Here is a 144,179-nt window from a genome sequence, read left to right as displayed (position 1 = left end):
CACCTGTAATCCCAGCATTTTGGGAGGCCAAGGCAGGGGGATCACTTGAGGTCAGGAGTTCGAGACGACCAGCCTGGCCAACATGGTGAAACCCCATCTCTACTAAAAATACAAAAATTAGCCAGGCATGGTGGCGCATTCCTGTAATCCAAGCTATTAGGGAGGCTGAGGCAGAAGAATCATTTGAACCCAGAAGGTGGAGGTTGCAGTGAGCCAAGATCGCACCACTGCACTCCAGCCTGAGCAACAGAGCAAGACTCTATCTCAAAAATATAAAGAAAGAAAGAAAAATAGCTATGTGAGGTGAAAGGAGTCCTGGGGCAGAGGGGGACAGAAAAGGTCCTGATATCTAATTTACAACTTTGCCCTACCAGGCACGTGGCCTGCACCAGGCCTTCCTCACACCCACCAGGATGTGGACTCAGCCTCCCGGGACGTGCCCCATAGAGGATGATGGTGGCATGTGGGGCCAGAGGAACAGGGTGGGCTGCACCCCCCATAGCTCACAGCTTCCTTCTCATAGGTCTCCTCCGTGCTTTCTCACTGGCCACAGCTTCCTCCTTCTTCCTTTACGCAGCAGCTTCCCACTCCCCAGCTCCTGCTACCAGCTCCTCCATGCTTACACGCCCACAACCCATGCTGAGCCCAGCAGACAAGAGCCTTCAGCTACCAAGACCCACCCTTCTTAGAAGGCGGGAAGAGAATTAGAAATAATAAGGTCTTTTTCTTGAGATTTGAGGTCAAAAGCTAGCTAGCGGCTGCATAGGGAATCCAGCTCAGCTCTCTCTGACATCAGAGCCTGAGGCTTCCAAGCCTGTGCCCTTGGCAGTGAGGCTGGTAGGTGGGATCACAAACCCCTCCTCCTCCCCGTCCCTGCCCTCTGCATCCCTGCTCGCTGCTCGCTAACACTGCTTCTAGTTTCTAGAGGCAGTTGCAGAGCCAAGTTTAAGGCTAAGGAGTCCAAAGGAGTCCGGCGCTGAGGGTGAATTTCAGGCATGTGGCAGGCTGTGGGGAGAGATCATCAGTCTTCAGGTGACAGCCTTGTCTCCACCTGTTAGCAAGGTTGACAAGGGCAGAGGTAGCCTCACTGCCTTCAGCTTGTCTTCATTCAGGCTGTGGTCATTTCTATAGACTAGTGGTACCCAGACCATCAGCATGATCATCATCTAGGAACTTGTTAGAAATACAAATTTCTAACAGCAGAGCTATGGACAGTTTGCCTGGTCTGTTAGGGCCTCCGGCCTGGACTCACGCCACCATCATGTCCCACTACCTGCACACTCCTCCAAAACATGTCTCTGTCCATCAGGAACATGGCCAATGACACCAGCTCTGCAGATGGACAGGATAAATTTGGTCATGATGGTCCTACAGGAGATGTTTATGTTCCACTTGATTTCCACACCCGCCATCCAAGAGGATTTGCTTATGTTCAATTTGAGGATGTTTGTGATGCTGAAGATGCTTTGCATAATTTGGACAGGAAATAGATTTGTGGACATCAAGTTGAAATACAGTTTACACAGGGGGATCAGAAGACACCAAATCAGATGAAATCCAAGGAACAGACGAATGTGTACAGCTCTTCACGCCATGATGGTTATGACAGATACAGAAGTTCTAGAAGCCAAAGTTATGAAAGGAGATCCAGAAGTCAGTCTGTTGATTACAATTATAGAAGATCTTACAGTCCTAGAAATCAACCAACTGGAAAACCACGGAGTAGCAGAAGCCATTCCGACAATGGTGGATTCAAACACCAAAATCCATCTTTTTCAAGATCTACATCTCATTCAAGGCAGCCCAAGGAAGAAGTGAAGGCTAAATCACATTCTAGGTCTGCATCTCACACCAAAACTAGAGGCACCTCTAAAACAGATTCCATGCTGGGTGCAGTGACTCACACCTTTAATCCCAGCAGTTTGAGAGGCTGAGGCTGGAGGATCACTTGAGCTCAGGAGTTTGAAACCAGCCTGGGCAATATGGCAAAATGCCATCTCTACCAAAAAAAAAAAAAAATTAGCCAGGCATGGTGGTGCACGCCTGTAGTCCCAGCTACTTGGGAGGCTGAGGTGGGAGGATTGCTTGAGACTGGGAGGTCAAGGCTGCAGTGAGCCTTGATTGTGCCACTACACTCCAGCCTGGGTGACAAAGCAAGACCCTGTCTCAAAAAGTAAGTAAAAATAAATAAATAAATAAGATTCCAAAGCATATTAAATAAGTCTGGCTCAGGATATGAAAAGGAATCAAAGAAAAAAGAACTACTTATATCCAAATGTCAGTCAAGATCACAGTCTAGTTCTAGATCAAAATCTACATCAAGGTATTGGACTGCTCCTAAATCCAATGGCCACTGATAATATAAACTATGGTTATTTTTAGGCACATATCATTCATTTATTTATAGTTTGGTTTACTTAAATTATCAGGAATTGGTCAGGCATGGTGGCTCACCCTATAATTCTAGCACTTTGGGAGGCTGAGGTGGGCAGATCTCTTGAGCCCGGGAGTTTGAGACCAGCTTGGGCAACATGGTGAAACCCCTATCTCTACCAAAAATTAAAATATTAGCTGGGCATGGTGGTGTGCACCTGTAGTACCAGCTACCTGGGACTGAAACAGGAGTATTGCTTGAGCCAAGGAGATCGAGGCTACAGTGAACCAAGATCACACCACTGCACTCCAGCCTGGGTGACAAAGTTAGACCCTGTCTCAAAAAAAAAAAAAATCAGGAATACAATGTTGTAACAATGCTTTAAAAACACTGTACCAGGCAATGGTAATAATTCAAATGATGTGCTGTGGAGAAGCCACTTTTAAGAGTCAGTTTGTAACCCCGTCTCTACTAAACAAAATACAAAAATTAGCCAGGTGTGGTGGCGGGCACCTGTAGTCCCAGCTACTTGGGAGGCTGAGGCAGGAGAATGGCATGAACCCGGGAGGTGGAGCTTGCAGTGAGCCAAGATCGCAGCACCGCACTCCAGACTGGGAGACAGAGTGAGACTCCATCTCAAAAAAAAAAAAAAAAAGAAGAGTCCAGTTTGTTTAATGTGATAGGTAACCACCAATTTGTGGTGTCCCTGTATATTTTTGTAAAGATTCTTTTTTTCGTGTTTGAAGTTTGTGGCAAAAAGATGTTGGTTGACCATAATTTGCAACATTTTCTTTTTTTTTTTTAAAAACAGGCTGTCTTGCTTTGTCACCCAGGCTGGAGTGCAGTGATGCAATCAAAGGTCATTGCAACCTCTAATTCTTGGGCTCAAGTGATCCTCCCACCACAACATCTCAAGTAGTTTGACTACAGGTGCACGCCACCATTCTTGGCTCATTTTAAAATTTTTTGTAGAGATGGGGTCTCACCATGTTGCCCAGGCTGGTCTCAAAATCCTGGGCTCAAGCAAATCACCTGCTATGGCTTTCCAAAGTGTTGGGATTGCAGGTGTGAGCCACTGTGCCCAGCCTCACATTGTCTTATTAAAAATAAACTTTCATATTCATATTTGGTAGAACTGTTAACTTAGAAATGTAGCTTGCTAATAAGATAGAATGATACAAAAGTGAAGTTGTAACCACAGTAAAGCACTACTGCTCAGACACATTTAGGTTCAGGCTGGGCCTGGATGTCCTGACAAGATGTCTAGGCCTGTGGTAATCATTTGTCTATCATGCAATGGGGAATAGTTCTTTTGTTAACCCCACTGTTTTGGGGAATGATGCCAGCTGGATTATGCAGTATTTTCAGGGAGATTGAGTTTTGACTGAAACGTGGAGTCTTCACTAGTTCTTTTGGTTTCTATGAAGATTTGGACATAGAAAACATGAGAAAAACTTACCTTAAAATTTGAGCAGGTCAGTGATGGCAGAAATAATTTTAAGGGGAAAAGAATGTCCCTATGCAATTATTCTAAGATTTAAGGAGCATTGGTGACCATAGTATTTCTTTGTTTTCATACTGCTGTTAGAAGCAAGTAAATTGTTTCAAAGTAGGTTTTACACATGCATATGTAAAAGTACTGAATTTTAGGCCGGGTGCGGGGGCTCACAGCTGTAATCCCAGCACTTTGGGAGGCCAAGGAAGGCGGATCACCTGAGGTCAGGAGTTCAAGACCAGCGTGGCCAACATGGTGAAACCCCGTCTCTACTAAAAATACAAAAATTAGCCAGATGTGGTGGCACGTGCCTGTAATCCCAGCTACTTGGGAGACTGAGGCAGAAGAATCACTTGAACTCGGAAGGCGGAGGTTGCAGTGAGCCGAGATCGCGCCATTGCACTCCAGCCTGGGTGACAGAGTGAGACTTCATCTCAAAAAAGTAAAAAATAAAAGTACTAAATTTTGATGCTTGCAGTACATGGCGTGTGCGTTTGTAGACAAATTTGCCTACCTCTTTATGAGGGAGGCTTGCTCTTCACGCCTCAGTTTATTTAATGTGAGCTAAGATGAAAGACAGCACTTCATTCTAGATGATTCTGTGGTTCCATGAAATTCAAAGTAATTTTGGAAAAAGAATTAGTCAACTTTCAGCAAGTCACATCTCTGAGTTTTTGGTTATCAATGTAATGCCTGACTAAAAATGGAGTAATACCCTTCATTTATTATACCCTTCATTCAATATATCATTTATAATTTAAAGCATTTCTCTGAAAGACTGTTTTGGGGGCAAAAGTGACTTGACATGTCCAATCTCATTTCAGAATAAAAAGCTAGCATCTTTTAAAATCTGACATGCTTGCTTACATATTTAAGTACGAATTATCTTAGGGAAACAATTCCTTTGAAAGGATTACTTTCTTCCATTTTGGTTTTAGTAATCTAGGTTTTGCCTGTAAAGAACAAAAACATGGCTTTTAAATATTGTTTGTGGAATGTGTTTATAAAGGATTGATTCTAGAACCTTTGTATATTTGATAGTGTTTCTAACTTTCATTTCTTTACCATTTGCAGTTAATGTCCAAGTTCTGCTATGCATCATTTATGTGCACGTTTCTATAATTTTTTAAGATTGTCCTGGATGTCTGGTTAAACAACAAAAAGTCTATTTAAAACTGTAGCAATAGTTTGAACTTGTAGCAAAGAGGAAAATTGTGGGGTTAAACTTCATATTTTCTTTCTCATAGAAGCTTCTAAAAAGGTACTCTTTTATGTATTCTTTTTAGGAAATATTGTGTACAGCTTTTAAAACATCAATGTTTGGATCAAAACAAGACCCAGCTTATTTTCTGCTTGCTGTAAAATAAGCAAACGTGCTATAATGAAAACAAAATGAAGGAAATAATGGTTAACTGGAAAGAAAGAAAAAAAAAAAAAGAAAGGCAAATTCTCTGTTCCATTCCAGGCCCAATGGATCAGAAACTTTGTGGGTGGGCCTGAGATCCACTGGGCTGGATCAGGGGTCCTTGAGTTTTTGTATTGCCTGCCCTGACCACAGGACAAAAAGTTGTTCATGTACCCAAACATTCTGATTATTTAATTTTATAAATTACTTCTGCATACTTCCGTGTGACATTGCACTATCATGCTATTATTTTTTAACATCCAAAAAAGAAGAGTAAAAAGGATGAGATAAGGGTGAAATTAACAATATTTTAAATGTCTTATTACCCTCTCTTGGCACAATATGCACTTCAGACAACATCCAACCAGAATGAGTATGGATGTAAAGCCGTATTTCAAATAGACTCCTGGATGATTGCAATTTCAGCCAACTCTTCAAGGTCTGAGGAAAGTGCTGCTGTTTTCATTTCATAACGTGGCTGGGGGCAGAGGAGGGAGGGTCAGCTCTGCCATGTGGGGGCTGCGTGGTATGATTTCATATTAGTGTTATCTTCAGTCCGAGATTTCTTTTCAACATTGTTTTAAAGCCACTTATCCTTTTTGGGAGCCTTAGTTGACTTAAAAATAGATAATAGAATATCTAAATTCCCTTTGGTGGGCACTATGTAAGTTGCAATTTGATGAAATCCCCGCTCTTCCTCCCACAAAGTACTCCTCCCACACAGCCGTCTAAGGCACGTGAGTCCCTCAACGTTCAAAATTACTAACATTGCACAGCTTTTTCTTTCATGTTGGAAGCAAAACGTTAATCTAAGTAGATGCACTATTACTTTTCTTTCCTTAAGCCCTCTGGGATGTATGTACTCCACTTTGGAGACCCCTGCTCCAGACTGAACACATCACCCCTCCACTTCCCTTGAAAGCCTTGTGGAGTCCCTCAAGAAATTTCATCAATCCAGAGGCTCAGCCAACAGCTGCACAGTTTGCCTAAGGAAGGCTCAGTCCAGGGGGCTCGCAGGAGACCACATATCCCCCTTTCCTCCGTGACTAGTCCACCCTGAGTTTCTGTTACCACTCAAGAGGCTCAGACACAGGAGTGTGGAGTCTCGCCCGCAGCCAGCATGGCAGGGGCAGCTGCTAGACAGCCCCAGGCAGGCAGCACTGGGCCCTGACCCCACATGCCAGGCCCTGTCCAGCGGCTACCACAGGCGGTGGGCCAAGGGGCTTTCCCTGTGGGCAGCCCCAGCTGGCGGGCGAAGGCTGGGGGAATACGAGGTAGGGGCAGCTGCGACACCAGCTTCTTGTGGCATTTCTGAAATCTCATTTCCTGCCATAATTCTGAAGCAGGTGTTTCTGTTTTTTAGAGCGTCTTCAGTTGCTATTCTGGTCGTGTGAGTCGCTAGTTTTTTCCAAAGACTGAACTGCTATTTTTTCCTCTGGTGGAGGCACAGTGAGCAGCTGGTCCCCCCACCAGGATCAGTTGGGTAGCAGGCCCCCTTCGGCCAGCCCCCCTCGGCCAGCCCCGGCCTGGGGGCATGGGGACCCTTCACAGACTGAGTTGAGGAGCCACAGGGGAGCAGGGAGTACCGTCTGCTGAGCGGCCACCCAGCACTTTGTGTTTCAGTTCGCACTGAGCATGTAGTGTGCACCTGCCTTGCCCAGGAGAAGCAAAACAAAAACAAGCCAGGTCCCCAGCGCCTGTCTGGGGGACCTCAGCCCCACAGGGCATTGGGAGTGGCTGGAGTCAAACCCAGGCCTAGGGAGAGGCAGGTAAAGAGCTTCTTAAGTGAAATCCCAGGGTCTCAAATCCAAGAATTTTAGATCTGGAGTTTCCAAACACCCTGAGACTCATACCAGACACATCCAGTAGGTCCTCTCTACAAGACTTTTAGTTTTCATTTGAATTAAAGTCTTAAAAATTAATGTAAACACATCTGACATCAGATGACAGATCATCTCACAACTCTCACAACTAAGTATGTCTAGAGATCTCAGAGCCAAATAGTAGTAATTTTACAGGACGGAGCAGAGGATTTCATTTGTAAATGCCACAATAGTGTTCTGTATAGTGAAATGTTGCAATTTTTCCAATAGAGGCAAGATTTGGAAGAGCCCCATCATCAGACCACACAGCCTGGGTATCACTGAGTGCAGCATTCATGGTGTTTGAGTTCAGAAAAACAACATAGCAAGTCACATTAATGTGCTAACAAGTTCGGGTGGTTTTTCAGGGACTTTTGGTGTTTTCTTTGTACACTGATTTTGGTTTTAGAATTACTTAAGAGCCATTAAAATATACAGAAGTTAAATAATTTTATGGCTGGGTGCGGTGGCTCACACCTGTAATCCCAGCACTTTGGGAGGCCAAGGCGGGCGGATCACGAGGTCAGGAAATCGAGACCATCCTGGCTAATACCGTGAAACACCGTCTCTACTAAAAATATAAAAAATTAGCCAGGCATTGGGGCGCATGCCTGTAATCCCAGCTACTGGGGAGGCTGAGGCAGGAGAATGGCGTGAACCCGGGAGGCGCAGTTTGCGGTGAGCCGAGATCGCGCCACTGCACTCCAGCCTGGGCGACAAAGCAAGACTCCTTCTCAAAAAACAAAAATAAAAAATTATGTTCGTACTTATTTAAGTAATATGATAAACAAAATAATTTCAGTCATCCCTAGGGAATCATATGATTTCTGGTTTCCTTTGTGTAACAGAGGTTTGTACCTGACTCAGATGTAAAAACCATTACTCTCATGTTTGAATCAGATAGCTAGAATTATCTACAACAAAGGCTCATGCTGGAAGAATTAAAGCGAAGTCTTTTAGGGCTTACGACTAGCAAAGAGAGGGGGCCCTAGGGAAGCCTGTTGTCCCTAGCGTGTTTACTGGGAGCTGAGGTTAAGCAGACGCGGAAGAGGTAAAAAATAAAATAAAATAAAATAGAAGAGGCGAGGCTAACATCTAGGGAAGAAACAGCAAGCCTGTCTGCGGGGGCCACCAGAGGGCATGTTCACTACCAGCAACACACACACGCACGCACACACCCACCCACACACGTGCACACAGCCCTGGAGGCCACAGGAGACAGGTGAGGCCATCGCCCTGGGAGTGACAAAGTGACTCCTCACCTGCTCCACTGCCTTGGGGGCAGGGGAGTGTATGACACTTCAAGCGCTCACTGGCTGTTCCTCGCCAGTGGATTGGGGGTCCCAGTGATTAGGTCTGGGCTGTCATGGTCAGGAGGGCCACAGCTTTCTTCAGGTTGTTCCTCAGACATCTCAGAAACCACACTGACCACAGGAGCAAAACAAGAAGCACAGCTGTGCAAGAGGTTTACAGCCAGAAGTGGCCAAATTTATGCCAGCCAATAAAGAAGCCCGTAATGCGGCAAGGCTCTAGTCCTGCCACCCGCGGTGTGGGGACATGAAGGAGCAAGTCCAATCAACAGTCCTCCGCGTCCCTCCAGCAGTTGAGTCAGGAAGTCAGGTGCCAGGTCCTCTCGGGACAGAAACTCCAGAGATCTGGGTTTTCTGCCCTCTGAGACTGGACCTGCGAGAATCTTCTTATTTGGAAGGAGGTGGTTGGTAAAGGAAGACAAAATAAGGCTGGAAACAGACCCAGACACATTTAGAAACAAACGGAGCAAATGAAGCACTGGGGAGAGTCACTTTCTGAAAGCCAGACACCTCAGGACCACGTGGGTGGGGTGTTTCCAAGGAGGACGGAAACTTTCACCATCACCTTCCTGTCAACTGAGTGTCTGACCCCACCCCAAGTGTACTTGTGTGCTAGGACCGCCATAATAAAATACCACGCTGGGCAGTGTCAACAACAGACATTCATTTTCTCACAGTTCTAGAGGCTGGAAGTCCAAAATGGAGGTGTTGCAGGGCTGGTTTCTCTTGCTGCTCCTCTCCTCAGCTCGCAGCTGGCTGCCTTCTGCAGTGCCTTCACATGGTGCCCATCTTCTGCAGTGCCCATCTTCTGCAGTGCCCATCTTCTGCAGTGCCTGCCTTCTGCAGTGCCCACCTTCTCCAGTGCCCGCCTTCTGCAGTGCCCGCCTTCTCCAGTGCCCACCTTCTCCAGTGCCCACCTTCTCCAGTGCCTGCCTTCTCCAGTGCCTGCCATCAGCAGTGCTTACCTTCTGCAGTGCCTTCACATGGGCTTTGCTCTGTGACCGTGCATACGTGGCATCTCCTCCTCCTCTTATTGTAAGGACACTGTGCCACCACAGGAGGGGGGCCAGACCTTTATGACCTCACTTAACCTTAATTACCTCTTTAAAGGTCTGATTTCCAGGCCAGGCAATACCAGCACTTTGGGAGGCAGAGATGGGTTGATCAACTGAGGTCAGGGGTTTGGGACCAACCTGGCCAACATGGCAAAAACCCGTCTCTACTAAAAATATAAAAATTAGCCAGCCGTGGTGGCAGGCGCCTATAATCCCAGCTACTGGGGAGGCTGAGGCAGAAGAATCGATTGAACCTGGGAGGCGAAGGTTGCAGTGAGCCAAGAGCACACCACTGCATGCTAGCCTGGGCGACACAGTGAGACTGTATCTCAAAATAAATAAATAAATAAATAAAGGTCCGATTTCCAAATACAGTTACATGCTGAGGTATTGGGGGTTAGGATTTCAATACAGGAATTTTGCAGGGAGACAATTCAGTCCATAACACCGATAAAATCGCATTGTGCAAGGTGTGGAGGTCCTGGGCTGGAGCTCTGTCCTTACTGAGCCCCTACCTGCAGTGGCAGCTTCATTCACCTTCATGAGAAGATGAAGCAGTAGCTCCAGGAGTGGCCCATCTCTCACCCTTCCTCAGCCCCTGGCAAGGATGAGGTAACACCGACCTTTGGCCCAGACTCCTGTCTTTGAACTACGGGGCATTGAACCCACACCGAGAGCTCACTGTATCTATCATGGTGAAGGTGGAACAGAGACTATTTTCTAGGTAGACCTCCACAGCACTGGGCCCTGGGCACAGATCCAAAATCTCAGCACAGCATGGGCTGCCTCAGGTGCCCTTTTGGATGAAGAGACACCATTACTGAGACAGCTAAGCAATACATAGAGCTCCCAGGCCTGGCTAGAACACACCTCTGACTCCAGATGCAACATCACATGCTGGGCCATGAGTCACCTCTCTCAGACACTGCAGATTCTGAGGAGCTATGGGACTTAGACTGCTTTGCTGGCAGCTATACTCTATGCCTGCTCAATGGGTCTTCATCAAGTATAGTTAGTAGTATCGAGCTTCTACTTCCACTAATGTCAGAATAGGTAAACCAGAACAATTGTCCCACCAAGAACAACTAGAAAAGCTGGACTAATATGAAAATTATTGAAGGCATCAAAAAGCCCAGAGGAGAATGAAAAATTACTGAGCCAAGATCTCTGGAGAGCAGAAACTCAGGCAGATAAGGCAGGTTTCTGGGGCCTAGATGCATTTACTGATTGTACAGACAGCTGATAAGACTGAGCATGGCTTTTGAAAGCTTCATAGGCTGCTGGGCAGGGGTGTGCAACAACAATAGCATATAAATCAGAAGTGGAGTGAATGGAATTAATGTCTTTCTAAGGCACTCATATTGTCTGAGAAGAGGTAAATGTACTAATTCCTTCTGGAATTTGATAACTCAAGTATGTTGCAATATCTGTTTGACCAACAAAGATCTTATTTTTAAAAATATGTAACTACTGGCTGGGCGCGGTGGCACATGCCTGTAATCTCAGCACTTTGGGAGGCCGAGGCAGGTGGATCACCTGAGGTCAGGAGTTAAAGACCAGGCTGACCAACGTGGAAAAACCCTATCTCTTCTAAAATTACAAAATTAGACAGGCATGGTGGTGCATGCCTGTAATCCCAGCTACTTGGGAGGCTGAGGCAGGAGAATTGCTTGAACCCGGGAGGCAGAGGTGGCAGTGAGCCAAGATCATGCCATTGCACTCCAGCCTGGGCAACAAGACCAAAACTCCATCTCAAAAAAAAAAAAAAAAAGTAACTATCAAGTTAAGAGATGAGAAAATTGAATAATTTTTTAAAAGACAACAAAGAAAAGGGAACATAGACTAATTGGGGCAAAGAGAGAGTAAATAATAACATTTACACTCAAGTGAATCAGTAATTACATTAAATATAAATGGGCTAAATGCTCTAATTAAAATATAAAAATTGTCTGGCTTAATTAAAAAAAACAAAACCCAATTATAAGGTGCTTGCAGGAAGCATGCTTAAGAAACACAGAATGGTAAAATTAAAGTATGAAAAAAGATACAGCAATCAAAAACCTAAAGAAAGTTGGGGTAGCAATATTAATATAAGAAAAAATAGATTTAAAAGCAAGAAACATTACTAGAGGTAAAGAGGTCTTTTATAATAATGATAGCTTTAATTTACCAGAAAGATCTAGCAAATCTATGTTTGCATGTATATAACAGCATTGACTCAAAAATGTAGAAAGTAACTAGAACTAAAAGAAAAAATAGACAAATCCAAAATTATAGTTAGGAAACCGTAATGCATTTTTTTCCCAAAACTTTGAGGAAAACAAACAAAAAGTCTGAAAGGAATCTAAAGGACACACCGTAACTGGAGAAACTGACCCCAAATAGCCAATACCAAGACATATTCTAGTAAAATATCAGACTTTAGAAAAAAAAGGAGAAAAATCTTTTGGATACATAGGCAAAAACACCAAGTAACTTACAGGAGAAAGAAAATGTGCTTGTCAAAAAACATTTTGATAGCAACATTTTATGTCAGAAGAAAATGAGTAAGCTATTTAAGATACTCAAGGAAAGAAGATAAAGGCCAAGATTTTTTGTTTATCTAGCCAAGTTAACTTCTTATTTGTTTGTTTGAGACGGAGTCTCGCTCTGTCGCCCAGGCTGGAGTGCAGTGGTGCAATCTCAGCTCACTGCAACCTCCGCCTCCCAGGTTCAAGCAATTCTCCTGCCTCAGCCTTTCAAGTAGCTGGGATTACAGGCGCCCGCCACCACACCCAGCTAATTTTTTATATTTTTAGTAGAGACGGGGTTTCGCCATGTTGGACAGGCTGGTCTCAAACTCCTGACCTCAGGTGATCCACCCGCCTCGGCCTCCCAAAGTGCTGGGATTACAAGCGTGAGCCACCACGCCCGGCCAATTTTTTGTATTTTTAGTAGAGACAGGGTTTCACCATGTTAGCCAGGTGGTCTCGAACTCCTGACCTCAAGTAATCCGCCTGCCTCAGCCTGCCAAAGTGCTGGGATTACAAGTGTGAGCCACCACACCCGGCCCAAATTAACTCTCAATATGAATATTGCAGAAGAATTACATGCAAAACATTAACAAGGATATTAATTCTATAGCCTTTTCTTAGGAAACTGCTAAGGAATGGCATTTTGATGTGTGTGTGTGTGTAAAACTTGAGACTGCATGAAGGATATAAAAGAAAAAGTACACGTATGATACTAACTGTATGCTCCCTAGAAGAGGAAGAGCAAGAGCAGGGCGAAGTAGAATGGGGCGAGAATACACACACAAAATAATCTTTCCAACTGTTTTCAGTAACCAAATTTGGATAGTAGTATATCATTTTCCACTAAAAGAAACCACTGCTTCAGGGAAAAATGTCTGGGACAAGAATTGTACAAGATGAGCCTGGAGCATCTCGTTTTACCAGATGGAAAAGAAGCTTTCAGAAACACAAGAGCCAACTAGCACTCCAACTGCCCAAATATGGGACAATTTGAACATCCAGGGTAATTACTGCAATGGATGAAACACATCAAATGTGTTTAAATCCATTGGTTCATTAGAACACACACACACAAAAATTCAAATTGGTTACCCTTGGAGGATTGCTGAGAAACCAAGTCTCTATTTGGAAAACTGGTAGGGAAAGGGAAATAATTAAGCATTTATCTTGCCTTTTCTATTGAATTGTACAATTGGGAATTAAAGAGTAGATGAGGTAAATTTTCTCTTTCTAGAAGTATTCTAGCAAATGAATGAAGGAGGAATCATAGAACTATAATATCACTATTTTGCAACCTTGAATGAATTGATGCACCTAGACATTGAACACCAATACCTTCTAAATCTCATAAAGAGGGAATTCCAGACATTTGGTGCCTCCTTATAGAAAAAAACAAAAACCAAGCAACTATTCATGAAGACTTGTCAAAAAACAACAACAAAACCAACATAATTCTGATTAGTCCTCTACCGTCAATTACTAATCTACAAGAAACACAGAGGATAGAGGAATATGTTAAATTATGCCATGGAAATGTAATCAGCAAAATTCAGAATATGGCCGGGTGCGGTGGCTCACGCCTATAATCCTAGCACCCTTGGAGGCTGAGGCAGGCAGATTGCTTCAGCCCAGGACTTCAAGACCAGCCTGGGCAACATGGTGAAGGCCTGTCTCCAAAATAAAACAAAAATTAGCTGGGCATGGTGGTGCGCCTGTAGTCCCAGCTACTCAGGAGGCAAAGGGGGATCACCTGAGCCCAGGAGGTTGAGGCTGCAGTGAGCCAAGATTGCACCATGGCATTCCAGCCTGAGTGACAGAGCCTCTCTCAAAAAAAAAAAAAAAAAAAATGAAAAAAGAAAAGTCCAGAATAAGAGAAACTCTACCAATGACCTGGTTTTTAAAAACAAATTATGAGAGAGACAGAAGAAGAGGAAAACTACAAATTAAGAGACATATAAAAACAGTTTTTAAAAAGTCAAAATTAAACTGTAGTGTTTAGGTATTTATACTTGGATGACAAAATCATGAAGACAAGAAGATAATTACCATAAAAGTCAGAATAGTAGATATTTGGGTGGGGTAAGATGATGGCTATGATTAGCAGAGGGCACTTGCTTGCAAGCTTCTATCTTCTTACATGAGTGGTGGTTGCAAAAATATTCACCTTATAAAAATTCATTAAGCAGTACGTTGTTTTATGTGATTTTCTGAAGGTGTGTTATATTTAAAAATAAAAAGTTTTTTGAAAGTCAAAATTGTAAAAACATGATTCACAAATTTGACCTGACATATATATAGAACACTGAACCCAACAACTACAGAACACATATTTGTTTTAAGGACACAGACAATTTACAAACATATATCAGGTTTGGGGCCATTAATTTGCAACAAATGCCAAAAAAAATGAAGTCACAGAATATATTCTTTGACCACTGTAGAAATGAAATTTTAATCAATTAAAAGATCCTATAAAATCTCCATATGTTTGGAAATTCATAAACTTCTAAGTAACACTTAGATCAAAGACAGTATCAAAAAGTAACTTAGAACCAAATATTTATTTTCTTTCTTTTTTTTTTTTTTGACGTGGAGTTTCTCTCTTGTTGCCTAGGCTGGAGTGCAATGGCACGATCTCGGCTCACCGCAAGCTCTGCCTCCCAGGTTCAAGCAATTCTCCTGCCTCAGTCTCCCGAGTAGCTGGGATTATAGGCATGTGCCACCACGCCCAGATAATTTTGTATTTTTAGTAGAGACAGGGTTTCTCCATGTTGATCAGGCTGATCTCGAACTCCCGATCTCAGGTGATCCTCCTGTCTCGGCCTCCCAAAGTGCTGAGATTACAGGAGTGAGCCACCATGCCCGGCCAGAACCAAATATTTCTGAACCAAGTAATAATATGTAATATAAATCTCTAAACCTGTGGCATGCATCCAACACTATGCCTAGAGAGACATATATGCCTTTAATTGCACAACTGAAAAGGAGAAATACTAAAAGTTGACGATCTAAACATTCTTCTAAGAAAAACTTTTTTTTCAAAGAAGGCAAATTAACCCCCCAAAAAAGTAGAAGGTAAGAAATAGTAATGATGAAAACAAAACGAATAAAATACAAAACAAATAAAATAGAGAATTTAACAATGCTGAAAATTGGTTATTTGTTCAAAAAAACCAATCAATGGCCAGGCACAGTGGCTCATGCCTGTAATCCCAGTACTTTGGGAGGCCAAAGGGGGTGGAACACCTGAGGTTGGGAGTTTGAGACCAGCCTGGCTAACATGGTGAAACCCCATCTCTACTAAAAATACAAAATTAGCTGGGTGTGGTGGCACACACCTGTAATTCCAGCTACTCAGGAGGCTGAGGCAGGAGAATCACTTGAACCCAGGAGGTGGAGGCAGAGGTTGCAGTTAGCTGGGATCATGCCACTGCACTCCAGTCTGGGTGACAGAATGAGACTCCATTTCAAAAAAACAAGAAGAAGAAAGAAAGAAATCAATCAATCAATAAGCTGCTGACTAATTTAGAAAGGGTGAAATCCAAACAACCAACATGAGGAATGAAATAGAAGCCATCACTGCAGATACCACACATATTCAAAAGATAATAAGGGAGCTGGGCATGGTGGCTCATGACTGTAATCCCAGCACTTTGGGAGGCCAAAGTGGGCGGATCACTTGAGGCCAGAAGTTCCAGACCAGCCTGGCCAACATGGTGAAACCTCATTTCTACTAAAAATACAAAAATTGGCCGGATGTGGTGGTGCACACCTGTAATCCCAGCTACTGGGGAGGCTGAGGCACAAGAATCACTTGAACCACGGAGGCAGAGATTGCAGTGAGCCAAGATCCTGCCACTGCACTCCAGCCTGAGTGACAGAGAGAGACTGTCTCACAGAAAAAGAAAAGACACTTTGGGAGGCCGAGGTAGGGGGATCACATGGTCAAGAGATCGAGACCATCCTGGCCAACATGGTGAAATCCTGTCTCTACTAAAAATACAAAAATTAGCTGGGTGTGGTGGCTCGTGTCTGTAGTCCCAGCTAGGCAGGAGAATCGCTTGAACCTGGGAGGCGGAGGTTGCAGTGAGCCAAGATCATGCCACTGCACTCCAGCCTGGCAACAGAGCGAGACTCCATCTCAGAAAAAAAAAGAAAAAGAAAGAAAGAAAAGAAAAAAGATGATAAGGGGATATTATGACAACTTTGGGCATTACACTGGAAAATTGACAATGAACAACTTCTTAACAAAAATACCCCTTAATCAAAACTGACACAAGAATAGAAAATCTAAATAGTCCATATATATCAAGGAGATTAAATTTGTTACTAAATCCTTCCCCACAAAGAACACTTCACTTCCAGACAGCTTCAGTGGTAAGTTTTTACTTTTAGGGAAACCCTTTCACTACTGTTACACAACTTTTCCAGAGAATAGAAAAAGAGGAATAATTCCGAACTTATTTTTTATTTTTATTTATTTATTGAGATGGAATCTCGCTCTGTCTCCCAGGCTGGAATGCAGTGAGCAGCATGATCTCTGCTCACTGCAACCTCTGCCTCCCGGGTTCAAGCGATTCTCGTGCCTCAGCCTCCTGAGTAGCTGGGATTACCAGCATTCGCCACCACGCCCAGCTAATTTTTGTACTTTTAAGTAGAGATGGAGTTTTGCCAAGTTGGCCAGCCTGTTCTCGAACTCCTGACCTCAGGTGATCCTCCTGCCTCAGCCTCCCAAAGTACTGGGATTATAGGCATGAGCCACTGTACGAAACTTATTTTTTTAAAACATAGCATTGATACCAAACCTGACAGCAAAATTACAAAAAGGGAAAATGTTAAGTCCAGTGTCATTAATATCAATTTTTGAAATCCTTTAAAAAATTAGCAAACCAAATCCAATGATATATAATATAAAAAGGATAATGTATCATGGCTAAGTGGAGCTTATTTCCAGACTGCAAGAGTGACAGCTTTGGAAAATCAATCATTATAATCTACCACACTTTCATAATGAAAGTGAAAAATCATATTATCTCAATAAATGCAGAAAGGACCAGTATAGCAAGATTTTGAAATACAAGATCAGTATAAAAATAAGTTGCATCTCTAGGGTCCAGCAGTAGTTTGGAAATTAAATTTTAAAACAGCATCAAAAAAATTAAATACCTAGGAATAATTCTAACAAAAGATGTTCAAGATGCCTATGTTTAAAACTATAAAAACATTACTGAAAAAAAGAAGATCTAACTAAATAAAGAATGATATCATGCTCAGAAATTGGAAGACTCAATATTGTAAAGATATAAATTCTTCCAAAACCAATCTACAGATTCAGTGCAAGCCCAATCAAAGTTCCCTTTTTGTGGTAACAGGCAAGGTGATTTTTTTTTTTTTTTTTGAAATGGCGTCTCGCTCTTGTAGCCCAGGCTGGAGTGCAGTGGTGCGATCTCAGCTCACTGCAACCTCCACCTCCAAGGTTCAAGCGATTCTCCTGCCTCAGCCTCCCAAGTAGCTGGGATTACAGGCTCCTATCACCATGCCTGGCTAATTTTTGTATTTGTAGTACAGATGGGGTTTCACCATGTTGGCCAGGCTGGTCTCAAACTCCTGACCTCAGGTGATCTACCCACCTCTGCCTCCCAAAGTGCTGGGATTACAGGTGTGAGCCACCACACCAGGCCCAGACAAGGTGATTTTGCAATTCAAAAGGAGATCGGGTGCAGTGGCTCACGCCTGTAATCCCAGCACTTTGGGAGGCTGAGGTGGGCTGATCACAAGGTCAGGAGATCAAGACCATCCTGGCTAACATGGTGAAACCCCGTCTCTAATAAAAATACAAAAAATTAGCCAGGTGTGGTGGCACGTGCATGTAGCCTCAGCTACTCAGGAGCTGAGGCATGAGAATAACTTGAACCCAGGAGGTGGAGGTTGCAGTGAGCCGAGATCGCGCCACTGCACTCCAGCCTGGGCAACAGAGCGAGACGCTGTCCCAAAAAACAAAAACAAAACAAAACAAAAAATTCATAAGGAACTGCAAAAGGTCAAGAGTAGCTAACATCATCTTGAAGAAGATCTCCTCTGCCAGGAAGCAAGATTCATTAGAAAGCTAAAATAAGACATTATACTGTTATACTGTATAACAAACATAGACAGACCAATTGATATGGTTTGGTTCCGTGTTCCCACCCAAATCTCACATCAAATTGTAATTCCCAATGTGGGGAGGGACCTGGTGGGAGGTGATTGGATCATGGGGGCAGATTTCCCCCTTGCTGTTCTTGTGATAGTAAGTGAGTTCTCACGAGATCTGGTTGTTGAAAAGTGTGTGGCATATCCCCCTTTGCTCTCTCTTTCCTGCTCTACTATGGTAAGATGTGCTTGCTTCCCCTTCACCTTCTGCCATGATTTTTTCTGAGGCCTCCCCAACCATGCTTCCTGTACAGCCTGTGGAGCTGAGTCAATTAAACCTCTTTTCTTTGTAAACTACTCAGTCTCGGGTAGTTTTTTATAGCAATGTGAGAACAGACTCATACACCAATGGGATGGATACACCAATGGATCTATGGCACACGCACACTTATGGAAAAGGCAGTACTGCAGGACAGTGGGAAAAGGGTACTCATTTCTATTCAATAGCTCCATGGATATCCACATGAAAAAGGAAAAGAAATGTGACCCTACCACACAACATACACAAAAATCAATCTAGATAGTAGATCTAAAGATGAAAGGCAAAACAAGATTGCTTCCAGAAAATAATATAGGAAAATATCTTCATGCTGTCAGGGTAGGGAAACAAACAGAACACAAAAAGTACTGAACATAAAGGAAATGATTGCTAAGTTTGACTGCATTACATTTAGGAACTCCTGTTCATCAAAAGACACCACAAAGAGAATGAAAAAGCAAGCCGAGGAATTGGCGGTAATCGTTGCTGCACATATTAAAGGTCCCATCTCTAGGATGTAGAAAGCATTACCAAAAACTGACATCAAAAACCCAGTAGAAAAATAGACTAAAGTATTGAACATGTTTTCAGTTTTAGCACCAGAGGACAAACAGAAAAAAAAAATTAAATCGACAGGCACTTCAGAAAAGATTTCCAAATGGCCAATAAACATGAAAATGTGCTAAACCTCATTGGTAATCAGCAAAATGCAAATTACAACTACAATGAGACACTATTACTCACCCACCCAGCAGCTAAAATTAAGAAGTCTAACAAGAATTGCTGAGTGTTGATGAGGAAGAGGATCAATGGAAGCTTCCAAAGACTGTGGTGGGAGTATAAATTTATACAACCACTTTGGAAGACTGACATCATCTAGTAAAGTTAAATATGTACATACTCTATGACCAGAAATTCCTCTCTCAGATATTTTTCTCAATGGCAATGTGTAACACTATGAGACTTGTACAAAAATGTTCATAATAGCCTCACTTGTAATATTAAAAAAATGAAAACTGTAAACAATGCAGCTGTCCAACAACGATAAAATAGTTAAATACATTATAATATATTCATACAATGGAATACTATATAGCACTGAAAACAAATAAACTGTACTCACTGAAAATGAATGAACTATATGCAACAATATGGATTAATCTCCCAAGTTGCAGAAACGTACTTCGAGTATATTTCCATTTATTGAAAATGTAAAAATGCAAAAATGCAAAATGAAACAAGCTCGTCCAGGCTGCAAACATATATGGTAAAACTAAAAGAAAAGTAGACTGATCAATACAGAATTCAGGGACATGGTTACCTCTGAAGGCTAAGGGGCAGGGATGGCACTGGGGAGGGCTAACAGGGGACTTCAGAGGAAATAGTACTGTGTTCTATTTCTTTGCCCAGGTGGTGAGTATATGAGTGTCTATTGTATCATAACTCTTCATACCTTACTTACATTTTATTGATATTCTTTTATACATACTCAATATTTTATTTTGAAAATATTTTTTGAATAAGCTGTAAGCATTCACAAAAGGTCAAAATTGCCTATAATGACATTTTGGCCCTACCCCAGGATTAAACACTCTTCATGATCTGGCAGTTCTCCAAATTTTGTTCTCTGTGCTTGACTAACACATATATGTGTGTGTGTGTGCGTGTCTGTGTGTGTTTTGGGTAAACTATACATTCAGTTTCACACAAGCAAACAAATGAGCATTCCCCAGATTTGGAGAACTAATGATAAGCAAGTCCCTATTAGGCACTTTTGGAAACAGAAACCCTACCCCAGAACCCTTGCTAGCTGTGCAGGGGAAAAGGGGCATATTGGAAGATCAGGAGATTTATGGGGAAGTTCCTACTCGGGGACAAGATGCACATTTTTTTTTTTTTTTTCAGTCTGCTTGCATTGTTCTTGTTTGTTTCATAATGTATTGAGTTGATTAAAAGGGCTCAGAGTCTGATTGAGGAGATACGCATTTGTAAACAAACATCCAAGAATTCCTAGCAAATGAATGTACTCGTTCACCAATGAATCTTTTTTCTTTTTTTTTGAGACGGAGTCTTGCTCTGTCACCCAGGCTGGAGTGCAGTGGCACGATCTCAGCTCACTGCAGCTCCATCTCCCGGGCTCATGCCATTCTCCTGCCTCAGTCTCCCAAGTAGCTGGGACTACAGGCACATGCCACCATGCCTGGCTAATTTTTTGTATTTTTTAGTAGAGACGGGGTTTCACCGTGTTAGCCAGGATGGTCTCGATCTCCTGACCTCGTGATCCGCCCACCTCGGCCTCCCAAAGTGCTGGGATTACAGACGTATGCCACCGCGCCCGGCCTCACCAATGAATCTTAAAAGACAGCACAGGGCGGGTGCAATAGTTCATGCCTGTAATCCCAGCACTTCAGGAAGCCAAAGCAGGCAGATCACTTGAGGTCAGGAGTTCAAGACCAGCCTGACCAACATGGTGAAACCCAGTCTCTACTAAAGATACAAAAATTAGTTGGGCGTGGTGGCAGGTGCTTGTAATCCCAGACACTTGGGAGGCTGAAGCATGAGAATAACTTGAACCTGTGAGGTATTGCACTTCAGCCTGGGTGACAGAGTAAGACTCTGTCTCAAAAAAAAAAAAAAAAGCACAGGCTGTAGGAGTGAAAGAGAGAGGTACCTGTGTGTCTTAGGGCTAGAGTAGAATGACCTTGGGATTATAACAGAAAATCTGGATTTACCTCTTAGACCTGTGTGATCCTGGAAGAGTCAGATCCACCTTTCTTTTTTTTTTTTTTTGAGATGGAGTCGCACTCTGTTGCCCAGGCTGGAGTGCAGTGGCGTGATCTTGGCTCACTGCAACCTCCGCCTCCCAGGTTCAAGCAATTCCCCTGCCTCAGCCTCCATGTAACTGGGATTACCGGTGTGCACCACAACACCTGGCTAATTTTTGTATTTTTAGTAGAAATGGGGTTTCACCCATGTTGGCCAGGCTGGTCTCAAACTCCTGATCTCAAGTGATCACCCGCCTCAGCCTCCCAAAGTGCTGAGATTACAGATGTGAGCCACCGTGCCTAGCCCAGACTTATGCTTACTCAGGGGGAGTCCGGCTATAATGCAGCCCTCATTTTCCAAGGTGGGTGACCAGAAAGTATCTTGTTTACTCATCAGCAAGAAGGCCTGGGAGGAGCGGAGGGCAGGGGTCTGGGCACGACAAGAAAGGACAGAGGAACTGTGCTTGAGAGAAATCTACACAAGAAACAGCCACTCACATCCTAAGAAACACAGGGTGGTTTGACATCTCTCTTCCCTTTCCATTTCTTCCTACTGGGAAGTCCAAACTAGAGTTTGTGCTTTGAGCCCTGGCTGAGCTGCCAAGCAATTTGCCTCCGGAAGCCTCTGCTTCCTCATCTCTGTAATGGGTCTGAATCGCCTATTGCCAAATTATGGACGGAGCAAAGCAAAATCAGGTAAGGAATAGCATTTTGTAAACTCGAAAGTGTTAGGCATTACTAGTTCCTTTTCTTCAGGGTAGCCTTTGCAGAACCACTGGAAAAAGAGGTTGCTAAGCAAATGAAGGGTGTCGCCACCTGGGCAGAGGGAAGGTTTTGCCTAGAAAACTATTCTCTGGCATTTCAAAATAAACATTTGACCCCCATCACAAATGATTCTTAAATCATTCTTCCAGGGCCGGGTGCAGTGGCTCACACCTGTAATCCCAGCACTTTGGGAGGCCGAAGCGGGCAGACGGCTTGAGCCCAGGAGTCCGAGACCAGCCTGGACAACACGGTGAAATCCCCTCTCTACAAAAAAACACAAAAATTAGCTGGGTCTGGTGGCACGTGCCTGTAGTTCCAGCTACTCTGGAGGCTGAGGTGGGAGCTTGATCCCGGGAGGTTGAGGCTGCAGTGAGCCATGATTGAGCCACTGCACTCCAGCCTGGGCCACCAAGCAAGACCCTGTCTCAAAAAAAAAAAAAAAAATCATTCTTCCCCTAAGTCACCCAGGAACCCCTGCATGACAGGGCCTCACTTGACCACACCTGGATTGGAATGTCCCACACGTAGCTGGCTCTGAAGAAATGTAAGGCTGCAAGACTGCTCCAGGGCCTCAGCTGGGAGCCCCGCCCATCCCTGCCTTGAATGGAACCTGTAATAAGCCTAGTTTCCTAAAGCTCCCGGGGAGGCAGGATCAGTGGTTGAGAGCCAGGCTTTTGTGGCTGCGTTGAGTACTAGTCACAACTCACCGGCTGTGTGCCCTTGGGCAAGTCACTTCATGGTAGCCTCTGCAAGCCTTCCGTTTCTCATCCATACAACAGGGACGGGGAAAGCCCCTCCTCACAGGGTTGCTGTAAGGATTACATGATTCCAAGCACTGAACAATGCCCAGCATTCAGGGAGTCTTCATAAAGTATTGGCTGTCACGCTCAGGGAAGAAAACCAAATCTAACTATGAAAAGCCAGTTTCCTCGGCGTAGCCTCATTGTGAGCTTTGGTGCCAGAGATGGACTCAACTGAACGGTGGCTTTTCTCCGTGAGCATCCTCTGGGCCTGAGAAAGGACAGCTAGAGGGGCCTTTGGCCTACGCCGCAGCGGACTCAGGTTTCGGCTGATACTCGGTGGCAAGTTCCTGAAGAAGAGCCAGTAAGGCTTGTCACAAAGGTCGATGGTAAGCGAGGCCACCCACCCACACCGCTGAAGCTGCCATGAGCTGTGACCCCAGCTGAGGGACCACAGGCGGACCAGCGAGGTTCCTGCGCATGCGCTATGCTGCTCACTTCCCGGCATTGAGGCGCTGCACCCAGCCTCCCCTCCTGGCGGGGACCCTCAGCCCCAGACACAGCCACCAGCCTAGGCATAATTCAGTGTTCCAGCTTACTTAGGAGAGCCCGGGAGTTCATTTCAAAATGTCAAATGATCCTTGGTGACTAATGGCCCCTGCTGTGCTGAATATCTTCACAGAGGCTGTCCTTCCGCACCCCCAGGGCTCTGCACTCCGGGAACATCTATCTTGGTGTCTGTGGCAAGGAGCTGCCATGTCGTCAGATCGCCCAAAAAAGCCAGGGAGCCACAGAACTGCCTAGATCCTGCTGGGGTGAGCACTGGGGAAGTCTTGGCCAGAGGCATTCTCTAGGAATGGAGGATGGGAACACATAAATTCAACCACCCAGAAAAAATAAGCAGAACACTGGACAAGTGGATCTCACAGGGTGTACTCAGAAAACAATTGGATTATTTTATCATTTCCCCCTATAGTTTGCCCATTGAAAACTGCTCTGTGAAGATAGCTCTGATCCCACACATGCGTGAATTTCCAGCAGGTTCTATACCTCTCCTGCTCACTCCCAATTTTAAAAAGTCCTGTAGCCACCGTTTAAAATTTTTCATTGTGGAAATTTTCACACATCACCAGAAAAAAGACAATGGTACGGTGGATTGCCGTGTAACCAATCACAGCCATGTTGTTGTTATATGAATTCCCACCTCACCCCAACACATTTTTTTTTCTGGAATTTTTTTTTTTAATTGAGATGGAGTCTTGCTCTGTCACCAGGCTGGAGTGCAGTGGCGTGATCTCGGCTCACTGCAACCTCTGCCTCCCAGGTTCAAACGATTCCCCTGCTTCAGCCTCCTGAGTAGCTGGGACTACAGGCGTGCACCACCATGCCTGGCTAATTTTTGGTATTTTAGTAGAGGCAGGGTTTTACCATGTTGGCCAGGATGGTCTTGATCTCCTGACCTCGTGATCCGCCCACCTCGGCCTCCCGAAGTGTCAGGATTACAGATGTGAGCCACCACGCCCAACCTCTGGAATGTTTTAAAGCAAACCCTCTGATTAATTTTAGAAACCCAAACTGCCTTAGTTCAGTAATGAGTAAATCCACACCAGCAGAATGATCCAGGACTCTCAAACTTCACTTTCAGCTAAAGCTTATGCTGCAGCCTGGGAGCCTGCCTTTCAGCAGGGGGCTTGGGTGGGTGTTGCCTGTGTTCCCCACCTCAAGTTTCTCTTCCTCGCCCTCACAGCTGCCTATGGCTACTTTAGGGTCAAGAGCGGTGGGATAGTGAAGAGGGGCGATGTTCCCACTGGCCCTGACCGGCTAGAGGCAGTGTCAGCTACGAGTCCCAGAGTGGGCTCTTACTCTCTGCTCCCTGGGTCTTGCCTACTCAGAGCTGGCACAGAGCTGACTGCTGGACTGGACAACAGTGCATGAGCTGAGTAAGCTGAGCCCGGGATTAAGAGGGGAGTCTGATCGCTGATGGTGGAAACAGATACTGGAGTCCCTCCTTACCTGCAGGGGATATGTTCCAAGCCCCCTAGTGGATGCTTGAAACCACGGGTAGTATGGAACCCTACCATCCTATATATAGGGTAGGGTTACTACCCTACTATCCTATAAGGTTTGTTTTTTCCTACACATACATACCTATGGTGAATGTTAATTTACAAATTAGCCACAGTAAGAGATTAACAATAACAATAATAAAATAGAACATTTATAACAATATGCCAATATCACTACTCTTGCACTTTTGGGAGCATTATTAAGGCAAAGAAGAGTTACTGGGACACAAGCACTGTGATTCTGTGACAGTGGATCTGATAACTGAGGCGTCTCTAAGTGACTAACTTGGTGGGGAGTGTCGGCAGCATGGACATGGCTGGAAAAGGGATGATTCACATCCTGGGCAGGACAGAGCAGGACAGCACAGTATTTCATCATGCTCATCACGCTACTCAGAACAGCCACGATTTAAAACTTACGAATTATTTATTAGCAGAATTTCCATTTGGTGTTTTTGGACCGAGGCTGACCTCGGGTAACTGAAACTGTGCGTGGATAAGGGGGACTACTGTACTATCTGATTGCTGGGCTGGACAGCAGTGTGTGCCAGGTAAGCTGAGCATGCTGTGGTCGTCTTTCACTATGAAGTTTTTTTGTTTTTGTTTTTGTTTTTTGAGACAGAGTCTCTCGCTTTATCACCCAGGCTGGAGTGCAGTGGCACGATCTCGGCTCACTGCAACCTCTGCCTCCTGGGTTCAAGTGACTCTTATGCCTCAGCTCCCAAGTAGCTAGGACTACAGGCGTACACCACCATGCCAGGCTAATTTCTGTATTTCTAGTAGAGATGGGGTCTCAAATTCCTGACCTCAAGTGATCCACCTTGGCTTCCCAAAGTGTTGGGATTACAGGTGTGAGCCACCACATGGGGCCGATAAAGACATTTTCTCAGTGGAAAGAAAAATGTGGCCGAGGGGAAGGCAGGGAGAATATGAACTGCTTTACCTGCTGGGGGAGATGCAGGATTCTCTTCCTGCTTAGGTAATCTAGCAACTCTCTTGGGAATGTGGCAGTTGCTGGCACTTCTTGCCTTGGAACTGCGCTTTCTGATTTGGTAGCCACTAGCCACAGGTGGCCATGGAGTGCCTGAAATGTGCTGTGAGTGTAAGACACAGACTGGAGTTCCAAAACTTGGGGTGAAAAAGTAATGTAAGATATCCCATTAATATGTTTATATTGATCACATATTGAACTGATATGTTTATATGTTGCATTAAATGAAATGCATTATTAACATTAACTTTACCTATTTATTTTTAATTTTTATTTTTTTTAAATTTTTAATATATTTTTGAGACAGGGTCTGTCTCTGTCACCCAGGCTGGTGTACAGTGGCGTGATCTAACTCACTGCCACCTCTGCCTGCCAGCCTCAAGCAATCCTTCCACCTCAGCCTCCTGAGTAGCTGGGACTACAGGCACCCACCACCACACCCAGCTAATTTTTAACTTTTTTAATGTGACTACTAGAGATTTAAAATTACCTCTGCAGTGCACTCTTAGAGACTCAGCTAAAACCATGAGTGAAGTTGTTACCTTTAGAAAAACTCCTTCCCCACCCCCCAAACTTGGTCTTGGAGCCAGTGAAGGTTTGAGCTGGATGAGTGTCTAGTTGGACCCCTTCACATTACAGATGATATAACTGAGGACTAGAGACGAATGACCTGCTCAGCTTGCAGTCAACCATATGCACTTAAGCTATGTCAAGCTGTTGCTGAAAAACAGTGGAAAAGGTGGGTGACAAACTTGCAGAAAATCCTTAGTACATTTATATTTCAAAATGAAATCTTTCAGTGTCTCTCACAGAATGACAGCTGCAGGGCGGGAGGGCTGGACTGCGGACCTTCCCTACGGCCTGTGGAAACAGCAGGCCGAGTGCCAGCCGGCACGTGGCTCCAAAGAGGTCTGGGTCTGAGGTCTGTGAACTGGCAGCCTGAGGCTGAAATCTGGCCCTCAGACCTGTTTTGATTGGCCCAAAGTGTTTGAAACTTTCTTGAATCATTTGCCAGCATTTAAACATTGAGAAATGTAAAAAAAAATAAATAAATACAGGTTTCTGACTTGTCTTGAAAAGTTTGCCCTGGCGGCAAAAGGCTTGCTTTCCTGCCTGGCCATGGCCTGCTGCTGCCCCCTGGAAGTGGCATCATCCCCTCCGTCCCCACGGCCCCACTCTGCCCAACCCCTGCCCCCACAGAGGCCTGAAGCAGTTGGCAGCTACAGTCAACTGGGTGTCTAGTCTTCCTTAGAGCTGGGTTGAGAAGGCAAGTGGTGTTTTTCATACCTATGTCTCTACCAAAAGGCTAGGAAATCTAAGCTAAGCCAAAAGAGCTTCAGGTTTCAAGGAAAGAAATCTAGGAGTTCAAGACTAGCCTGGCCAACATGGCGAAACTCCATCTCTACTAAAAATAGAAAAAAATTAGCCAGGCAGGTGGCGCGCACCTGTAATCTCAGCTACTCTGGAGGCTGAGACAGGAGAATCACTTAACCCGGGAGGCAGAGGTTGCAGTGAGCCAAGATCGTGCCACTGCACTCCAGCCTGGGCGACAGAGCAAGACTCCACCTCAGAAAAAAAAAAAGAAAGAAAAAGAAAAGAAATCTATTCTCTTTTTAACCCAGCTGCTTTCCCCATTTGCTCATTGGGGGCACCTGAGTTTGCCATCCTGATCTGACTTTTTTGTTGCATCTTATGATGAAAGGGAAGGTGGTTCTTGTACCTATCTCCCATGGGGAAACTGAGGCACTGAGAAGTTGCCATCCACCAAATACAAGGACCTGGCTCTAGTGCGATACCGAGGGTGAGGGTGTCCTGAGATCTGGGGCTTCTTCCCAGCTTTCTAATATTTCAGGGCCAAGTAACCAGGGTCTGCCCGGCCTGGGGGGCAGAATCCAGTTCAGTCAGCCACACCATGGCTGTTCCCAGGAGCCACAACCAGGCCCAGAAAAGAAAGGGATACAGTTTAAGCTAAACCAATGACAGGAGACATTCGAGAGAGCAGTGGCCTCTAACAAATGTTCACCTGCTCCTTTTCCCGCTGCTGGGACATCCTCTGTCCCTGATGGCACCCTACCTTTGGGGTCCTGGAGTATAGTCCTGTTTCCCAGGGTGTCTGGGGCCAGCCACACCCAGATGCTTCCAGCTTTCAGAACAGGCAAGGCAGGGTGCCAAGCAAGGGTGGGACCCAGACTGGAACTGGGCAGCCTCCACAGCCAGGGGCGTCTCTCAGCTTTCCACTGAAGGCCTTGGAAGCTCTTAATTGTCCCAAGAGACTTCGGAATTTTATCTTATTTGCAAATGGACAGGCAGTACAGGGCAGGCTGGACAGGGCAGGCTCCCTCTGCAGGGGAGGGAATTCGGCTTTAGTTATAACTAAGGCTGCCTATATTGTTAAAAAATTAGTCCACTTCAAGAAATGTGGTTACAAGAGTGTGGGAAGGGTAAGGGGGAGGGGAGGGTGGAGAGAGGTTGGTTAATGAATACAAAGTTGCAGTGAGATAAGAGCAAGTTCTAATGTTCTATAGCACTGCAGGATGACTAGAATTAACAATAATTTATGTTTTCAAATAGCTAGAAAAGAGGATTTTGAACGTTTCCAACACAAAGAAATAATGGGTGTTTGAGGTGATGGATGTGCTAATTACCTTCATTTGTTCATTACACATTTTAGACATGTATGGAAGTATCACTCAGTACCTTATAAACATGTGCAATTATTACATGTCAACTAAAAATTTTAAAGCAACAAGAAAAGAACAGTTAGTCTACTTTATTGGGAGGAAATGGGACAAGAGCAGAGCAGGAGATGCCCCTAGCTGCTAACAGAAACCCATTGAGATCTGTTCCCAAAACTGATTAACCAACATGAAACAGATACTTGCCTACTAGCCTGGACTGCAGAGCAATGCTTGGTAAGTGGCAAGGGAGGTGAGTCCTTCGTTTTACTAGGAAGTGAGTGGGAAGACAGATTTAGGGTGAGGGAGGTGGCTGGACCAGGTGAGCCTCTGCCTGCAGGATTCTCATTTGCCTGTTGTTTGGCAATCACAGCATTCGCACATCTATTTGCTTGTTTGTTTGGGATTTTTCCCTTTGTTTGTTTGTTTTTGTAAAGTATTATGTACCGATACAGAAAGAAAAAGTAATAAAAAGGGGGGGATGGGCAAAACCTGCCTTTGGTATGCTGAGTTTATGTTCGAATGAGGGGAAATAATATTGTTCAGGGGCCGGGTGCAATGGCTCATATCTGTATTCCCAGCACTTTGAGTGGCTGAAAGGGGAGGATTGCTTGAGCCCAGGAGTTTGAGACCAGCCTGGGAAATACAGTGAGACCCCCCCGTATCTACTTTTAAAAAAAAACTTAGCCAAGTGTGGTTGCACATGCCTGTAGTCCCAGCTACTCTGGAGGCTGAGGCAAAACGATCACTTGAGCCTGGGAGATTGAGGATGCATGGAGCCATGGTAACACCACTGTACTCCAGACTGGGTAACAAAATGAGACCTTGTCTCAAAAAAAATATATATATATACATGTATGTATATATGTATGTATACATGTATGTATATATGTATGTATACATGTATGTATATATGTATGTATACATGTATGTATATATGTATGTATACATGTATGTATATATGTATGTATACATGTATGTATATATGTATGTATACATGTATGTATATATGTATGTATACATGTATGTATATATGTATGTATGCATGTATGTATATATGTATGTATGCATGTATGTATATATGTATGTATGCATGTATGTATATATGTATGTATGCATGTATGTATATATGTATGTATGCATGTATGTATATATGTATGTATGCATGTATGTATATATGTATGTATGCATGTATGTATATGTATGTATACATGTGTATATGTATGCGTATATATGTATGTATGTGTGTGTGTGTGTATATATACATATAGTTCAGAGTTGCTTATATTTGCATCAAGAAAATGCGGAAGGATGGCCAGGCATGGTGGCTCATGCCTGTAATCCCAGCACTTTGGGAGGCCGACGTGGGTGGATCACCTGAAGTCAGGAGTTTGAGACCAGCCTGGCCAACAAGGTGAAACTCCGTCTCTACAAAAAATACAAAAATTAGCCAGATGTGGTGGCAGGCGCCTGTAATCCCAGCTACTTGGGAGGCTGAGGCAGGAGAATTGCTTGAACCAGGGAGGCGGAGCTTGCAGTGAGCCGAGATCACGCCACTGCACTCCAGCCTGAGCGACAGAGCGAGACTCAGTATCAAAAAAAAAAAGGAAAGAAAAATGTGGAAGGATATACAAGAAACTAACAAAAGTGGTTGTTGGGAACCAGGAGATGGGGACAGTTTAGAAAGAATGTCGTCTCAAGTTATACATTTAAAAACTAAGAAAAAAGTACCACAAGCAACTTCATGAAGAGTTTGAATAGCAAAAGAGGAAAACTCACCCTTAATCCTACGGTCATAAAAGCATGATACGGTGTGTTCATTTTGACATATTCTGTTCCTGTTTTTATCCAGATATTCGTATTTTATATATAGGTACAGACATGGAGCACATAAAACTGTCTCCTACTTGTTTCACTGACCATCCGAAGTATTTCCTACGTTGTTATGTTGGATTCATTTTGGCTGGCTGAATAAAATTCCACCAACTTTTTTTTTTTTTTTTTTTTCGAGTCAGGTCTCCCTCTGTTGCCTAGGCTGGAACGCAGTGGCACAATCATAGCTTACTGCAGCCTCGAACTCCTGGCCTCAAGCAATACTTTGCCTCAGCCTCCTGAGTAGCTAGGACTATAGGCGTGAGCCACTTGCCGGATGAACTTTCTCGTTTCAAAAGGCCAATGGTGCCTTTAAGACTCCTCCCCTACGCAAGGGATTACGCATGCACCTGGAGGTGGGACAAAGGGCCTCTCTTTCCGCCCTGAGCTCAGAGTGAGGGGCGAGACCCTGGTGGATGAGTCTGAAGCTTATCACTCAGCACAGTTATGGCTGCAACTGGGATTGATGGGAGAACAGAACAGACCCTCTTCTCTCAGTGCACAGGCAGAAATAGAGGCAGCTGTCCCACCCTTCCCCAAGGGCAACTGGGATTTGTTCATTCACCTAGCACTGCCTGAGCCCCCACAGAATGGTATAATTTCCCCCCACGGCTAAGTGTTCTCCAGTATTTGTTTGAAATAAATATAGATTGCAAGTTACAAAAATAGTATAGAGAGGTTCCATGTAACCTTCACCCCCTCTATGCCCAGTGGTTACTTCTTACACAAGTACAGTACAACAGCATCCCAGGAAATTGACATTGATACAATGTGTGTATAGTGCTGTGCTATTTCCTCAGTGTGCAGCTTCCTGTACCCACCACCCATCAAGATAACTATTCCAGCCCACAAAGATCTCCCGCGTGCTACCCTACCCACCCCCACCATCCCTAACTAGCAATTCGTAATCTCTTCTCCCCCCTCTAATTTTCTCATTTCAAGAATGTTATATAAATGGAATCATACAATAGGTGACGTTTTGAGATTGGCTTTTTGGGGACTATTACAAATGAAACTATTATGAACATTTGTGTATAGGTTTTTATGTGGATGTAAGCTTCCATTTCTCTGAGATAAATACCCAGGAATGGCATTGTTGAGTCATACGGGAAGTGTCTGCTTAATTTTTTAAGAAACTGCCAAACTGTTTTCCTGAGTGTCAGTACCATTTTATATTCCCACCAATAACGGATGAGCGATCCAGCCTCTCCACATCCTTGCCAGCATTTGATATTGAGCATATGACACACATGAGCCAATCAGATCCTCCCCTGGACTTTTTTTTTTTTTTTGAGACAGGATCTCACTCTATCACCCAGGCTGGAGTGCAGCGGCATGACTGTAACTCATTGCAGCCTCAAACTCCTGGGCTTAGCAATCCTCCTGCCTCAGCCTTCCAAACAGCTAGGACTACAGGGATGCACCACCATGCCGGGCTAATTTTTACAAATATACTATTTTATTCTAAGGGAATATTTCTGTGGTTTCTGCAAGGGGAAAACCTAAAAGTGGTTAAAAACCAAAAAATAAAAGAAAGGATGATTTAGATGTTTCTCTTTTTGTTTGTTTGATGTTTTTTTCTCCCCTGGGGGAAAAATATTTAATTTTACACAATTTTCGTGAAATTAAAAAAGCAATAATCAGACGCCCACATCAACAGCTACACTTATAAGGAATGACCAATAATTATCAATATTTTCTCTTGTGAATAAATGTAGGGTTCTGGGCAACTCTGTGGACTAACATGCAAATGAAATCCTGATACAGTCATTTATCTGGGTATTGCTTGTTCTCAGTTAAAAGATATACTTTTTTTTCTTTCTGGTATTTCATAACAATTTATCTACTATGCTAACAATATTTGTTTTTTCATACCACTACAGAAGGGGAAAATGTTAGTGTTTATACAAACCATAAGATTCGTATAGTGGGGACTATTACACCTGCTGTTTCTGGATAGTTTATTAGCAGACTTATCAGACAATCCAATTATTTGTCCTCCATATCAAACAAGGTATGGAAGTAAGTTTTCCAGTCAGAAAGGACAAACACAGATGGAATTAATCATACAGAATCGGGGCAGATTTACTTCTTTCATACAGTTCTTGGTAACAAAAATGAGATTTGTTACAGACACAGGGACAGAACCCTCAAGTACAGAATGTCAAAAGGCCTACTTTTTCATTTGAATTTGACTTAAATGCCTTTTATTTGTTAAAAAAAGAAATACATCTGTCACCCCTACCTAAAAAATGAGATATCCTGAAATGTCTTTCAAGATTAAAACTTCTAAGAGGCTTTTTGACATCTCTCAATTTTATCATAGCATCAAATTAACCTTAGCTAAAGAAGTTCTGCAATTGGCAAACGTCATATAAAAGCTTTGATTCAAAATTTTGTGGGGAAGAAACTGCCAATGGAGATGAGGGAGATGGACTGATATGCCACACACACCTATGATTTGCAATCCTCATAGAACTACTGAAACAGCTAGAGTTCGGAATAATGCTCTAAGACCTGCTTATGGATATGCAAGACAGTGTCTTTGTATCCTCACCCCAGAATCCCTATTTTCAAGTTTCACTGGGCAACAAGGTCATCTTCCAAATGCTTTGTATAGGAACCTACTAGGACATTTTCTGCCATAATTCAGATAGCTAAGTAATACTGTATCTTTGTGGAATCACTCACAGGTTTGCCAGGAAAGAGACTCTTCTTTTCGAAATAACAAGGGTCTCCAGAAACTGGTGCAAAAGACAAAATAAGAGGAATTGCTTAGGAAGTAGGAAGGTAAAACAATGGGAGAAAAGCTGCCATTGGGGAAAAAATGAAAATAAAGAGAGAACCCCCATTTCTGTGTACTACAGCTCAGGCTGTGAGACAGCAGCAATAAAGGCCCACACCCAGAGACGTGGGCATTTTAGTGGGTTTCTACAAACATTTCAAGACACCTGGGGCCTGACAGGCTCCACAGATTTTCTGTGTGCATAGTTTGTGGAATATCATCCCCTTAACCTTAGTTTATCCACATCCAGACCCACCGCTGAGAAGGCTTGACCCAGAAAATGAAAGGGACACATTACTGTTAACAGCAGTGAAGGTCATTTTCCCTGGTGTGAGGGGCCCATGGCAAAAGCTTCTGTCCTTCACATGATTGGCTTGGTGGTGAAAATCAAAATCAATGGAGACCACTTCACTGTCTTTTTTAAAAAGTTGAGTATTTTTACTGGGTCTTCAAATCTGGCTCCCACAGTCCTCATTTGATGTCACTCTTAGCTCTGTACTGAGCTCTCCTCTGACTTTTACGGAGGGCTTGCCTAAGTAGCCTATTGCAGACATCAGGCTAATTTTTTAAAAAAACTTTTTGTAGACACAAGGGATCTCCTTGCTATGTTGCCCAGGCTGATCTCGAACTCCTGGCCTCAAGCAATCCTCCTCCCTCAGCCTCCCAAAGTGCTGGGATTATAGGCGTGAGCCACTATCCCCAGCCAAGAGAGTCAAATTCTTAACTGAGGTGGCTAATTGTGAAGTGTGTTAAGTATGACTTCTTGTTTTCTATATTTTTGATACTTTGACATCTGGAGCCTTGCTGACCTTGAAGAGACTGCCCTCCCAGGGATAGCTAATTCCTAGAAATAGCAAAAGATTCTCCTGCTGGTGTGCCTTTCACATGCACATGAACCAGTCCAGACCCTGTACTCCCCAGCAGCCTCCTTTATTGGGCTCTCACACTTGGGGCACTACTGACCTGCCCTGCTCACCCAGGCCCAGATGATACAGACAGGAGACAGGGAAATACTGGGTAGAAGAGGGCAGTCCCCCAGCAAAGGCCCCACCCTGAAGCCTGGATACCTGTGGCCCTAAATGGAAACAGGCATTCCTGTTTTCACACCCAAAAAGTTGTCTTTGTGGCCCGCCATACCCCACAATCCTGTACCCATATAAACTCCAGATCCTAGGCTCCAAAAGGAGATGAGAAGACGAACAGAAGAACAGAAGAACAGAAGAACAGAAGAACGGCAGAAGGGTGTGACAGAGAGGAGAAAAGGAGCGTCTGAACGCCAAGAGGAGTTCAGTTGGGGGCGGTTAGAGAGGAGTTTGGCTGCTGGATGACCAAAATCCAGGAGATCATTTTCCCACTCCATTCCCTTTCTAGCTCCCCATTCATCCTGCTGAGAGCCACCTCCACCATCCAATAAAACCCCTGCATTCACCACCCTTCAAGTTCATGTGTGACCTGATTCTTCCAGGACAATGGACAAGAGCTTGGGATATAGAAACCTGTGACACTGGCCCTCTGCCCTTGTGAAAAGCAGAGGGTCCACTGAACTGGTTAACACTTAAGCCATCTATGGAGGGCAAAGCTAAAAGAGCACACTGTAACACATGCTCCTGAGCCTGCCTGTCTGCGTGCTCCCCCTCCCATAGGGGTTTCAGCGTACTGTGGCCAAACACACAAGCCACACCGCTGTCACACATCCTCAAGAGGGGTCAGGGAACCCTCCCATTTTACAGACATCAGACAATTAGGGCAGCCCCTACATCCCAGAACCTGCTGAAATTATTCAAGCTGGCCAATCCTACACCTGCTAAACCTGCTTACCTACCTTGCCCCTTCCATCCCATGAAAACCACAATGACGGCTCTTGCCCACATTTTCCCCTCACATCCTCTGCCTCCTGACCAACTCCTGCTTCCCCGGGTGGCCCTGTGTGGTGCAGTGTGACCCCTCCTCTTGGGAACTGTGGGTAACAATCTCTTCAACAGCAGCTGTCTCCTGACCTGTTGGCCTCACCATACCTGATACTAATAATAAAACCTGCATTTTATTTTATTTTTTTATTTATATTTATTTATTTGTTTATTTTTGAGATGGAGTCTCCTTCTGTCTCCAGGCTGGAAGTGCAGTGGCGCGACCTCAACACTCCAAGCTCTGCGGAGCTCCACCGAACCCTGCAAGCCCTGCCTGTCAGGTTCAAGTGATTTTCCTGCCTCAGCCTCCCGAGTAGCTGGGACTACAGGCTACAGGCATGCGCCACCATGCCCAGCTAATTTTTATATTTTCAGTAGTGACGGGGTTTCACCATGTTGGCCAGGATGGTCTCCATCTCTTGACCTTGTGATCCACCAGCCTCAGCCTCCCAAAGTGCTGGGATTACAGGCATGAGCCACCATGCCCAGCCAGAAAACCTGCATTTTAAAACACGAGGACCATGTGAGCCTGTAGTTGCTGGTGGCCACCTTACCCCACATGAAGAGAATGAACCCAAAGAATGCTGAGAATGAACCCAAAGAAACCTAGAGGATCTCAGCACTTTGGGAGGCTGAGGTGGGAGGATCCCTTGAGCCCAGGAGCTCAAGACCAGCCTGGACAACATGGTGAGACCCCCATCTCTACAAAAAAATAAAATAAATTTAGCCAGGTGTGGTGTACATGCCTGTGGTCCCAGCTACTCAGGAGGCTGAGGTGGAAGTGACACTGAAATGCTGGAAAGGGAAGAGCATGGTCCCTTTAAATGATATGGAAAAGGGGAAAGGAAGTGCTGGGTAGAGGAGAGTTGTGGTCCCTGGCTAGGGCTCCACCCCCACGGACCTAGGTGAGGACAGGCATTTTTCTGCCCAAATGTTGCATTCCCCAAGACCACCCTGGCCTGCCACACCCACATCTTGGGCCTATAAAAACCCATGACCCCCTAGAGGGCAGACACAGAAGCAGCTGGAAGTCGGGAGGAATACATTGGAGGAAAAAGACAAGCAGCTGGTCTTTGAGACCGGGGAGCCCACCGCCCGGCAGGAAGGCAGGCAGACTGGCCATGAATCAGCGGAATGATGCAGAGTTTGGATGGGGCCGTTGGAAGGGAGCTGGGGCCACTGAGCAGCCAAACTCCAGGGGAAAACCATCTCCTTTCTGGCTCCCCCATTGGCTGAAAGCTACTTCTACTCAGTAAAACTTTGCACGCATTCTCCAAGCTCACCTGTGATCTGAATCTTCCAGTACACCAAGGCAAGAACCCGGGATACAGAAAACCCTCTGTCCTTGGGACAAGGTAGAGGGTCTAATTGAGCTGTTTAACACAAACCGCCTATAGAGGGCAAACTAAAAGACCCTGTAACACACGTCTACTGGGACTACAGGAGCTGTAAACATTCACCCCTAGACACTGCAGCGGGGTTGGAGCCCCACAGCCTGCCCGTCTGTATGCTCCGCTAAAGATTTGAGCAGCGAGGCACTGGAGAACCGAGCCACTCCACATGTCGCACACCCTGCGAGAGGGACAGGAGAACCTTTCCCGTTTCAGGAGGATCGCTTGAGCCCAGGACTTCAAGGCTGCAGTGAGCCATGATTGTGCCACTGCACTCCAGCCTGGGTGACAGAGTGAGACCCCGTCAAGAAAGAAAAGAGGGGAGGGAGGGAGGGAGAGATGGAGGGAAAGGAAGGAAAAGGAATGAAGGGAAGGAAAGAATACAGAAGAGACAGTGTCCTAATGGAGTCATTTCAGGTTCTACCAATCCCGGACGCCTTAGCTACATGAATAAGTACATTTTTTGGGCGGGGAAGTAGGCTTAAACTATTTTGAGTTGGATTGTCTATCCCTAGCACCCTGACTGGTGTGCAGACGGTCTGTGTGGACTACCTAGGCGCTGCGCTGTGGTCAGACTCAGCCCCCAGGAGTGCTGTGGGACCGTCCTGACTGTGCCTCACCGGCAAAGAAACGAGTGGGCTGTTGGGGGCAGGAGCCCCCGGCGGGAGCGTCCACTCAGGTGCCGGTTGGGAGAGTAGCTCTCTGTGCTGTCTCCTCACTTTAAAGGGAAGCAGTCAGGCTGCATGTTCCCATGGGCTCTCCCTGTTCTTTTCCCCAAATTTCTGCAAGTTTTTGTTTCAAAGGAAAAATACTACTAAAATAGAGCACTTACTACCAGTCAGGCACTGTGCTGAGTGATTCATACACAGGGATTCCTTGGAGCCTCATAACAACTCTGTGAGGGGTGATGGCCGTCCGGTTGCACAGATTGGGAGCCAGAGGCACCCATGGATGGAGGCCCAGCCTGCCTGGTGATCCTGCTGATGGGCGCTGCAGAGCTGCTCGGCGTCCCTCTCCAGCGCTTCCATCTGCGGGAAATTCACCTGTAGTCTCATCCAAATCCTCGTTTTCCTTCTTCCAGTCCTTCCTTCAGTCTTAACTCTCCCAGGCTTAATCATTAAAGAAAGCCTTTTTAGACTGTCCTCGAGAGTGTTAGCTTGTTATTTAAAACAGTTTCTTCTAAGTTCCCTCCCACATTCCCCCTCATGGAGTTCCAAACTGGGCATATGGTAGGGGAGGTTCATGCTGGGGAACAGGTCAGGCAGAGGACCACGGCAAGGGCGAGCAGTTGCACCTTACAGTGTTCCCAAAGGCCAGGCAGCAGGGCCTTGGGACAAGATGGCGCCGGGAGGGCGGGGCTAGACTCTGGAATGATGCTGGGGCAGAGCGACTTGAAGACCCAGGTGTCGGGGTTGCATCTGTCTCCCATTTGTGAATAGTCCTGTGATGGGTGTTCTTTTCATCCTCCCCTCAATCGCATGTAGTTTTCCTTCCCCACCATCAAGACCACCAGCAGGCCGAGGCAGGAGGCTTGCATGAGACCAGGAGGTTGAGGCTGCAGTGAGCTGTGATCGCACCACTGCACTCCAGTTCATTAGATGCCATTTTTCTAACGTTCTTGTCCCCCAGCATGTCCAAAAATACATTCTCCTGGCAAGCCCCCTGCACTTTGACTCTCACCATGAAATTCCTTCCCGTTTCCATAACGATGTATCCTTAACATGTTGAGGGGTGGAGAGCCTCCCTCCCGAGTCACAGGTCCTCTGATCCCATTCACATGCAGACTTCTAGGGCACTCCCCTTTCAAAACTGCTGAATTTTTAGGAAACTGAGACCCAGAGAGACTTAAGATCTGTGTACCTCACTTTTCTCAGTTGTAAAACAGTGAAAATATCCCCCCAAAGACTCTGAGAATTAAATGAGTAATGACATGTAAAGTACTTAGAATAGTGCCCGGCACAGGTTAGTGCTAGGTGTAAGCTGTTGTTGCCTTTAATTATCTTTGTTCCTCCTGGGCCTGGCTCTAGAATTTCCCCTTTGGCTCCTGATGCTGGGGGCTCCCCCAGCCTTTCAGTAACAGGGGCTGTTGGGGAGCTGAGCCTGGGTGCGGGGTGAGGACTGAGAAACAACTTTCCCAGCGATTCTCTGGGAGGTGCTCCCTGAGCACCGGGGGCTGCTGTCCCCTAGGCCCCTGAAGGGGACGGGGTCCAGGAGGCCTGAGGCCCGCAGGGTCGGGCAGGGCCTCTGTCCTGGGGAGGCAGACTCCCCGGCCTGAGGATTCTGGGTGGGTGAGGCCCTGGCGTGGTCCCTCTGCAAGACCGAGGCTCTTGAGGCCGTAAATCGACAGCGGTCACAGTGAGAGGTGACAGCGTGCTGGCAGCCCTCACAGCCCTCGCTCACACTCAGCGCCTCCTCTGCCTGGGCACCCATTCTGGCGGCACTTGAGGAGCCCTTCAGCCTGCCGCTCCACTGTGGGAACCCCTTCCTGGACTGGCTGAGGCCAGAGCCGGCTCCCTCAGCTTGCAGGGAGGTGTGGCCGGAAAGGCATGGGCGGGAACCGGGGCTGCGGGCGGCGCTTGCAGGCCAGCGTGAGTTCCGGGTGGGCGTGGGCTCAGCGGGCCCTGCACTCTGAGCAGCCTGTGGGCCCTTCTGGCCTGGGCAGTGAGGGGCTTAGCACCTGGGCCAGCAGCTGCTGTGCTCAATTTCTCGCCAGGCCTTACCTGCCTCCCCACCAGGCAGGGCTCGGGACCTGCAGGCCGCCATACCTGAGCCTTCCCCCGCCCCACGCCTTGGGCTCCTGCGTGGCCCCAGCCTCCCCTACGAGTGCCGCCCCCTGCTCCAAGGCGCCGGGTCCCATCGACTTTGGAGTGTGGGCATACCGCGCAGGACTGGCAGGCAGCTCCACCTACGGCCCAGTGTGGGATCCACTGGGTGAAGCCAGCTGGGCTCCTGAGTCTGGTAGGGACTTAGAGAACTTTTATGTCTAGCTAGGAGATTGTAAATACACCAATCAGCACTCTGTATCTAGCTCAAGGTTTGTAAACACACCAATCAGCACCCTGTGTCTAGCTCAGGGTTTGTGAATGCACCAATCAGCACTCTGTATCTAGTTAATCTGGTGGGGACTTGGAGAACCTTTATGTCTAGCTAAGGGATTGTGAATGCACCAATCGGCACTCTGTATCTAGCTCACGGTTTGTAAATGCACCAATCAGCACTCTGTGTCTAGCTCAGGGTTTGTAAATACACCAATTGACACTCTGTATCTAGCTAATCTAGTGGGGACATGGAGAATTTTTGTGTCTAGCTCAGGGATTGTAAACACACCAATCATCACCCTGTCAAAACGGACCAATCAGCTCTCTGTAAAACAGACCAATTGGCTCTCTGTAAAATGCATCAATCAGCAGGATGTGGGTGGGGCCAGATAAGAGAATAAAAGCAGGTTGCCTAAGCCAGCAGTGGCAACACGCTCCGGTCCCCTTCCACACTGTGGAGGCTTTGTTCTTCCACTCTTTGCAATAAATCTTGCTACTGCTCACTCTTTGGGTCCACACTGCCTTTATGAGCTGTAACACTCACTGCAAAGGTCTGCAGCTTCACTCCTGAAGCCAGCGAGACCACGAACCCACCGGCAGGAACTAACAACTCCAGACGCACCATCTTAAGAGCTGTAACACTCACTGTGAAGGTCTGCAGCTTCACTCCTGAGCCAGCAAGACCATGAACCCACCAGAAGGAAGAAACTCTGAACACATCTGAACATCAGAAGGAACTAACTCCGGACACACCGCCTTTAAGAACTGTAACACTCACCGCGAGGATCCGCTGCTTCATTCTTGAAGTCAGTGAGACTAAGAACCCACCAATTCCAGACACATTTTGGTGACCACAAAGGGACTATCGCCTATCGCCAAGTGGTGAGACTATCGCCAAGTGGTGAGACCATCGCCTATCGCTGAGCAGCAAGACTATCGCCTATCACCAAGTAGTGAGTACCATCGGACCCCTTTTGCCTGCTATTCTGTCCTATTTTTCCTTAGAATGCGGGGGCTAAATACTGGGCACCTGTTGGCCAGTTAAAAGCAACTAGCACGGCTGCCAGACTAAAGACACAGGTATCAGGCTTTCTGGGAAAGGGCTAACAACCCCCAACTCTTCAGAGTTGGGACCATTGGTTTGCCTAGAACCAGCTTCCGCTTTTCCTGTACTTCCGGGCTGAGCCAAGCGTCGACAGAGAGGAAAGCCATGCAGCTCCAGGGTCCCAACAACAAATTGGTTGGCCCTGCGGCCATGAGCGGAACTCTCAAAGGCATGTTGCCCAAGCAAGATTTGCCCATCTGTCCTATCTATCCTGACCCTTGCCCCTTGGGTCCTAATGCTTGCCAGACAAACTTCCTCTTGCCTCTCTTCTCCGAGGTTATTCCCGCTTCTAAAAATTGCTGCCTGTCTCTGGTGCTTTTCTAGTTTCTCCCATAAGAATGATTTCTAGTATAAACTCCAGGACTCTGTTACCCTCTTTAGGCACCCGGGCTCACCAATCAGAAAGACATAATTTTTGCCCAAAGCCCCATCATAGTGGGGACTACCTGGAATTTTAGGATCCCTCCTCAGACTAACAGGCCTAACAAAAGCTATTCCTTAAGCTAAGATATGGGGAGCCTCAGAAATTGTATCCTTCCTATTTATATAAGTGAAGACAAAAGGTGTCACTCTTCCAACCATGGAGATCCCTTCCCTCCCTCAGGGTATGGCCCTCCACTTCATTTTTGGGGCATAACATCTTTATAGGACAGGGGTAAGTTCCCAATACTAATAGGAGAATGCTTAAGACTCTTAACAGATTTTCGAGAATGCATCGGTAAGGACCACTAAATCCGATTTTTCTCGGTCGGTCCTCCTTGTGGTCTAGGAGGACAGGCAAGGGTGCAGGTTTTCGAGAATGCGTCGGTAAGGGCCACTAAATCTGACCTTCCTCAGTTCTCCATGTGGTCTGGGAGGAAAACTAGTGTTTCTGCTGCTGCATTGGTGAGTGCAACTATTGTGACCAGCAGGGTCCAGGGACCATTGCGGGTTCTTGGGCAGGGGCTGTTTCTGCTGCTGTGTCGGTGAGCGCAACTACTCCAATCAGCAGGGTCCAGGGACCATTGCAGGTTCTTGGGCAGGGGGAGAAACAAAACAAACCAAAATCGTGGGCAGTTTTGTCTTTCAGATGGGAAACACTCAGGCATCAACAGGATCACCCTTGAAATGCATCCTAAGCCATTGGGACCAATATGACCCACAAACCCTGAAAAAAAGGTGGTTCATTTTTTTTTTCTGCACTAGGGCTTGGCCCCAATATTCTCTCTCTGATGGGGAAAAATGGCCACCTGAGGGAAGTACAAATTACAATACTATCCTGCAGCTTGACCTTTTCTGTATGAGGGAAGGCAAATGGAATGAAATACCTTATATCCAAGCTTTCTTTTCATTGAGGGAGAATACACAACTATGCAAAGCTTACAATTTACATCCCACAGGAGGACCTCTCAGCTTACCCCCACATCCTAGCCTTCCTATAGCTCCCCTTCCTATTAATGATAGTCCTCCTCTAATCTCCTCTGCCCAGAAGGAAATAAGCAAAGAAATCTCCAAAGGACCACAAAAACCTCCGGGCTATCCATTATGTCCCCTTCAAACTGTAGGGAGAGGGGAATTTGGCCCAACCCGGGTACATGTCCCCTTCTCCCTCTCTGATTTAAAGCAGATCAAGGCAGACCTGGGGAAGTTTTCAGATGATCCTGATAGGTACATATATGTCCTACAGGGTCTAGGGAAAACCTTCGACCTCGCTTGGAGAGATGTCATGCTACTGTTAGATCAAACCCTGGCCTTTAATGAAAAGAATGCGGCTGCTCTCCCTCTCCCTCTCCCTCTCTCTCTCCCTCTCCCTCTCCCTGTCCTCTCTGCATGGTCTCCCTCTGATGCCAAGCCGAGGCTGGACTGTACTGCCGCCATCTCGACTCACTGCAACCTCCCTGCCTGATTCTCCTGCCTCAGCCTGCCGAGTGCCTGGGATTGCAGGCGAGTGCCACCACGCCTGACTGGTTTTCGTATTTTTTGGTGGAGACGGGGTTTTGCCGTGTTACCCGGGCTGGTCTCCAGCTCCTGACCACGAGTGATCTGCCAGCCTCGGCCTCCCGAGGTGCCGGGATTGCAGATGGAGTCTCGCTCACTCAGTGCTCAATGTTGCCCAGGCTGGAGTGCAGTGGCGTGATCTCGGCTCGCTACAACCTCCACCTCCCAGCCACCTGCCTTGGCCTCCCAAAGTGCCGAGATTACAGCCTCTGCCTGGCCGCCACCCTGTCTAGGAAGTGAGAAGCATCTCTGCCTGGCCACCCATTGTCTGGGATGTGAGGAGCCCCTCTGCCCAGCCTCCCAGTCTGGGAAGTGAGGAGTGCCTCTTCCCGGCTGTCATCCTGTCTAGGAAGTGAGGAGCGTCTCTGCCTGGCCACCCATCATCTGCGATGTGGGGAGCGCCTCTGCCCCGCCGCCCCATCTGAGATGTGAAGAGCGCCTCTGCCCAGCCATGATGCCGTCTGGGAACTGAGGAGTGTCTCTGCCCCGCCGCCACCCCGTCTGGGAGGTGAGGAGCGTCTCTGACCGGCCGCCCTGTCTGAGAAGTGAGGAGCCCCTCTGCCTGGCAGCCGCCCCATCTGGGAAGTGAAGAGCCCCTCCGCCTGGCAGCTGCCCCATCTGGGAAGTGAGGAGCGTCTCCGCCCAGCAGCCGCCCCATCCGGGAGGTGGGGGATGGCCCCCACCCGGCCAGCCGCCCTGGCCAGGAGGTGGGGGGTGACCCCCGCCCAGCTGCCACCCCGTCCGGGAGGTGGGGGGTGCCTCTGCCCAGCCGCCCCGTCTGGGAAGTGAGGAGCCCCTCTGCCCGGCCGCCACCCCGTCTGGGAGGTGTACCCAACAGCTCATTGAGAACAGGCCATGATGACAATGGTGGTTTTGTGGAATAGAAAAGGGGGAAATGTGGGGAAAAGAAAGAGAGATCAGATTGTTACTGTGTCTGTGTAGAAAGAAGTAGACATAGGAGACTCCATTTTGTTCTGTACTAAGAAAATTCTTCTGCCTTGGGATGCTGTTAATCTATAACCTTACCCCCAACCCCGTGCTCTCTGAAACATGTGCTGTGTCCACTAAGGGTTAAATGGATTAAGGGCGGTGCAAGATGCGCTTTGTTAAACAGATGCTTGAAGGCAGCATACTCATTAAGAGTCATCACCACTCCCTAATCTCAAGTACCCAGGGACACAAACACTGCTGAAGGCGGCAGGGCCCTCTGCCTAGGAAAACCAGAGACCTTTGTTCACATGTTTATCTGCTGACCTTCCCTCCACTATTGTCCTATGACCCTGCCAAATCCCCCTCTCCGAGAAACACCCAAGAATGATCAATAAATACTAAAAAAGTTAAAAAAAAATACAAGTAAGTAACCAGAAAAAAAAAAAAAAGAAAAGACAAGTAAAATTTTTTGTTTAAAAAAAAAAAAGAAAAGAATGCGGCTTTAGCTGCAGCCCGAGAGTTTGGAGATACCTGGTATCTTAATCAAGTAAATGATAGAATGACAGCTGAAGAAAGGGACAAATTCCCTATCGGTCAGCAAGCCATCCCCAGTATGGATCCCCACTGGGACCTTGACTCAGATGATGGGGACTGGAGTCGTAAACATCTGTTGACCTGTGTTCTAGAAGGACTAAGGAGAATTAGAAAAAAGCTCATGAATTATTCAATGATGTCCACCATAACTCAGGGAAAGGAAGAAAATCCTTCTGCCTTCCTCGAGAGGCTAAGGCAGGCCTTAAGAAAATATACTCCCCTGTCACCAAAATCACTCGAGGGTCAATTGATTCTAAAAGATGAGTTTATTACCCAATCAGCCACAGATATCAGAAGAAAGCTCCAAAAGCAAGCCCTGGGCCCTGAACAAAATCTAGAGGCATTTTTAAACCTGGCAATCTCAGTGTTCTATAATAGGAACCAAGAGGAACAGGCCCAAAAGGAAAAGCGAGATCAGAGAAAGGCCGCAGCCTTAGTCATGGCCCTCAGACAATCAAACCTTGGTGGCTCAGAGAGGACAGAAAATGGAGCAGGCCAATCACCTGGTAGGGCTTGTTATCAGTGTGGTTTACTAGGACACTTTTAAAAAGACTGTCCAATGAGAAACAAGCTGCCCCCTCATCCATGTCCACTATGCCAAGGCAATCACTGCCCCAGAGGATGAAGTTTCCCTGGGTCAGAAGCCCCCAACCAGATGATCCAGCAACAGGACTGAGGGTGCCTGAGGCAAGCGCCAGCTGATGTCATCACCCTCACTGAGCCCCGGGTATGTTTAACTATTGAGGGCCAGGAAATTGACTTTCTCCTGGACACTGGCGTGGCCTTCTTAGTGTTAATCTCCTGTCCTGGACGACTGTCCTCAAGGTCCGTTACCATCCGAGGAATCCTGGGACAGCCCGTAACCAGGTATTTCTCCTACCTCCTCAGTTGTAATTGGGAGACTTTGCTCTTTTCACATGCCTTTCTTGTTATGCCTGAAAGTCCCACACCCCTATTAGGGAAGGATATGTCAGCCAAGGCTGGAGCTATTATCTACATGAATATGGGGAACAAGTTACCCATTTGTTGTCCCCTACTTGAGGAAGGAATCAACCCTGAAGTCTGGGCATTGGAAGGACAATTTGGAAAGGCAAAAATTGCCCGCCCAGTCCAAATCAGGTTAAAACATCCCACCATTTTTCCTTATCAAAGGCAATATACCTTAACGCCTGAAGCTCATAAAGGATTACAGAATATTGTTAAACATTTGAAAGCTCAAGGCTTAGTAAGGAAATGCAGCAGTCCCTGCAACACCCCAGTTCTAGGAGTACAAAAACCGAACAGTCAGTGGAGACTAGTGCAAGATCTTAGAATCATTAATGAGGCAGTAATTCCTCTGTATCCAGTTGTACCAAACCCCTATACCCTGCTCTCTCAAATACCAGAGGAAGCAGAATTGTTCATGGTTCTAGACCTCAAGGATGCCTTCTTCTGTATTCCCCTGCACTCTGACTCCCAGTTCCTCTTTGCTTTTGAGGATCCCACAGACCACACATCCCAACTTACGTGGACGATCTTGCCCCAAGGGTTTATGGATAGCCCTCATCTGTTTGGTCAGGCACTGGCCCAAGATCTAGGCCACTTCTCAAGTCCAGGCACTCTGGTCCTTCAATATATGGATGATTTACTTTCGGCTACCAGTTTGGAAGCCTCGTGCCAGCAGGCTACTCTAGCTCTCTTGAACTTTCTAGCTAATCAAGGGTACAAGATGTCTAGGTCGAAGGCCCAGCTTTGCCTACAGCAGGTCAAATATCTAGGCCTAATCTTAACCAGAGGGACCAGCGCCCTCAGCAAGGAATGAATACGGCCTATACTGGCTTATCCTTGCCCTAAGACATTAAAACAGTTGTGGGGGTTCCTTGGAATTACCGGCTTTTGCCAACTATGGATCCCCAGATACAGCGAGATAGCCAGGCCCCTCTATACTCTAATCAAGGAAACCCAGAAGGCAAATACTCATCTAGTAGAATGGTAATCAGAGGCAGAAACAGCCTTCAAAACCTTAAAGCAGGCCCTAGTACAAGCTCCAGCTTTAAGCCTTCCCACAGGACAAAACTTCTCATTATACGTCACAGAGAGAGCCGGGATAGCTCTAGGAGTCCTTACTCAGACTTGTGGGACAACCCCACAACCAGTGGCATACCTATGTAAGGAAATTGATGTAGTAGCAAAAGGCTGGCCTCACTGTTTAAGCGTAGTTGTAGCAGTGGCCATCTTAGTGTCAGAGGCTATCAAAATAATACAAGGAAAGGATCTCACTGTCTGGACTACTCATGATGTAAATGGCATACTAAGTGCCAAAGGAAGTTTATGGCTATCAGACAACTGCCTACTTAGATACCAGGCACTACTCCTTGAGGGACTGGTGGTTCAAATAGGCACCTGCGTGGCCCTCAACCCTGCCACTTTTCTCCTAGAGGATGGGGAACCAATCGAGCATGACTGCCAACAAATTATAGTCCAGATTTATGCCACCTGAGATGATCTCTTAGAAGTCCCCTTAACTAATCATGACCTTAACCTGTATACCGATGGAAGTCCATTTGTGGAGAATGGGATATGAAGGACAGGTTACGCCATAGTGATGTAACCATACTTGAAAGTAAGCCTCTTCCCCCAGGGACCAGTGCCCAGTTAGCGGAACTAGTGGCACTTACCCGAGCCTTAGAACTGGAAAAGGGAAAAAGAATAAATGTGTATACAGACAGCAAGTATGCTTATTTAATCCTACATGCCCATCCTGCAATATGGAAAAAACGGGAGCTCCTAAGCTCTGGGGGGACCCCCATTAAATACCACAAGGAAATTATAGAGTTATTGCACGCACTGCAAAAACACAAGGAGGTGGCACTCTTACACTGCCAAAGCCATCCAAATGGGAAGAAGAGGGGAGAACAGCAGATAAGCAGCTGGCAGACCAGCAAGAAGGAAAGAGAGAAAAAGAAAGAGAAAGAGGAAGAAATAGAGACAAAGAGAAGGAGTCAAAGGAAAGAGAGAAAGAGACAGGAAGTCAGAGAAAGAGACAAAGAAGAAGTCAAAGAGATAGAAAGAGAGATGGAAGTAGTAAAGAGAAAAACAGTGTACCTTATTCCTTTAAAAGCCAGGGTAAAGTTCTGTCTACCCAGCCAAGGCATATTTTTCTATGTGAAACATCGACCTATATCTGCCTCCCCACTAACTGGACAGGCACCTGCACCTTAGTCTTTCTAAGTCCCAACATTAACATTGCCCCAGGAAATCAGACCTTATCAGTACCCCTCAAAGCTCAAGTCTGTCAGTGCAGAGCCATACAACTAATACCCCTACTTATAGGGTTAGGAATGGCTACTGCTACAGGAACCGGAATAGCCGGTTTATCTACTTCATTATCCTACTACCACACACTCTCAAAGGATTTCTCAGACAGTTTGCAAGAAATAACAAAATCTATTCTTACTTTACAATCGCAAATAGACTCTTTGGCAGCAGTGACTCTACAAAACCGCCGAGGCCTAGACTTCCTCACTGCTGAAAAAGGAGGACTCTGCACCTTCCTAGGGGAAGAGTGTTGTTTTTACACTAACCAGTCAGGGATAGTACGATTTGCCGCCCGGCGTTTACAAGAAAAGGCTTCTGAAATCAGACGCCTTTCAAACTCTTATACCGAACTTTGGGCAACATGGCTTCTCCCCTTTCTAGGTCCCGTGGCAGCCATCTTGCTGTTACTCGCCTTCAGGCCTTGTATTTTTAACCTTCTTGTCAAATTTGTTTCCTCTAGAATTGAGGCCATCAAGCTACAGATGGTCTTACAAATGGAACTCCAAATGAGTTCAGCTAACAACTTCTACCAAGGACCCCTGGACCAACCCACTGGAACTTCCACTGGCCTAGAGAGTTCCCCTCTGGAGGACACTACAACTGCAGGGCCCCTTCTTCACCCCTATCCAGCAGGAAGTAGCTAGAGTGGTCATCAGCCAAATTCCCAACAGCAGTTGGGGTGTCCTGTTTAGAGGGGGGATTGAGAGGTGACAGCATGCTGGCAGCCCTCGCAGCCCTCGCTCGCTCTCGGTGCCTCCTCTGCCTGGGTGCCCACTCTGGTGGCACTTGAGGAGCTCTTCAACCCACTGCTGCACTGTGGGAACCCCTTCCTGGGCTGGCCGAGGCCGGAGCCGGCTCCCTCAGCTTGCAGGGAGGTGTGGATGGAGAGGCGCAGGTGGGAACCAGGACTGTGCACAGTGCTTGCAGGCCAGCGCAAGTTCCGGGTGGGCATGGGCTTGGGGGACCCACGCTCGGAGCAGCCGGCCAGCCCTGCTGGCCCCGGGCAGTGAGGGGCTTAGCACCTGGGCCAGCAGCTGCTGTGCTCGATTTCTCGCCAGGCCCTAGCTGCCTCCCTGCGGGGCAGGGTTCAGGACCTGCAGCCTGCCATACCTGAGCCTTCCCCCACCCCGCCGCCGTGGGCTCCTGCGTGGCCCGAGCCTCCCAGACGAGTGCTGCCCCCTGCTCCATGGTGCCTGGTCCCATTGACCGCCCAAGGGCTGAGGAGTGCAGGCACACAGCGCAGGACTGGCAGGCAGCTCCACCTGCGGCCCCGGTGTGGGATCCACTGGGTGAAGCCAGCTGGGCTCCTGAGTCTGGTAGGGACTTAGAGAACCTTTATGTCTAGCTAGGGGATTCTAAATACACCAATCAGCACTCTGTATCTAGCTCAAGGTTTGTAAACACACCAATCAGCACCCTGTGTCTAGCTCAGGGTTTGTGAATGCATCAATCAGCACTCTGTATCTAGTTAATCTGGTGGGGACTTGGAGAACCTTTATGTCTAGCTAAGGGATTGTGAATGCACCAATCGGCACTCTGTATCTAGCTCACGGTTTGTAAATGCACCAATCAGCACTCTGTCTAGCTCAGGGTTTGTAAATACACCAATCGACACTCCGTATCTAGCTAATCTAGTGAAGACGCGGAGAACTTTTGTGTCTAGCTCAGGGATTGTAAACGCACTAATCAGCACCCTGTCAAAACGGACCAATCAGCTCTCTGTAAAACAAACCAATCAGCTTTCTGTAAAATGGACCAATCAGCAGGATGTGGGTGGGGCCAGATAAGAGAATAAAAGCAGGCTTCCTGAGTCAGCAGTGGCAACCCACTTGGGTCCCCTTCCACACCGTGGAAGCTTTGTTCTTCCGCTCTTTGCAATAAATTTTGCTACTGCTCACTCTTTGGGTCCACACTGCCTTTATGAGCTGTAACACTCACCACGAAAGTCTGCAGCTTCACTCCTGAAGCCAGCGAGACCACGAACCCACTGGGAGGAACGAACAACTCCAGATGCACCATCTTAAGAGCTGTAACACTCACTGCGAAGGTCTGCACCTTCATTCCTGAGCCAGCGAGACCACGAACCCACCAGAAGGAAGAAACGCCGAACACATCCAAACATCAGAAATAACAAACTCCGGACACGCCGCATTTAAGAACTGTAACACTCACCACGAGGGTCCGCGGCTTCATTCTTGAAGTCAGTGAGACCAAGAACCCACCAGAAGGAAGAAACTCCGAACACATCCAAACATCAGAAGGAACAAACTCCGGACACGCCGCCTTTAAGAACTGTAACACTCACCACGAGGGTCCGCGGCTTCATTCTTCAAGTCAGTGAGACCAAGAACCCACCAATTCCAGACACAACAGGACATCTCCTGGAGGGCCCGGCAGCCTCACAGTGAAGATCCAGACTCCGCAGAATCCAGGTGCTGGGAGCGTCCGGGCGAGGCTGGGCCTGGCGGGCTCTCTGAAGGCAGCGGTCCGAGCCCACCTGACCTCGGGCTCTGCACAGGGCCAGCCCCTCAGGGACCGCGGTTGACGACTCCGGGCTTGGTCCACTACGCCCACCTGGGTCCCAGGACATCGTCTATCTAGCCCGGAGGAGCTGGGAGGACTGAGGCGCCTCGGGAAACGCGCGCCTGCTCCCTTCGCGGGGCAAGGGCGACACCCAGTGGTGGCCGTGGGAACTCGGCTGCGTGGTATCCCCAGCACGGGGCAGGCGCCAGGGCCCTCTGACCCCAATGCTCTCTTCCGTCTCCTCCCTCCTGCCCTGCTCCCAGCCCCCAGCCCGCCCTGCAGACCCTGGCCCAGTTCCCAGGCTACCGTCAGTGCCGCTCGCCTCGGCTCCCTCTGCCCCACAAGGGGCAAACCCTGGCCAGGGCGGGGGCACCCCGCCTCTTTCCCAGGGTCCACCGTCCAGGGGGTCTTAGGTGGCCTTGAATACCAGGGACTGCCGCCCACCTTTAACTCCAGTCTCGCCCCGGGGTGCATGGCCCCATTACCTGTGGGCCTTCACAATAAACGCAGCTCCTGCTAGCCCCTTCTCGCTGGGAAAATCCGCCTCCCCAGTGCATTGAGGGGACCTTGCGCTGTCACCTGGCAAAGGGCTCGCTCCACACCTAGAATCTGGAGCTCCCTTCACCTGCAGAGCCAGGACCACACCTGCCGCGGTGGTGAGCCTTGGAGGAGGCCACCATTCCCCAAACAGGACACTGAACAGTCCCTCTAGGCCAAGTTTATGACCGGCGTGTCCACTTCAAAGGCCACGGACATCTCCCAGACTTAACACTTTTCCATTATGCGTCCCTTTCACTTTCAGTAGCGAGGTCTCAGGAATGCCTTCCCAGGCTCCAGTCATATCGTTAAGATCGTTATGTACACTTTTCTCACTTTATGCTCATGCCAAACCTAAGAAGTTAGGTATTTCCGTCAGTGTTTTACAGATAAAGATACAGAGTCTTTCAAAGTTAAAAACGTTGTGAAGTTCCAACACGCAGTAACAGAGCTAAGATTTGACCTCGGGAGGGACAGATGCCATAATCTCTTGATCTGACACCTGAACGTTCAGTTATTGATTCCTGTAAACCTGTAGGAAGATGTATTATTGTGGTAGTGTGGTCACCCGCGGTGGAATATTTCGCACCTTTACTCTCCCTCCCGTCTGAGTAGTCCTTTGGTTGGTTTTCAGTGTACCAAGGACAGGTACTTCCAGCTCACCAGAGGTGACAGCTAAGTCCTCCTGCCCCAGTTCCACCCTGGGTGTTCCTCCGACTTGCTCTGATCCCACCGCATGTGCCCCTCGGCCTTGGCCTCTGCAGGCCAAGGATCTGCATTCCCAGCGGGTTCCCTTAAGGACACTGCAATGTGGCCTGGCTTGGCCCAATACTATAATGATTTCTCCTTAAAGAAAGCAGCCTGCCAGGGCATTAAGTCAGCCACCATTTTGCTCAGCAGAGAGTCCACCTGCAGCCCCCAGCACAAAGCCTGGTTCACAGTGGGCACACGCTGCACACTTGAAGAATGAATGACCCCAGGCTGGATGGCTCACGCCTATAATCCTAGCACTTTGGGAGGCCAAGGGGAGTGGATCACTTGAGACCAGGAGTTTGAAACCAGCCTGGCCAATATAGTGAAACCTGTCTCTACTGAAAATACAAAAAATTAGCCAGGCATAGTGGCAGGCACCTATAATCCCAGCTACTTGAAAGGCTGAGGCACGAGAATCACTTGAACCCAGGAGGTGAAGGTTGCAGTGAGCTGAGGTCGCACCACTGCACTCCAGCCTGGGCCAACAGAGAAAAAAAATACATTCCCATGGTGCTCTCCCTGGTGTAAATCTGTATCTTTTCTTTTTCTAAGGACATCAGTCATAGTGAACTGAGGCCCACCCTAATGACCTCATCTTAACTTGATTACTTCTGCAAAGACCGTGTTTCCAAATAATGTGACATTCACAGGTACTAAGGGTTAGAATAACATCTCTTTTAGGGGGACACAATTCAACCCGTAACAGCAGTGAAGGGCAATGTGCCTGTGGTCTCACTGTCAATTAAAACTAAAGCTCTCAGGGCTTGGTTTGTCACAGGAAAGGTCAGCGGCGTTTATGAGGTTGGGTTGCTTTACACACTGCAGAGATGTACTGGTTTCCCCCATGACTCCTTTCGCTTTTTATTGGTCCATCAGTGATGTTTTTGTGGTCACTGTAATGACTGTGTTTACTCCAGGCTTAAGTGCTTGTGTTTCTCTCTCTCTCTCTTTCGTGTTAGGTGTTAAAATGGACTATTAACTTGGAATACAGCCTCTCCCTCTTGGGAAGTGACAAGAATATTCTAATGTCAAGATAAGTCAAGCTGACCTTGCATTTTTACTGAAGCCCACGCTCCTCTGCCTAGTCCTTACCCTTCATCCCGGTCCAGCCCCGACCCTTTCCTGCTGCTGATCCTCCATTCTCAGCTCTACACACTGGCTGCTTGCCCTTCCTGAAATGCTCCTCGGGCTTCCACACTTGGCTGTGTCTTTCCTGGAAGCCCCTTTCCACATCCAGCTCATCCTGTTGGAATTCTCCCCAGTCTTCAAGGCCAGGTTTAAAGGCCATCTCCTCAGGAAGCCTTCCCTGATCCTTCAGCTTCCTCCTCAGAAAGTTGACCTTCAGTGCAAACACCAATCATGTGCTGCTTTAATCTGAAGTAAAGGTGTGTCTCTCACCCTTCTCCCTTCTCCTACGCAGCAGTAATGGAGAGCATCTGGAGACCTCGCATAGAAGAAATCGCTGGGGCTGCTGGGAGTGTTTCACTGAAAAAGAGAACACTTCCTGGAGTCATGAGTCATGTGCCCTAAGCTTCCTTCAACTGTTAATCATCTATCAGACTTTGAGCTCCTCATGGAAACTCTACCTGGGCTTCTTTGGAGGTCCTTTACACACACACACACACACGTGCATGCATGCATGCACACACACACACAAATGCATGCACACACACACGCACACACGCATGCACACATGCACACACACACACACCCCTGTTCCTAGCACAAGCAGTGCCCACATACAACCTCCTGTCTGATGTGAAAGGTCTCTCTTTTGCACCCTCTTTGGTGGTATGGTGGGCAGAATTCTAAGACGGCTTCCAAAGCTTCCTGTCCCCTGAGTGCCTGTGCCCTGACCTGAAGGATCCCTGAGACTGTGAATATCACGGATTTTACTCCTGTGATTCAGTTATGTCAGATGGTAAAGTTGATCTTAAAATAGGGAGATGATCTGGGTGGCCCTGACCTAATCACGTGAGCCTTTTGAAAGCAGACCATTTTCTTCCATGGGTCATAGAAGGGGAAGTCTGAGAGCTTCAAAGCATGAGAGGGACTTGACGGTGGGTGGGTCCCGTGGCTGAGCTGGAGGGAGTCACGTGGCAAGCCCTGAGAGTGGCCTCTAGGATTTGAGAACAGTTCCCAGCCAACAGCCAGCAAGACAAAGGGACCTCAGTCCTCCAACTGTAAGAAAGTGAATTCTGCCAACAGCCCGAGGAAGTCTGGAAGTGGATCAAGCCTCCAGATGAGGACACACCTGGCCAGCACTTTGGTTTCAGCCTTATGAGATGCTGAAAGGAGGACCCAGCTACAATGTACTGGCCTCCTGCTGGATGTGGAAGTTCACCCTTGTGATCACAACTACTTGGAGGCTGAGGCAGGAGGACTGCTTGAGCCCAGGAGTTCTAGGCTGTAGTACACTAAGCCCATCAGGTGTCTGGACTAAGTTTGGCATCAATAAGGTGACCTCCTGGGAGTGAGGACCACAGGATTGCTCAAGGAGGGTGAATTGGCCCAAGTCTGAAACAGCAAGTAAAAATTCTCATGCTGATCAGTAGTGGGACTGCACCTGTGAGTAGCCACTGCACTCCAGCCTCGGCAACATGGCGAGACCTCATCTCTATTAAAACAAAACAAAAAAGGCTGCACTCCTGACCCATGGAACAGTGAGCCAATAAGTTGGTGGGGAGGAGTATTTTCATCTGCTCTGCATGTTAAAATCATCTTACCTTAATACTAGTCGGGAAACTGCAAAGTAAAATGACATTATAGCATCGCTCTTAACCCAATGTGATTGACACAAATTCCTAAATATATAATATCCAACGTGGGCAAGGGCAATGGAATATATAAACACTTGAATACACATTTGGTGGGATTGCAAAATGATAAGGGCTTCTGGGAGACAATTAAAATTTTTAAATGGGCATACCCTTCAATCCAACAACTCCCCTTCTCAATATCTGTCCTAGAGAAATATACTCAGAGGCATGTGAGATATATTTATTGTACCATTTGTTACTATTTAGAAACAAGTTAGAGACCTATTAATAGAACAGTGGTTAGCGGAGTTGTGGTAGAATCACACTGGGAATACTGTAGGTTTCATACAGTGTTTTAAAACAAGGTAGCAGCTCTAAATGGACTAACGTGAAAAGATCTTGTGCATATATCAGTAGATGAGAAAAGGAATTGCAGGACAATATTTATAGGCCACATTTTAGCAACTGATTCGGAGACACACACTAATTACTTTTCAACAGCTCAGAGGGCACCTTACAATCGAGGGTGGCCCAGTGCCAGTCAAGCTGCATATCCTGAACATACATGAACCCTTGAAATTTCAGTTAACAAACCACCTTAGGACCATTTGAGGAAGGAACAAGGAGTCCTGTCTGTTTCTGAAAGCTTTCTATGAGATCAAGAAAGTATCAGCATCAAAAATTTTAGGCCAGGCCAGGCACGGTGGCTTATGCCTGTAGTAATCCCAGCACTTCAGGAGGCCAAGGAGGGTGGATCACCTGAGGTCAGGAGTTCGAGACCAGCCTGGCCAACATGGCAAAACCCTATCTCTACTAAAAATACAAAAATTAGCCAGGCATGGTGGCATACGCCTGTAGTCCCAGCTACTTGGGAGGCTGAGGCAGGAGAATTGCTTGAACCAGGGAGGCAGAGGTTGCAGTGAGCCAAGATCAAGCTACTGCACTCCAGCCTCTGTGACAGAGTGAGACTCCATCTCAAAAAAAAAAAAAAAAAAAAAATTGTAGGCCAGGTGCAGTGGCTCATGCCTGTAATCCCAGCATTTTGGAATGCCAAAGTGGGAGGATCAATTGAGCTTAGAAGTTCAGGGCCAGCCTGGGCAACATAATAAGACCCTGTCTCTACAAAAAATAAAAAATTAGGTCAGGTGCAGTGGCTCACGCCTGCAATCCCAGCACTCTGGGAGGCCGAGGCGGGCAGGTCACCTGAGGTCAGGAGTTCAAGATCAGCCTGCCCAACATGGCAAAACTCCCTCTCGACTAAAAATACAAAAAATTAGCTGGGCGTGGTGGTGGGCGTCTGTAATCCCAGCTACTCAGGAGGCTGAGGCTGGAGAATCGCTTGAATCCGGGAGGCAGAGGTTGCAGTGAGCTGAGATCGTGCCACTGCACTCCAGCCTGGGCAACAGGAGAGAAACTCCGGCTCAAAAAAACAAAACAAAAAAAATTAGGCCAGGCACAGTGGCTCACGACTGTGATCCCAGCACTGTGGGAGGCCAAGGCGGGCAGATAGCTTGAGCTCAAGAGTTTGAGACCACCTGGGCAACATGGCAAAACCCTGTCTCTACAAAAAATACAAAGGTTAGCTGGGTGCAGTGGCATGCGCCTGTAGTCCCAGCTACTTGGGAGGATGAGGTGGAGGATCATCTGAGCCCAGTAGGCGCAGGTTGCAGTGAGCCAAGATTGTGCACACCACTGCACTCCAGCCAAAGCAACAGAACAAGATCCTGTCTCAATAAATAAATAAATAAACAAATAAATAAATAAATAGCTGGGCATGGTGGTGCATACCTACAGTCCCAGCTACTTGGGAGGCTGAGGCAGGAGGATTGCTTGAATCCATGAGGTTGAGGCTGTAGTGAGCTATCATCATGCCACTGCACTCCAGCCCAGGTGACAGATCAAGACCCTGTTTCAAAAAAAAAAAAAAAAAATTGCAGAATGAGTGTTGGCAGCCAGGAAGACAATCCCTGAGATAGTAGTGAAGCAGTCTTTTCTTCTTTTTGTTGCCCAGGCTGGTTTTGAACTCCTAGGCTCAAGCAATTCTCCAATCTCGGCCTCCCAAAGTCCTGGGATTACAAGTGTGAGCCACTGCGCCTAGCCACTTTTTAATATTTTAAAAGATAATTGCCTGTTTAAACAAAAACAGTAACAATGTAATGTGGGGTCTATAACATATACAGAAATAAAATGTACAACCGCAGTAACACAAAGAATAGAAGAAGGGAAATGAAAATAAGCCTCACATATCATAAGTAAAGAAACAGAACTCTATATAAAGGTAGACTATGTTAAAAGTATATATTGTAAACCTTAAAAAAGCCACTGAAAATACAACAAAGAGGTAGTGCTAATAAGCCAGTAGAGAAAATAAAATGGAATCATACAAAATTCTACATCACTCCAAAAGAAATCAGGAATAGAGGGGAAAAGAACAAAGAAAATGTAGAATAAATAGCAAACAAATAGCAAGATGTGAGTTTTAAATCCAACTATATCAATAGTTATATGAACTATAAATGGTCTAAATACTCCACGTAGAGAGATTTTTTTAAAGCAAGCTGGTCATGCTGGATGAAAAAAACAAGACCCAACTATAAGTAGAAGGATGGGGAAAAGATATACCATGCATATGAATCAAAAGAAATGGAGTTGTTACAATAACATCTGACAAAATACAATCAGAGCAAAGAATATGATCAGGGGCCAGGCGTGGTGGCTCACACTTGTAATCCCAGCACTTTGGGAGGCCAAGGTAGGCCGATTGCTTGAGCTCAGGAGTTTGAGACTAGCCTAAGTAACACACAGAAACCCTATCTCTACAAAAAATAGAAAAATTAGTTGGGTGTGGTAGCATGTGCCTGTGTTCCCAGCTTCTTAGGAGGCTGAGGTGTGAGGATCACTTGAGCCTGGGAGGTTGAGGTTGCAGTGAGCCGTGTTCGTGCCACTGCACTCCAGCCTATGTGACAAAGCGAGACCTTGTTTCAATAAAAAACAAGCAAGAAGAAATTATCAGGATAAAGAGAGACATTTCACTATTTAATTGCTAACTCATTAAGAGGATGCACAAATCCTACATGTAACCACAATCAACAACAGAGCTTCAAAACACATGTGGTCAATTGGTTTTTTGTTTGATTTTGTTAAACTTGCTATTTTATAAAGTTTTAGATTTACAGAAAATTTGTGAAGATAATTCAAAAAGATTCCATATAGTTTGCATGCAGTTTCCCTATTATTAACATCTTCCACTGAAATGGTACATTTGGCATAATTAATGAAACAATATTGATACATTACTATTAACCAGGGTCCATAATTTATTCAGATTTCCTTCATTTTTACCTAATGTCCTTCTTCTGTTCCTGGACATTAGGTCTGTATCCATAATACCACATTCCACTTAATTCTCATGTATCCTTAGGTTCTTCTTGGCTGTGACAGTTTCTCAGACTTTCCTTATTCTGAATGACCTTGGCAGTTTTTAGGAGTACTGGTATTTTATGAAATGCCCTTCACTTGGAATTTGTCTGACATTTTTCTTATGATTAGACTGGAAAAAAGACCAAAGAGGTAAAGTCACATTTTTATCACATCATATCAAGGGCACAGAGTAACAACGTAGCTGTTGATGTGAACCTTGACTGCCTTGGCTGAGGCAGTGTTTGTCAGGTTTCTCCAGTGTGAAGTTACTTGGGCAATTACTTTTTCACAAAGGTGCTAAGGTGATTTAATGGAGGAGACAGAAAGACTTTTCAATAAATGATGCTTGAACAACTGGATATACTTATGGGAGAAAATGAACCTTGACACTTACTTCATAGCACACGTAAAAATTAACTTGAAATGTATCATAGACCTAAACATGAAAGCCAAAAGTATAAAACTTCTAGAAGGAAATCTTTGTGATCCTGAGGTAGGCAGATTTCTTAGAACACAAACAGCACAAAAAATAAATTTTAAAATTCATAAAGTTGACTTCATCAAAATTTTAAAACAACTCTTTGAAAGTCACTAAGAACATGAAAAGACAAACTACAGATTGGGAGAAAATATATCTTTCTCCTTGATACAGGTCTTTACCCAGAATAATTTTTTTAACTCTTACAATTCATTAACAAGGCAAACAATCTAATTTTTAAGTGGCAAAAATTTGAACAAATACTTCACCAAAAAAGATAGGCAAATGGCCAAAAAACACATGAAAAGTTGCTCAATATCATTAGTCATCAAGGAAATGCAAACTAAAACCACAATGAGATCCTGTTACATACTAATTCGCATGGGTAAAGTTAAAAAGGCTCACAATATCGAGTGTTGGTGAGAATGTAGAGTAATGAAAACTTTCATTTTTCTCTGGTGGAAAAGTAAAATGAAGCAGTGGATGCAGTGGCTCATACCTGTAATCCCAGAACTTTGGGAGACCAAGGCGGGAGGATTATTTGAGGCCAGGAGTTCCATACCAGCCTGGGCAACATAGTGAGACTCTGTCTCTACAAAAAATAAAACAAATTAGCTGGGTGTAGTGGTATGCGCCTGTAGTCCCAGCTACTCAGGAGGCCGAGGCATGAGGACTTCTTGAGCCCAAGATTTCAAGGCTGCAGTGAGCTATGACTGTGCCACTGCACTCCAGCCTGGGTGACAGAGTGAGACTTTGTCTCAAAAAAGAAAAAAAAAAAGTAAAATGATGAAACCACTTTGGAAAAGAGCTTGAAAAATGTTAAACATACATTTACTCTACAACCAATCAATATTACTCATGGGGTTTACCCAAGAAAAATAAAAACCAATGTCATCTAAAGACTTGCACATAAATGTGCATACCAACTTTATGCATAATAGCGAAAAACTGAAAATAACTCAAGTGTCTCTTAACAGGTGAATGAACAAATTATGATACATTCATACAATGGAATAGCACACAGCACAAAATGATATGAACTTCCAATACATACAACAGTTTGGATGAGTCTCAAAAGCATATGCTGAGAAAGACGCACCAAACACGAGAGTGTACATACTGTATGATTCCATTTCTAGAAAAGGTCACTGTATATGGACAGGAAGCAATGGTGGCCCAGGGCCGAGGGAGTTGATGTACAAGAGGGAACACTTTGGGGTGATAGAAATGTTCTTTATCTCCATGTTGGTGGTGCTTCCATTTGTCAAAACTCATTGAACGGTAAACTTTAAATTGATGTGCTTTATTGTCTTCCTTGATTAAGTTGATACAATGCAGCATCAGAAGTCAAGAAGCTCTGCTCCCGGGAGTTGACGGCAGTCCAGAGTTTTCTGTGACCCTTGGCTCTGCCCCAGGAGGTCATTCTTTTTCCATTATCATTCTCTTTGGCTGAATCCAAAGAGAACATTTGAAAATACGACCTCTTAGGGGCTCAGCAGAAGACAAGGGCCTCCACTGTTGTTTTAGGTCTGGCGCAGTCAGTCTCTGGTGGCAACAGGACTCTCAAAACATTCAGCCAAAGGCATCTTTTATTTCCGTTGGAGTTGCAGCAGTGGGTGTGATTACCACACACTTGATTTGGTATTTGCCACCTCGAAGAGCTTTAACCAGCCTTTGTTCCTCAGGACACTTCTTCCTTCTTCTGTTTTATCTCCTTGAGAGTGACATATTACTTCTGCTGCATTTCAAAGGTCAGAGCAGCTCACATGGTATCAACTTGGGGGAAAGACAGTATAATCTTCCTGAAACAGGAGAGTTCCCTGATTCCCCTTGCAGGACTTGTGACAGGGGTGTGGCTCACCTGTTTGGTCACCCTGCAGTTCAAACCCCTAGGGGTAGTGTGCAGATGGGCAGGTGCAGAGGCTGGGGTGAGTGCTTTGGGCTCTCAGCCCTGCAGTAGTGTCTAGGGGTGGGTGCCTGCAACCCCAGTGTTACCAAGCTCTTCCAGCTTTGTGGTCTGCAGATGGCTTGTGTGTTAGTCAGTTCAATAGACCCTCTGCCTTATCACAAGGGCAGAGGTCCAGTGTGACAGCCTTCTGCATCCCAAGCTCTTGTCCAGCGTCCTGAAAGAATCGGGTCATATGCAGGCTCAAAGAAAGAGTGCAAGGTTTTATTGGTGGTGGAGTGGGCTCTCAGCAAGATGGATGGGGAGCCAGAAGGGAGGATGGAGTGGGAAGGTGGTCTTCCCCTGGAGTCGGGCCACCCAGCAGCTGGACTCTTCTCCAGCTGCCCTCAGCTAAACTCCCCTTGGTGTCCAAACATCCCTCCTCTTTTCTTTCTCTGCTGTGTTGTTCTACCATCAATGGTCTGCTGGTCTTGACATTCAGCCACTTGTGTGTGTGCCCGCTGAGCTTTTGGGTTTATATGGGCACAGGAAGGGGGGTGTGGCAGGTCAGAGTGGTCTTGGAAAATGCAACATTTGGGCACAAAAACAGGAGTGGCTGTTCTCACTCAGGTCCATGGGCACAGTCCCGAGGGTGGAGCCCTCACTAAGGACCCTGCCCTTCTATACCCAGCACTTCCCTGTCCCCCTCCCATATCATTCCCCCCATGGATGGGTAGTGGATTTTTTTAAACAACAATAAAATCAACCACATTCACCAAATCCTAAAATAGGAGTGTACCCAAGATTCTGTTTATTATTTGCAGTGAGGTAAGTTTGTTTTGCATAAATAAAATGAAGATGACATCAGCCAAATATAGAGTTTGAACAAATCTTATGAATAGATCACCTAGTTCAGGGTTCTGTAACCAGGCTGTGCAACATAATCCCCCAAGGAACCTCAAATAATACATATTTTTAGGTCCCAGAGAGTCTGATTTAGTAAGTCTGTTGGGATACCAGGAAATCTGCAGTGGTATAAAGCTCCCTGAACTCCTGGGACATTCGAGTGCCACCAGCCCTGCACCAGCACTGCTGCCAACCCCCACATCCACTGTCTGGAAACCATTACAAACTCTGATCCAGTTCACACCCAGCCCCTGTCATCCAGTGCAGGATGCTACTACCTTAAACGGGGGTATCAATGAAAAATAGAAGTGAAGTCAAATAAGAACTGGACCACAAATCTATAAATCTCAAATGGCAGCATAATGGGAAGCAGTGATGAAAACCTGAGGACTATGAAAGGGTCTTTAGTCCTGAGATTATGGCAGCCCTCCCATTGGCATTGCATGGGCACCAGAGCCCTAGACTGCTCAACACAGATCCAGAGAGCCAAGTAACTTTTATAAAACCAAGTAAGGAAAAAAATCCTGAGTTAGTATCCTAGCTGCAAAAAAGGCTGGCAAGTGTCATCTTTTAACTGGATCTTTTTCTACCCAGAATAAGATTGGAGTTCTGTTGCAATGGAAAAAGGTGAGAAGACATATGGAGTAGGGAAACTCCATAACATTGGTTGAATAAATGAGTTACAAAGAAATGAATAAAATAGATTGATATATTTCATTGGGATAGACAGTTTACTGAAATATTAGGTTTCTGACATTCTTAATTGTGTCCAGGTAGGCTGGTTAAGTAAGAACCAATTAAGTTGGCTGGGTGAGGTGGTTTATGCCCGTAATCCCAGCACTTTGGGAAGCCAAGGTGGGTGGATCACCTGAGGTCAGGAGTTCAAGACCAGCCTGGCCAACATAGTGAAACCCCATCTCTACTAAAAATACAAAAATGCTGGGTGTGGTGATGCATGCCTGTAATCCCAGCTACTCAGGAGGCTGAGACAGGAGAATCACTTGAACCCGGGAGGTGTAGGTTGCAGTGAGCCAAGACCATGCCACTGCACTCCAGCCTGGGCAACAAGAGCAAAACTCGGTCTCAAAAAAAAAAAAGAACAAATTAAGTTGAAAACTAGAAATAGTGATGAATACGTGGACATCTGTTATTTTGTGGATCCTTAATCAGCAAGATTTTAGCTGAGTCATGCCCCAGTCACAAATTGGAAACAACCTGCTTATTACCTATGCTAAGTATTGTTCAGGTACTACAGAAAATACAGAGTATTCCTGCTGTAGCCTAAGTTCCCTCTTATGGAATCTCCACCTTCCTAAGCAGAGCCCAGCTCCTGCTACAGAACCCAAAGATGCCAAATCTCTGCTTTCCCAGCCTCTCTTGAGGCCAAGACAGGGACACATGATCTATGCTCTCCACCCACGTTTACCTGACGCACTTTGCTTTGTAGTCAACAGAAAGAAGTGGGGACTGTAAAGAATCTCGGCCTTTGGCAGGGCAGTTGCCTCCAGGCTCCAGAGGCAGCAAGGACAGTGATCTAGCAATAGCATCCAGGCCCCAGTGTGGGCGGTGCAGGAAAAGCTCACTGTGAGTCTCAGTTCAAGCCCGAGCCCAGCAACAGTAGTGAGGACTCCGCCAGACCAAATCTGCAATGGGATGTGGGGCAGTTCCTTCCTGACTCTGTGGACACTAAGCCTGGGTGTCCTACTCTAGTGGAGATTCTGATTACTAAGCTGTATCCTTGACATAAATTTCTTATCTGCTTAAATTAGCTAAAGTTGGTTTCTTTGCTTACTAGATAAATCATGTCCTTAAGGAATTCATATTCTAGACAAGAAGCATAACACAGACTCCCTGAAACAAAAGGAAACAAAAAAGAGTAATTACACAAGTAAACTGGGTAGAACAAACCGGAAGCAAGAGGGATCATGCGGTGATCCAGGGATTTTGAGAAAGACTTAGTGTGGATGAGCCATTATCCAAGTAGGAAGTGAGCCGGGCTCCTTCCCATGGCCACAGGGCTGTGAGACCTGCAGGCCCAAGGACCACCCTTTCCCTGAGGGTCCAGAAGAACAATACCAGAGCATCCATTGCTCTTCAGAGCCACAGCTTCCTCAGCAGTGCTGGGATGAGCTGGGGTTCACTCCAGGCAGCTTCTTAGGGCTCACTCAATGAGCAGTGCTACTGTGATCTGGAGAACCTGCTAATTTCATCATTCGAGGGAGCACAGCCCCCTACCCAGAGCAAGTTCTTCTCAGATGTGTCTATTTCCTAGAGATCAGCCTGATATGAAAGCAGCACAGCACTGAGAGGGACACAACCTCCTCGAAGAGAAAGTTTCCAGTCCACCCATCAACACATCTCTTGGAGTACGTACAACAAGCAAGCACGTGCTAGATTTCATGTGTGGAATATTTATTTCTAAATAATTAGAAATAGATATTAGATCTTCCTTTCCAGCTCCTGGTCAGAGTTTCTAAAACCCTTATAATTTTCTAAGTGCTGAAAGTGGAAGAAGCATCTTTTGTTATATTTGGTTTTGTCTCCAGTTCCTGAAATAGCTCCAGGGTGATAAAAGTGAGAAGAGTGTCTTGTTATTTTCAACCACAGCTGAGTTTACATTAATGAAATGATTTTTGGGAAGCCCCTAAGGGTGGGGGAGCTGATTTTCAGGGGAACCAACCACATGATTAGAGGATTGGATTTAGTTTCCCCCTCCACCTCCAGGGCTGGAGATTTACTTAATTACCCATGGTCAATGATTTCATCAATCATGCCTTTGTAACGAAGCCTTGGTAAAAACCCTGAAGAACAGGATTTGGTGCCAGGAGAGTTGTGTGAGTAGGTAAAGATAAAGTTTTTTTTAAATTTTAGCCTATAATCCCAGCACTTTGGAAGGGAAAGGCAGGAGGAGGGAGGATTGCTTGTGCTCAGGAACTCAAGACCAGCCTCCAGCTGGGTGCAGTGGCTAATGCCTGTAATCCCAGCACTTTGGGAGGCCAAGGAGGGTGGATCACTTGAGGTCAGGAGTTTGAGACCAACCTGGCCAACATGGTGAAACCCTGTCTCTACCAAAATATACAAAAATTAGCCAGGCATCATTACATAATGGTAAAGAGATCAATGCAACAAGAAGACCTATCCTAAATATATATGCACCCAATACAGGAGCACCCAGATTCATAAAGCAAATTCTTAGAGACCTACAAAGAGACTTAGACTCCCACACAATAATAGTGGGAGACTTTAACATCCCACTGTCAATATTAGACAGATCAATGAGACAGAAAAGTAAGAAGGCTATTCAGGACTTGAACTCAGCTCTGGACCAAGAGGACCTAAGAGACATCTACAGAACTCTCCACCCCAAATCAACAGAATATACGTTCTTCTCAGCACCACATCGCACTTATTCTAAAACTGACCACATAATTGGAAGTAAAACATTTCCTTAGCAAATGCAAAAGAACGGAAATCATAACAAACAGTCTCTCAGACCACAAGGCAATCAAATTAGAACTCAGGATTAAGAAACTCACTCAGAACCGCACAACTACATGGAAACTGAACAACCTGCTCCTGAATGACTACTGGGTAAATAACAAAATTAAGGCAGAAATAAATAAGTTCTTTGAAACCAATGAGAACAAAGACACAACGTACCAGAATCTCTGGGACACAGATAAAGCAATGTTTACAGGGAAATTTATAGTACTAAATGCCCACAAAAGAAAGCAAGAAAGATCTAAAATCAACACCCTAACATCGCAATTAAAAGAACTAGAGAAGCAAGAGTAAACAAATTCAAAAGCTAGCAGAAGGCAAGAAATAACTAAGATCAGAGCAGAACTGAAGGAGACAGAGACACAAAAAATCCTTCAGGCCGGGCACGGTGACTCACGCCTGTAATCCCAGCACTTTGGGAGTCTGAGGCAGGTGGATCACGAGATCAGGAGGTTAAGGCCAGCCTGGCCAACATGGTGAAACTCTGTCTCTACTAAAAATACAAAAAATAGCCGGGCATGGTGGTGTGTGCCTTTAGTCCCAGCTACTCGGGAGGCTGAGGCAGAAGAATCGCTTCAACCCAGGAGGCGGAGGTTGCAGTGAGCCAAGATCATGCCACTGCACTCCAATCTGGGCGAACTTCAAAAAATCAATGAATCCAGGAGCTGGTTTTTTGAAAAGATCAACAAAATAGATAGACTGCTAGCCAGACTAATAAAGAAGAAAAGAGAAGAATCAAATAGATGCAATAAAAAATGACAAACGGGATATCAGCACTGATCCCACAGAAACACAAACTACCATCAGAGAATACTATAAACACCTCCATGCAAATAAACTAGAAAATCAAGAAGAAATGGATAAATTCCTGGACACATACATCCTCCCAAGTCTTAACCAGGAAGAAGTCAAATCCCTGAATAAACCAATAACAAGTTCTGAAATTGAGGCAGTAATTAATAGCCTACCAACCAAAAAAAGTCCAGGACCAGATGGATTCACAGCCGAATTCTACCAGAGGTACAAAGAGGAGCTGGTACCATTCCTTCTGAAACGATTCCAAACAGTAGAAAAAGAGGGAATCCTCCCTCATTTTATGAGGCCAGCATCATCCTGATACCAAAACCTGGCAGAGACACAACAAAAAAAGAAAATTTCAGGCCAATATCCCTGATGAACATGGATGCAAAAATCCTCAATAAAATACTGGCAAACTGAATCCAGCAGCACATCGAAAAGCTTACCCACCATGATCAAGTCGGTTTCATCCCTGGGATGCCAGGCTGGTTTAACATACACAAATCAATAAACGTAATCCAGCATATAAACAGAACCAATGACAAAACCCATATGATTATCTCAATAAATGCAGAAAAGGCCTTTGACAAAATTCAACACCCCTTCATGCTAAAAATTCTCAAGATACTAGGTATTGATGGAACGTATCTCAAAATAATAAGAGCTATTTATGACAACTCCACAGCCAATATCATACTGAGGGCAAAAACTGGAAGCATTCCCTTTGAAAACTGGCACAAGACAAGGATGCCCTCTCTCACCACTGCTATTCAACATAGAATTGGAAGTTCTGGCCAGGGCAATCAGGCAAGAGAAAGAAATAAAGGGTATTAAAACGGGAAGAGAGGAAGTCAGATTTGTGTCTGTTTACAGATGACATGATTGTATATTTAGAAAACCCCATTGTCTCAGCTCAAAATCTCCTTAAGCTGGTAAGCAAACTCACTCAGCAAAGTCTCAGGATACAAAATCAATGTGCAAAAATCACAAGCATTCCTATACACCAATAATAGAGAGCCAAATCATGAGTCAACTCCCATTCACAATTGCTACCAAGAGGATAAAATACCTAGGAATCCAACTTACAAGGGATGCAAAGGACCTCTTCAAGGAGAACTACAAACCACTGCTCATGGAAATAAGAGAGGACACAAACAAATGGAAAAACATTCCATGCTCACGGTTAGGAAGAATCAATATCATAAAAATGGCCATAATGCCCAAAGTAATTTATAGATTCAATGCTATCCCCATCAAGCTACCATTGACTTTCTTCACAGAATTAGAAAAAACTACTTTAAATTTCATATGGAACTAAAAAAGAGCATGCAGAGCCAAGATAGTCATAAGCAAAAAACAAATCTGGAGACATCACGCTACCTGACTTCAAACTATACTACAAGGCTACAATAACCAAAATAGCATGGTACTGGTACCAAAACAGATATATAGACCAGTGGAACAGAACAGAGGCCTCAGAAATAACACCACACACCTACAACCATCTGATCTTTGACAAACTTGACAGAAAGAAGCAATGTGGAAAGGATTTGCTACTTAATAAATGGTGCTGGGAAAACTGGCTAGCCGTATGCAGAAAACTGAAACTGGACCCCTTCCTTACACCTTATACAAAAATTAATTCAAGATGGATTAAAGACTTAAATGTAAGACCTAAAACCATAAAAACCCTAGAAGAAAACCTAGGCAATACCATTCAGGACATAGGCATGGGCAAAGACTTCATGTCTAAAACACCAAAAGCAATGGCGACAAAAGCCAAAATAGACAAATGGGATCTAATTAAACCAAAGAGCTTCTGCACAGCAAAAGAAACTATCATCAGAGAGAACAGGCAACCTACAGATAAAATTTTTGCAATCTATCCATCTGACAAAGGGCTAATATCCAGAATCTACAAGAAACTTAAACAAATTTACAAAAAAAAAAAAAACATCAAAAAGTGGGCGAAGGACATGAACAGACACTTCTCAAAAGAAGACATTTATGCAGCCAACAAACAAGAAAAAAAGCTGATTATCACCGGTCATTAGAGAAATGCAAATCAAAACCACAATGAGATACCATCTAATGCCAGTTAGAATGGCGATCATTAAAAAGCCAGGAAACAACAGATGCTGGAGAGGATGTGGAGAAATAGGAATGCTTTTACACTGTTGGTGGGAGTGTAAATTATTCCAACCATTGTGGAAGACACTGTGGCAATTCCTCAAGGATCTAGAACCAGAAATACCATTTCACCCTGCAATCCCTTTACTGGGTATATACCCAAAGGATTATAAATCATTCTACTATAAAGACACATGCACACATGTGTTTATTGTGGCACTGTTCACAATAGCAAAGACTTGGAACCAACCCAAATGCCCATCAATGATAAACTGGATAAAGAAAATGTGGCACATATATACCATGGAATACTATGCAGCCGTAAAAAAGGATGAGTTCATGTCCTTTGCAGGGACATGGATGACGCTGGGAACCATCATTCTCAGCAAACTAACACTGCATGTTCTCACTCATAAGTGGGAGTTGAACAATGAGAACACATGGATGCAGGGAGGGGAACATCACACACTGGGACCTGTCAGGGGGTGGGGGCCTGGGGGAGGGATAGCATTAGGAGGAATACCTAATGTAGATGACGGATTGATGGGTGCAGCAAACCACCATGACATGTGTATACCTATGTAACAAACCTGCACATTCTGCACATGTATCCCAGAACTTAAAAGTATTAAAAAAAAAAAAATTAGCCAGGCATGGTGGTGCACACCTGTCATCCCAGCTACTCAGGAGGCTGAGGTAGGAGAATCGCTTGAACCTGGGAGGCAGAGGTTGCAACACTGCACTCCAGCCTTGGTGACAAAGTGAGACTGTCTCAAAAAAAAAACCAAAAACAAATAAAACCTAGCCTGGGCAACATGGCAAAACCTTGTCCCCACAAAAAATACAAAATATTAGCCGGGCAAGGTGGTACAAACCTGTAATCCCATCTACCTGGGAGGATGAGGTAGATAGGATCACTTGAGCCTGGGAAGTCAAGGCTGCAGTGAGCTGTGATTGCTCACTACACTCCAGCCTGGGCAACAGAGTGAGCCCCTGTCTCAAAGAAAAAAAAAGTTTTTTATTTTAACATGAAATGTAAAGTATACTCCATGCTCTCTGAGAACTCATGGGTTGGAGAGAGAGGTGGTTTACCTAACAAGGCCACTATACAAAACAGGAGTTAAAGGAGGCTCTGAAGAGCCCTACAGGCTGCTTCATGGCCGACATGGACTTTCCCAGAGTTCTATAAGGACACCACGGGCACAGCAGCAGTCACAGGTTTCCCCAACCCTGCCCTCTTCCTATGCTTCCATGACCTGCACTGCCCCTGATTTCTGCCTGAAGCAGCAACTGTGGCAGCTGCCGTGGACCCTGGCAGCTCTGCAGGTTTTCTTCAAGTAAAGGCTTCCCCAGTGGCCCAGCAGCCCTAGGTCCCCAAACCCACAGGATATTTGTAAAAGGTTGTTACTGTCACAACCATTCTAGTTCTGAAGGTGGGGAGTGGGTTTGTGGGTGCTCATTTTACCATTACACTGCATATCTTACATATTATGTTCCTTTTTATTTATCAAGCATTACACAATATGTATGTATGTATGTATTTTGAGATGGAGTCTCACTCTGTTGCCCAGGCTGGAGTGCAGTGGCGTGATCTCAGCTCACTGCAACTTCCACCTCTCGAGTTCAAGCAATTCTCCTGCCACAGCCTCTCAAGTAGCTGGGATTACAGGAGCACACCACCACACCTAGCTAATTTTTTTGTATTTTTTTGTAGAGACGGGGTTTCACTATGTTGGCCAGGCTGGTCTCAAACTCCTGGTCCCAAGCAATCCACACACCTTGGCCTCCCAAAGTGTTGGGATTCCAGGTGTAAGACACCACACCCTTCCCAGTATTGTTTTAATTGTTTAAAATTGTTTTAAATGCCAATAACTATAGCCAAAGGGGTTGTTTGCAAAATTCAAAGGAATTTTGCAAAGGATACTGTTAGCACTGGAGCTCTCGTGGCTGATCCTCCTGCCTGTCAATTGTTTCCTGCTTGTAGCCTGAGTCAGATGATGGTGATGCCAGCCGTCCCTGACGCCAGGACGAGTGAGACAGATTCTGTCCCTGCTGAACTCCTGCTTCCTGGGCCCATCAGTAGATACTTGTGGAGAGGCTTGGCTGCCTTCCCTAATTTAAATCCCCTACTCTGGTAAATGATGCCTGCGGTTACATTTCTGTTTCAGGGATGTTTTTAGATTTGCCCATTTCTATATGTTTTCACTGGCAACTCACTAAGGTCACATCCTCCAACTCTCGCTTTCACCTTTTTGGTCACAAAGAAGAAACCTCAAGAATATTATCACTGATGGTGAAGAGATGTCCATGGATGACAACTATGAGGCAGCCCTAGAGAAATGCTAGTCCTAACTGGAGCTCTAAGATAGAGGGCCACCTCCAGAAGAGTCAATTAACTAATGGAACTGAAAGGTTGTCTGATGTGACTGACCATAATGAAGGAATTTTATTATTCTGTTGCAAAGTTGGGGACTCAAGAGCTACACAGAAAAACAAGCAAATGAACATATTGAGGCAATTAACTTCCAGAAAAAGGCAAAAAAGTTGTATAAGAAAGAAAATTGAGAGAGTGGCCCACCTGTGAATAACGAATTAATCAAAAGTTGTGATTTACTTTCTTCGGTGAATGGGTAATAATGGTGGTAGTAGTGGTATGAGAGAGCTAACTCAACATTTTCCAGAGTAAGAAGTCAGTAGATGCCTATATTTAATAATAAAAGAAAGATATGGCAATATGACTATGCTATTTAGAAAGATGTGGGTAAACCCAGAAAAAACAGCTGACAAACAGGAATGGGAGTGGAAAATGCAGAGGTAAGAGACTGTTGTCTTTCATTATAAGCCTCATAGTAATGACTTTTTAAAATTAAAACTTTGAGATAATTATAGATTCACATGCAGTTCTAAGAAATGACACTGAGCAATCCCATGTACCTTTAACACAGTTTCCTCCAACAGTAACATCTTGCCAAATGCTAGTACAATATCACACCAGGGTATCCACATTAATAGAGTCAAGATAGACAACATTTCCATCCCTAGAAGAATCTGTTACCCTTTTAGATTCACACCTACTTACCTCCCATCCCATGCCCTCCCTTGGCAACTACTGATCTGTTCTCCATTTTTGTAATTTTGTCATTTCAAGAACATTTTGTAAATATAATAATCCATCTTTTGGGAATGCCTTTTTTTCACTCAACGTAATTCTCTAAATGTTCATCAAGGTTACTGCATGTATTAATAATTTGATCCTTTTTATTGCTGAGTAGTATTCCATGTGTGTATTGCAGTTTATTCAACCATTCACCTGTGAAGGACATCTGTGCTGTTTCTAGTTTTTAGTTGGTATAAATAAAGCTGCTATAAACATTCAGGTACGTTTTCATACTTCTCTGGGATAAATGCCCCGGATTACAGTTGGTGGGTTATATGGTATGTACTTGTTTAGTTTCTTTAAAAGGAACTGCCAAAGTGTTTTTCAGGGTGGATGTACCATTTTACGTGCCCACTAGCAATGTGTATATGTGGTCCATTTTCTCTGTGTCCCCGCTAGCAGTTGGTGCTGTCACTATTTTTTACTTTAGCCTTCCTGATTTATGTGCAGTGATACGTCACTGTGGTTTTAATTTGCATTTTTCTAATAGCTAGTAATGTTGAACATCTTTTCATGTGCTTATTTGCCATTTGTATATCCTTTTTGGTGAAATGTCTTTTGTCCATTTTCTAATTGGATTTTTTGTATTGTTGAGTTTTGAGAATTCTTTATACATTCTAGACATGAGGCCTTAATTGGATATGTGGCTTGTAAATATTTTCTCCCCATCCAAAATTTGTCTTTTTATACTCTTACTAGGGTCATTCACAGAGCAAAAGTTTTCCATTTTGATGAAATCCAATTGATCAGTTTTCCCATTTCTGAATTGAGCTTTTGGTGTCAGGTCTAAGAACTTCTTGCTTAATTCTAGATCCCAAAGATTTTGGTTATTTTCTAAAAGTTTTATAGTTTGATATTTTAAGTATGTAGTGTATTTTTAGTTCATTTTTGTACGAGGTATAAGACTTGGGTCAACATTCATTTTTATGTGTGTCCAGTTTCTCCATCACCATTTGGTAAAAAGGCTAGCTTTCCTCCACTGAATCGCTTTTGCGTCTTTGTCAAAAATCAGCTGTGTGTATTTGTATGGATCAATTTCTGGGTTCTCTTTTGTTCCATTGGTCTATGTGTCTATCCCTCTACCAATAACACACAGTCTTGATTACTGTAGCTATAATATCTTAAAATCAGGTAGACTGATCCTTCCCACTTTATTCTTTTTTTCAACATTGTTTTAACTATTCTAGTTTTTCTTTACACATAAACTTTAGAATAAGCTTGTTTGTACACAAATATATCTTGTTGAGATTTTGGTAGAAATTGCATTAAGCCTGTCAATTTTAATAAAATTGAGGGAGAATCGACATCTTTACCATGTTGTGTTTCAATCCATGAAGATGGTATGTTTCTCCATTTATTTAGATCTTTATCAGCATTGTGTAGTTCTTAGCATGTAAGTCCTATACATGTTTTTTAGACTGACACCTATTTCTTTTTTTAAGTGGTTGTAATTGGTATTGTATTTCTAATTTGTGTTCACACATTCATTGCTAATAATAAAATTTTTGTCCGTAGAGCTTGTATCTTGTGTCATTGCTGGACTCATTTATTAGTTCTTTAAAAATACATTCCTTGGAATTTTCTACATTGACAATCACATCATCTGCAACTAGGAACCATTTTGTTTCTTCCTTTCCAATCTGTATTTCCTTTTCATGCCTTATTATACTGGCTAGAACTTTCAGCATTATTTTGAAGAGTGGTAAAATCAGACATCTTTGACTTGTTCTCAATCTTAGGCAGAAAGCATTCAGTTTTTCACCATTAGGCATAAAATGTTAGGTGCCGGTGTTTGCTAGATGCTCTTTATTAAGTTGAGGAAGTCTCCCCTATTCCTATTTTTCTGAGTTTTTATCATGAATGGTTGTTGGATTTTGTCACGTGCTTTACCTGCATCAACTGATATGACAACATTTTCCTCCTTTAGTCTGACAATGTGATGGGTTAGATTGATTTTCAAACATGAAGTCTGGGATTCCTAGAATAAACCCCACTTGCTCATGATGCTTTTTTTTTTTTATAGGTTGCTGAATTCCATTTGCTAATGTTTTGTTAGGGATTTTTGTGTGAATATTCACAAGGGATATTGATCTGTAATTTTCTTTTTTTGTATTATCTTTGAGTTTGTATTAAGGTAATACAAGTATCATAAAACGATTTGGGAAGTGTTTCCTTCTCTTCTGTTTCCTGGAAGACTACAGAATCAGTGTTATTTGGTAAGAATTCTCCAGTAAAACCATCTAGGCCTGATTTTTTGGGATTTCAAAATTAAGAATCTTATTTCCTTAATAGCTATAGACTTACTCAAATGATCTATTTCTTTTTTTTTTTTTTTCAAATGATCTATTTCGTATTGGATGAGTTGTGGTAGGTTTAAGAAACTGGTCTGTTTCAACTAGTTTGTCGATTTATGTGTGTAGAGTTGTTTGCAGCATCCTCTTATTATCCTTTTGATGTCTGCAGAGTCTAGTGATCTCCTGTTTCATTCCTCATATTGGAAATTTGTCTCTTTGTGAGTCTTACTAAAGGTGTTTCCAATTTTAATTTTTCCAAATAAGCTATTTCATTGGTTTTCTCTAATGTTTTTGCTTCAATTTTATTGATTTCTGTTCCTATCTTTATTTCCATCTTTTGGGCTGCTTTCAGTTAATTTTGCTTTTTTTTTTTTTTTTTTTGAGACAGTTTCACTCTGTCACCCAGGATGGAGTGCAATGGTGCAATCTCAGCTCACCGCAACCTCCGCCTCCCAGGTTCAAGCGATTCTTGTGCCTCAGCCTCCCAAGTAGCTGGGATTACGGGCATGTGCAACCACGCCTGGCTAATTTTTGTATTTTTACTAGAGATGGGGTTTCACCACGTTGGCCAGGCTGGTCTCAAACTCCTGATTTCAGGTGATCCGCCTGCCTCAGCCTCCCAAAGTTGCTGGGATTACAGGCGTGAGCCACCGCACCCGGCCTCGCTCTCCTTTTTCCAGGTGCTTGAAGTTGGGGCTTAGAGTATTGAGATTTTTCCTTTTTTTCCTAAGGTTTGCATTTAGTGCTATAAAGTTCTCTTTCAGCACTGCTTTTGCCATATCCCACAAACATTGGTGTTTTATTTTCATTTTCATTCAGTTCATGGTTTTAATTTTCCTTGAGACTTCTTTGACCCATAGATTACTTACATTGTTTTAAGTGTTTGGAGATTTTCCTTCTTCTGATGATTCCTAGTTTGATTATATTGTGGTGAGAGAAAACTTTGACTTCTTTTACACTTTTTGAGTTTTGTTTTATGGCCCATGATATGACCTATCTTGGTTTATGTTGTTAGCATTTGAAAGGTGTATGAATGTTGCTGTTATTGGATGGCTTATCCTATAAATGTAAATTAGATCTTATTGGCTGATAGTAGTGAGTTCTTCTATATTCTTGATTTTATGTTTAATTCTATTGATTGCTGAAAGAGAAATATTGTAGTACTCAAATATAGTTATGGATTTATCAATTTTTTTTCTTCACATATTTTACTGCTCTGTTGTTTGGTGCATACATATTTAGGATTCCTATGTCTTCCTCATGGACTGACCCTTTAATCATTATATGTTCCTCTTTGGTATTTCCTTTGCTCTGAAATCTATTTTGATATTAGTATAGACCATTACTGTTGTCTTTTAACGTTTAGCTGATATGTATCTTTCCATACTTTTTTCAGCTTGCCTTTGTTATGTGAAATGAGTTTCTTGTAGACAGTATACAGTTGGGTCATGTTTTCTTGATCCATTCTGCCAGCATTTCTTTTAATTAGTATAGACCATTTATATTAATGTAAATTATTGATATGTTAGCATCTAAATCTCCCATTTTCCATTTACCTTTGTTCTTTCTGTTCTTTTTCCTGCCTTATCCTGAGTTACTTTTTGAGAATTCTCAACATTTTTGAGAATTTCATTTTATCTGTAATGATTTTGTGTATACATCTTTGTATACTTTTTTCAGTACTTGCACTAGGAATTTCATTATATATTCATAACATCCCAGTCTACTACTGTCATTTTACCAGTTTGAGTGAAATGTAGAAAACCTATATTCCTATAGGTTCCTTTACTCTTACCTGTTTATAATTGTTTTAAATGGTTCCTCTATATACATTTTGAACCACCTCAGGCAGTGTTATAATTTTTGTTTCAACTATCAAATGTAATTTATAAAACTCAAGTTGAGAAGGAAATCCTACTTACCCATATTTTTGCTAACCATGTTTTTTTGGGGTTTTTGGTTTTTCCTTCCTGATGTTCCAACTTTGCTTCTATCATTATTTCTTTTCTGCTTAGGGAACTTCCTTTACTACCATTCGATTAAGGTAGGTCTGCTGGCAATGGATTGTCTGCTCTCCCTGAACGCCTCTTGTCCATCTGTCTGAGACCTAGTGGTGGCCTAACAAAACTATCAAAATATAGATGTGGATGCCACTCCAAAAGTAGGCCAGAATTAATGGAATTATTCTTTTAGAATACAAAGGGCTGAGGAGAAAGGGCATTACAATTTATCAGTAAGACAACAGGGGTGGGAAAGGTTTGAAGTAGTAAGTGATGGAGATGCCCTAAGCTTTGAGACTGCGATTTGTGAGAGAGTTGTGACGTGGGAGGAGATGGAATTAAGCACAAAGAATTAAGGGTCAAGAGCAGAAGGCAGAGAGACACACAACTGCCCTTTCACCTGAAGTGCTCCACAATGTTTTTCCTTTTTCTCAACTGAATGCTAACCTACTATCCTCTTCAAGTTCTAGCCTAAAATACTATAAATTTCAGGTTAGCAAACAGGTGAGAAGAAATCTCTCAGTCCGATAAACTCTCTGAAACTCATGTCAGCAAGCTTAGAAATAAAATGTTGATGTGGTCTTGTTATATACAAGCCATTGCCAAGGAATCTACTTACCTGACCACCACTCCCCTCCCATTGACCCCTATTTCACAGAGAAGGCAGACGGGAGAGAAACAGCTTTCCTTATCCCTTAGCTGGGCAATGAAAGGGTCTCCAATTTCCAATTTGTACCTCTCCTTTAAGCATCCTGGTTCTTATAATTCCCTAGCACCCATCTCTCTGATCACCATCACTTCACCTTCTCCTTTTAAAAATGAGAAAAGAATGGGAACTGTTATTCCAGGGTCATATTTTAAATGTCACATTTCCCACTTCAGTGGCCACAAGGCAATAAAGGAAAATGTTGACCTAAAGTTTGAAAATTCTCTAAGTGATTAGAAACCCTTTCCAGATCCAAGACATCCACAAGCTTAAGAAAAAGAATGAGCACATAATGATTTAGTTGGCTTTCTCTTTTAATCAAAAACATACTTTGTTACAGAGTTCTCAAGAAAGGTTCGACTATTTTTTAGCCACAGACTTTAACCAGGCAAAAGTATACAGAAAGCCACAAAGGAACTCCTGGGACTTTCAACTGACCAGTTGTCCCAAAAGCAGAAGCTAAGAGTGGCTCTTCTCTGGCTTCTGGCATAGCTGCATTCCTCTGAATTTAGGGGAGGAAACAGTTGGGAAATACCACCACCAAATCTGTCCCCAACCCCCAACTCACTTCTTCTAAACTGGGCTCTGCAGCCCACCAAGTTTTCATCATCTATAAGCATTCACATTTTTCCCTTAAATCACATGTCCAATGCATTGAACAGAACTCAATACTTGAAGAAAGCTTGCCAACTCCATGTTTAGTCTTAATCAATCCAAGCCCGTGAGTCCTTCTATCAATGACAAGCAGCCTTTGCAACAGCAGCTGGTTTCATCCCTTCCTCTCCAGCTACCACAAAGCTGGCCTCTACCAGGACTCCCCAACCCCCCACCCTCAACCCAGCCCCAAGGAAGGCTCCCAGGTCCTTGAAAATATGAAGTTCATTAATTGTACTCATCCAAGGGTAGGCTAGAAGAGAGCTCTGAATGATCCAGCCAAAAGTCACTTAATCAAAATGGACCTAAAAAGAGCCAAGAATAAAGTTAATAATCATCTACCGGTATTGTTTTCTTGAGTCATATAAACCAGTTTAATTGACGCGGTTCAAGGGAATTTCCTTGTTTTGAGCATAATATCACTAAGCATTAACAACAGGTTTTCAATCCATTTTCACTGAAAAAAAAAATTACAAGCACACACCACTTAGGAGGGTGGTGTCACACACACCAACTCAAAAGCTATAATGTCATGACACGAAAGCCTTAATAAACTCTGACCAGACTGTGTGTGTGCGTGTGTGTGTGCACGCAACTCAAAAGCTAGAATGTCATGACTCGAAAGCCTTAATACTCTGACGTGTGTGTGTGTGTGTGTGTGCGCATGTTAAGTGTTTATTGCAGCCCCTAAGTTGGTGCTAGGCCTTTGGTTAAAATTAAGTCTTAAGGGCATACTATGTAACCTTTTGTCCATAAAAGAACAGTAATAAAATATCAAGCCTAGTCTCCTTTGAATAACACGGAAATAAGTAAAAAGCCCCCTCAAACAGCAGAACAAAGATAAGGAAGAAATCCAAAACTGCTGCAAGGTAGCCAAGGTCACTTAGAATTTCAGAGCTGGAATAATTAATCTACTCCAAATCCCTCATTTTACAGATGAGGCAACTAAGGCCCAGAGAAGATAAATGACTTGCCCAAAGGTCACACATCAAATTCGTGGCAGAGGGCAAACTAGAGAGTGCAACTGTCTGGCCCAACCCAGAGCCATTACTTTCAGGTTGAACAAGAACACTGGCTCTGGACCTATTGAGAAAGCATTTAAATAAACGGTGTGAAAAGTATCCACATCAACAGAGAGAAATGATTGTCTTCACCAAAGGTTTTCCTTAGTCCTTACTACATTAGAAAAAGAAAAGAAAAAAAAAAGGACAAAAAGTTTCATTCATTCATTCAAGTCTGATGTTAAAATCCCTGAAAACACTAGCAATTACTTTAGCTACTCCTTGGGGCAGGATGTCAGACCCTCAATTCTCATAAAGGCACCTATAGGTCAAAAATATCTGTACAGGAGTAAGGCCAGAAGGCAGGGCTTCAAAGGGGACACCAAAACAAAACAAATGGCCTTAGTTTCCCAAGGTTTGTTTTGCTCTGTTGTGTGCTGTTTGCTGGTGTCCTCCAGGCAATGGTATTGCCTCTGGCTACTGATGCTAATTTAGTAACCCTTGTAACCCCAGTTTTTGTAAGAGCAGCATTCAAGTGGAAGCAATGAAACCTTTCAAAATATTACTCTAAGGGGGAAAATATGAATATGACTCACTTCTCTCCATCTCAACTACCTGAAACTCACCAAGAATCAGGAAGCACTCTAAGCTACATCAAACTGATATCAAATGCCAATACAATGAGGTCTTTTTCAGCACTTCACAGCAAAGTGTCTTGGGTCCTGTCCCAGAGTTTGTACTTGTGTTTTAAAGAACGTTCTAGTAAGTTTGGTTATCTGGTTTCCTTGCCTAGGCAGTCAGAAATGAAGAATCAGAAAGAGAAGAAGAAAATGCTAAAAGGAGGCACACTAACACTCACATATGAATGGTAATTATCAGAAAGGGAAGAGACCAGGAGGGGAGAAGTGGGTTAAAAAAAAAAACTAAAAATTCAAAACCATAGCTGTCTGAGACCATTTAGTAAAGGCAACACAGTCCTGCCTGTTTTAGAAGCCCCTGAAGTCCACAAAGATAGCCAAGCACAGAAAGAAATGTTACCATCTAGCATATCCTCTGATATACATATTAAATAACTCCACCAAAAAAAGGCTAAAAATTAAAACGTTTTACTTCTTAAATAAGGCAATTCTGGATGATGTGGAAAATTTCACTCCACAGTGATTCCAGATAAACAAGATAAGCAACCTAGCAGCACTGGGACAACTGCTAGGGAAAAGGCTGGGCCTAGGATGCCACTTTGTGGATGAATAAGGCCATGGACTTTTTACATACTTCTTGGTATGTTCAAAGAAATTACTTAGTTATCAGGGAAAAAAATGGAAAGGCTTGAACAAGATTGTCATAGCCTATTCTCTATAGTCTTTGCAAAAGAGGATATGAGATTATCTAGATAGCTATCTGCAACAAGATGGATTCTGCCTTTATGGGAAAAAAAAATGCATTACTTTAAGCTGAGTGTACCCCACCTACAAAATAATTGTTAACTGGCTTTAGAGGTAATTGCTTTCATATACTCATTTACCTCCGTAACCTAAATTTGCCATTTTCCCAATCTGCTATCATTAAATAAAATGCCAGTAAAGTTGGCAATAACGAAGGGAGCAAACTAGAAATTATCAACAAAAAGAACTCTGTTCCACTCAGAGAATAAAACTGCTTCTCCCAAAAGGCTCTCAGAAAAGGTGTGAACTAATGTGACTCTGCATAAAATAGTAACTATTAACCAGTTACCATCAAACCAGGCACAGAAACATTTACCATTTTATTCTTTAACCTCCATAGACACTTAAGGAGCATTAATAGTAAAATGTAAAATTTTCCTTCCCCAGATGACCATAGTCAAAGATACCTGCAACTCACCTTCCTACAATTAGCAATAAACTTTAAAAATAATAAGATGTATATCATCTGGGAGACAGGACATTTTATTTTGCCTTCAACTTGTATTACAAACACCCCCCTTTACACACCACACCCTGCCCCACAAAAATGGATTTTAAGTCTGAAATGCAGCACAGCTAATATGAGTTCAGTTTACTCAGATGTCTCAAGTATGGCTCTCCTTAAGCCAGACCATGCAACCTGTAAATCTGCACTGTTCACAGGAGGAATGGGATAGGCAACCTATTTAGTGGTTACAGCAATACAAAACAGCCATGTTTCTGGAAAAAGCAAGGTTATATGGCAGTGATTTATTGTCATTATCTTTGTATACCAGGGGCGGTAAACTATTAAAAATGAGATAGACTATATCCCACGATCTACTCCCCGGAAAATAAAGGCAACACCATGAAGGATTCCCTTTGATAATGCACTGAAAGGCACTGGACAAACATGGAATGAGGTCTTACGGTGGGTGTACATGGCTCATCTCTCATTCAGCTTGCACTGAAATTCAACATTTTGAGAGTCTTTGAGATATGAATTAGCTAGAGAAAACCCACCCAGAACCATAACCTCATAATTTTACCCTTAAAGTAGACATAAAATTTTAAACCTGTGAGAATCTTTAGTCTTATTCATCAAAGATGACTACCACTAAGAAATAGAAATATAGATTAACAACCAAGCTCTCAGGAATAGCTGATCATAACACACTAGATGTTTTCTCAAAAGCGTGTGACTAAATCTAGGTACAAATATAAGCACTTAACAACTAGAAGTATTTCTATACTTTATGGCTCTTAGTAGAAAGAAACCAAGACAGGTGGCTTGGCTCCAAAGAGATACTTCTTAACAAATATTTTTCACATACTTTCCCCAGATGATTAAACATGAAAACTTTCCTTAAAGTAGAAAAGGGAACAATGAGGCCAGGGACAGTGGCTCACGCCCGTAATCCCAACACTTTGGGAGGCCAAGGTGGGCGGATCACTTGAGGTCAGGAGTTCAAGACCAGCCTGGCCAACAGGCAAAACCCCATCTCTACTAAAACTACAAAAGCTAGCCAGGCATGGTGGCGGGCACCTGTAATCCCAGCTACCAGGGAGGCTGAGGCAGGAGAATCAGTTGAACCCAGGAGGCAGAGGTTGCAGTAAGCTGAGATCATACCACTGCACTCCTGCCTGGGCAACACAGCAAGACTCCATCTCAAAAAAAAAGAAGCAATGAATTATGTCAATGTATGATTAAGGTTTTAATCAAATCATCTGGATTTTTAAAAATCTGTTATTCTAAAACTCACTCCTATTCCTCATTCACAGTAAAATGGACCTAAAGTTAGCAATTTCTAGAGAAGATGTCTTTTTATAAAACTGCCAATAAAACTTAAATCACCAAACTTTTACAGAAGAAAATTAGGTGTTTACTGAAAGAATTTGTAAGTAATCAAGAGTACAAATGAGGTGGTAGATAAGTTAAAGACAAAAGTCATGTAGCTTGGATCAAGATCTATGTTTAAATCACAGAAATAAGCAAACTCAGTGGTTTCTAGGATGGTCTATTTAAAAGACCTTCTGAGCAAGGCAGTAGAAGCAGTGTTCATTCCAGGTGATATAAGGAGGACTATCATCACACAAGTGCTTCTATAGCTAAAAGTCCTCCAGGCAAAAGTAAACACATCTGAAAGATAATCCTTGATTTTATTTCATACTATTTATCCTGTAGACAATCTATTTATCATCTTGTAGACAATCAGGTCTATTTCTGCTATAGTAAAATAAAAATTAAAAAAAAAAAAAACCAACTCTACACATGATACACAATGTCCATGGGGAAGTCCCGGTAGAGTGTGAGGGGAAAAAACAAAGCTGCCCAATAGAACTGGCTGTTGCCTGTCATTTAGTAGAAGGTACCTCATCACTGAGACTGGACTCAAAAGTGCAAAAGAAAAAAAAATCTTAAAAATCAAACCTAGAATTCAACTTTGTATGTTGAGATTCAGTTTTATTTATGCTACCAGCTAGGTAAAAAGCATACATATTGTGTCTGTGGTACAGTCAATACATCTGCAACTTTTCTACTTAAATTCTCTATACAAAGTCACTGCCAATTGATATGATCATTGATGGCAAAGGGCTTAGAATAACCAAAAGATATAAAAAAGTTTGCAGTCTTGCCCCAAGATACAAAAACTGAATTTTAAACAATATCATAACATACATGATTTAAACATTATACCAAAAAAAGTCACATCAAATCAAGTACAAAAATATCCAAACTACCTATTATGAACTGTAATGTTTCCATTATTCTGCACAGTATTTAACATAGAATTTAGCAGTTTCCAAAATATTCAGTTTATTCATTATTTAGTTTAAGCATTGCCACCTTTGCAGAACAGTGAGACATTAGGTAGAGTGACGCTGCTTTTAGTGTTTTAAAAAATACAAAATCTTTCCCTATGAATGAAGGAAAAGAAATTCCTCTTATAGGCTTCTTAGCAACCAACCTTGTGCCTAGAAATACAGAAGAATACAACTACTGTTTAACAGGGGAAAAGTATACTTCATCAACAGTCATCCACTAGGAATAACAAACGTAATTTTAAATTTTTTTGTCTGGTAATTTTATGGGATTCTCAATATACACACAGATTAGAGTTTTTTGCCTTGGCAAAACTAAAACTGAAGTTGCAAGACAATCTGAATTGAAACCATCTTCACTAATATAACTTGCAAAAAATATTTTGGATGAAAGATTACAATACATTATTAGCTTACTTTTTAAACACAGAGTAAAGTTACTCTTGGTAAAATTAACTCACCCACATGGCACATTATTTTTGAAGTATGTTCAACAATAACAACTTGTACACAAAATAACATAGGTGAATTAACTTTGAGAACTTCTCTGCCTTTAAAATCAGCAATACTGGATTTATTCTGTAGAATGATATACATATCGATGTTCTGCAGATAAAAGGCTCTAAGACGTTTTAAAGGGCTAAATTTTCTAGCACTGGAATGATTCCTTCATACATAACAGGTGAAGAATTAATAAGAATGTGTTTCTCCTAATCTTCAAGCTCTGAGCCATGCCTGAAAAGTTCTGAAGAGGAAAAAAAAAATTGTTTTAATCCAGTTTCTGTCTGCTAGGAGCAAGGCAGCAAACACATTTTCAACCCTTTATGAAAAGATAAAGCAGAACAAAAGTGAAATATATCTTCAGATTATAAACAGGATTGTATTTTGTAGTCCACTATCCTGATAAGGTTAAGGGCCCCAACGGTAAAAGACCTCAGTCTAAAGGTTGTGGGTCTGCAATCGGCATGGTATGAAGTACTTCGTCTAGGAGCTGGAGGGCCCGGTGTAAGTGAATTTCAATCCAGCAAGGTGTTTCTTTGATGCTCTGTCTTGGGTAATCCGGTCCCCAGCCTTTCACAAAACTCATCCTGAGTATGCATAAGCGACGAAGGTCATCAACACCAATTCCAGCAGCAGCTGACAGACCTAACAGAAAAGATTTGGAAGACATCAGAGGGACAGGGTGATCTCTTCCCATCCTCCCTACATTCTAAATTAATCAAGTGACCAGCTTTCTGTATTTCATTCTCCTCAGCATATAACTTCTCTGCTAAAGTGCCAAGAAGTAACAGTAGATCTAAACTTTATCAACAAGCTGAACACTTTTGGTTAAGGAACTTTACATTTCACATGTGTCTTCTAGCTACAACCAATTATAAAGTAAATTACCACAATCCACCAACACCTCACCTATTTTTCTCTTTAGAAGTGGAGGTGAAGGGATAAGAAACAACTTGTTTTTAAGAGGTAGTGCGTGTCCACAGGTTGCTTCTAAAAACCTTACTGTCTAAACAGCCTAGTTCAGAATAAGACATAACTAATAATGAAGCAGTTAATATTCTTAGTTCCACTAAGACCTCTTAGATGACTGAGATGAAGTCTCTCTCTCAATTTCAAAGTGTAACAGAGTAATACACTATTACTCAGTGGTGGCAACTGATGAGAATATGAAACTTAATAATAGTTCTGGATTCTTCAGTAAAAGCATGTTTATAACACTGAAACCAGCAAATTAATGGTTTAGATCCCCAAATTTTAAAAAATCAAATTCTCTCAATGAATATGCCTAATCTACCTCTAAATTGTAAACTCCTGAACATAAGTCACAATGGAGACTGCATCTAATTTTCCAGTCAGAACATACAGTCATATAGTCCATCTGCATTCATCAGTATTACAATGAAACTAATGGGAGGAATTTGCATGTACTGTAGAGAAACCTGCAGGGCCACTGCAGTTTTCTTAGCCAGTGTGATTTGCTTACCACACTGAAGAGGTTAAGAACAGGGGTTGAATGAATCACTAGTTATGCCTTCAGACGTGGAAGATGGGTGCCACGTGTTTCCATCATAAAAGTCTATAGTCAGGAGTTTAACTCTGCAGTAAAAAATTCCCCATCAGTGTGAAACCTGGCACACAGTTCAATTTTACCCTAAAATTAAAAAAAAGTCTACAAGTTATCAAAATACCACCCTCACTTAGTTTTCTCTCCATGTTTAGCATACTTTAAAAAAAAATTGGAAAAGTGTCCAACTCTGAAATTGAAATATGCTTTCCTTAGTAGAATAAAGCCAAGCACTTCAGTGATTACAACCCACCCTGGCTGGTGAGGCAGAATTATAATAAGCATCAACAAAAAAGGAGGAGATGGAACAGTATAATATAATAATCATCCCCTTTCTCCTTTATCCCATACTCCATTTTTGATACAAAAAGAATGCAAACAGGGTCATAGGCAAAAAGCAACTATTACAGAAGAACAGATTTTACCAATTCAAAAATGTCATCATCCCAGTAAAAAAAAACTTTAATTTCTATTATTGCTCAAAGAAACTAATCAACTGAGTAAATCAAGATAAAAATATCAACTATTATACCTTTAAAAAAGAATCAAAAGCATACTTACTGATAGCTGGAGCTATTCCACCTACTGATCCCGGGCCAGGGATGTTTCCTGCCACGGCTGCTGCCTGGGCAGCTGCTGCAGCTTGTGCAGTAGCCGCCTGCTGCTGCATCTGTCGATGACACTGACGCAAATCAAAGACCTTTTAAGAAAAAACATTTCATATTATGAGTCCATAAAGAAAAATTCCATACATCAAAAACCAATGCCTGACTTATTTAAAACTCAGTTTCATTATACCTCTCACATGAAAAGAATTAATTAAAACATGTAAACTTTTATGTACATTGTGATTGGTCTAAAACTAGTTAGGAAAGGTGGCTTGGAGCTCACCAAGAAGACCATGTCAACATCATGATGGCTTTGGCTGCCACACACCTCTGTATCTTTTATCTAGTTCGAAGTGGGTCAGCTATTACTGTCCTTGTGAAAATCTGTGTAAAATGTACAATTAAGAAGTCCCCCTCCCCCTTTCATAATCAAATTGCTGAATTTTCCTTAGGCTGGAGTTGATAGCTTTGGTCGCCTGGCCAACTTTTTGTCTTATCATTTTTGCTTATTTGGAGGAGTTTAACAAAATGGCACTGTCGCTATATAAGAGAGATCAACATTTTTCAGAGATGCGTACTTTAGCAAATAGAAGCAAAATAATATCCAGGACTTGTTTTAAAATACTTAAGAGAAGAAACAACAACAAAAAGACTAGATCAAACAAATATAAAATTGTAACTACTTAATCCGTGTGATGGGTATATGGGATTTCATTAGTTTCTCTCTACATTTCTTTGTTTGTAAATGTTCATAATTTTTAAGGAAAAAAAGGCCCAGTTTTAAATCCCATCACCGATATCTGCTAATTATATGGGCTGAGTTTCTTTTATCTATAAAATGGGAATGCTAAGTGTACATACTTTCATGAGGTTGTTGCAAACTTGGCATAGTATACAGTTACTTATTTTGTTTTTAGCCTCCCCTGTAGTCATTTATCTTTCAGCACGAGTTAAGGAGTTAATAAATAATTTTACTTTTATCAACCAAGTGAAGAACTGGCATAGTAAGGAAGGGGTTGCCATATCTACCCTTATATTTATGAAAGTACTGGAATGTTCTTTTAATATGCAACAAATTACAGATAATAAATCACATCACCTTTTTTTCTGGGGAAAAAAATCTTCCTAAAATATTTGCTTATTTGCATTTTTAAAAAGCATTGGAAGATTACACAAAAAGAATTTGCAGGAAAGGAGAACAAGGACAGGTTCTGAAGCAAGGCTGCTCAATGTCCACTGTTTTTAAATCACTTTAATTTCTGAACCATGTGGCTATACTCCCTATCTAAAAGGACATGAATACTTTTTAAAGTCCCATTACGTACATAAGGGGCCCAATACAAGCAAGCATAAATAATCTTGAAAATAAGAGAAATCTGAGAATGCATAATTTTTTAGTTGATGATAAACAATAGTTTTAGAACTTAAACCATAATTTTCAGATGCTTGAAAAAATTCTGATAATCTTCAACCATGGTATTTACATGAACCACAAAAACATACAATAACATACCCTCTCCAAATAACAAATTGCACTCCTACTTACTCCTATTTCTCTACTCAGTGTCCATTTCCTCAAAAAACTTTTCCCAATTAGCACCAATGAAGGACAACACTCAGACTACCCTATTCTTTGAAGAGACATGAATTTGTCCAATATACATATATGTATTTCCTGGACTATTAGGTCCTAAAATACTTTAGTAAAGAAAGCAATGACAGGGGCATGGTGGCAGATGCCTGTAATCCCAGCACTTTGGGAGGCCCAGGTGGGAGGATCACTTGAGCCCAGGAGTTCAAGACCAGCCAAGACCCCAACTCCACAAAAAAATTTAAATTTAAAAGAAAGCATGACAAAGTCAGGTTCTAGAAATCAGAAAGCCCACAACACCCAGAAGTGAAACCACTACTTCCTCAAATTTCTCACAGTCCATTCGTTTCAGAACTTCTAGGCTATGACATTTGGAAGGCATTACCCAGTACAGAACAAAGCAGGGACTCAAACGTTTGAAAAGGTAAATAGCTCTACAACCACTTTTTTAAAGAAGTAAATTAATAAACTTTACTTTTTTAGAGCAGTTTTAGGTTCACAGCACAATTAAGCAGAAAGTACAGAGTCCCTGTCCCCACACCCAACCTTCCGCCACTATCAACATCCCCACTACAGTGGCACAATTGTTACAATCAATGAATTTACACTGACACATCATTATCACCCAAAACCCAGTTTACGTAAGGGTTCACTCTTGGTGTTGTACATTCTATGGGTTTGTACACATTTATGATGCTGAACACCTTTTCATATGCTTGTTTGCCATATGTGAATCTTCTTTGGTGAGGTGTCTGTTCATGTCTTTTGCCTTTTTTGTTGTTGTTGTTGTTGTTGTTAAGATGGGGTCTTGCTATGTTGCCCAAGCTAGTCTTGAACACCTGGGCTGAAGGGTCCTCCCACATCAGCCTCCCAACTAGCCGGGACTACAGGCACATGCCACCATGCCTGGCTAATTTTTTTTTTTTTTTTTTTTTGGTAGAGATGAGGTCTTGCTGTTGCCCAGGCTGATCTTGAACTACTCCTGGGCTCAAGCAATCCTCCTACCTTGACCTCCCAAAGTGCTGGGATTACAGGAGGCAATCACTATGCCCAGTCTATTCTGCCCATTTTTTAACTGCATTGTTTATTTTATTGTTGAGTTTTAAGAGTTCTTTGTAATTTTGGATAACAGTCCTTTACTAGATGTGTCTTTTGCAAATATTTTCACCCAGTCTGTGGCTTGTCTTCTCATTCTCTGACCCTGTCTTTCACAGAGCAGAACTGTTTCATTTCAATGAAGTCAGGCCTATCAATTCTTTCCTTCATGGATCATGCCTTTGATGTTGTATCTTAAAAGTTCTCGCTTTTTCTCTTGGCCAGGCACAGTGGCTCTCTCCTGTAATCCCAGCACTTTGGGAGGCCGAGGCAGGCGGATCACTTGAGGTCAGGAGTTCCTGACCAGCCTGGCCAACATGGTGAGACCCCATCTCTACTAAAAATGCAAAAATTAGCCAGGCATGATGGTGCAAGCTTGTAATCCCAGATACTTGGGAGGCTGAGACAGGAGAATCCCTTAAACCCGGGAGGCGGAGGCTGCAGTCAGCCAAGATGGCGCCACTGCACTCCAGCCTGGGCAACAGAGCAAGACTCCGTCTCAAAAAAAAAGTTCTCACTTTTTCTCTTATATTATCTTCTAGAAGTTTTATAGTTTTGTGTTTTACATTTAGGTCTCCACAACCACTTTTTTTTTAATCATCACTAACCAAGTATGGTATGTATATATATATATGATGTTATCTGGGAGTAGGGAATACAAGTTAATTATAATCTCCAAGATTCAAGTATGCCTTTAACATTAACACTCCCCCACCCCCACCATGAGTCATTTAAAAAAATAACCAAGTAATATGTCACACATAGGCTCTCTCCAATGTGTTGTAAATAATCGCAATTAGGATTGTTTCAGCCTGAATCTATGCTAACATCAGCAGCACATATTACAGGTTACCCACATGGATTAAACTTTATGACTTGCATCTGCAGATGCAGTAAAAATGATTCATTGGGCACCTCAGCAAACCTCCCTTCCACAGATTATTTACGTAATTATAGCACTCAAACCAGAAGACCTAAAATTATTCAGTTAGGTTCACTAATAACTAAAACCTGCATTGCCTCCTGACTTCACACTGTAACTAATCCATTGATAACGGATACCATAACAGATTCCATTTGTTACACTGGATGATAAAAATTAAAGCTATTATTGAAATGCTACTGTCTTCCTTTCATAATTTGACTAAATTGTTGACAAAGGCAATTCAAAGTAATCAAAGGCTTTAAATATTCTTTTTGGCTCAGATCCAAAAAATATTTCTGACCACCACTCCTGAGCTAATTTCTGCTTTAATTTATTTAACCATGTTTTCTGAATTTATTACAAACCCGTTACTTAACAAAGATGTGTGTCTCATAAAGATCACTGACAACATCTTTAGGTTATTGTCTTTTACAACCAGGAGTCAAATTTTGCCATTTTCCTTTGACAAGGCTTAAATGCAATACTATATAATCTTAAATTAACATTAGGAAACAGTAATCCAGAATGAAAAATGCACCTGAACATAAACAAGATTGTGCTAAGGACATTCTAAGTTCTACCTGACTTAGGGAATCACAATGAGTGGTAATTGGGAATAAATTTAAATGAGGTTCATAATACCCTCTGACCTAGTCTACCAGTGGTTTAGAAGCATCTGCTGCCCCTTCCTCTAAAATAAATGTGTTCAAAAACAAACCCAACTCAATATTAACACAGGAAGTTTGCAAATCAAAACTACCACAATAAGATTATACTTCACACCTACTACAATGGCTAAAATAAAAAAGATAGATAACAAGTACTGATGAGAACGTAGAGAAATTGGAACCCTCACACCCTGCTAGTGAGAACGTAAAGTGGTGCAGCCATTTTGTAAAGCAGTCTATCAGTTTCTCAAAAAGTTTACATAGAGTTATCTTACAATCCAGCAATTCCACTTTTAGGTATGTACCCAAGAGAAATGAAAACACACAAATACTTATACACAAATGTTCATAGCAGTATCCTTCATAACATAGCCAAAAAGTGGAAATCAAGTCCATCAATGGATAAACTGATGAACAAAATGTGTGTGGAGCACTATTCAGCCATAAAAAGGAGTGAAGAATTGGTATGTGCTACATGGATGAAGCTTGAAACATTATGCTTAGTGAAAAGAAGCAAGTCATAAAAGACTATATTACATAATTCTCTTCTATATAAAATGCCCTGAATAGGCAAATCTACAAAGAGCGTAGAATAGTGGTTGTCTAGAGCTAATGGAAATGGAGAGTTGGGGGTGATAGTTAAAAGGGTATATGGAGTTTTTTTCCACAGTCATGAAAATGCTCCAAAATTGAGTAGTAATGACTGCAAAATGTTGTGAATATACTAACAATCATCGAATTGTCCAATTTAAATGGGTGACTTGTATGTCATGTGAATTCTCTCTCAAAATCTCAATAAAGCTATTAAAAACTTGAAACGCCCAGTGCTAAATAACACAAAACAAAACATATTTTACTTTTGAAAGCAAAAGAACAAGGCCACTTAAAGAGAATTCAAACATTTGCTTCATTTAAAGCTTGTAAAATGATCATTTCATTACATCAGATTTTCGTAAGTATAAAATGACTATGTCATGAGAGAAGCAGGAAGAAAAGTCAACTTAGAAGGGTGAAAAAAACCACAATTTAGTCCTAGCTTCTTGGCTTATAAAATGAAATTATGGCTTTCCAAGTGTGTTTTCCTCATTTTAATTAAAAAGGGGAATGTGTGTGTGTGTATGTGTGTGTGTGTGTGTGTATGTGCATGCACACACATTTGTGTACTCAAAGTGTGGGCACTCCTTCCAGGGGTGCATGTTATCTACATACAATTTACCCCAATAATATCATCTCCTGTGAAAATCTGATAACTTACAAATCCCTTAGTTACTGCTACCCAAAAAAACGAATGAAGAAAACGCCAATGGTTAAATTCTAAGGTATACAGTATTCCTCCCTTATCCATGGGGGATATGTTCCAAGACTTCCAGTGGATGCATGAAACTTTAGATAGTACTGTGCATATACTATGTTTTTTCCTATACATACATACCTCATAATGAAGTTTAACTTACAAATTAGGCATAGTAAGAGATTAACAACAACAGGTAATAATAAAACAGAACAATGTTAACAATATCCCAGCATCATTACCCTCACACTTTGGGACCATTATGAACTAAATAAAGGTTACTGGATGACAAGCACTGTGAGACCATGACAGTCAATCTGAAAACTGAGCTCGCTACTCAGTGACTAACGGGTGGGTAGACAGCATGGATATGCTGGCAAAAGGTTTTACATCCCAAGCAGAATGGAGTGAGATTTCATCATCTACTCAGAACAGCGCACATTTTAAAACCTATGAATTGTTTCTGGAATTTTTCATTTAATATTTTTGGACTGTGGTTGACCATGGATACCTGAAGCCAGGGAAAGTGAAATTGTGGATGCGGTTGTACTTGTAACTGTCTCTTTCTGACTAGTAAGACTCTTCTAAAGAACAGTAATATACTTGGTAAACAGACATAATTATTTTAAAATCTTAGTTAATATAAACAAATGAGATTTTTTTAATTCCAAATATCTTGTCCAACAAGGTATTTATCTATTTCTCATGGTAAAAGTATGAGATCACTATTAAGATCTGTCCAAGACAGTGGTTTATCAAGTGATGACTTGTCTCACACCCTGGGGGCTTTTCAAAGGCCATCTGTACCAAAATATAAATAAGTCACAATGTATTTATTTGACATCCAAGAAATTACACTTGCACGATTCCACATTATTTAAGCTCAATTGTTTTAAATATTACTCCATATCTGATTAAGTTTATAAATACTATCTGGCACACAGTATATATTCAACACCATAGTTCTCTATCCAGTCACTTTAAATTACATAAATAAAACAAGAGACTTCTGAGTCAAGATGGGTTAAGTGGGTATACATAATCACCTTCTCTCTCTGCTTCAACCACATACAAATAACAGAAAAACTATTTAAAATAGTCATCCTCTCCAAACTGATCATGAAATTCATATGGAAACAATCCATACATCCAAACTGATGATAAATAAAACCCACAGTGGAGAGCAGAGACTAAAGATAGGAGGTACTAGGGGTATACCAAGACCATAAACAAAGGGCAGGGGACAGGAATTTGACTTCTTGGAATAATATGGAGAGAAACAACAGCCAAACTCTCTGGGGGCTACAACTGGGCACCTGCCCATAAATCAAGTGCTGGTAAAATACAGCCAATTCAGAAGTACACCTAGGAATAAAATATTTGCCCATGGCAGGGAAAAGTTTCAGAGAAATCTAGGCAATCAGGAATTAGGCCCCAAGCATACCTGCAGAATGGAACTCAATTTCCCCAGGAGACAAAGTCCCCCTACTTCCTAAATTTATAAGATTTGGTTCTGAGATGTGAATCCCAGATGCCAGGGTAAGGCAAAATTGCCACATAGGGTGAAGCAATGACAGGAAGAAAAAATAAATAATAAAATGAGTGAATTCTCTCAAAACAAACTGGGCCCACGAATACAAAATGGACTACAAAACATATAAGGAAATCCAAAGCCATTAAAAAATAACAACAAAAGGCCAGGCGTAGTGGCTCACACCTGCAATCCTTGCACTTTGGGAGCTGAGTTGGGCTGATCACTTGAGGTCAGGAGTTCCAGACCAGCCTGGCCAACACGGTGAAACCCTGTCTCTATTAAATACAAAAATTAGCCAGGCGTGGTGGCACACACCTGTAATCCCAGCTACCGGAGAGGCTAAGGCATGAGAATCACTTAAACCCTGGAAGCAGAGGTTGCAGTGAGCCAAGATGGCACCACTGTACTCTAGCCTGGGTGACAGAGCAAGACTCTGTCTCAAAAATAATAATAATAAAGCATAAATAACCAATACAGAAATTACTTATGGAAAAAAACTGCAAAATACAAATAATTTCCACCTCATAGAGACAATTCCATTATACATACCACTCCAGACTTATGGGTACATATAAACAAATAACAAATATCATGATATCATTTAACAAAAATGGGATCATAGTCTATGTATTGTCTATTTATTTATTTATTTTTGAGAAAGGGTCTCACTCTATCACCTAGTCTGGAGCACAGAGGCATGATCATGGCTCTCCGCAGCCTTGAACTCCTGGGCTCAAGCAATGCTCCCATCTCAGCCTCCCAAGTAGCTAAAACTACAGGCATGCACCACCACACCCAGCTAATTTTTTAATTTTTTTGTAGAGATGGGGGGGTATCACTTTGTGGCTTACGTTGGTCTTGAACTCCTGGCCTCAAGCAATCCTCCAACCTTGGCCTCCAAAAGTGCTAAGATTACAGGCATGAGCCACTAAATCAGGCCTTATGTATTGTTTAATAAGTAACTTTTCTATACACATGGATATCCTATCAATAAATATAATACTTTATTGTTTTATTCTATTGTTCTAACAGACTAAAACTTTAACTGATGCTCTATTGTTATAAAATTTTAACAGGGAATTGATGCTAATTTATTAAGTGTAATAAATAGCACCGTGATTATGTTTTTCAGAAGTCTGTATAGATTTGTGAGTTACACAGGAGTATTTTATGAGTTACTCACACAGAAATATTTTATGAGTGACTATGCTGTTTGGAATTGGCTTTCAACGACTCCAGGGAAAAAAAAGTTGGGGGAGAAACACATTAAAGATTGGTAAAGTGCTGATAATTGTTGCAGCTGGATGACAGGTACATGTGGTTTATTATTTTCGCTATAATTGGTATGTTTAAAAGTGTCATATAAAAAAATTCCAACATTCTTTAACTGAACTATAACTGGAAATGAGAAACTGGGTTTGCTGTTGTGAGGTAATCAGGCAATTCCATTTTTATGGATGCTATGGGGCTACATTATTTTTATCCTAAGCAACTTCCTGGTAATAAGTTATGAGATACAGTTAATTCCACCAATTTACAATCACTGACAATGAAAATGTTGAGGATGACGCAAAATTAAAAATATATTTAGGCTATCTAATTACGACTGTCTTTCTCTTTCAAAAACAGGTTATATTATAAAGTAAAATTCAAATAGGTTGAATATATAACTAGTGAAAAATATTTCAGGCTTATCAGGTTCTTAATTTGAAAAGCTATTAATTTTAGAATTCCCTTCCATAAAATCCTGAAGATTGGCTAAGATGAAAGTCCAGAGTCTGATTCTTACAAATTTCAAGTTACAGGAATACAACTTTGGAGGCTTCACTCAGTATTTTCAAGAGCCTTTGTATTACTCTAAAACATGTAACAGGCCTGGCACAGTGGCTCACACCTGTAATCCCAGCACTTTGGGAGGCCAGGTTGGGCGGATCACTTAAGGTCAGGAGTTCGAGACCAGCCTGGCCAACATGGTGAAACCCCGTCTCTACTAAAAATACAAAAAATTGCCAGGCACAGTAGCATGTGCCTGTAATCCCAGCTACTTGGGATGCTGAGACACAAGAATTGCTTGAACCTGGGAGGCGCAGGTTGCAGTGAGCCGAGATCACGCCACTGCACTCCAGCCTGGGCGACGAGAGCAAGACTCTGTCTCAAAAATAAATAAATAAATAAATAAAATAAAAAACAAAACGTAACAAATTGGCAACCATAAAACTAGATTACTGATAATGTCAACAAATGCCCTCAGAAAATGTGTTTTTTATACTTAAACACAATTTATTATTTAATATATAAAACATTTTTCCATTCCTTCCACCCAGATTTCAATTCTTTTGACAACAAATAGAGCTTTAAGTCTAAAATATTCAAATAAAATTGTAACTAACCTTTATATATGCACTTGGGTAGATCTTATGAACAGCATCTCCAGGTGCACGCCCAGCTTCTCTATCTAAGTAGTAACTCTGTACAAAGACCGCATGGTCACTAAGGCACCTGACCCAAACATCACCTTCACCTTTACATTCCAACTGCACACCTTTGCCTATGTGCAACCTTAGGAAGAAAAAAGAAATTACATTTTATCTTGGTAAGTATTTTAAATTAAATTTTAGTTCAGATTGTATAGCATGCTTAATATTGAAAAATTAAAGATCACACAAAACCAAAAGATAGCTATTAACATTTTTGTATATTTCCTTTTTTCTTTTCCTGTTCATATCTAATAATGATGCACATATTTACAACACTTACTATGTGTCAGGAGCGTGTAGTATGAATTCTCATTAAACCCTTACAACTCAATAAGTACTATTATTCTCATTTTTTTAGATAAGGAAACTAAGGCATACTGTCCAAATTGATAGCCACTAGCCACATGTGACTATTTAAATTAAATTAAAACTAATTAGAAATCCGATTAGTCAATCATGTGAGCTATAATTTAAGTGCTCAATAGCTACATGTGGCTAGTGGCTACCGAACTGGACAGTTCAAATATAAATCATTTTCTTCATCACAGAAAATTCTATTAGGCAGAACTGGCTTAGAGGTTAGGTAATTTGCCAAAGTCACATGACAGCAAGTGATAGAGCCAAGATTATGTTCTTTAGCACACACATCCTTAAAAGCCGAGATCATACAGTAGCTAAAATGGAATGTTCCTGTAATATTTCACTGTAAGCATTTCCATTTCATTATATAAACTTTTTTTTTTTTTTTTGAAACGGAGTCTCGCTCTGTCGCCCAGGCTGGGGTGCAGTGGCACGATCTCAGCTCACTGCAACCTCCACCTCCTGGGTTCAAGCAATTCTCCTGTCTCAGCCTCCTGAGTAGCTGGGATTACATGTGGACACCACCACATATGGCTAATTTTTGGCAGAGACAGGGTTTCACCATGTTGGCCAGGCTGGTCTCGAACTCCTGACCTCAAGTGATCTGCCCGACTCCGCCTCCCAAAGTGCTGGGATTATAGGTGTGAGCCACCGCACCCAGCCTCATTATATAAACTTTTAAACATTTTAATGACTGTATAAAAAACGAAAAATTTATCATAATTTACTTAACCATTTCCCTTTTATTACCAATTTTTTTAACATTATAAGTAAAACTTTCAGAAACATGTTCTCATTTAATATTACTTCCTTTCAGTAATTTGTAGAAATGTATGATCACAGAAAATAAAATTTTCAAACTGAATTCCAAAAGGTATACTTACTATTCAAAACATAGAAACCTACTAACATAAAAAAGGCTATCTTTTATCATTATATGTTAAACAACAAAAACATCGACAATTAAGATGGAGTGCTTACAAATTCTGAGTTTTCAACATGACCTTTATTCCTTTATTTATATTTAAGAACACATATAATGTACATGGGAAAACATAACCTTGAATAAAAGACAATGTACTATGCTCAATTTTTTAAAGTAACTATCTGACTATACAATCAATACCTTGCTCTCTCAATGGCTTCTGTCCTGTGGACATTGGAGAGTTGACCCAAACAAAAGCGATCTCCTCCAGAAGGGTCCACGTATCCATCAACAGTAACAATAGGGCAGCTTGAAGGAACCTTAAATGTCTCTCCTACCTGAACATCCATTTCAAAGTAAGCAATGGAACACCAATACTCAGGAGCTATAGGAAATAAATGGGAAAGAACATCCTCCCATGAGAGAAAGATATAAGGCTTTCACTTGCACTCCACAACACAGTTTTTCCTAAAAGAAAGGGTGAAGGGAGGGGAGATGGAAATGTAATGCACCCAAAACAACTGGATTAAAATAACATAATGCATTAAAAGGTAGGAATTTCCATGTCTTCTATTTTCTAGCTCAGTACCTAGCACTGTTCTTAAAACACTAATTTGTTTTTTTTTTAATTTCCCATTACCACTTATCCTCAAGTTCTAAAAGTCATTTTTTAAAATCTGGAATTTGGTTCTTACCTCAAAGGACCAGGTCAACTGAGAATTTAAAGAACAGAAATAATCAGAATCTAAAATAAATTATTTTACCATGATGTTTCATTTGACTATACATATTCTCTATGTAGTCTCAACTTTTATTTTTTAAAAACACACTGACCCTAAGATGTATTCCAGGGAACTGTCCTTGAATAACATCGACTCATGACATATTTTTATAGATTCCCTAATTGAGAGAAAGTGCATAAGCAAGTCAGCTATCCCATCCCTGAGTTAAGGTTAATTATACTCTAATCACACAGTTGTTGTACACACAGATTCTCAACTGTCTCTTGGGTAGAAGGTCATTTGTCCCACCTATGCCATAGCAAAAGGTATTTTTAGTGAAGTCAGGTCATGTTAACTACCACAATTTTAACTTTGGAGATGTATTTAGTGTACTCATTTGAACAATAATATATAATTTTGAATCACTGGGAAAAAAGAGGTGCTACTCTGGTTTACAAAGACAACTCATCAAGTATTTCTAATTTTTATTTGTAAACAACAATTATTACATCAAGCCCAAATACATAAAAATTATTTGGCTTTCCTGTTTTAACTCATTTAACAGATATCTACAAAGTATCTAGGGATCTTTCTGGGCACTGCATACACAGTAGAAAACAAAACAGCTACAGTCCCTGTTCTCACAGAGGTGCAGGGGCAGACAAATAAGCAAACAAATGAAATAACTCAGATAACAATGAACACTGTGAAGAAAGTAAAACAGGGCATGGAACAGCAGATGATTGGGAAGAACACTTCAGACTGGATGGTAGGGGACATCCCATCTGAAAAGATGGGACCTGAATAACATTTTATCTATGTGAAGACTGAACAGATTTCAAAGAGGAAGCAAAAGCAAAGACCCTAGGGTGGAAATAGGTTCGACATATTTAAAAGAAAGATTTATCTGTATCTCAATAAGCTGTTTATGAACTTTAAACTAGAATGTGAAGCAATAAAACTTTCAACAATCTTACTTTCAACAAAGTTACTTAGAAAGACAAAAAAGAAACCCAGATCTTACGGAAAAAAAAAAAATAACCTAAAATGAAGTATGATTGATGCTTAAAATTTTTTAAAAGAAAACAACTTGTAAAAGCTATGTACCCTAATTACTTTTCAAAATGCTGCCTAGCAATAAAATACTTTCCAATGCAATGAGGAGTTATCAAAACAGATCACATGAAGATTGAATAATTCAAAAACTTAAAAACTCAAATGTTTTGCCATGTCACTCTAATGAACTTGTCACAAAGATAAATATTTGTTTAAATATATTTCATTATGCTTAGAACATAAAAACCAGTGATACACCAAGTGTCTTCACTGAGTGTCTTCTTAAAAAGCCAGTTTTGAAGTATTTATGAAATTATTTTCAGCCGGGCATGGTGGCTCATGCCTATAATCCCAGCACTTTGGGAGGCCAAGATGGGCAGATCACTTGAGCCCGAGCACTTTGGGAGGCCAAGATGGGCAGATCACTTGAGCCCAGGAGGTCAAGGCCAGCCTGGGCAACATGGTGAAACCGTGTCTCTACGAAAAATAGAAAAATTGGCTGGGCGTGGTTGTGTCCATCTGTAGTCCCAGCTACGCGGGAGGCTGAGATGGGAGAATCACCTAAGTCTGGGAGGTCAGGGCTGCAGTGAGCCATGAGAGTGCCACTGCACTCCAGCCCAGGCCACAGAGTGAGACCCCGTCTCAGAAATTTAAAAAAAAAAAAAAAAAAAATATTGTCTATAGAAAATGTAATGTGAAGGTATCACATTATGCTATGGACAAGAAGCTTCAGCAAACAACTGATAGGTACACTGGTTAAACCAAAACTACAGAGATTGTCTAAGACAACAATTACCCAATGTTTTGGCGGCCAAAAAAAACACAACAAAAAACAGTAACAACACTTAAAAGTGGTCTTTACACAATCAGTCCAAATGTTAAATTGTTTTAAACAAGTATTTATAAAGCTAGGTAAAAAGAAAATGAGGGCCAGGCACGGTAGATCACGCCTGTAATCCCAGCACTTTGGGAGGCCGAGGCGGGCAGATCAAGAGGTCAGGAGTACGAGACCAGCCTGACCAACATAGTGAAACCCCGTCTCCACTAAAAATACAAAAATTAGCCGGGCGTGGTGGTGGGCGCCTATAGTCCCAGCTACTTGGGAGGCTGAGGCAGGAGAATGGTGTGAACCCGGGAGGCAGAGGTTGCAGTGAGCCAAGTCGCGCCACTGCACTCCAGCCTGGGTGACAGAGCGAGACTCCGTCTCAAAAAAAAAAAAAAAAACAGCAAACAAACAAGTAAAGCCAGATTACTAGACTGTTTAGGGATGTATTCATCACTTTAAAAGGGCCAGGCGTTGGGGCTCACGCCTGTAATCCCAGCATTTTGGGAGCCGATGGGGCAGAGATCACTTGAGGCCAAGAGTTCAAGACCAGCCTGGATAACATGGTGAAACCCTACCTCTACTAACAATACAAAAATTAGCCAGGCATGGTGGCGGGTGCCTATAATCCCAGCTACTCGGGAGGCTGAGGCAGGAGAATGTCTTGAACCTGGAGGTGGAGGTTGCAGTGAGCCGAATTGCGTGACTGCACTCTAGCCTGGGCGACAGAACAAGAGTTCATCTCAAAATACATAAATAAAAATTTAAAAAATAAATAAAAGAGCAAAAAAAAAGTGATATCCATAAAAAGCAGGACAGTAGCTACCTCTGGGGAGAAGGAAAGAGAAGGTTTTGACAGAGACAAAATTCATGGGGTAGGAGGGTTTCTGGGATGCCATAATGTTTTAGTTCTCAATCTGTGGTTACATGAGTACTGGTTTTAGTGATGTTAGACTATATACTTACTTGTGTTACGTACTTTTCTGTATATTACATTTCTCAAAAAAAAAAAAAGTTTATGAAAAGGCTAGACCCCTTGACCTACAAAAATGTTTAAAATCACAACACACAATATAACACAGAAAATCTGTTACAGAAGATAATAAATATATATCGTTAAAAGAATGCTTCTGCCCCACTAACATCACCTTTTTCCTAACCAGAACAAGTATTTGCCTCTTAAATCAGCAAAAAGTTTATTAAACTATGACATCTACTGCTAGCCAGCACAGTAACTCTGGTTCTCACACTCTGGTGTCACTGTAATATGGCCTTTTGATCTAGAAATTCTATAAATTTCTTAAACTAAAATATGAGAAAAGTTATAAACACAAAGATGTTCCTTTCTATTTTTTTAAACAGCTAGAAGAAAAATTAAACCAACATAATCAATAACAGAACATTTACACAAAGAAAATTATGTAGACCTATTTAAGAATTGTATGTTACCCTTTGAATTAATCATTATGGGCGCTGTGTTTATGTTTTAAAAACCTTTACTGGAAATATATACTAAGATATTTACATATAAAACTAATATAGGATTTGCTTCAAAATAATATAGAATGAAGAAAGAGTGAGTATGAATGAAACAAGATTGGTCATTACTTGATAATGGCTGAAACTGAGGAATGAGTACAATGGGGGAACTTCCTGTATTATTCCGGTATGCCTAAAATTCTTTATGCTTGACTTATACACAGTGGAGTACTATTCAGCCATAAAAAAAATGCGATTCAGTCACTTGCGACAACATGGATAGAACTGGAGGTATTATGTTAAGTGAAAGAACCCAGGCAAAGAAAGACAAACATCACATGTTCTTATTTGTGGGATCTAAAAATCAAAACAATTGAACCCATAGAGACAGAGAGTAGAAGGATGGTTACCAGAGGCTGGGAAAGGTAGTGGGGGATTGGGGGAAGGTGAGGATGGTTAATAGTACAAAAAGTAGTTAGAATGAATAAGGTCTAATATTTTACAGCACAACAGGGTGACTGTAGCCAATAATTTAATTGTACAGTTTAAAATAACTAACAGAGTATAGATTGTAACACAAAAGATAAATGCTTGAGGGGATGTATACCCCATCTTCCATGATGTGATTATCATGCATTACATGCCTGTATCAAAACATCTCATGTGCCCCATAAATATATACATCTCCTATGTACTCACAAAGATCAAAAATAAAATCATTTAAAAATATATTTTTTTAATTTTTCAAGCTTGGTGTGGTGGCTCACGTCTATAATCCCAGCACTTTGGGAGGCTAAGGCAGGAGGATCACTTGAGGCTAGGAGTTCGAAACCAGCCTGGACAACATAGTGAGATCCCATCTCAGAAAAAAATTAAAAAATAAATAAATAAATAAAACTATTAGCAGGAGGATTGCTTTAGCCCAGGAGTTCGAGACCAGCCTGGGCAACATGGTGAGACCCTGTATCTACTAAAATACAAACATTAGCCAGGCATGGTGGCCCCTGCCTATAGTCCCAGCTACTCTAGAAGCTGAGGCAAGAGGATCGCTTGAGACCAGGAGGTCAAGGCTGTAGTAAGCTGAGATCATGCCACTGCACTCCAGTTTGGGCAACAGAGCCAGGCCCTGTCTCAAAAATAAACAAGTAAAAATAAAAATATAATTCTTCATAATTTTCTTTTAATTAGGAGGAAAATTGAGTTTATAGTTTCCAAAAAATTAAGGTGATTAGTTGAAGTAATATATTTGCATCTTTTTATGCTAAGAAAAACAGATACGAAGGGATGAGAAAAAAATTCAAAATCTATGTTTGTGTTACAAGGGACTTTCAGTATTTTATTTTCAAGTGTTTTCTGTTTTATTACCTCTATAGTTTCAAAAATTATACACAAACTTTGAACTGAAGAAAGCTACTTAGCTATTTACTCTTTTGCATACAATTTAATCAAATAGTTTCTAAATTCCAGTTAACCAGAGATCCTGAATAGAGTGAATTATTTTTCTTTTCGGCATGTACTTAAGATTCTTTCCTGGCTTTTTAAGCTATAGTTTTACAGCTGTTCTATTTGGAAACCTAGTTTTATTCTGCTGCATATTTATGTATTCAATGCTGAAGCCAGCATTTCTGTAATTCTCATTTTAGCTGAAAAGATAGTTCTTTTCTTCTGGGGACAGTTAATCTGAATAAAATATAGACAGTCTACGTGTGACTATATTGACTACTCAAACTGTTGATTAACTCATGTCATGATGAGTATTGTACTTATCTGAGAAGTTAAGTGACCCCATAAGTCCATTAAAGCCTGTGTTTGTGCGTTTCAATCACCACTAAATCAATCTAAATACAGGAAATCAATTTTGCAATACACTTACCAGGATGATTGGAAATGGGAGGCTGGAATGCAAGCTCATTGTGAACAGGCCCTAAAGAAAAGACAACAAAAATTCCATTTTCACTTATTAAAAGTTGTCTAATGCTAAAACTTTCAGTAAATCTTACTTAAATATAACTATTATAGGTTAGGAATTGTTTAAAACAAGCTTATGCAATGTCTAAGAACTTAAAAGTTTACAATAAGCAAATAGTCTTAAACTATTAATACTTTTGTGGATATTTAATAACTAACATTTTAGTGCTATCTGCCAAGTGCTATTATTATACAATTTACACATAATTTTATATCCAACATTTAATACAGCTCATAAATGAATTATTCATGTAACATTCAATACAGTACAATTTATAATGCAATGTATAATAATAAACTGTTAGGTCTATTCTAAAAACAAGTGCTTATGTTAATTAAGGATGTTTATTTAATGGAATCATAGCTAACATAATTGAAAACTGGTAATGTGTTAAAACACTGTGCTAAACACCTCACATAAATTATTACGTTTACTTCTTACAAGCACCCCTTGAGGTAGATACTACTATTATTACTCTTGAGGCTTAATGAGGTGAAATAACTTGTCAATGGTCACACAGTCTGTTAAAGGTCCAAACCCAGCACCCTTCAACACTATGACGGCCTAGCCAGCCATTAAAAATTACATTCTCTAAAGAAATGGAAAAAATAGTAACATAACTGAAAAGAAGCAAGATATATATAATACACATAGAGTAGGAGCCCCTGTCAATTTACATATACCTGTTTATATGACTGGAAGGAAAATAACAAAATATTAGAAGTGGCTGTTTTTGAGTAGCAGGATTCAGGGTAATTTTGCTTTTCTTATTTATACTTTTCTATATTTTCTAAGTTTTCTTTGGTACTATTAATATTATAATGAGAAGAAAGGGATTTAATGTATATAAGAGTTATACTCTCGATTTTACTAAGCCATATGAACAATGCTCCTATTCTACCTGAAACTACATGTTATCTATAGGGCATTCCTCCCAATCATGCCAGCACAGAGTTATCTATAGATTCAACATTATCCAAAGTACACTGAATACTACGCTGAGGGAAACCTTGAGAACTTAGCACTCAAAGGGTTTTAATCCATTATGCGTGGATATACAAGACACAGATGAGATCTAAGAACATATACAAAGCAAACAAACGAATGGAAATCAATGTGATGTTAATGAAACATTAGCAACAGAGAAATAAATGTATTTAGCAAACATCACTCCTCTAAAATAAAAAGGTAGGATAACTATGAAAAATAATACTGTTTACAAAAAATACTGAAAAGCACTATTTAATGAAACAAAATCACAGGATGAATAAAAGATGTAAAAACATTTTTAAAAAATAGAAAACAAAGCCCTACCAAAAAAAAAAAAAAATAGCCCTTACAACAAAAACAAGAGCTTACAGTAATGTCCGGGATGGGGCGGCATAGGCGGGTGGTGCTGAAGATGGCCGTTTTGGTGGTGAGGCAAATTAGGTGTGTATGGTGCAGTCCTACTTCCAGTCCAGGTGGTAGTGCTGTCTAAAAATTAAGGCCCACATGGGTTAATTTGCTTTTATAAAGGCTGCCTACTTTTTTCTCAACTATTTAAAAGATTTTTTAAAGTATGTACATACTATGATGGTAAGTAGCTGGCTGACCAGTAAATCCATTCTGCTGCTGTCCTGGCTGAGGCCCTGATGCTATCTGCAACAGTCCTTCACTATGGCTGCCCCCCAGTATACTGGCAGGCTGACCTAGAGGAACAAGAAGACATTAACATGGTACATTCATAGATGTCATCTTATGATTTCATATACTAAATGAAGGACCAATTTTATCTGATAATGCACAACTATAAAGATGGGCAAAAAGTGTAACTCACCCATGGCCTATCAGGTAAAAAACCTACAGTCATCTATAAAGGCAAACTTTAACTTGAGGAAGCTCAAAATTATTCCATTTTAGGTAATGTCTAACTAATTGTAGTGGCTTATTTCTTCACAAACATATTTCAAATGCCAGCAAAACACCACTGTACGTCTGGCCTATCATATTAACTTCTTCAGAGGTATGTCAGTTCATGCTGGCCACTCCATCCACCTCTCTCTCTGGACCTTTCTGATTAGGACCCCAAAAATCCAGGCTCAAGAAAATGTTGAAAACTGAAAAATTAATCATTATCAGCACTGGTACTAGTAATGGCAGAATGCTAGGGTTTGACAGAGAAAAGCAGAGCAGAAAATTATTTTAAATAGGATGTGATAGTGAAGATGAGGAAGTTAAAAAGATCTAGCTCTGCTGTCCAATCAATATACCATTTACTGGTTAAAAACAAACAAAAAAACTATCAGTCTACTTTCAAATTTTTTCAAGAGCTTTTATAAACCAAGAATCATTTCTTTTCAAGAACACCATCATATTCCCAGATGTACAAGAAATTAGTTGCCCTCTCTGTATGTAATATACCAAGAGAATCAAGCTTCTCTTGGCTTCTATACTATTCAAAAACCATCCTATGATATTGCTTACTGTCCTACATTTTTAAGGCTTTTTTTTTAAAGTGGAAATTTGGTTTCTTAAAGAGCATTAATTAACTCGACTGTTAATCCAATTTGGAAAGCACTAAAGTTATAATTATTTATAATTGGCATCACCTCATTCTTTTCTAAATGGGAGTATAATCAGATGGAAGAGAGTAACATGTCACCATTGCTCAAAGTATCAAAGAAAAGGAATATTTTTCTTTTCTTTACATATCACATTTCCTTAAAGCTAAGAATTACAAAACCAAAAGCTAAAGAGAATATTTCAATACTCCCCAAATTATTTATCTGTAAAAATGACATTTTAGCAACCTCCCTTCCTACTCATCCCCCAGATTCTGCAAGTTATCTTCAAAGGTTAATTATGGTTTTGTTCATATTTTTAACAATTCTACAGGCAATACTCTTAGCTAACTTACAAAAATTGTCATTAACTACACAGGATAAATTATTTTAATTTACAGGTATTTAAAAGGAAATTCTTAAAATATTCAGGTGTCAAAAGAACATAAATTGTAAAGTGACTCACTGTAGTTATCCATACTGAATACTTCCCTTATACAATTCTAAGTACATAAAATAAAGTTAAACAATACGACTAAATCAGCTCATGTAAAATAGCCTTTCAAATCTTCTATTTTAGTTCAACTTCTTTTCTTTTTTATCAATATACTTTTTGAGACCTAAGGGAACCCTCTTTTTTTTTTTTTTTCGGAGATGGAGTCTCGCTGTGTCACCCAGGCTGGAGTGCAGTGACTCGCTCTCTGCTCACTGCAAGCTCCGCCTCCTGGGTTCACGCCATTTCTCCTGCCTCAGCCCCCGGAGCCGCTGGGACTACAGGCGCATGCCACCACATAAGGGAACATTTTGACACAAGTTCTAAAACTTACAGTATTTATAGTATTCGATTATTAAAATCTACCCAATAAATACCAGGATAAAATTAGCTGCATTTCATTTCTATCACTTTTTCTAATCTTTGAATAGGATTCAACCTCAGGAAACAACACAGTCAAAATGAAGTCACTTTAGTAAGCATTGACAAAGGCACAGAAATTCAATCTCCAGATAATATAAACAGAAGTAGGTAGCTGTGCTCTAGCACTAATCTACATTCAAGTGGCTATAATGTACCTTCTTTTATTTTCTATCACTACCCACTGTTTGTCAACCATATTCCTAATTTGGTAAATAAAAAGTAGACAGATAATAGAAGCACCAAGTGATTAAGGATCTGGGTTCTCAAGTGCTTAACCTATATGACCCATTTAGAATATGCTGCCTATAGTGAGACTGTCATCTCTTAGATAGCAAACCAAATACATATTGCTTTGAAGTGGTGTAATGAATTAAAGAGGGAAAATTCTGGTATACTTCACTTGAAAACTCACAATTACAGAAATCAGTCCCCCATTTATTCCAAAGATCAAAATTTCTATGTTGAATCGAATCTGATAGTAAAGCAAATAGAATAATGGTACTTTCGGTAGCAACTAACACAGTATTAGCCCAGAGCTGTCAAAAATCTATTCTGATGTGGGTTTACATAAATTCCTTTAGCAACTGCATGCAACTAACACCATACACATGCCAAGACAATGCTCTATGATTAATTGAAAAAAAAAAAAAAGAAAAAAAAGCTACTTCATTTGCCAAGCAGCAAACTATCAAACCTTTGGTTACTGTGAAAATAAGTAACAGAACCAGGTCATATGATCATGCCCCCAAAAACCTGAACCTAGCAGCCCCTCTGCCTCCTATGACATGGCAGAAAAGAAGGATCTTTCTGAAACAGACTTTTTTTTTTTAATTACACATATATTTTAAAAAGAGATATAGAAGTTAGCTTATATCAAAATTGACTTAATTACTTAATGTCTATCTTGAGCAATATATAACAAATTTGTCAAGATCCCTTTGCACAGTGAGAAAATCAGACAACTACTATAAGGTAATATTGTCCCAGAAAAACCAAAATAAGAACACTGCATTAAAAGAAAGGTTGCAATTCCATTAACACAGACCTTCATAAACATCTTGGATCAAAACTGCTTGTTAATTATTTAAATATTTCTCCAAAATATATCTGGGAGCTTAAGAGGCTACTTACTTCTACATGTAATAGTAAAGTACAAATCAGATCATTAATTTAAATCAATATTATAATCAAAGCCATTACTTACATTCCAAGTGATTGTGCATACCTGTTTAATACCTGTTTACCTATGAAAGATACTACAGTTACTTTTAATGTTTACTTACTTGGAGTTTCCCCCCAAGTGACTACACATAAATAAGCAATGATTAGGAAAACTCAACTTGCTGACTACATCTGATTCTAGAACTCACTTGTGGAAGCCACAGGAATGTTGGGAAAGTTGGCAGTGCTGGTAGCATTAGACTCAGATGGGGCTAACAGAGCTGGGGTGCTGTATGTCTCTGTCGACGCACGATTACTTGGTGGATGCTGGATGGTTTGAATTGAATGTCCTTCAGTGGACAACGATGGCTGTCCCTCAAAGTCATGCACATATTCATCCTTCACCATCATACTTGATGGAGCTATATAGAAAATTAAACATATTTTAAATTTTTATAAGCTTCTATTCCCAGAAAAAAAAAATCTTATTAGCAAGTAATATAATAACATCTAAAATCAATTACAGTGTAAATTACTAACCTTAATTCAGAATTTTTTCATATTATTTTAAAAGCATACTACTTTACCAGCAAAAGTCATTTATTCAGCGGTAACAGCATGAGATATATTTTATCAATCAATCTGACTCTCAAATTTGAAGCTAGTCTATGTTTCAACAGCCTCCAGCAACAATCCTAAAAAGGTACTCCTCAGTTTCTTGATAAACCTAGAAGAATAATCACCTAAATACATAAGGCAGGCAAAAACCGATTGGCTGGAAAATGTGTCCAGCTGAGAAAAACAATTATTCGGTCTAAATCGAGACTGAGTATTTAACTATATCTTTTTGTTAATTTCACACTGTGGAGATATGAGTGGGATCTGATAGATATCCAATCCCAGGATCTAGAATTATTGTTAAGGAACATATTCTTTAAAAATGAAGTGTACTGAATGTAATGTCCCCTATAGATTTAGAACCAAACGGAAAAATTCTAAATGAAAAGTCAAACTGAAATTTCCCTCTAGAAACCCAACCCAAATAAGAGTATTTGATTAATATATGGTGTGAGAAAACTCAGCTCTGTCTGTAATCAACATCTGTCACCTATGTGATTACACCTTCATAAGCAAAGCTAGATTCCAGCTGATACAGCATAACATCTTTCCATTAACCAACCAGGAAATAGTTAGCTCTGCTGTATGAAAAAAAGAAAACTGAAACTGAACTGCATTAACAATGTTAATTCTCTGCCCAGAACCTTCCCATTTGTTTTTAGGTTATTGTTTTAAGGTTTGCTTTTTATCTTTAGCAACCAATCCTTTATTGCTTCTAAACTAACACTACTCCAGAACTTAACAATCCACTGAATAGTAGGTTCTCTTCTTAAAGCAGTCAATTAGTAGACCACAAAAAGACATTCCCTTTTTCATTAAGAACCAGCATATCATTTCCCTTATCTTTCCCTATGTCAACCTTTGAAAAAAATCTACTACATGTAAATATCAGTTAAGTTACATGGGTACTTTTTATTAAATTGAGACTAGTTCAAGGCAGTAATAATCATCCATTGTGCAAGTTTCTATGTACAACCTCTTAAAAACCTCTTAAGAAGTATGTTCATGCATCAAAAGTCATGAAGATGATATTCTGAAGACCTATAAATCCCATTCCAAAGTTCCTCTTTAGAAATTTTATGGAAACAAAAAGATAATCAAAAGGATGCTTAACAAATTATGTATCAATAAAAAAAACTGAACACAACCACTCATCATTAACATTGGCCAAATTATAAAAATAATAAAAAGAAAAAAATTGTTTGGGGCATAAAATTGGTATGTCTACACTTATTCAGCCTTATATTACACCCTTCAACAAAGTTCAATGATTTTCTTCATATAAATCCTGACATCTCTAATTAATTCCTGGACATTGTAGGGTTTTTTGTTGTTATAATGACTGGGATCTTTTTACCGACTTACTGGTTTTGCTAGCTGATTTGAGGATACAACTGGTCAACTTGGTACTCACTGCTTTTGCTTTTCAGATGACTCTTCAGTTTAATCAGCAATCATAACATCTTTATGTACCAACTGTATTCTGCTTTTAAACAGTTATGACCCATAAATCTTTCTTGCCCTAAATATGCTGGCTAAACTTCCCAGATGTAAGTTCGAAACTTCTACTGGTCTACAGATCTCTTTAACCCCAGATAATCCATAATAAATGTTTCTCAGGTAAAACTAAAGGTATCAACAAGGATAGAAGTCTGCAATATATTTTTGCCAAGAGAACCAAAGCAAGTTACAAAGCACTATTGTACACTATGATCATATGCATGTTTAAAAAATCATATACTGTAAGTAAAAAACCAAGGTCCAGAAATAGTATGCATAGTATACGTTTTGTGTAAGAAAGGAGGTATGTATTTTTTGCATATAGAAACCCTGGAAGGAAACACCAGAAACTAAAAAAAGTGATTACCTGAGGTAGGGGGGAATGGGGGCAGGGGTGGGAGCACTTCTTTTCACTGTATACCTTTTTATAGTATTTTGATTTATGGACCATGTATTGCCTATTCAAAAAAATAAAATTAAAAAAACATATAGTATATATTTTTTAAAGTCCAGAAAAACAGATACCAAACTGTTAAATATTTCTCTTTATGGGCTAGCATTCAACAAATTCATTCACTGAAAAAATATTTCTTGAGCACTTCTGTTCCAGGTACTGTTCTAGTACTTGGGATGTATCCATAAACAAAACAAATATCCCTGCTGTCATGGAGTTTGCAGTCTTTTGTAATATTTTTCCATTGTTTAAATATCTAATAGCAAGCACACATTACTCCGGCTCCTCCTAGTTGCCTATTCTTGGGCAAGTTCCTTCACCTCTCCAGGTAGCAGTCCCTTCATCTGTTAAAGTATAAATAATCCCACCTCCCATGTAGAAGTATCATGAGAATGATGACACAATACTCAGAAATCATTTAGCTCAGTCTGACCTGACACACGAGTACCCAGTGTAGCTATTATTATTTAACCATATTTTTAGAGTAGTTATACATATATATAGTGATTATAAAATGTTCTAAGAGGGCTGGGTGCAGTGGCTCATGCCTGTAATCCCATCACTTTGGGAGGCTGAGATGGGTGGATTGCCTGAGGTCAGGAGTTCGAGACCAGCCGGCCAACATGGTGAAACCCCATCTCTACTAAAAATACAAACAAAAAAAAATGCTGGGCATGGTGGCGGGCACCTGTAATCCCAGCTACTCAGGAGGCTGAGGCAGGAGAATCGCTTGAACTCGGGAGGCGGAGGTTGCAGTGAGCCGAAATCGCACCATTGTACTCCAGCCTGGGCAACAAGAGCGAAACTCCGTCTCAAAAAAGAAAAAAAAAATGTTCTAAGAGGGTCAAAGAATATATTCTCTATAGGTGACAAAAAAGCTGAAACCACTGGGCCCACCTTAGGTCTGTATTCTTTATCATCACCAGCAACCAGGACACAGCACCTATCTCATGGTATTATCACTCTTATTTACTTTTTCTCTCCTCCACTAGACTATAAGCTCACTTGAGTAGACAAAACATACCTTATTATCTAAGCATCCCTGGAACCTAACACAGTACCAGGCAATACATGCTTATTAAATATTTGTTAAAATGAATACACAGGTCAATGTGGTCATAGAAGGTTTCATGAAAGATAAAAGATAGGCTGGAAATGATTACCACAAGACTTTAACTCAAAAATGAAGGAACTGTCCCATTTTCTTAACTTTTAGTTACCTGGTCTTGTATCATTCCTTTGTCCAAATCTAGAAGGAGCTGTGAGAAATACCAGTTGTTTTCTGAGGAAATAAGGCACTGAAGACAGCCTTTACAAAACCACCACTAGGGGGATCTACAAGGCTGAATACAGCCCTACAGTCACTAGAGAAAGGCTATCAACCCGTACAATCCCATCAATAACAGTGCATCAATAATTTTAGAATAGGGGAGGTGTGTGATGAGCACTCAGAATTTGAACCCCCTCACAAACAGCCCCATAGAGAGATTCAGACACACTTATCATTGCAGTCTCCCAACCTTTAATACCTACTGAGACAAATGTTTTCTCCAAAAACATGGATGGAAAATGGTGAAGATATGAAACGTGTTTACTTTCGAAAAAAAAGAAGTGACACAATATCAATGTCTGCGTAGCCAAGAAGCAGAGTTTTCACCAATCTTAAAGCAACCCTTTCCAGACCACCACAACAGCTCCTAATAATAAACCCACACTTGTCAGAAACCTACTAATCACTAACAAGCACCACAAGGCAGTGAGTCTTCCTCCATTACCAGTGATATGGGAGAAAGGTGGAAAAAAAAAAAAAAACAAGTAGAATTGCATACTCTTCCTAAATTTTGGTTAAGGTCACCTAGTATTTCTGACCCACCTCTAAAATTCTACAAACAAAAAAGGTGCCAAACTACTACTAATTGCCCTCCTGAACAAGAGCACACCTTTCTAAGATGACAGTGGTTCCTTTTTTTTTTTTTTTTGAGACAGAGTCTCGCTCTGTCAACCAGGCTGGAGTGCAGTGCCACTATCTCGGCTCACTGCAACCTCTGCCTCCCGGGTTCACACCATTCTCCTGCCTCAGCTTCCCAAGTAGCTGGGACTACAGGCACCCACCACCACGTCCGGCTAATTTTGTATATTTTTAGTAGAGACGGGGTTTCACTGTGTTAGCCAGGATGGTCTCGATCTCCTGACCTCGTGATCCGCCCTCCTCGGCCTCCCAAAGTGCTGAGATTACAGGAGTAAGCCACCGTGCCCAGCCTCCCCCAACTTTTTTTTTTTTTTTGAGACAGTTTTGCTCGTTGCCCAGGCTGGAGTGCAATGGCGTGATCTCAGCTCACTGCAACCTCCACCTCCCGGGTTCAAGCGATTCTCCTGCCTCAGCCTCCTGAGTAGCTGGGATTACAGGCACCCGCCACCATACCTGGCTAATTTTTTATATTTTTAGTAAAGACAGGGTTTCACCATGTTGGCCAGGCTCGTGTCAAACTCCTGACCTCAGGTGATCCACCCCGCTTAAGCCTCCCAAAGTACTGGGATTACAGGTGTGAACCACCGTGCCTGGCTGACAGTGGTTCTTTATAAGAGTTTCTCTGCAAATTAATTAGTTCTTACAGAAATTTTAGTTTATTAAGTTCTAAGTAACAGAGCTAAAGATTTAATAAAACTCCATTCTCAAATATTACAATAAAAAACAAAAACACACACCCCCATTCACATTTCATTTTCTCACCTTAAAACACTTTTTCTTTTTAAAAATACAATTAGGTAAGCTGTGATGGGCATATGCTTTAAAGTAGCCTTGATTTATTTACTCAAAATGTAACAAGACTGAAAAAATACAAAAGAGTGCAATTTTAAACCATTCTCAACATTATCATTCATAAAAATGTTAGGCTGAAATGAACGAAAATTAGAATACTGGTATTTTTAAAGGATATGTTATATGTGATTCCAAATTACCAAATATTCTGGGTATTTAACATCCATCTAAACTGGCTCTGTGAGATTTTCTTCAAAAATAGGTCTTAACTCAAAAAATATTCTTTATATTTGTTTTTGGTGCATTCCTCTATCCTATTTTTTACAGTACTTTAGTTCATAAATTGCAGTTCAAATACAAAGAGCAATAGCCAATTTAAATCCAGTTTTAAATCCAGTTTTAAATGCCCCTAACCTCAAAATCTACATTTCCAAAGCAGTAAGTTATTTTCTTGTTAATGTTACTGCCGCTCACACAAACTAATTCTAGGTCAACAAAAAAACAAGAGAGGATAGGACAAAACAAAGAGAAAGTAATAAGAAACAGATTACCTACCATTACTCTGCAGTGTTAATCCTGAGAGATCTTAATTGTTTAAAGGGGAAAACAAATGAAACATTAATCATTACAATGAAAGTATTTTCCATTTAAAAACAGAGAATGTAAATTTAAACCAAAGATTACAAAAGTTCATGAACCATTTCAATTCAGAAGTAGCATAAACGCTATCTAACAATACATAACTAAGTATTCAAATTTATAATGCTTTCCATCTTATTTCTCAAAAACAATGTTCTAAATGGGCAAAATATCAACTACAATACTCGGTTTTAGCAGTCAAAATATAAGTTTGTTCCTAAGTTCAAATTTAAATACGTATATTAAAAATGTCTGATTCTTTAACCTTATTTAAAGTTGTGGGCTATCTTCCAAATTTATAATTTAACTTACAAAAATTGAAACACTATTGAGATCCTTTTCCCTTTATGTTTCTTAGGATGAAAGCAGTCTACTTACCAATTCCAGGTGATACAACTCGTTCGTAGTGATATGGATTCACACAGACACTATCACATTTTAAGTCAAACGCATACTGACAATATTTAACATGTTTTAGTTCATTTTTGTGAAGATCAGGCCACCTCCAGAGACGGGCATAGATCACATGAGGAAATCCTTTCCGGCCAGCCACCTAGAAAAATAAACGACCATTTATTCATGTGTCACATTATGCAAGACACTTTTATATATTCTGATTTAATCCTCACAATCCTACCAAGTCAGTATTACAATCCCCATTTCATAAATAAGAAAACTAAAATTCACAATAACTAACTTGGCCATGTCATACATCAGACCTAGAATTTAAACCTTGGTATAATTTCAAGGCCTGTGCTCAGGTTTTAAAAATGCAAAAAGTGACTGGGCATGGTGGCTCACACCTGTAATCCCATCACTTTGGGAGGCCAAGGCAGGAGGATCGCTTGAGCCCAGGAGTTCAAGACCAGCCTGGACAACATGGCAAGACCCTTGTCTCCACAAATAATAAAAAATTACCCAGGCGTGGTGGTATGTGCCTGTAGTCCTAGCTACTCAGGAGGCTAAGGCAGGAGAACTGCATAAGCCCAGTAGGTCAAGGCTGCAGTGAGCCATGTTTTGCACCACTGCACTCTAGCTTGGGCAAAAGTAAGACCATGTCTCAAAAAAATAAAATAAAATAAATAAATATGCAAAAAGACTGTGTTGCAGAAACTATGTGTAAAGTCTTGAAGTAAAACTTTAAAATCTAAGACAAAATTTCTGTAAGATTTATTTAAGCAAGGGAGCTGTATCATGAAGTTCTACCTGAAAAATGTGACCAATGAAACATTTGCTAACAGTGAAACATATCAGATTTCTGAACTATAAAAGGACTAAGTGTAATCCGGTTGTTTAAATGTACATACAATATCAAAAAAGAAAACAACACGACTGGGCACAGTGGCTCACGCCTGTAATCCCAGAATTTTGGAAGGCTGAGGCAGGTGGATCACCTGAGGTCAGCGGTTCGAGACCAGCCTGACCAACATGGTGAAACCCCATCTCTACTAAAAATACAAAAATTAGCCAGGCATGGTTGCACTTGCCTGTAGTCCCAGCTACTTAGGAGGCTGAGGCAGGAGGATTGCCTTGAACCTAACAGGTGGAGGTTGCAGTGGGCCAAGATCGCGCCACTGTACTCCAGCCTGGGTGACAGAGCAAGACTCCGTCTAGGAAAAAAAAAAAAGAAGACAACAGGCTACAAAAATGAATACCAAAGTGCTAAAGGTAGTTCTTGCAAAGTGTGGGTTTTCTGCTTTTTATTTTTATTTTCCAAATTTTCTCCATTGAACATTTTTCTGAGTAGAACATTAAAAAACTTTAAAATTTTATCTTTTGCATATTCTTCCACAAATTCCCATAATGCATATTTGTACAGGATGCACAGTATCTGAAGAGATGGAGCACAAATTAAATTACCCTGTAGTAGCTTGAAAGGAAACGTAGCAAATTTTTAAATCTGCCACCATAGAGGGTATAGAAAAACTCTTGTAAGACTAACCTGAAGCCTCCCATCCAATGTTCTCTGTATGGTAACACATTTACTAGGATGAGCTCCATTTGTAGTTATAGCTGTTATTAAAGAATCCAATTCATCTTTTTTCTCCTTCAGCTTCTTTACCAAACTTTCAATTGCTCTTTTTGCAAATGTTTCACTCTCTCCACCTTGTCTATGGCACATCAAACTATGCACAATGCTCAGACAGGCATCATTACTTGTTGGTGTATTCGTAATAGACATATTGTCCATTTGTTCAAGTTTTTCCTTTTAAATCAAATATGTCTCCAATTTCTGAAGCAATTTTGATCCTTTGGAAACAGTGAAAAACAACAGCTAACGTTGCAAGGAAAATTGTTAGACATGTATTCAGGATAACCTAAAAAAGAAAAAAAAAAAGACACACATCAGAACACATTTTACGAAGTAGATCTGACTACTTGGGAAAAGATGAAATTGCTCTGGTTAAGTCAGAGATTCAATGCACATAATTAAAATTTGATGCTCAGAGTTGAAAATTACTTAAAATTCTTACAAAATATTAGCCATTAAAAATAATTTTAAAAAATAAAATTACTTAATTAAAATGTCACTGTTTTTGACATTCCAAAAATATTAAAGTTAGGTCTTCTCATTATGATAGTGGCATGCTCAATCAAGTCTTACTGACTTTACTAGTCACCCTAAAGGAAAATCTTACCAGCACTTTTTTAAAGGATTACTTATGAGGATCAGCACTAGTTAAACCTAAAAGTCTATTACTAATATTTATGAAAAATTTACCATCGCCTGGTATGAAATTCTACCTAGCAGTTAACACTCACCTTTGTTAAAGGAGACCAATTAAAAAAAAAAAAAACCCAATTTAGAAATGAACAAAAGGATTCTAAAAGACACTTCTCCAAAGACAATGGCCAATAAGCACATGAAAGATGCTCGACATTAGACATTATGGAAATGAAAATCAAAACCACAATGAGCTGCTACTTCATACCTACTGAGATGGATATATCAAAAAGACAATAATAAGTATTGAAGAAGCAGAGAAATTGGACCCTCACTCCTTGCTGCTGGGATTACAAAATGGCACAGGTACTTTGGAAAACAGTCTGGTATTAATACAAAATGTTAAACAGAGTAAATATGACCCAGCAATTCTACTCTTCACACTTCTACTTGAGGGAAATGAAAACCCATGTCCACACAAACCTGTACATGAATGTTCATAGCAGCGTTGTTCATAATGGATACAACTCAAATGTCCATCAACTGATGAATGCATAGATAAAATTCCATACAACGAAATATTATTCAACCATAAAAAAGAATAAAGTACTAACAAATTATAACATGGATAAGCCTCGAAAACACATGCTAAGTGAAAGAAGTCAGTGACAAAAGGTCACACATTACATAATCCCATTTATATGAAATATACAGAATAGGCAAATCCACAGAGACAGAAAGTAAATCAGTGGTTGCCAGGGCCTGGGAGGAAGGGGAATGAGGAATGACTGCTAATGGGTATGGTGTTTCTTTGTTGTAATGAAAAAGTCCTAAAAATTGATAATGGTGATGGTTGCACAACTCTGACTATAGTAAAAACCACTGAATTGTACACTTTCAAATAGTGAATTTTATGGTATGGAAATTATATCTCAATACAGCTGTTCTTTAAAGAGATCACTAAATTCCTCAAAAGATTTTACCTGTAAAAGCAGCAGGGTAAATTATTTTCAAAAAAATTAAAATAACAAAAACTGAAGATTAATAAAGAATCCATTCAACAGGTAGAAAACTAACTTATCTGATCCCAAGACCCCACAGAGAATAGGAAAAGGCCATTAGCTTAAGAATAAAGAAGATAAAGCAGGACTGGAGCCTGTACTTTGTGTGCTTGGTTGTATTTTATTTGTTCACTGAAGTTGCATTCCAGACTTATTTTGCTTTCATTTTCTTTTGCTGCATACTTGAATCCTTAAAGTATCCTCCCACAAGATTAATAAAACTCATCATTCTACCAAAATCTCTTCCTCTTCTGAAGACCTTTGTTAAAGTATCAATTCCACTCAACTACCTAGCCTTGGGAAGCTCTGCAAAAGATCTCTGACGTGCCTCTTTCCTTCACTATCCCTACATTCCGTTACAGTTACAAGATTCTTTACCTCAGTCTTTTCTATCTCTCCTCCCATTCTCCCGGCCACTGTTGTAGTTTTGAGCCTCTTCAGAATGTACATCAATCACCTGATATTGAAGACTTGCTCCTCCCTCTGTTGTTATCTCTTTTACATAAATGTCTGTCTCAACTCATAAACCCCATGCAGAGAAGCAGTTTTTCATATGTCTTAGAGCACTTGCCCACATTAATACACATGCTGAAGGTACACTTTCCAAATAACCAAAGATAACCTGCATGGGAGATTTTGGAGTCAAGAGATTTGAATTAGAATTCCAGTTTTCATAGTAGTCAGAAAATGAAGTTACTCTGAATCTGGATTAAAAGGAGGGTATACAGAAGCTCAAAGGAAAAATTCTGTGTAACGTGTCTGATACATAGTGTTCAGTAAAAAAGCTACTGTTGAAATATTAACATGCTTAATTGTGGCCAGGCATGGTGGCTCACACCTGTAATCCCAGCACTTTGGGAGGCCGACGCAGGTGGATCGCTTGAGCCCAGGAGTTTGAGACCAGCCTGGGCAACATGGCAAAACCTGATCTTTACTCAAAATAAAAAAAATAACCGAGTGTGGTGGCACACGCCTGTTGTCCTAGCTACGCGGGGAGCTGAGACTGGAAGATCACCTGAGCCTTGGGAGGTCAAGGCCTTGGTGAGCTGTGACTGTGCCACTGCACTACAGCCTGGGTGACACAGTGAGACCCTATCTCAAAAAAATAATAATAGTTTCACAAGAAGATTTTTCCTAAAATGCATTACACATTTTTCTGCATTTTCTATTAAAATCTGTCTAAAAAAATGTAGGACGTTCGCCAGGCATGGTAGTGTGGGCTTGTAGTCCCAGCTCCTCAGGAGGCTGAGGCAGGAGGACTGCTTGAGCTCAGGAGTTGAAGGCTGCTGTGAGTTATGATTGTGCCACTGCACCCCAGCCTGGGCAACAGAGTGAGACTCAGTAGAAAGGAAAGGAATCAGGAAAGAGGGAAAAGGAAAGATACGTTAAATTACAATTTAACAATTACGATTACAATTTAATTGTAAATTACATGTGTAAATTACAATTTAACACATTAGTTATTTGATTACATATCTGTCTCACATTGTTGCCACAAATTAGAAATCCAAGAAAACAGCAACAACACTCTCATTTTAGAAATTCCCAGCACCATGCACAGTTCCTGACATATACCAGGCAAGTGTTTCTGGACTGACCATAGCTTTTTATTCTGTGGAATTGTCTTACAACAAATTAGAAGAGTGCAGACACTTTTGAAGTCATTTTCTGATATTATATTCCAAAAGATGTGTATGAATCTACAATGCAATCAAAATGTTTAAGTGTAACTATTTCACCACAATCTCACCATCAAATGTCATCATTTCTAAAATTTATGCTATTCTGGGGCCTTAACGGTATCTCAAAGTTTGTTTTAATACCAAGTTGCTTTGAATACAAATGATAATGACCTTGCTTTCTTAAACAAACAGCTTTCTCATCTCTCTCTTTATTGTATTCCTATGACCACAAGTGCCTGAAACATAATTAAAAGTTATGCATATAAAAAATAATACTAGCAGGAATAAAGAGATGTATTCCTCCATTAAATGGTTCTAGATTATGGAAGTATGGTAAGCAAGAGCATAATATCGATATAAATAAAATTATATATTCTAATTAAAGGTCTAGCAGCATGACTGAATGTTAACATCTCTCTCAATTCTCTCATCTATAAAATGGAAACACCTGCCCTGACAACTTCACAAATTTATTGTGGTAATTAGAAGCAACAATGTACATAAAACAAATTTGGGAAACATAAATTGACCAATTCAACAAACACTGTATATACAAAGCACTACAGATACAAAAACAGGAAGCCCATAGTAAGAAAGTGGGTCTGGACTCTCTCAGACCAACATCCCGTTTTTTTTCCAACAAATAATTTATATCACCACCTTAGCTTTACTGAAACAAAATTCTAAACTACTTAAACATATTTTGAAAATTTAACAATGCCCTAACTGTAACAAAAAGGAGGAAAAGCTTAATAATGTGTACTTCCACCTATAAATACTCAGGCATGCCAACTAAGTTAGAATGTATAATAAAGAAGTTAGATGCTAGCACTTATATACAGAATCATTACAAATATGACAGCTACAAATTCAGACCTTCCAAGATAAACGTGTTATACTGGCAACTCAAATAGCACAATGGCACTGCAGTCAGTAACATGGATTTTCCCAAATGGTGAACTCTTAAACAACTTGAACTAAGAAAATGAATTAACAAGAGGCTGGGGCAGGAGGACTGCTTGAGCCCAGGAGACCAAGGCTACGGTGAGCTATGACTGAGCCACTGCACTCCAGCCCAAGTGACAGAGTAAGATTTGGTCTCAAAAATAAAAAACAAAACAACAAAGGCCGGGTACAGTGGCTCATGCCTGTAATCCCAGCACTTTAAGAGGCCAACATGGTTGGATCACTTAAGCTCAGGACCAGCCTGGCAACAAAGTGAGACCTCCTCTCTACAAAAAATACAAAAAATTAGTGGGGCATGGTGGCACATGCCTATAGTCCCAGCTACTCAGAAGGCTGAGGTGGGAGGACAGCTTGAGCCTGGGAGGCAGAGGTTGCAGTGAGCCAAGATCACGCCACTGCACTCCAGCCTGGGTGACAGAGCCTGAAGTAAGGGAGGGAGGGAGGGAGGGAGGAAGGAAAAAGAAAGAAAACAGAGAGAAAGAGGGAGGGAGGGAGGGAGGGAGGGAGGGAGGGAGGGAGGGAGACAGGCAGGCAAGAAAAAAATGAATTAAAAGAAATTTAACTCCTGGCAAAGTGAATATATATTATAGAGTTAGGTTCTGGGCTAATTATATTTTCCTCCTACATGAATTTCTGGGGCATCTGAAAGTCTTGTGGGATGCAAGATAATTATTCGCTGTCTCTCACATTGCAGGATGGCATCCCAGGCCACCAATCCACCAAACCCATCCACAAATTTCTACAACACCCCTTAAAGAGCAGTACTTACTCCACTGAGAACTACTAATCTGGAAGACCCAAACATATTATTACATAAGTAATAAATGCTAAAAGAAGTAGGTATAAAGTGATTTGGGACTATAAATGAGGGAGCATGGAAAGTTCATAGGTAACCTAGGTCTTGGCACAACGTATCAGTCAGGATTGGCTAGTCTATGCTGCAGTGACAACCAACCCCCAAAAGATCAGTAGCTTAAAACAAAAGCTTATTTTCTGCTTAGGATATAATACACATTCATCACAGATCAACTGGGGGCACTGCTGTCATCGCTCAGAAATTAGACTGACAAAGGCTCCATTTCTACATATGTCCTTAAATGGCAGAAGAAGGGATAGGACAGCTCATATATCTTCTTTTAAAGGCTACCACTTCTGCTCATGTTTGACTGGCCAAAGTCATAAGGCCATGCCAGGAGTTCTCAACCAGGGGCAACTTTGTCCCTCAGGGGACACTTGGCAACATCTGGAGGCAATATATGGTCACAACTGGATACTACTGGGCATCTGGTGGCTAAAGGCCATGGTTGCTGCTAAATACCCTGCAATGCACAGGACAACAAGCAAAATAAATTATCCAGCCTAAAATGTCAACAGTGCCAATGCAAGAAACTCTGGGCCATGCCTAATTTCAAGGTAGGGATGAGGGAGACAAAGAAGCACAATATTACCATGTGCCAGGGGACAGCCATCAGAATATTGGTAGAATAGTATTAATGGATTACCACATATGAATAAGAATTTGCCAGGCTGAAGGAAAATGATGAGGAAAAGCAGAGACGGATAAGAGCTTTGTCTAGAGTAGGTTCATGGTAGAAAGAGGAGAAAAAACAGCATTAGATTTGTATTAGAAAACTTCAGTGAGAGCCTGGAGAACAGCTTTGGAAAAGGAAATAGAAAACCAGTTAGGAAACAATTACCAGAAAAGCGGTAAGATCCTAGACTGGGGCATGGGCAATGGGCCAAGGAGGGGAGGGGGAAATCAGTGAGCTATTTCTAGGTAGAAAAGACTGGAGTCTTTAACCAACTGAAATATGAAGGGTGAAAAAGGGGGGACAAATAAAAGATGACCCATTTCTAGATAACTCAATGATTAAAAAATTTAAAAGCAGGCATGTAACAAATTCAGCTTTAGATATCTTGAGTTTGAAGAGATGAGAAGTTAGGCCTATCTGAAAGGCACTAACATATACAGGTATTAGATGCACTCAAGAGTTATGAGAGGTAAAAAGTTAGCAAGAAGAGACAGCTGATTCTTGTTATCTGCCTGTTGTGTTTTTCCTCTAGCCTTGCTATTGTAAGCAAGGTTGACCATAGGTATACTAATAAATGGACTAGAAAGCCAAATAACCAAACTAATTAAGATACTCTCTAAAATTAAACAGGCTGAATACTGGCCAGAGAGAGGTTCTCATGTAAATTCATGTATTTTAGGTAAGGAGTGTTGACATTTTTTCTCAGATGTTTACTTTTGAATTAACTGTATTACTTGTGTCAAACATGTATATTCTAGAAGTTGTGTTTTGATCAGTGATCAATAAACTACTTACTATGGGAATATTTGAGAAAAGTGCTTAAATTTTTTTTTTTTTTGAGACAGAGTTTCACTGTGGCCCAGGCTGGAGTGCAGTGGTGCCATCTTGGCTCACTGCCACTTCTGCCTCCTGGGTTCAAGTGATTCTCCTGCCTCAGCCTCCCCAGTAGCTGGGACTACAGGGGCGCATCACCACGCCCAGCTAATTTTTGTATTATTAGCAGAGACAAGTTTCACCACGTTGGCCAGGATGGTCTCGATCTCCTGACCTCATGATCTGCCCGCCTTGGCCTCCCAAAGTGCTGGATTACAGGTATGAGCCACCATGCCCGGCGCAAAAGTGCTTAAATTTAACTAGGGGAAGAGAAAAAAGCTGGGCCTGGTAATATATCAATGTATTACTAGGAAGAAACTCTAAACTTAGGTTTACCAACAGGAAAAAAAGGTGTTAACGGTTAGTGCAACTGTCTGCAGCACAAGCTAAAGACTAAATCCTAGACAGCAAGTTGAGGTTCTTCAAACTGAGGGCAGTTGGCGAACTTCCAAGAGCACATTTATACAGCAATAAAAGCGACAAAAAGTTTTTTTTTTAACTTTTAAGATGAATGACAAAGGACAAATCGAGATGTATGCTTCTTGTTCACCCATGTGTCTTAAATTTAAATGTCATTTTGGTATGCCACCTTCAGTTTAAATGATCTTATTTAAAAATTACCCTTTTTGGATTAATAAATTAAAGGCTGTTAAAAGAAGAAATAACAAAGTACTATAGGTGGACATCAGTTTTTGTGTACCAGCATGTATTTCCCCATTTGTAAAACAGCAGTCTGATTTTCCAAGGAGAATCTCCCCATCTGGCCAGGTGGGACAATTCCCAGACTAACCAGAGCCACCTCCTGGCCACAGTGTTGTTTCTGATGAAAAAGAACCCAAGGCAGGTGAGTGACATAGCTCTAGCACTTCCAATGGAACTACAGAGGGGCGGAAAAAGGCCCTCTTCATGCTTCCTTGAAGCTGGGGATAGTTAGCCTGCAAACTACCTGAGAAACAGAAAGAAAGCAAAGTCAAGAGTCCTGGTGATGCTGCTTGAAACCCTGGATATAGCAATCTGAGGTCAGCTCTATCTCCAGACCAAGCCAATGAATTCCCCTTTTTACTTAAGTCTGACTCTTACGTGTTCCCTGATAACTGAACAGAAACTGAATGACTAACATCCTTAGAAATAACAGCAATATAGTACAAACCATAAAAACAATTCAATCAATCAGTAATTTAGTCGATAATACATAAAAAGTTACTTTAAAACAGCAGCTGTCAAACTCTCTGATCTCAGGATCCCTTTATTCATATTCTTTTTCTGAGACAGAGTCTCAGTCTGTTGCCCAGGCTGGACTGCAGAGGCATGTTCTCAGCTCTCTGCAACCTCCGCCTCCCAGGTTCCAGTGATTCTCATGCCTCAGCCTCCCAAGTAGCTGGGATTACAGACATGTACCACCATGCCCAGCTAATTTTTGTATGTTTAGTAGAGACAGGGTTTCGTCATGTTGGCCAAGTTGGACGTTTATTTATACTCTTCATTATTAAAGACACCAAATAGCTTTTATGTGGGCTATATACATTGATATTTATCATATTATAAATAAATAAAACTACTAAAATTTTTGGTATTTGCTTTATTAATTCATTTAAAATAATAAACCCATTACGTTAATATAAACATCTTATGAAAAACAGAATTTTCTAAAACAAAGTCAGGAATCAGAGTAACACTGTTTTACATCTTCACAAATTTCTCTTAATACCTAGCTTAATAGGAGACAGCTGGATTCCCATATCTGCTTCTGCATTCAATCTGCTATGATATGTTGTTTTGTTTAAAGTACATGAAGAAAACGTGTCTCACATGGACAGCTAATTGGAAGAGAGGAGTATTTTAACAGCCTTCTCAGAAAACAATGGATATTCATCTTTTATTCAACACCAAAACTCAAGTGTCAATTCTGAAAGGTTAGTTGCAATGTGGAATTCACTGTATCAGTGAACTTTTTGGCTCTGGTGTATATAAAAATCCATTTGTCTATGTTGTACTTTGAATGAATCGCCTACCCATGCACGATTTTGTAACATGAATTGGTCATTTGGGAAAATACTGGTTCAATGAGTTACACAGATCTTCCCAGTGTTGACACACTTCCTCATACTGCCCGCCCCCCCCCCCCCCCCCCCCCCCGCCAAGTCTCGCTCTGTAGCCTAGGCCGGAGTGCAGTGGTGTGATCCTAGCTTAATCCAGCCTTGAACTCCCTGGCTGAAGCAATCTTCTCACCTCACCCTCCTGAGCAGCTAGAACTACATGCCACTACACCTAATTTTTATATGTTTTTGTAGAAACAGGGTCTCGAACTCTTGGCCAAAAGCAATTCTCCCACCTCCGCCTCCCACAGTGCTAGAAATATGGGTGTGCAACATCGTGCCCAGCCCAACATATTTTTTTAAATCACATTCCTTAATATCACCACCCATCTCATCAGAAAAGTCTTTAAGTATTAAGAAACTGGCAATTCATAGTGACAGGAGTTTCCCAAAAATCTGATTTTCACTTGAAACATCAGATTTTAGCACTGGCTATAAACGTTCTCCCCGAAGTGGCCAGCTCACTTTATTCATTTCCAAGGAATTACCTGCCAAATACTCAAATCTAAATAGCTATCTGAGCTTATCTGTCATCCTGTTAAATAAAAATAAAAATCGTGTCCCACTAAAAAGCAGCTAGTTCAGCTTGCAGCTCAATCACACAAGTGCTTTTCCTAGAAAAGAACACTGTACTTCAATGTGCAGAAATGCTTTATGCATACTTCCCATTTAATCACACTGAATATTAAAAAGACATATACTCCAGGGTAGAGATTTTTAAAATTAAACCTTTTTACTGCTGCAGCAAGGGGATTATTAAGTGAAACCGGCATTTTTTCAAATGCTTATGTGTGTTTGACTATAAAGAACACAATGAGGACTCATATGTTTGGTATAACTGCCTAGAGTCATTTTAAAGTGCCAGCAGTTTACCCACCACTGCTCCTTCACCACCCATACAAATGTCCTCACAGTGAAAGGGCAAATAATGTCTCAGTTTCATTACGAAAATAATTTTGATTTTGTGAACCCCTTAAATATAAGGATCCTAGGGATCTCCAGGAGTCTGTGGACCATACTTTGGGAACCACTGTTTTAAAAGATGGTGGAAACCAAACTGAATTTTAATAACTGATAACTAAAAAATACATTTCATAAAACTTTTTTTTTGAGACAGTCTCGCTCTGTCAGCTAGGCTGGAGTGCAGTGGCACAATCTCAGCTCACTGCAGCCTCTGTCTCCCAGGCTCAAGCAATTCTCTTGCCTCAGCCTCCTGAGAAGCTGGGATTACAGGCATGTGAGTAGCTGGGATTACAGGCATGTGCCACCATGCCCAGTGAATTTTTGTATTTTTAGTAGAGACGGGGTTTCACCATGTTGGTCAGGCTGGTCTCAAACTCCTGACCTCAGGTAATCCGCACCCCCCTCGGCCTCCCAAAGTGCTGAGATTACAGGCGTGAGTCACCGCACCCGGCCTCATTTCATAAAACTTTTAACTGAAGCAGAGTTTCAAGTCATCTAGCTTATTCTTTCAAAGGGAGATGTATCAAAATCCCCCGCAGGTTAGGCCAGCTCCACTAACTAGAATCAAGGGTGGGGCTGTACCTTTAAAAAGCACTCTGGAAGTCTGAGGTACTGTTAGTTTTACAAAGCATTGATCTAGTCTACAATCTTTACTTTACAAATTATCATGAGTATATGCAACTGATTAAAAAGACTAATTATATAGAAGTTGTATCATTTTTCCTTACAATTAGCCAGCCCCTTCATTATTTCAGCATCTATACACGTTCTTCCTTCAACTAGTTTTAGTAGGCATATTTATGATGTAAGACACACCTAATGTGTTTATGTACAATGATTCCTGGCTTAGCTTACCCCATTAAATATTATTTCCGGTCATCCTTTCACTAGATTATTCAATTTTTACAAGGACTGGCCATCTACTGATAACATATGCTCTAGAATTCGCTAGTGAATATCACTGACAAATATCCTTAATTCATCTTATATTTAGAAATACATTTTGACCTGAAAAGACCTGAATAGCATACATTCATCCATATTAACATACAGAAATAATACCTTATTATAAAAATATATATTCGGTAGCATTCCTAGTTTTAAATCATAAATAAGATTTGGCTAGCCTGGGCAACAAAGCAAGACCCCCGCCCCCCCATCTCTACAAAACAGTTTTAAAAAATCAGCCAGGCGTGGTGGTGCATGCCTGTTGTCCTAGCTACTCTAGAGGCTGAGGCAAGATCTCTTGAACCCAGAAGTTGAAGGTTACAGAGGGCTATGATGATGTTACTGCACTCCATCCTGGGCAACCTGTCTCTAAAAAATAGATAAATAAAGCAGTAAGGATAAGCATACTAAAATAAACAAAACCTTCAGAATCAAGAGGCACTTTTTAAAAATAACACAGATTCCCATGCCTCCTCCACTCCATTCCCATTCTGAAGCAGCATGTGTGTTGCAATCAGATGGGAAAAAATATTTTTATTTTTTTAAATAGCTCTTCCAGAGACAGAGATGAAACTACTCCATAGCCCAGCACTTGGGAACTACTTCAGGTGATGTAAATGGAGAGCTGAACGTGCCCTAGATGATCTCTACAGAAGTACTAGCTAGCTGGCCTAGCTGAGCAAATGTCTCACAGTGTATTAATTAAGCCCTGACAGAAAAAGCCCAATGCAACCCGCCTCTCAGAAACCAGTTAAGTGACTAGTTGATTGGGGGCTTGAAAATGTAAGGTTTACCAAGTAGATTAACGCCCTAAGAAGACAATTTGCATTGGGAGTTATATTTATTTATTTATTTATTTTAGAGATGAGGTCTCACTTTGTTGCCCAGGCTGGCCTTGAAATCCTGGGCTCAAGTGATCCTCCTGCCTTAGCCTCCTGAAGTGCTGAGATTATAGATGTGAGCCACCAGACCAAGCCCACAGGGAGTTTAGATGCTAACTTGGGGACTTAAAGTAATTAGTCTCCAAAAGGAGTACAAGTAAGCATTTGAGAATATACTTTTAAAGAAAATCAACTTCCTATTTAAAATAGTGATGATATACTAACTTCTCATCATGGGAAATACAGCTTCCTAAAACTTACTACCAGACAGTTCAAATAAGCTGAAAGTGAAGAAAGAAACAGAGGAGAAAGGAATAGGTGACAGGAAGGGGGAGAGAAAAGAAAGAGACAGACACAGAAGCAAAGCAAATGTGGCAATACTTTCAAAAGACCCGTTAAGTTAGATGTGTGAGATGGCTACACTGTACATGTGTGTAACACTGTATTAAAGAATGTAAAGCTAACACAAGTGAAACAGTTCAAAAGAAAAAGTCAGAGGACCCTAATGGCTCAATCACTGCGGAGGGCTAACCTGGCTGCACCCTAGACCAACCAAATCATGATTTCTGGGGCTAGAATTCAGGCATCAGTATTTTGTAAAGCTCCTCAAGGGATCTAAAAGTACAGCCAAGATTGAAAACTACTTGCCAGGCGTGGTGGCTCATGCCTGTAATCCCAGCACTTTGGGAGGTCGAGGTGGGACGATCACCTGAACCCAAGAGTTCAAGACCAGCCTGAGCAACAGAGAGAGACCCCGTCTCTACAAAAATTCTTCAAAAAATTAGACAGGTGTGATGGTGTGTGCCTGTAGTCCCAGCTACCGCAGCAGCTGAGGTGGGATTGCTTGAGCCTGGGTGGTAGAGGCTGCAGTGAGCTATGATTGCAGCACTGTACTCCAGGCTGGGGCACTGAGCAAGATGAAAAGAAAAAGGAAAAAAAGGCTAGGCGTGGTGGCTCATGCCTATAATCCCAGCTACCTTGGGAGGCTGAGGTGGGTGGATCACCTGAGGTCAGGAGTTCAAGACTAGCCTTGCCCAAAATGGTGAAACCCCGTCCTCTACTAATAATACAAAAAAGTTAGCTTGGCATGGTGGCGCACCCCTGTAATCTCAGCTACTCGGGAGGCTGAGGCAGGGGAATCGCTTGAACCCAGCAAGTGGAGGTTGCAGTGAGCCGAAATCGTACCATTGCACTCTAGCCTGGGTGACAAGAGCGAAACTCCGTCTCAGAAAAAAAAAAAAGAAAAAGAAAAAGGGAGAAAGGGAGGGAGACAGGAGAGAAGAAAAGACCGTTGCCCTAAACATTGGGAGTAAAAAGGCAATAAAAAGATGAATTCAACACATTTACAAGTTTTCCAAACTGCAAAAAATTCTCATTTGAAATATAAATAATGAAATACAGTCTTTGGGCTGAACGGTCTTTACTGTTACCGCCAATTTTAAACTGATTAAAATGTTAACAGACCCTCTTTACAACTGGTCTTTGGTACTTATCTGATCTATAATATAATTTGCAGTAGCAACTCATCAAGGCTTAGATTATGAGAACCTTATAAATTGTAAGAATCCGACTACCTACCATCTTAGTTTTACATATGTAAGCACTACCCTAGTTTTCATTCACTCTCATAGTTAAAAACAAATATTCCCGGATGCCAATTACACCATGTAATAGTGTTAAGGTGACACAACCTAAAATACCTTGTTCCTGAGAAACTGGAATTCAGTCAAATTTCCCATTACCAAAATTACACATTTTAGAAAGAGAAAACAAAATCCAAAAATTCTAAATCTGACTTATGATCAAGCATATGCTTGACATATGCAAACAGCATCATTCTACAAGTAGCTCAAATGAATATATCTAGATATATTTGTGAACTGTTTGAATTTCTCATTTTAAACCAATTGAGACTTCATCAACTGTTGAACAAAAAGCCCAAAATGTGATAATTTTACAAAACTGTATTAAATGCTGTTATAGGACAGGCGCAGTGGCTCACGCCTCTAATCCCAGCACTTTGGGAGGCCAAGGCGGGTGGATCACCTGAGGTCAGTTGTTCAAGACCAGTCTGGCCAACATGGCGAAACCTCGTCTCTACTAAAAACACAAAAATTAGCCAAGCGTGGTGGCACATGCCTGTAATCCCAGCTACTCGGGAGGCTGACGCAGGAGAATCACTTGAACCCGGAAGGCGGGGTTTGCAGTGAGTGGAGATCGCGCCTCTGCACTCCAGCCTGGACAACAGAGCGAGCCTCCATCTCAAAAAAAAAAAAAAAAATGCTGTGTTATGCTGGTCTAAGTCCTTTAACTGTAGAAAACAATGAAAACATTTTAGTCAGGTTACTTTTATACGCGATTAATGGTCACCTCAGAGTCACCCCATTCATCATGGCTTTAAGACAAAAAAAAATTTTGGGGCGTAACTACACAGTCTTCTAGTTCAACAAAATAAGAGAAATCCAAACGTATATAATGAGCATTGAAATGGCTAATACAAGATGCTTAAAGAACCACTCTAAAAAAAATTCGCTGGATTAAAAATGAAAAAAATGGTTAGTCATGAACTAGAGAGGGACAAAATGAACTAAGTTTAAACATCGACAAAACAACATGTTTTCACCAAAATAGGCAAAAATTTAGACAAGCCGAAATATGCAGTTTAAATATAATGAACCCTGCAGATTCTGTAGGGTTAACCTCCCTAGCAGAGGCCTCAGTAACTCACACCTCAATTAGAATAGTGTCTAATGATGTTACTGTAACACACTGGCTCAATCAGAAAAAAACTGCTTCCAAGTGGGAGAGCTGGAGTGTGACTGGGCAGCGTAAATTAGGTTAATTCTCGCTCCTTAATTTGCGGGGAGAAAGAAAAACTGAAAGGGAATACAGAAAAAGAATTCACACACAATCGCTCGACTAAAATGTAGCTTAAGAAAGTGAAGCACGGGTTTTTAAAAGTAAGATTTGCTGCTTCCTAGTAGAGGGAGAATTGCTTCAAACAGCAAAGCTATCATAAAAGATCAATCATTCATGTAAAACTTATTCCAAAATATTTCAAAGTGACTTTCTCAGCACAAATTTTCATTAAGTCTGAAAAACAGATATGCAGTTTGGTTTTTTCTAAACTCAAGATTTACAATGAAGGCAGTGACCTAAACAGAAACATACACTCCCACTTCAAAAATTAAAAAAACGAAGATGCAATACTTCTTTAAAACTCGCCCAAAAACCTGGAAAGCAAAGAAAAAGCCACTTCTATTAATAGAGTCACAAAATGTTACAACGACTTTTATCAAAAGAAGCTTTTAGTTTTAATTCCAACAACTTAAACCTACGTAATTCACCATCGTCTTTAGACCTAAAGCTACTCCAAATTACAAATGCTTGGTCCATCTCTATTACATGTGTTCTGTAACAAACCCATTTAAGTAAACAAAATCATGACAGCATTATGGAAGAAACACTAATTTTAAAAACCGTATTTTTAAATGTTAATCATTTTACAGTTTGGAATATCATGTACTAATCATATCAGAACTTTCCAATATCGAGAGAGTAAGTCCTTAGCATTAAAAAAAGTTACCTTTTAGAACTTCCTATATTTCAACTGAAATATATATTATCTAGTCTCTGCAGGGTATGGCAAAAGTAATTTACGAAATCCACCATAAAAATTATTCAAATGCCATATTCTAAATCTAATTATGAAATTACGCATTTTTTTTTTGATACTAAGTGGTTTTTGCCAGCAAAAAGGAGTGAACCTACTTCTTAAAACACCCGAGTAACCAAGCTGCTACTAAGAGTAGAAGGATGTTAATTCTGGCAAAAGTCAAAGGTTACTAACAAAAATAAGCTAAGATTATATGTTTGCAGAAAGTCAATTCAGGGTAATTCCGCTATTATCCTGTTGTGTTTATTATTCCTAAATAACTGGCAATTCCACCTTAAACTACGGTGCAAAAACTAAATGCATTAAGAAACTAATTTGGAAATAAATGTGTTTTTTTAAATAAAAACAAACGTACTTAGGTTTTTGAAGGGAAACAGCTATCAATCTTCAACAGGGCTTTTTAAAGCCTCTGCACCAGCAAATAAACCTTTCAGGTTAACTAAACACACTTGTGTCTTTGAAAATCTAGTTTGAGAAATCCTAACAGCAGTTTGGGACAAGTGATGGAGCCACCGCCCTCCACCCTACACCAATTTCACTGTCAGTACACGCAGTGCTAACAGTAAGATCAGCTGTGTCTTTTATTAGGAAGCATGTTTTATTGGGGGCAAGGAGGGGTTCAGTTAGGTGCTAAGAATGTGTCCTGCATACCGCTGTCACTCTCAGTACTCAAAAAGTAAACATATCAAAGCCAGAAGCGTAAACTGGCATGACAAGACTAGGAAGAGAAAGTAGGGGACAAAGACAAAACAGAAATTGGCTGGAGAAAATAAATTTAGACAAACAATTTACAACTTTCACTTAGACCCAAAGGCAACACATTCCAGCCGACCCAACGCGCTCAGCCGGGGCGACCGTGAAACTACTGAGAACAACAAAGAGGAGCGGCGGCCGCGGCAGGAGTCCCGTCCGAGTTTAACTTGATTCTCCCACGAGCTGCAAGCGGAGCTGGGGGCCGGAGGGACGCGAGGCACCGCCGCCCGGCATTCAACCGGCCCGCCCGGCCCGGCTCGTCAGGCGGCCGCGGTCGCCCTCCCAGAGGATTCCGCGCGCTCCCCGCCGCCGCCACCGCCGCCGTCGTCGGGAGCCCGCCGCGGGGCGGGGGAAGCCGCGGGCGGGGTGCGCGGGCCCGGCCGGGGGAAGGGGAGGGGACATGGCGCGGTTACCTGGGCTCGGGCGGTGGCGAGGGGAGTCCGCTCTCCCGCCGCTGCTGGTCCGCGGACGCACCGGGCCCGTAGCTTTCCCCGGCGGCCCGGAGAGCTCCTCGGCCCCCGCCCCGAGGCGTCCCGGCCAGGCCGCCCCTCCTCAGCGCCGCGCCGCTGCCCGCGCGGGCCGGACCGCCTCGAGCTCCGGGGCCGCCCTGCGGCGGGGGGCCTCTCTCGCTGGGCGCCTGGCTCCCCTCACCCGCTCCCACCCCCTGGGCGGCCGCGGAGCCTAGGGGAGAGCAGGAAGGGCCTCCCGAGGAGAGCGGGAGGGCGCGAACGCAGGCTCCGCCACCCAAACCGCTCCGTTACCGCAGCGGCGACGACGACCAGGGCCGTGTTGTTGCTGCCAACTTGTCGAGAGGCCACTGAGCATGCGCGCGCGGGGACCACATCCGGGTAATTTCAGGGTTTGGCCCTTTTCCCCCGCAGCTTTCCTTTCTCCCGGCTGCCCCCGCCTCCCGCCCCGAGTGACGGGGAGGGTCGCTCTGCGCAGGCGCCTGCAGGGCAGCGCCAGCCGGCGGGCGGCTCTGAATCTGGACCTGGGCCAGGGCCTGGGCCTGGGCCTCAGCGCGGGCGGAGGCGAAGGCCTGTTTGAGGTAGTGGTCGCCGGGGAAATTGGCATCTCTTTGCAAAAAAGTACCTAAGGAGCGCGGGAGAGCTCGGCGTAGAGTGGGCGTCCAGTAAGTGTTTATAAATAGCTATTAGCCCGGCCTTTGTTGTTTTTTTGTTTTGTTCTGTGTTGAGGACCTGCGTAGGCACAAAAATTGGCCTTCAACAGCCAGTCGACAGCTCTGGGGACAAGGTGGCTAGGTTGTAGGAGTTCACTTCGGGAAGAAACAGACGCTGGCGGCACCTTCCTTCTCTTTCTGGCAGCCCCGAATCACGAGCCCCAGAGGTGTTTACACTCGAGAGACGCACAGGACAGTCAAGGAATCACATATTGAAGAGCCTTGCCAGGCGTTGTAAGTGTGAGTGGATTTTGCTGGAAGAGATGTAGGCGCACTCTCGGAGCTGGAGGGGAACTTCGAATCCTACGACACACCTGTTAACTAGGTTACCTGTTTGTTTGGTGGGGGAAGGCATAGGCTCTGCTTTTGACTTTATGCCTCTTTTAGTTCACATTTTTTACAAGACGCATGCATTTCTTTTTCATTTAAAACGCATTAATGATTTATTGTCACCAACCAGGAACTACTTTGGAACTACTTTTAGTCCCTCCAAAACCAATGATTAGCCAGTTCTGAAGTCATTTCTTAGGTCACGTCGCCCAGAAAATCTCTACACCCATCGTACGCCTTCGCCACTCATACTCAGTGCTTCATTCTATCCTTCACATCACCGCCTGGGCCATTCCCTCTTTTACCAGAAAGCCCCTAAAGCTCGAAACTGGTGTTCTCTTACCCCTGGGGTTTATGGAGACCAGTTTTAAGGGAATTCATTTCCACAGCTTCCATTGCTATATATTCTATTTTCTAAAATTGCCCAGCTTGAGAAAGGAGCTGAGGACACAGCATCCCCTTGCAAAACTGTCCTCCCACCTTACAAAAGAAAGTCAAAATTCTCACCCACTACTAAGGTGCATGGGATCAATGCAGAACCTCCCCAGCAATCCAAAAGGGACAATTCAAAAATCAGTATCTATGCTGAGAAAGTAAATGACCTTAGTGAATGGATATTAAATTATTTTTCAAGTCAGATAGTTTTCAAATCTTTTCTGTCAACAAAACTGAAGGAAGATCTGTCAGCTGATAGATTACAAAACATGATTTGGTAACAGATAAATATGTGAATCTTAGGTAATATACCTCAGAAGAAGTTTTTAAGAAATTGAGACATTGTTATAACTAAACTTCTTCTATTCCATCTGTATTAGTTACCTATTGCTGTATAACAATCTCACCACAAATATAGAAGCTTAAAACAACAAACATTTATGATCTTACAGTTTCTCTAAGTCAGGATTCCAGGCATGGCTTAGCTGGGTCCTCTACAAAGTGAGGCTGGAACAAAGGATCTGCTTCCAAGTTCATGTGGTTGTTGGCACCATTCAGTTCCTTGCAGGCTGCAGGACTGAGGGCCTTAGTCCCTTGCAGGCTGTTGGCTGGAGACCCCCTCTGTTCCTTGCCATGTGGTGCTCTCCATAGGGAAGCTAACAATATGGCAGCTTGCCTCTTCGAAGCCAGCAACGGGAAGAGTCTCAGCAAGACACTGGTTTCAATCTTATGTAACATCATCACATACACAGTATCACTCATACTCTGTCACCTTTGCCATACATTGCTGGCCAGAAGCTAATCACAGGCGCCACCTACACTGAAGGGGAAGGAAACACACAAAAGCTTGAACACCAGGAGGTGGGAATCATATGGGGCCTCTTTAGAGTGTACCACACCATCTATTTATTTATGCAAATGATATTCCCTGTAAGCTCAACCTCTTCTCAGAATTTCCCTTCAGGTTCCCTTCACCTTTTTACTTAAGGAAACCCAACTTTGCCTGGGGACACTGCTCCTCCTTCCACCTCTCAAGTAGTGGCAACTGTGTTTTCTTTTTTTTTTTTTTTTCATTTTTAAAATAGATCAGTTTTATTCTGTTAGTTCCATAAAAACAATGTAAACGCAAGCGTTCTGTATATCTTGCTGGTGAATTCGCATAATGTTTAGTTCCCTGATCCTTGACCTCCTCGTCTTCTCCAGTTATTTTCTGTTTGGACTACTGGCCACAGGAGTGGAGTGGGATTGGGGCTTAGGAGAGACCAATGTGGCCTTTTGGTATGACTTGTTTTATTGCTTGCCCTCTCAGCACACTCCTGTTACTCCTAACACAAAGGTTGAGATTTAAGCCCTTAAACCTGTAGGTTTCACCGTCAGCTTTTTCTTTTTTTTCTTTTTTTTTTTGGCATAGGCATTACTAGGGGCGTGAATGGGAGACTGGTATAGAAAGTGGTGAGGAGCCGAAGCCAACAAATTGCTTTAAACACAAGATGAAAATGCTCTGTTCTGTCCTCACGAAGAATCACCTAATACTGGTGTGAGGCATCTCACTTAGCTGTGGAAAAGTCCTTGGAATTAGATCTCAGAAAGACAGTTCCAGCTTTAAGACAGTAAAACCTTTTGGCAATGGGCTAATTGCCTTAAAGGAAAGAAGAGTTCTTACTTGAAAGACCTTGCAGGTGGAGAAATTGTCCTACAAAGATTCTTGGAAATGTTAGTGGAGATAACTGACATGGGTAGCTGTGGGACAACCAGGAACTGTCAACAGCCCGATATCAGCAAAACCAGGACAGCCAGTTAATAGTTCTTCAGTTCTCTTATGGTCACAAATGTAATTTTATTTTATTTAGCCTTGTGGAGGTTCTGCAACAAATGTAATTTTAAAGGAATTGGGAGCCAGAAAGATAAATGCAACTCCTTCAACTATGTGACAGGGCAGACTGGTTAATCTGGGTTCCCAGAGTGTGGAGCAAGTGCCCCGCATCAGAGAACAGCCCAGGGGGAACTTGCATGATGCCGAACCCCACAGGACAGAATTACTTCCGGCAACTGTGTTTTCAACCTTCAGCTTCTTAGTGCCTGGAGGTGAGATAGGTTTCCTTCTTGCTTCTCAACATTGCTTCCAGGTCATCCCCCTCCTCCTCTAAACCAGCAGCTTTAAATCTTGCTGTCCGATGCCTCTATCGCTGACCTCACCCCACTTCATCTCTGCACAATTTGCTCCTGACAGTCACTCCAATGCCACTTCTGTCCTAGTGCTAGGTGGTTATAAGATCTTCCCAGTACCCTGGCCTCTCAGTTCGTTTTCTTCTTCTTCAAGGATCTTCTTTCATTGCTTCAATTTTATGATCTTACAGTTTCTCTGGGTCAGGAGTCCAGGTGTTGCTTAGCTGGGTCCTCTACAAAGTGAGGCTGGGACAGCGGATCTGCTTCCAAGCTCATGTGGTTGTTGGCAGCATTCAGTTCCTTGCAGGCCTCAGGACTGATAGCCTCAGTCCTTCCTGGCTGTTGGCTGGAGACTCCCGCTGTTCACCATTAACCTCAGGTAGACCCTTAGTGCTGTTCAGCAATTCTCTTATACTTCCCTGTTCCGCTCTTCTGGATTTTATACCTTCTCTGTCCTCTAACTTACACATCCTCCCCTTGATCATTCTAGATTTTGTACCTTCTCTAACTTCAAACTTGCACATATCCTAACTCAGCCACTTCCTCCCATGGTCATAATCACCGTAGCCTTATCAAACTCTGCAACTTCTTCATTATCTCAGTTTCAAACATCTGACACCCCAATCACCACCTCAGTTTTCCAGATCACTCCCTATAGTACTCTAACTGCAACAATTCTTGAACCCTCATATCTGCTGTCACCCAGCCTCAACCCCCAGCCAATCACAATCACTCTTACACATGCCCTCAGCCCCCTTGCCTTTTTTTCCCTTTGTTGTGCTTGCTTGGCAAAGCCACAACCCTGATTCAAGCTGGCACCCATGCATCTGAATGTGGCGAGAGAAGAACACAATCACACTGACTATTTTCACTTTAATTTAATCACCATGAACCTCAGATAGACCCTTAATGCTGTCCAGCAATTCTACTTCCCGCCTCCATTCTTCTGGATTTTGTACCTTCTCTGTCCTCTAAGTTGCACGTCCTCCCCTCGATCATTCTCAATTAATAGCCTTGTTTGAGAAAATTGAAGCAATGAGAGAAAAAATTCCACAGAATCTCAGCATCACCCACACCCACATACCAGCCTCTACTTTGCCTTCCCCACCCTCACATGGTTGAATTGCCGTGCTCCTAGCTAAAGGAGCATTGTCACCAAGACATAGATTCCAGTCCTATCTTGCCTAATCAAGATCCTCACTGTCACTCCAGCAATTATCCGCCTATTCTGTATTATCAGTATTTCTCTACTGGGTCATTCTGATAAGCTTACAAGCAGCTGTGATTTTTCCAATCCTACAGATTCTTCTCTTTGACCTATTTCTACTGTCAGCTATCACCTATTTCTCTACTCCCTTTACAACAAAACTTCTAAAAGAGTTTTCCATACTTTGTCTGCAGTTCTTCTCCCATTCTGCAATAGCAGAATACATCCCATACAATACCATTTATACAAAGTTCAAAAACATGTCAAGCATGATACGTATGTTAAGACTCCATACATATGTAGTAGGATCATTACACGCGAGGTACACGTGTGGCGTATTTTAGGTCATCAGCTGAGTGTTAGGTTTCCCATCCTCTCTTAAACTCCATTCATGCTTTCATCCTTAACTACCATATCAAAACCACTCTTGTGAAGGCCAACAATGAACTTCACATTGGCTAAACCCGATGATCTAGTCTCGGTTCTCATCTTATCTGTAACAGCTGACACAGCTCATCACTTGATTCTCTTTTTTTAACCACATCCTCTTGGTTTTCCTCCTTCATTCGTGGTTCCTCCTTCCCTGTCTTCTTTGCTGGGTTCCATCTCTTCTCTCAGACCCCTTAACTGGGGCTTATTCCCTGAACTCTTTATTTTTTTGAGACAGAGTCTCTCTCTGTCACCCAGGCTGGAGTGCAGTGGCATGATCTCGGCTCACTGCAACCTCTGCCTCCCAGATTCAAGCAATTCTCCCTGCCTCAGCCTCCCAGGTGGCTGGGATTACAGGCGCCCGCCACCACACCCGGCTAGTTTTTGTATTTTTCCGTAGACAGGGTTTTGCCTTGCTGGCCAGGCTGGTCTTGAACTCCTGACCTCAAGTGATCTGCCTGCGTCAGCCTCCCAAAGGGCTGGGATTACAGGCATGAGCCACTGCACCTGGTCCCTTGAACTCTTTTTAATCTATACTCATTTCCGTGATCTCATCCAGTCTCCTGACTTTCAGTACCATCTAAGATATATAATATCATCATATATGATGACAACTCTTAAATTTATATCTCCAGCTCGGATCTCTTACCTGAACTCCAGATTCTGATATCCTCAAACATGTCACAAACTGAGCAATATTCTCCCTCAAACCTGTTGAACCCACTAGCTTTCCAATCTCATTTGATAACTCTATTGTTCAAGTTGTTCAGACCAAAAACCCTGAGTAGTTTCACTTTAATTTCATCACCATGAACCTCAAGTAAATCCTTAGTGCTGTCCAGCAATTCTGGATTCCCCTCGTTTTCTCACACCCATGTCTAATCCACAGAGCATCCCTAACCACCTCCACTGCTGCTCCCTGGTCTGAGCCACCATCATCTCATCTTTGGATTCATCTTCTAAAAGCTCTCCCTGTTCTCACGCTTGCCTCTTCCCAACATAATAGCTAGAGAGATCCTTTTAAAATAAAAGTCAGGGCCGGGCACAGTGGCTCACGCCTATAATCCCAGCACTTTGGGAGGCCAAGGCGGGCAGATCACGAGGTCAGGAGATTGAGACCATCCTGGTTAACCCGGTGAAACCCTGTCTCTACTAAAAATTACAAAAAAATTAGCCAGGCGTGGTGGCGGGCGCCTGTAGTCCCAGCTACTCAGGAGGCTGAGGCAGGAAAATGGCGTGAACCCAGAAGGCGGAGCTTACAGTGAGTGGAGATCGCGCCACTGCACTCCAGCCTGGGTGACAGAGCGAGACTCCGTCTCAAAAAAAAAAAAAAAAAAGTCAGACATCTTCACTCTGCTTAAATCCCTGCATTAAATGATCCTCATTTCATTTAGAGTAAAAATCCACATCCTTACAATAGTCTAAAGGGTTCTATAAGATCAGCATCACCACTCCACCCTGAGCATTACTTCTCTAATCTCATCTCCTATCAGTCATTCTCCAATATGTTCTAACCTTCCCGACCTCTTTTCTTGTCCCTAGAAGATGCCAGCCATGCTCCCAAGTTAGGGCCTCTGCACTGGCTGTGCCCTCTGCCTTGTACATGTTCCCCCAGATATCTGCATTGCCAACTCTCTCACCTCCTTTGGTCAAAAGTGACCTCATTGAAGCCTATCTTGACCTTTTAAAAATCACAGCCCATTCTTAACTCTCACAGTACACTCAAAGCCCCTTTACCCTGCTTTTTGTTTTGCTATAGCACTTCTGACATACTATATGATTTACTTATGTGTTGTGTTTATTGTTTATTGCCTATTACCCCCCGCTAGAATGTAAGCTCCATGAGGGCAAGGATTTATCTGTAGTGTTTACCAGTGTATCCCAAGTGCCTAGAGTAGCTATTGACACGTAGGAGGTGCTCAATAAATATTTGTTGAATGAATGAACAAGGTGTTTGTGCTTCTATCCATAGAAGTGAAAACTAGGATTAGGTTTGACCCAATTCTATTTCATTCAGCAAAAATACCCTTTAATTTTAATAGATACCAAAATATGTAATATTTTATGTTGTTTAGATCAATTAGATATTAAAATTATACAATCAAAATGAGCTTTTTAAGCTTATCAGACTCAGTCAAGAATTTTTTTTAAAAATTTTTTTTGTAGGGAAATACGATAGGTTGATCAATAAAAGACTCTCCAGCTTAAAATATTATATTAAAATATTGAGGGGTAAGTGGAATGGAAATACAAGATAAGAAAAAAAAAGAGTGATGTAAAATTTATTTTAAAGAAAAGCTTGTTCATGTATTTTTTAAATGGTTGATAGATGCATTATGATCTTTAAATTTCCTTGGATACGTTTAAAGAATGATGTAACAATCTTATTTTAAAATGCCAATACTTACGCCAGAAATAACAAACCTTACTATTATTTAAACTTGTGATGAAACATTTTAGATATGACCTTTAAAAGTACAAGAAGAAACAGTTTTAGCCAGGCGTGATGGCTCATGCCTGTAATCCCAGCCACTCAGGAGGCTGAGGTGAGAGGATTGCTTGAGCCCAGGAGTTTGAGGCTGCAGTGGGCCATGATCATGCCACTGCACTCTAGCCTAAGTGACAGAATGAGACCCTATCTCTTATTTTAAAAAAAAAAGGACGGAAGGAAGGAGAGAGAAAGAAAGAAAAAGGAAAGAAAGGAAGGAAGGAAGAAAAAAACACAGTTTTTCAAATTTCTTTTAGGAGAAAAGCAAGCAAGAAATCTTGAAGACCATAGTTCCAAAGCACTCAAAGGGAGCCAAGCTACTGCCAGTTCCACATAGATCTCTGATGGGCGCAGGCAAAGACTTGAAAGGTTTATTTTCCTTTTGTTTTATTTAATGGTTTTACCTCCTATGAATAGGAGCTTTCTAAGGGTGAGGAGAATATAGAAGTTTAATCTTTTCATCCTAGGGATGGAGACAGAGTGCTCTTCCCTCAAGCAAAGGACCTCCTGGCACAAGTTAGCATCATGATATTTTAGTGTCAACCCAATGTTTTGGGTTTGGTTTGGTTTGGTTTTTTAGAGATGGGGTCTTGCTGTGTTGCCTTGGCTGGACTCAGACTCCTGCGTTCAAGTGATCCTCCTGCCTCAGCCTTCTGAGTAGCTGGGGACTACAGACATGCACCACTGCACCCAGATTAATCCAGTGATTTTTAAAATAATTGCAGTTGCTCCTGAAAATTACTTGACATCGATTAACCTAAATATTACAAGTGATTCCCACATTCCTAAAAGCAATAAAATAAACTCTGTCATCTCTTTGGCTTAAAGTATACAGCCATAGAAATGTATTACCTATTCAAAATATTAGATTGAAACTGGATTCAAACTTGAGATTCAAAATGACCGGAATCCAGGCTGTGTCTGGAATATTCTTGTTCCTGTCCTTTAGGACTCAGTGGTCCTCTAGGAATGGTGCCCTGCTGTGTCAGAGTTGGCTGCCCTTTCTTTCTGCTCCCAGACTAGGCTGTGAGTTCCCTGAAGATAGAGGTTCTCCTTCCCCCGCGTTCTCTGAGTGCCCAACACTGGGCTTGCCCACGGCAAGTGTCAGAGAAGCGAGAGATGAGGCTGGGAAGATGGATCTGGGGCCAGACAACGAAGGTAGCTGTGCTGATGAATTGAACTCCATTCAGGACCAGATATGCTTGGGTTTTTTTCTTCTTTTTCTTAAAATCTTATTGAGGTATAATTTACATATTATAAACTCGACGCAGTGGACAATTTGATGCATTTGGGCAAATATATGCAATGTGTAACCACCACTACCAATCAAGTATTAGAACACCTCTATCCCTCCAAAAAGTTCCCTTATGCCCCTTTGCAGTCAGTGCCACCTCCCAACCATATGTTCCTGTCCCCAGGCAACCACTGCCATGCTGTCTGTTCCTAAGGCGTTTTTTCTAGAATTTCACATAAATGGAATATTTCCATATGCAGTCTTTTGTATTTGGGTTCTTTCACTCAGTGTGTTGTTTTTGAGATCCAGAATGTTACTGTGTATCAGTAGTTAGTTCCTTTTTATTGCTTAGTAGTATTTCATTTTATGTATATGCAAAGCCACAGAAACAGAGGTAGATTAACAGATCAGTGGTTGTCAGGAAAATTGGGAGGTATAGGGTTTCTTCATGAGGTGATGGAAATGTTGTGGAATCAGATAGTGCTGAGAGTTGTACAACATTGTAAACATACTAAGAGACACTGAATGTACACTTTGAAATGGTTAAAATGGTGAACTGTAGGAAAATTTTATGTTTAAAAAGCTAGATTTTAGCAAGCACCACAAGCATGTTACTAAGTGAATAATCTTTGCAGTCTCACTGACTTGATTCAAGTCCCCATGTCACTCCTTACTAGCTATGAGACCTTGGACAAATGATTCTAAGTCTCAGATTCTTCTTCTGTGAAGTAGGGGTAAAAATACAGCCCATCTCACAGAGCTGCAGTAAAAACGAAATGAGACAATGCACTTGAAGCACTTGGCATGGCGCTGACAAGTGCCCGATCAGTGGCAGCTTCTTGTTTAATCCACCTGCACCTGCCATGTGTCAAGCCCATTACGTGTCTTCATCTATTTGATTCAACATGAAGGAGGGACTATTCCCAATTTACAAGTGATGAAACTGAACCATTAAGAGATTAAAAAGTCACTTGTCCCCATATTGAGGGACATTCTGTAACATAACTAGTCTATAATTTTCAAAAATGTCAATATCATAAAAGCTTTTCTTTAAAATAAATTTTACATCACTCTTTTTTTTCTTTTCAGGCTTTCTTTCACAAAGCCTGAAAAACTGTTCCAGATTAAAGGAGACTAAATACACAGGACAAGTAAATGTCATACATGATCCTGAATTGAATCTGGGGAAAATTTTTGCTACGAAGGACCTTATTGGGACAATAGACATGATTGGAAAATAGCTTATAGATTAGACTATAGGTATATAATAGATTATGGATTAGATATAATAGACTATAGATTAGATAATAGTAAGGTTTCCTGATTTTGATAACTGTAGCATGCAGGCCAGAACTAGGGCGAGACAACAGAGGCTCCTAGGGTACAAAGTTGAAGGAAGCCCTCTTGAAGGGCCACTCATGCTCAGGCCTTGTTAGCCTCCATCTAGTTCTAGCCCTGGTGTTGTCGTTATATAGGAAAATGTCCTTGTTTTCAGAGCTACACACTGAAGTATTGAGGGTAAAGACATGCCAGTATATGCAATTAACTCTCCAAGAATTCAGGAATAATCATCATACATAGGTAGAGAGAAAAAAATGATAAAGTATACACTGCAAAATGTTAATAGTTGGTGAGTCTACGTAAAGTATTTACAGAAGTTCTTTGTACTATTCTTTTTTTTTTTTTTTTTTTTTTTTTTTTTTGAGATGGAGTCTCAGTCTATCACCCAGGCTGGAGTGCAGTGGCACGATCTCGGCTCACCACAACCTCCGCTTCCCGGGTTCAAGCCATTGTCCTGCCTCAGTCTCCCAAGTAGCTGGGATTACAGGTGTGTGCCACCACGCCCAGCTAATTTTTTTATTTTGAGTAGAGATGGGGTTTCACCATGTGTTGGCCAGGCTGGTCTTGAACTCCTGACCTCGTGATCTACCCATCTCGGCCTCCCAAAGTGCTGGGATTACAGGCATGAGCCACCATGCCCGGCCCTTTGTACTATTCTTGCGACTTTTCTGTGAGTTTGATTTTTTTTTTTTTTTTAATTTTAGGTCACTTGTCCCTGTGATGAAGTTCACAGCAGAGCTGGAATTTGAACTCTCTGCCCACAGAGTGTGGCGTGGTGCTATCTGCAACCCAAATAGCTCTACCCTGAAGCCAGGGCCTGGGAGGGCCTGCTGATCAGATGCCTCAGAGCAGCATTTCTCCTACTTTATTGCACACAGATCACTTGGGGAGCATGTTAAAAAGTAAATCCTGATTCCTTGGATTTGAGGGTGGGCTGGAGACTCTTCATTTCTAATAAGCTCTCAAGTGAGGCCAATACCGCTGGTTCCAGAGGCAAAGCCCTAGAATCCAGGGTCTAGAACTGTGTAGGACCTAAATCTAAAATGTACTGGGGAGGGGAATAATGGAACACTAAATTATTTAGGAGACAGTTCACAGTCATGATTCTACCCACCTAAAATGCTCTGTGATGAAAGTTAAATTTTCGGACATCGTTTCCGTTGAATAAACATGTAGAGTGAGCCTACTGGTTGCCATATCTTAGAATGCAGAATTGAATGGCAATGGATATGAACTGAAACAGAGTTTATCCAGTCTTTCCCTTCCCCCAGTAGACGCCAGATCAGACTTACATCTAGACAGATTTTAGTCCCTCAGGTGAACTTGGCATCTAACGGTTTTCCTCAGTGTCACAGGTACAAGAGAGAACATCACAAGGAGGGAGTGCTGGAAATGACAAGTTCATCCAAAACAAACCTGCCAGGCACGGTGGCTCACGCCTGTAATCCCAGTACTTTGGGAGGCCGAGGCAAACCATTTGAGGTCAAGAGTTTGAGACTGGCCTGGCCAACATGGCAAAACCTCGTCTCTGCTAAAATACAAAAATTAGCCAGGCATGGTGGTATGTGCCTGTAATCCCAGCTACTCAGAAGGCGGAGGCAGGAGAAGCGCTCGAGCCAGGGAGGTGGAGGTTGCACTGAGCTGAGATTGCACCATTGCACTCCAGCCTGGGCTACAGTGCTATGGTGTCATTTCAGTGATAAAAGTTAATGAATATCTGTGTTACTTTCAACTCTGAGGAGGAAAACAATCTACCTAAACACCACCAAATTATTTCCATATTCTTTAAGCATTTTTCTTATTTATTTATTTATTTATTTATTTTTTGAGAGGGAGTCTCACTCTGTCACTCAGGCTGGAGTGCAATGACATGATCTCGGCTCATTGCAACCTCCGCCTCCCAGGTTCAAGCAATTCTCCTCCCTCAGCCTCTTGAGTACTTGGGATTACAGGTGCTCACCACCACACCCGGCTAATTTTTGTATTTTTTAGTAGAGATGGGGTTTCACCATGTTGGCCAGGCTGGTCTTGAACTCCTGACCTCAGGTGATCCTCCCACCTCGGCCTCCCAAAGTGCTGGGATTACAGGCATAAGCCACCGTGCCCGGCCTCTTTAAGCATTTTTCTTGGGAGACAACCTTGAGGAAAAATAATTTTAGCTTAGACCAGAATCACAGTTACTATTTTTTTTTAAACTTTTAAGAATAATCAAGAGTTACCTTTTTGAGGTAAGAATTAGGTCCAGCAGGTGGGTATTGAAGAGAGAAGGAGACTGTGAGCGCTTGGGTGAGCACAGACCTCATGTCTGCTCCTCAGGACAAACTGTGTGTAAGGGGCAGAGAAGGGAGGGGATTCCAAGACCCAGCCCCTCCTCCAAGGAAAGATGGAAAATCCATCACTGCTCTGAGGCTCCCAGAACACTCGCCCCTCTAATGTCTGCTGTCCCTTTCTCCCAGAGCTGCTGCTGCCTCTCTGCTTTTCCTTCTTCCCCTTTCCTTTCCCTAGCCGACTTTTGCTTCCCTGGCACTTCTGACATGCTTCTCCCAGCTGCTGCCCTTGAACTGCAGCCCCCTTCCTTCCCTCTGTGCTGTACCACCCAGGGGAGCCGGCTCCCAGGATGAGCTGCAGCACAGTGCTTTCTCAGGTTGAGGGAGCCTCCTCCAGGGCTCGGGTACCAAGGCATCTACATCTTTAATCACGAAGGAAATAGCACCACATAACCCTGGCCATAGGTGTTTCCCTCCCTCCTCCTTTTCAGGGAGGCTGGTTCCCAGGTCACCTCCTACCTGGTTCAACAATAACATCCCCCATCTTTAAGAAAAATGCTGTGGTTCAAAAGCCCCTCTGGGCCCAGCTGCCTTCCCCAGTACACAGATCATCTCCATTGCCAGGGAGCTGCAAAGTGGCTCTGCACTTGCCAGAGGCTACACTGGTTAGTTAGAATGCGGGTCCTGACTGCAGGCCTAACCACAGTCCACAAAAGCTCCCCAGAGAGTGTTCTTTGTTGGTAGGTTTGACACAAAGGCCCAGGAATGCGGCTTACACAGTCCTGACCCTACAGCTGGCCCTCCATCCTCACTGCTCTCCCAGGAGAAGATGGGAACTGGCTTCTTCAGCCAAGGACAAAGCCACGGTGGACAATCGCAGACCCAGGCCCAAGGTTTGCCCTGTCTCCTGCCTCCATCTTTACAAATTTCATGCATGAGGCCAACTCCCCTCCTACTGATGACTCCATCTCCTCCGTTGATCTCATCCAAACAACCTCAAGCCACTCCACTGGCACTTGATTTTGTAGTCTTGTGTGTATACATTCCACTTCATTATGAGACGGTAGATAGAGGCTAAGACAATGGATGAGCTTTGAAGTCAAATGGACAAGCATTCAAATCCTGGCTCTATCTCTGTGCCCTCCTGGCAAGTTACTGAACCTGTCTCACCTTCAGTTGCTTCGGCTATAAAAGTAGGTATAACACTTGTTCAAATTTTTCTTTTCCTAAGATTTAAATGAAAATTCTCATCCAACAAAAATTTATTGAATTTCTACTGTTTGCCAGGCACTGCTCTAGATGGAGATACAGTGTGAGACAAATTTCCTGGTCCTTAAAGAACTTATTAAATACATTCTTTTTTTTTTTTTTTTTTTGAGACAAAGTCTTGCTCTGTCACAAGGGTGGACTGCAGTGGCGCGATCTCAGCTCACTGCAACCTCTTACTCCCTGGTTCAAGCGATTCTCCTGCCTCAGCCTCCCAAGTAGCTGGGATTACAGGCATGTGCCACCACGCCCAGCTAATTTTTGTATTTTTAGTAGAGATGGGGTTTCACCATGTTGGCCAGGATGGTCTCAATCTCCTGACCTCATGATCCACCCACCTTGGCCTCCCAAAGTGCTGGGATTACAGGCGTGAGCCACTGTGCCCGGCCGCTTAAAGAACTTATTAAATACATTCTTTATAAAGACACATACATGCATATGTTTGTTGCTGCAT

At 42.1% G+C, this 144,179-nt stretch overlaps 2 protein-coding genes and 1 pseudogene across 4 annotated transcripts; 2 read left to right on the top strand and 1 right to left on the bottom strand.

Annotated features, from left to right (window-relative positions):
• The first annotated feature begins 1,261 nt into the window (after positions 1–1,261).
• On the top strand, positions 1,262–2,357 carry LOC101126284 (serine/arginine-rich splicing factor 10-like; annotated as a pseudogene).
• A 73,146-nt stretch (positions 2,358–75,503) lies between these two features.
• Positions 75,504–129,933, bottom strand: SMAD4 (SMAD family member 4). Of its 3 annotated transcripts, none has more exons than XM_004059429.5 (12): positions 129,796–129,933; positions 113,229–113,604; positions 111,665–111,839; positions 111,203–111,232; positions 105,524–105,736; positions 102,266–102,385; positions 102,054–102,170; positions 100,599–100,649; positions 94,847–95,030; positions 93,274–93,442; positions 83,733–83,871; positions 80,727–82,252 (listed from the first exon to the last, which is right to left on the bottom strand). In XM_004059429.5, the coding sequence occupies exons 2-12, from the start codon at positions 113,475–113,477 to the stop codon at positions 82,041–82,043; spliced, it is 1,659 nt and encodes a 552-aa protein (XP_004059477.1). In that variant the 5' UTR covers positions 113,478–113,604; positions 129,796–129,933; the 3' UTR covers positions 80,727–82,040. The 3 variants fall into 3 exon arrangements, with proteins under 3 accessions (XP_018869615.1, XP_004059477.1, XP_055224510.1); XM_055368535.2 differs by lacking the exon at positions 80,727–82,252 and adding an exon at positions 83,091–83,203; XM_019014070.3 differs by lacking the exons at positions 102,054–102,170; positions 102,266–102,385 and having other exon boundaries at positions 75,504–82,252.
• LOC109024004 (proline-rich proteoglycan 2-like) lies at positions 129,266–141,114 on the top strand. Its single transcript, XM_055368076.1, has 3 exons — positions 129,266–129,328; positions 129,566–130,230; positions 140,897–141,114. Exons 1-3 carry the CDS (start codon positions 129,266–129,268, stop codon positions 141,024–141,026), a joined length of 858 nt encoding a protein of 285 aa, XP_055224051.1. The 3' UTR covers positions 141,027–141,114.
• Positions 141,115–144,179: the final 3,065 nt, after the last annotated feature.

Source organism: Gorilla gorilla, chromosome 17 (genome assembly GCF_029281585.2).
Source record: "Gorilla gorilla gorilla isolate KB3781 chromosome 17, NHGRI_mGorGor1-v2.1_pri, whole genome shotgun sequence".
Classification (NCBI taxonomy): Eukaryota; Metazoa; Chordata; class Mammalia; order Primates; family Hominidae; genus Gorilla; species Gorilla gorilla.
The sequence above is the reverse complement of the archived record's forward strand: the minus strand, read 5'-3'. Positions and strand labels throughout refer to the sequence as shown.

Excerpts from the sequence above, each read along its gene's own strand:
- LOC109024004 (XM_055368076.1), top strand. The coding sequence starts at position 129,266 with ATGTGTCCTGCATACCGCTGTCACTCTCAGTACTCAAAAAGTAAACAT. Across the intron at positions 129,329-129,565 it reads AACATATCAAAGCCAGAAGC|CTGCAAGCGGAGCTGGGGGC; the intron begins GTAAACTGGCAT and ends TTCTCCCACGAG. Across the intron at positions 130,231-140,896 it reads CGCGCGGGGACCACATCCGG|GTCACTTGTCCCTGTGATGA; the intron begins GTAATTTCAGGG and ends TTTTAATTTTAG.
- SMAD4 (XM_004059429.5), bottom strand. The coding sequence starts at position 113,477 with ATGGACAATATGTCTATTACGAATACACCAACAAGTAATGATGCCTGT. Across the intron at positions 102,386-105,523 it reads CATTCCTGTGGCTTCCACAA|GTCAGCCTGCCAGTATACTG; the intron begins GTGAGTTCTAGA and ends TTGTTCCTCTAG. Across the intron at positions 83,872-93,273 it reads ACCCAAGTGCATATATAAAG|GTCTTTGATTTGCGTCAGTG; the intron begins GTTAGTTACAAT and ends TTTTCTTAAAAG.